This window comes from Ammodytes marinus (assembly GCF_949987685.1).
Source record: "Ammodytes marinus genome assembly, chromosome: 12".
In the NCBI taxonomy this organism is placed as follows: Eukaryota; Metazoa; Chordata; class Actinopteri; order Uranoscopiformes; family Ammodytidae; genus Ammodytes; species Ammodytes marinus.
This window is the reverse complement of record NC_137216.1, coordinates 20,107,064-20,228,020: the sequence shown is the minus strand read 5'-3', so window position 1 is coordinate 20,228,020 and position 120,957 is coordinate 20,107,064. Positions and strand designations below refer to the sequence as shown.

At 41.4% G+C, this 120,957-nt stretch overlaps 9 protein-coding genes and 1 pseudogene across 16 annotated transcripts; 5 read left to right on the top strand and 5 right to left on the bottom strand.

The window, feature by feature from the left end:
• Window positions 1-2,394: 2,394 nt before the first annotated feature.
• Window positions 2,395-6,348, top strand: pdzk1 (PDZ domain containing 1; the record flags this gene model as incomplete). The annotated part of the gene is made up of 7 exons (XM_080038483.1): window positions 2,395-2,601; window positions 2,966-3,179; window positions 3,475-3,807; window positions 4,210-4,406; window positions 4,488-4,715; window positions 5,260-5,572; window positions 6,320-6,348. 7 exons carry the CDS (start codon window positions 2,395-2,397, stop codon window positions 6,346-6,348), a joined length of 1,521 nt encoding a protein of 506 aa, XP_079894609.1.
• A 462-nt stretch (window positions 6,349-6,810) lies between these two features.
• LOC307258908 (Golgi pH regulator) lies at window positions 6,811-12,552 on the bottom strand. The gene is made up of 14 exons (XM_080038586.1): window positions 12,313-12,552; window positions 11,742-11,801; window positions 11,478-11,581; window positions 11,282-11,388; window positions 11,052-11,153; window positions 10,798-10,918; window positions 10,559-10,639; window positions 10,364-10,473; window positions 10,178-10,266; window positions 9,461-9,553; window positions 9,222-9,317; window positions 7,834-7,923; window positions 7,654-7,719; window positions 6,811-7,540 (listed from the first exon to the last, which is right to left on the bottom strand). The coding sequence occupies exons 1-14, from the start codon at window positions 12,352-12,354 to the stop codon at window positions 7,334-7,336; spliced, it is 1,368 nt and encodes a 455-aa protein (XP_079894712.1). The 5' UTR covers window positions 12,355-12,552; the 3' UTR covers window positions 6,811-7,333.
• A 502-nt stretch (window positions 12,553-13,054) lies between these two features.
• LOC307258080 (OX-2 membrane glycoprotein) lies at window positions 13,055-21,690 on the top strand. 2 transcript variants are annotated; one of them, XM_080037484.1, is made up of 7 exons: window positions 13,055-13,229; window positions 13,826-13,898; window positions 13,999-14,319; window positions 15,253-15,582; window positions 18,469-18,753; window positions 19,228-19,329; window positions 19,683-21,690. In XM_080037484.1, the coding sequence occupies exons 2-7, from the start codon at window positions 13,826-13,828 to the stop codon at window positions 19,688-19,690; spliced, it is 1,119 nt and encodes a 372-aa protein (XP_079893610.1). In that variant the 5' UTR covers window positions 13,055-13,229; the 3' UTR covers window positions 19,691-21,690. The 2 variants fall into 2 exon arrangements, with proteins under 2 accessions (XP_079893610.1, XP_079893609.1); XM_080037483.1 differs by having other exon boundaries at window positions 13,823-13,898.
• A 9,622-nt stretch (window positions 21,691-31,312) lies between these two features.
• On the top strand, window positions 31,313-34,671 carry LOC307258561 (uncharacterized protein). 2 transcript variants are annotated; one of them, XM_080038140.1, is made up of 5 exons: window positions 31,313-31,411; window positions 31,956-32,097; window positions 32,769-32,788; window positions 32,881-32,921; window positions 33,235-34,671. In XM_080038140.1, the coding sequence occupies exons 2-5, from the start codon at window positions 32,078-32,080 to the stop codon at window positions 33,436-33,438; spliced, it is 285 nt and encodes a 94-aa protein (XP_079894266.1). In that variant the 5' UTR covers window positions 31,313-31,411; window positions 31,956-32,077; the 3' UTR covers window positions 33,439-34,671. The 2 variants fall into 2 exon arrangements, with proteins under 2 accessions (XP_079894266.1, XP_079894265.1); XM_080038139.1 differs by having other exon boundaries at window positions 32,734-32,788.
• A 1,506-nt stretch (window positions 34,672-36,177) lies between these two features.
• LOC307258928 (cell surface glycoprotein CD200 receptor 1-A) lies at window positions 36,178-39,979 on the bottom strand. The gene is made up of 6 exons (XM_080038612.1): window positions 39,829-39,979; window positions 37,641-37,943; window positions 36,760-37,020; window positions 36,504-36,603; window positions 36,365-36,407; window positions 36,178-36,264 (listed from the first exon to the last, which is right to left on the bottom strand). The coding sequence occupies exons 1-6, from the start codon at window positions 39,902-39,904 to the stop codon at window positions 36,196-36,198; spliced, it is 852 nt and encodes a 283-aa protein (XP_079894738.1). The 5' UTR covers window positions 39,905-39,979; the 3' UTR covers window positions 36,178-36,195.
• Window positions 39,980-44,225: 4,246 nt separating this feature from the next.
• Window positions 44,226-53,405, top strand: cfap91 (cilia and flagella associated protein 91; the record flags this gene model as incomplete). The annotated part of the gene is made up of 15 exons (XM_080038482.1): window positions 44,226-44,359; window positions 44,516-44,596; window positions 44,798-44,854; window positions 44,954-45,129; window positions 45,290-45,467; window positions 46,240-46,397; window positions 46,519-46,695; window positions 46,814-46,947; window positions 47,029-47,142; window positions 47,238-47,309; window positions 47,458-47,604; window positions 47,693-47,914; window positions 52,698-52,846; window positions 52,950-53,041; window positions 53,245-53,405. 15 exons carry the CDS (start codon window positions 44,226-44,228, stop codon window positions 53,403-53,405), a joined length of 2,052 nt encoding a protein of 683 aa, XP_079894608.1.
• Window positions 53,406-61,913: 8,508 nt separating this feature from the next.
• On the top strand, window positions 61,914-72,248 carry nr1i2 (nuclear receptor subfamily 1, group I, member 2). Of its 3 annotated transcripts, none has more exons than XR_013845146.1 (9): window positions 61,914-62,274; window positions 68,342-68,532; window positions 68,812-68,942; window positions 69,252-69,442; window positions 69,518-69,759; window positions 69,864-70,009; window positions 71,004-71,109; window positions 71,282-71,387; window positions 71,474-71,610. XR_013845146.1 is itself a non-coding variant. In XM_080038761.1 (9 exons), the coding sequence occupies exons 2-9, from the start codon at window positions 68,348-68,350 to the stop codon at window positions 71,634-71,636; spliced, it is 1,281 nt and encodes a 426-aa protein (XP_079894887.1). In that variant the 5' UTR covers window positions 61,914-62,274; window positions 68,342-68,347; the 3' UTR covers window positions 71,637-72,248. The 3 variants fall into 3 exon arrangements, 2 of the variants coding, with proteins under 2 accessions (XP_079894887.1, XP_079894888.1); XM_080038761.1 differs by having other exon boundaries at window positions 70,993-71,109; window positions 71,474-72,248; XM_080038762.1 differs by lacking the exon at window positions 71,004-71,109 and having other exon boundaries at window positions 71,474-72,248.
• Window positions 72,249-73,073: 825 nt separating this feature from the next.
• On the bottom strand, window positions 73,074-104,768 carry gsk3ba (glycogen synthase kinase 3 beta-a). Of its 3 annotated transcripts, none has more exons than XM_080037792.1 (11): window positions 103,932-104,768; window positions 93,767-93,960; window positions 87,330-87,413; window positions 80,791-80,901; window positions 79,941-80,071; window positions 79,471-79,577; window positions 79,158-79,255; window positions 78,934-79,041; window positions 77,709-77,895; window positions 77,148-77,246; window positions 73,074-76,143 (listed from the first exon to the last, which is right to left on the bottom strand). In XM_080037792.1, exons 1-11 carry the CDS (start codon window positions 104,017-104,019, stop codon window positions 76,073-76,075), a joined length of 1,278 nt encoding a protein of 425 aa, XP_079893918.1. In that variant the 5' UTR covers window positions 104,020-104,768; the 3' UTR covers window positions 73,074-76,072. The 3 variants fall into 3 exon arrangements, 2 of the variants coding, with proteins under 2 accessions (XP_079893918.1, XP_079893919.1); XM_080037793.1 differs by having other exon boundaries at window positions 78,946-79,041; XR_013845123.1 differs by lacking the exon at window positions 73,074-76,143 and having other exon boundaries at window positions 77,150-77,246; window positions 77,709-77,957; window positions 78,946-79,041.
• Window positions 104,769-105,992: 1,224 nt separating this feature from the next.
• On the bottom strand, window positions 105,993-118,349 carry gpr156 (G protein-coupled receptor 156). The gene is made up of 10 exons (XM_080037592.1): window positions 118,149-118,349; window positions 115,351-115,504; window positions 112,368-112,495; window positions 112,108-112,243; window positions 111,917-112,027; window positions 111,057-111,182; window positions 110,716-110,811; window positions 110,284-110,520; window positions 109,204-109,362; window positions 105,993-108,987 (listed from the first exon to the last, which is right to left on the bottom strand). The coding sequence occupies exons 2-10, from the start codon at window positions 115,465-115,467 to the stop codon at window positions 107,596-107,598; spliced, it is 2,502 nt and encodes an 833-aa protein (XP_079893718.1). The 5' UTR covers window positions 115,468-115,504; window positions 118,149-118,349; the 3' UTR covers window positions 105,993-107,595.
• On the bottom strand, window positions 112,711-114,096 carry LOC307258391 (E3 ubiquitin-protein ligase TRIM38-like; annotated as a pseudogene). The gene is made up of 3 exons: window positions 113,611-114,096; window positions 113,286-113,463; window positions 112,711-113,195 (listed from the first exon to the last, which is right to left on the bottom strand). The product of its transcript is annotated as an E3 ubiquitin-protein ligase TRIM38-like (transcript).
• Window positions 118,350-120,957: the final 2,608 nt, after the last annotated feature.

Sequence of the window (120,957 nt, the reverse complement as noted above, 5' to 3'; positions counted from 1 at the left end):
AAAAAACTAAACTACACCCCGGTAGCTTATCCTGAGCTTCGTGAACCCTTCGGATACTGTTCTCAAATTGGTACTCTCAGTAGAAAGGTTGTTCAGGTTGACTTTTACAGCACTGTAGGCCTATATCATATTGACGTGGAAAACGCAAGGTAAAACTTTAACCTGTGACGTCATCAAGGAGCAAATCATGAACCTGCTTCTTTGAAAGTTAATTAAAAATGTTTTGTTTTAACCATCTAACAACTGAATTCCTAGTATGTGTATTAAGGCTTTCATATTAGCTTGTTTTAAACTGTAATGCTGAAAAATGTGAGTGAGGAGTAAAACCTGGACGCCCACAACTGTGTATCAATGTAAATTTGTGTCTACATGACTTCCCCAGAGGCTCAAAAGCTCCATGTTAGGAGAAACATTTTAATCGCACGACAGAGAAAAAGCATTTTCTATTTTTTTATTGTTTTATGTACAGCATTTGTTGTTGTTTTTAATCACATGTGAATTGATTTCTTTATACCTTTGCTGTGAGGGAGAATGAATATGGATCTATAAGACACTTTATTTGATAATCAGATGAAAGTGTGTAACTATGGAAAAGGGAGGAGCAGTTCAGATGAACCCATGGTCCAAAGGGTGGAAGCTGTTTATCAATATAACAGAACAGGTACACAATAAAGGCTACATACAGAGCTTAAGCTGGTAATGACTGTAGTATTGCTGCAAATACTGTAATGTGCATATAATTGTAGTGATAATAAAATTTAATCATCACCAAATATCATAAACTTAATAAAGGCACGGTTTATTGCAGGGCTAATAAAATAGACTCTAACTATCAGTTAAATATAGGTGTACCTAATTAACAGGTGTAAAAAGATGTGTACTGGTGTCAAAATAAAACATATGCCACCAACTGAAACAATTCTCAAAAAGGTGATGTATTAAATCTTATTTTTAATGTGCCATATTTCGAGTTTAAAAAAGAGTGGTGTCATTGTTTGACTGTTTATAAGTTAAAAGCACATACACCATTACATGTTATCTTATATTATAGGAACACACCAAATTACTGTATATTGTGTTTCTGTATTCTATTAGCGTTGAGTATGAGGAGCCTAAGTAATACTGACAATAGAAGTGGTATCCACACTAATTTTTATTCCACAAATCAAGTCAAATCAGGTTTATAGCGTGACTATAGTGACAATTATGCAAATGACTAATTAGTATGCACCTGAATTATTTCCCTTGCTGTCGTGCAGACTGTCATGTTTGTGATGCAATATTTCTTGACATTGCTGATTTCTCCCTGCGTAATAGGGTACCTTTGACCGACCACCGAACAGTTGACTGCTTCATGGTTCCTCCTTTGCGAGGACAGATTGCACACGGGCCATCACCTCCTGAGACATTCTTGAATCCTGACACGAGACGCTGTTAAATAACTAAGCCTTTGGGCACACCTTTGGCCTGTCAAAGTCCCTTCATAGTCATGGGGAGGAGGCTATGAGGGAGGAGGACAGGTTGAAGATACAATAGATAACAGCCACGCAGTAACAGGTGAGCTCTTCTTTGGGCCAGGACACTGAGCAGAGACGAACTGGTGAGTTGTATTTAAAAACAATCTACTGTATTTGATTTAACATGAGGTTTATGATCACATAGCAGACAGTTACTGAGCATTTCAACTAAAAAACAAATATGCAGTAAGGCCAATTTTATGCTCAAACTATCCAACATAGCGATTCCAAATCGTGTTTTTTTTTTATAATTTTTTTTATTAGGTTATCCTGTGGATTTAAATGATTTGTTGTTATGTCATTGACAACATTTGATGAACATATGTAGTGGAACACTGGAACAGTGTAAGAAGAGGATTACAGTGACACTAGTCAAAGTCCAGACTGTACTTCTAAGGAGAGTCGTCAACACCACAGTCATTTGTGACTGCTATTTACCATTAACTGACACTAGAGTGCTGACATGGAACATTAACTTTTCATCCAAAGCTAAAAGCACTTGCATTGGCTTCTTTAGGACTACGAGGGTTACCTGCTTTTAAATGACTAACTTAAACGTTAGAAGGGTGATATTAGTGACAGAGAAGGGAGACAACATGGGACAGATTTTAAAAGTTAAGAATAAATCCAATAACTGCAGCTTCTCATCTACTTTAAATTTAATAAAGTTTAAAATTAAACTTGGCACTTAACACGTTTCTCTTGCTGTCTTTATTTTATATCATAAAGTGATTTTGGAAAGTGGCCATTTCTATATTTATTTACAATTTATTACAACTATAGAATGCACATTGTGTTCTCTTCAGTACATAATAAGATATAGCTTGTGATATAATTTGTGAATGTGTAATATTAATCCTCATCTCCATGTTAGGACATGGCTGGGTACAAGCCGAGGGTGATTTCTCTTACCAAGAGGCCAGGTCATACTTTTGGCTTCTACTTGAGGGTGGAGCAGGGAGAGGAGGGTCACCTGATCCGCTGCCTGGAAATGGGAGGTCCAGCCGAACTGGCTGGCATGAAGGATGGAGACCGCATCCTGCGGGTCAATGGAACATTTGTTGATGGACTGTCCCATTCAGAGGTAAGTAGGGGGTGGAGTTACTGCAGTACATTATTTAAATCAATATTATTTCCCAGATCTATATGGAGCCCTGGAAATGACTAAATGAAATAAGAGGTTATGCGATAAAAAATAAATTAAATGGAGTGTAAAAGAAGTAAGATGCTTTACATTTGTCCTTGTATTGCCAATAAAATAGTAAAATAGCCAAAGATAATTAAGTTCTTAGTTTACAAAATGAATGTATATTAAAATGCTACTCAACTAAAAGTATAATTTACCATTCTCTAATAACCATTACCGCTTTCAGGCATCAGACTGATGGCATATTGCTGTGACAGGAATCTTTCTTAAACCCTATCTGCTATGCGTTCCCCTGGGACAGGTAGTGGACATGGTGAGAAACACTGGTGCATCCGTCACGTTCCACATCCTTGATGAAGCTTCCTACAAGCAAGCCAAAGCAACGGGAGACAACCTTTCCGGCACTCAGAACACAGCAGTTGCCAATGGTGTGGCCAAACAGGCTCCCAAACCCAAACTCTGCTACGTGGTCAAGTCCAGCTCAGGCTTTGGGTTTTCTCTTCGCTCAGCCAAAGGTGAGCTGAAGAGGCAGTAAAAGTATCTAAATTGATGGACCTATTATAAGTAGTAAACATTTGTAAATTACAGTTCAATCAGAGGATTTGTTATTTGAGTAACGGCTAATTGATCTTGATCTGCTAACCTCAAGAAGAGACCAAAATATGTTACTTTTAGTGGCCTACAAGTAATAGGTAAAGGATGAGTAAATGCTTTATTACAGGTGCCTTATTATAAAAGGGTAGGCCTACTGTTATTCTTATGAACGCATATTTTTGCTGTTCTTCACATCTTCTGTAACGTCTTCTCTAGGAGAGGAGGGTTTGTTCATTACAGATGTGAACCCGGGAGGCGTGGCTGACAGGGCGGGAGTCAAAGCCAAAGACCGTGTGGTAGAGGTCAATGGGGAGAACGTAGAAGACTCTACACACGAGCAAGTCGTGGAAAAAATCAAGCTGACTGGCAACAGCATCATGTTCCTGTTGGTTGAGGAGGAAGCGGACAGTTACTACCAGAACAAGCGTATGAAAATAGCAGCGTGGTTAGCCACAACCAAGTATCTCCCACACAAGCCACGCATTGCCAACATGACCAAAGGATCTGACGGCTATGGCTTCCTGCTCAGAGAAGAACCCAAACAAACAGGCAAGGCCATAATCAATATGCGAATAACTGGTCATTTAAAAAGGTGGAGACAGCGATTCTGGGGCAACACTTGTCAAAGTCACATTTTGTCAAAATCAGGGAATATCTCGTCATGATCCGCTAACTGTCCATTCTTTGTATGGGGGAGGAAATCTACTTTTAATACACAGCCTAGGCTCTGTAAACGGGTATGTAGGCTACACAAAGAATATCCAAACAAAGGAAGCCCACCTTAGCCCACCAACAGGTCCATTTACAGAACCTAGGCTGTGTATTTAGGAGGAGACGTTCACTGATTTTGACATAAAAAGGGATTTAGACAACAAGCATTCTCCAGAATCGCCTTATTCCACCACAGATACAAGGCTGTGTTTTAACAGTGTGCTGATTAACTCCATGCAGGCCACATCATCAAGGACATCGATCCAGGGAGCCCTGCAGAAAGAGCAGGTCTGAAGGAAATGGACAGACTAGTTGCTGTGGACGGCAAGGAGGTGGAGGGCTGCAGCCACGAGCAGGTGGTGGACAAGATCAGGCAGAGTGGCGACAACTGCTGCATCCTAGTGGTAGACAAAGACACGGACCAAATGTTTAAGCAGGTGAGTCAGGGTAACCTCTGTTAAAACCTTTAAATTGACCGCAAACTATCTTTCTGATGTCATTGTTCTGTCCAATCATAGGGCAGAGTGTCTCTTATGCTTTTCTGGGAGGAGAGGCAGGATACCAACTCACCGCCCAGTTACACAGAGGCCATTAATTTACCAGCTCCTGTCCGACCATCCACACCTGTTCCGGAGGAGAGGAGGGAGGAGCTCAAGCCTAAGCTGTGTACGATAGAGAAGACCTCATCCGGCTATGGCTTTCACCTCAACGGCGTTCAGGGTGTGTGTGGACAGTACATCAAGGAGGTAAGGACAACAGGAATAGCCTGTCAATGAATCGGCACTATTTCAAGTCAAAGTGGTTAATACTAGGCATGGGACGCTAACCGTTTTCAAGGTATACGCGATATGAAAAAGTCAAGGTTTCGATACCGCCTTTATCTGTCATACCGTTCTACGGTACTAGAACACACAGGATGTTATCACACAGGTTTATTAATGTTCAGTATGTTCCTGCATCATAACCACTTTCACTAGAAGAGAAATGTGTAGAAAGAGAGCATGTCTCCAGAAACCTTGGTGAGCTGCTCACTTAAAGGACTGCTTTTTAATTCAACGTTGTTTAAGATATTTCAATTATTGTTATCATACAAGTTAAGTAATGTTCAGAATATTCTATATTTTGTTTAGGCAGGGGGGGAAAAAAACATTTTACCCAGAAATTTCAAAATAACACATTTGAGAGCTGTAATCGCAATTCCGTTATACCGTGAAAGCGTGTTATTTTTCATACCGTCAGGATATAATACCGGCCCATGCCTAGTCAAGACGCACTTTTTTTCATTTTCAGGTGGTGAAGGGCGGCGCGGCCGACAGGGCGGGTCTGGAGGATGATGACGTCGTAGTGGAGGTGGATGGAGTGAATGTGGAGAAGAGCGGCCACGAGGAGGTGGTGGCGTTGATCCGCAGCAGTGGCAGCTCTCTGGAGATGCTGGTGGCTAAGAAGAGTGTCTACGAGCGACTCACGGCCGACGGAGTGAGCATCACACGCCTGCTACTCGGGGAAACGTCTTGTGTTCACGTGCACACCGCTGACACTCCAGCAGACACCACTCCAGAGACCCGCCAAGAAGAGGAGAGGCGTGAGGAGGAAGAGGAGAGGCGTGAGGAGGAAGAGGAGAGGCGTGAGGAGGAAGAGGAGAGGCGTGAGGAGGAAGAGGAGAGGCGTGAGGAGAGGCGTGAGGAGGAAGAGGAGAGGCGTGAGGAGGAAGAGGAGAGGCGTGAGGAGAGGCGTGAGGAGGAAGAGGAGAGGCGTGAGGAGGAAGAGGAGAGGCGTGAGGAGGAAGAGGAGAGGCGTGAGGAGAGGCGTGAGGAGGAAGAGGAGAGGCGTGAGGAGGAAGAGGAGAGACGTGAGGAGGAAGCCAGACCTGAAACCCCTACTGAACCAGCAAGAGAGAGGGTGAGTGATGCTTTTTTCTTTTAAATGGTCAAGCTGGGGTTACTTTTTTTCAGTGCGGCAAAAATCCTCCTCAATGAATCCTGATGACTTTGGTGACCCGCCCACTGACCTTTCCTCTAGCGCCACCTCAAGGTTGACATGTGTAGATTTTAAGTGAATTATCATGGCACCTATTGAATGGGTGCCATTCAAATGTCATCCACTATTTATGGCCTTTTCAGGATTTACTGGAACTTTTTTTTTTATTCTATAGCGGAAAATCTGTTAGATAGCGGAAAATCTGTTAAACTACTGACGTTCCCATCAGTTCTGTGAGAGTCCTGTGTCAGGATTTTGCTTTAAATTTTTAATATAAACTACTAAGGGCTAGAATCTCTGCATGTATGCATCATGTCATTTCCGTTTTTTCTGTGTCCAAAATAATTGTTGTTTTGTTTGCCCTCTCTTCTAGACCTCATCTTCATCATCATCTTCCTCTGAAGGAAGTATAGATGTGAGACTCTAAGGAGCCACCAAAAGGACCCATTCAGTGATTTGGCCTTTGTCAATCTATATGTTGATCCATCATTTTTAACAATAATGTCACAGGAGACAAAGAGATGAAAGGGAAAAACAAGAACGAGGACCTGGAAATTCAATGTCAATTTCTCAATTGTATTAGAATAGTTGCATGGATAAAAGGGCTGAGAACAAAACATGTTCCTGAATACTTTCGTCTTTTCACCAAGATAACTACAGCTTTTAGAAGCTAACACTATTAATGAAACCAGTAAATACTCAAGATTTCATGTATTTTCATATCCATGCAAGGACCGCTGCTTTTATTTAATAATGTAATAATTTAAACTTTGTGGTTCTATTTCTGAAACAAAATGAATTTTAAATGAACAACTTCCATGAACACAAATAAATATACACATACTATCTGAATTAAGCCTTCTTTATATGCATTTGTTTATGTTCCCAATTACATGACATAATTTGTTAAAAATGACAGCCGCTTCAGAATGGAGATCACGACATCTTGCTTTTTCCTTCATATAGTCCATTAACACCTCAGGGAGAAGGAAGCAGGGGTGTGCTGTGAACAATACAGCTCCAGTGTGTTCAGACAAAACAAAGTAACGATAATTTTGGCCATTTTTTGCCAAGATTTAAGACCACAAAAAAAAACAAAGGGTTTCGAGTTAGTGGTGAATTTCAATTTCTAAAAGCAATATTTGTTCTGTAAATACTTTGATACAAGAAAGTCCACTTTAGAAGTTGCTTTCTCTTGCCGTCCAAAAATTCTCCATCATTTGCATTCAACAATCAGCCATTCCTGATTCAGGAACAGGCAGTCCAAATAATGATGTGCTATATAAAAAAGAGAACCTGCGTCCTGGATAATTCCTCACTTCTGATTGAAAGTCCGCCCTTAGGGGTCAGGAGGAGACCCATCCAGGTGAGAAGAGAGTTAGGTCAATCAGAGGGTCATGTGTTTCTCTGGCGCCTGCTTGTGAGCCAGATAAAGGAAGAGGATGCTGGAGAGGGCGCTGACCAGGAAGATGACGTCGAACCATCGGTGGTAGAAGTTGAACTGCAGCTCGCCCAGGACCTCTGTCACAATGGAGCGATACTCCAGTGGCATGCTCATGCGCATCAGCAATACAGATGATACAAAATACATGCCCTGAGACACAGAGAGAGAGACAGAGACAGAGAGAGAGAGAGAGAACATTTGGTTGATCTGTTGTTTGTAGTATGCTGTGCGTTATCAGACACACATTAAAAGAACACACTCACCATGATCTGAGCGAGGACAAGCACGATGACATTGGAGGACTTGCTGCTTGAAATAGCATAGAAGAACTGAAAATGAAGGAGCGTTCGAGTATTTGGTTAAACATGTACCATTCATAAAAGAAAAAGCTAAAGACATCTTGTTAACTTATATTTTCCACGTGTATCATGTGATAGTTTTACCTTAGTGAGGGTAATGAGCAAGCCACGAATGGATGTAACGATTATTATTCCCACCAAGATGAAAGAGATGTGTTGGGACCAAAACTTCACCTGAGATCAGGGGGAAAAAGTGAACAAAATAATAGGCAAAGCAAAGGAATTAAATAGAGTAGGGAAATTGGATGACAACTTTCTATCTTCATTCATAATGTTTTAATAGAAATGCCGTGTAGGGCTGTGCGATATGATGTAAACATGCGATAACATGTGGAATATTGGGATGACGAGGTCACATGAGATAATTAAACAAATATTTAAACATACAGTGTTAATGTGTTAAAGTGTTTCTGCTTTAAGTTCACTGCCAACATACTCAGTTAGTAGCCAATGCATATTATAACCCCTAGCGTGCCCCAAGGTGTAACAAGGCAGATGTAAATCCCAGCTGGCTAATATTTAATCCAAGAGCTATATTTTCACATCCATGCACTTTACCACTTCAGCCACATGTGTCTACATGGGGGGCGGCAGTCAAGAGCAGTAGGGCTTCATCTGATTGGCCAAATATATTGACACACAGAGCGTGAATTAATGAATATGTTGTGTGTGTGTGTGTGTGTGTGTGTGTGTGTGTTCGGAGTAAAGAAATGGGCCCCCTGGCCATTAGTGGCCACAAAAGAAAGTTGCTTCAGGTAATGGCTGACTGTGTTCCTGTCTGTGACTGGAACACACACACACACACACACACACACACACACACACACACACACACACACACACACACACACACACCTTCCAGTTTTTTTTGTCTGTGTGTGCAAACACATTTGGCTACAAGCAATAAAACAATTCCCATCGTCCTCATATGACATACTACGACTAGGGGCAACCGTTTTAAACTATATAGGCTTGGGGAAAAAATTCATCAATCTGGATTAGAGTCAGCCCTGCCAAATACTAACAAAAAACACACACAAACAAACACAACCCCATTACGTCAGAGCCTAAGGAAAACAAGTTAAAAGGGTTAATCAATCTTCTATTGGGAAGACTAACTGTTGAAGCGTATACAGTAGCCCCTGTAATAAGGGTTAACACACACACAAAATAACCTATAAAGGTCTCTCGGGGGCACTGGAGGGGTAAAGGTGATATTACATTCCTGCAGGTCTGGTAGGTTTAAACTGTATGGATCAGCATGGAATAAGAGAGAGAGAGAGAGAGAGAGAGAGAGAGAGAGAGAGAGAGAGAGAGAGAGAGAGAGAGAGAGAGAGAGAGAGAGAGAGAGAGAGAGAGAGAGAGAGAGAGAGAGAGAGAGAGAGAGAGAGAGAGAGAGAGAGAGAGGAGAGAGAGAGAGAGAGAGAGAGAGAGAGAGAGAGAGTGAGTGAGTGAGTGAGTGAGTGTCTTACATCAAACTGGATGCCCAACCAGTTCACTGTAATTTCAATACCCCTCGTCACTGGGTCAGTCTTCCCAACTCGGTCAAACACAATGTTTATTGTGGCCTAGGATGGACCGAAGAAAACATGTTATAAAGGAGATCAAAAGCACTGTTAGAACCACATCTTTGTGATTATGTAGGTTGGCCATATTAAGTGGTAAGCAGAAAAAACACTTAGTGCCAGTATACAATTATGAATGTTCTCACCATGAAGATTTTCCAAACACAATAGATGGAAAAGAAGTAGCCGAGGAAGTTGAAGTATTTTCCCTGGAATGTCTTTGAATACTCAATCCGCTCCTAAAGATAAGGAAAGGTGTAGTTAGAGAATGAGCTTATCATAAATAGGTTAAATGGGTTATCAAAATGGGTGGAGTGGGTATAGATATAGATAAATGTGCAATATAATTTAGTGGCATGTGGCAGTGTACTTTGTGAAAACTGTTAATATAATTTACGTGGGTACAAGAGGTGGGTGGTACACCGGTGTCGTCACCATCATTGGTGTCATGTAATGCCACGTAATGGATTTTCCAATACTGTCATGACGTCATATACAATCACAATTTTTGGTTTAATAGTATCTTACTGTTTGGCTGTGAGTCGTAGCAATTCTAAATTGACGCCTGAAGGGATGCTCTTTAAATAAATAAAAATAAATAAAAAAACTCATTGTATACTACCAATTCCCCAATCCTGGATGAGAACCAAACCAGAGCTAAAAGGCCAGTACAACAGCTGAATTTACATTCATAAGGTGTACATAAACAAGATCCCAATGAAACAACATTACTATGGCTTTGTGTGCTATGTGGGTGTCAAAACTCAAGAGTTGGCTAACACCTCGGCCATGCATGCTTTCCTGTAGTTTTGCTTTTGATACACTATGTTTCTCTATTGTTAAATAGAGTGTGCATGTGTTACCTTGGTGGCTTGCAGGTCCACAGTTTCAAGAAAGAGTTGTCGACTCAGCTCCTCTAGAGCATCCACCTCCTGCTGGATCTGAGAAAGGTCTGGAGAGAAGAAGTCAAGGCTACTACTACAAATACTGCAGAAATGTTGTCCAAACTTTTCAGTCTTTTTGCAACAATTGCTAGGTATAAAGGATACTTTCGCTGCCCGGTTGTGGCGAGGTGACACTTTTGATCATGCCCCAGAATCCTGTTGGTTTGTTCTGGTCTTCCCCACGTTGGTACATCTGCCTGCGTGTCATGGCAATTCTACACACAGACAAAACAAAATGTAGGGGCTAAAGAATTAGTCTTATTCATTTTATTTAACAATCACCAAAAAAAATTAACTCACCGTTTCTTCTTGCTGACAATCATGTCCATAGTCTGGAGAAGCCGCCTTTCCAGAGCAAGGATGTCACTGTCTGTTACATTTCTATGAAAACAACAAAGCAGGATGCATCAAAGCAACGGTAGCATGTGTCATGCAAACAGGGATGACAATGTTGGATGTAAAAGCATACTCTGATTAGAAGGCTGCGTGACTGGGCTGCTAAAGGTAATGTCACAGAAACACATTATGGCTGAGTTTACCGGAGGAAATAGGACATGTACGTGTAGGGACAGTTCACCGCACCAAACCCGGACAACAGAGCCATGAGCGTGACTCCAATCACACCAACGCGACTGATAAGCTGCTCAATGGACAGGATGCCTAAACAAAAGGAAACAAGATTGAAAAAAGCAAAGCCATCTTTTCACCGGTCTTTCAACACACTCTCAGATTGTAAGGTAAAAGAGACATCCATGGTAATAGATTGGGCATACCGGTGGCCAGAGACACTCACCATGTTTTGGACTCAGGATGGGGAATGGGTCTCCCAACTTCCAGAAGAAATACATGAAGGTGAACCAAACCATACAAGCGAAAAGAAGCTTCTGTCTCTGCACTACATAGACACAAAGCAAACAGCTCTCTGTGACATAATGTAGGAAATAACCGCTATAAAACAAGCATTATTCATTTGTAGTTAAATAGCATTTCATGTTTAACACTCTGCTAATTGGTTATACTCACAGAGGCGTATGTTACTGACAACAAAGTAACCAATGTAGAAAGGCACCACAAATATTAGAACCAGCAGTATCACATACAGATTCAGCTTCCAGTGGAAATACCTGGAACTGTGGCAAAACATGAGGGTTACATATTTTTATCTGTAATAAGCAGCAATACATCACATGTATATGACACAGACTTGTACTGTACTTACCTACTACTTAAGGCACCCAGAATCTCAAAGATGATGAGCTCAAACATGGTACACGAAAAGGCAAATGTGATAGAGAAAACCACCTGGACAATATACTGTCGCACCTGTCAACAAACAATAAGTCAGAAATGTTAGCACACTGGAGTTATGGATTTAGGCCTACAGCTCTGCTGGAGATACCAATTGATGGAATCATCAATATGCCTGGGGCTGTAAGTCAACACTGTTGTTTTTGTCAATAAATGTGTGTGGATCACACTGTACCTCATAATCTTTAAACAGCTGACGCATGAAGAATAACCAGCCAAAGCCAAAGAACAGCACCTGCGTTGGATTCAATTGGAAAAATCCATGAAAAATCTATCCATCTCCAAACAAGAACACTCTCCCCCTCATAACATGAGAAAGCATTGGCAGCATGTCATGTTACGATAATTATAATCATTGCTCTGAAATTGTTTTTGTTTCTGAATTGCATTACAAAACAAGCAGCGACTTATTCACTGTATGAACAGTTAGTAGGACAATGTTTTCATACTCTAACTTGACTACCTTTTCTGGTGGTTAAGATTGAGTAAGAAAACAATTTGTGAATTTTAGAAAGATGAGGTAAATCAATACATCTTTGTTTCGAGGAACTGAAAGGTAAGTCGCGGTTAAATCCACGTAGACTGATGCTTTAAAATAAACTGTAAAAACTGTTTCAACAGGAAACAGACACTTCCAGACGCACAAGAACTAGATGCTGCCTACCTGGGAAACATTTAATAGATCGTTAGCTTATAAACATGTGTCAGTGTCAGAAACAAATGATTAAATTGTGTCTCCTAGTTACCTGTGAGGTGAACATGATGACGGAGTCCACCAGGAACGACATGACGGTGTCTGTAAAAACTGCCTTCAGCCCGCGAAAAAAATAATAATAACCTGAGCGTTCAGCTGTACATAGGCTAGAGGACAGTTTCAATTCATGCTGATAGGGAAAAAACAACAACCAGGCTTTAAATCTATGTTATGATGCTAATAAGCTCATTTTAGTAGTAATTGTTGTTCAGCTGTCAAGTTACAACGGCAGCCCCTGTGGTCCGTCACCAATATCAGTCCGACTAAAACACTTCCGTTCAAAACTGTGACGTCTCACAATAAAATAACATCTGAAAACTGCACTTGCTTTACATACTTGGTTAAGGCTTTAATCGGTTTACCATTGGACTCTTCCATTTAAATATCTTCTTACCAATAAAGTTGGGGAAGTCTCTTTCAAATAGCCTAGCTAGCAGGCTTTTTATGTAGGCCTAATTGTCCTGAAGCCTATTATTATTATAAAATGTGATATTAAAAATACTTCTCATTAACAACATTTTCTTTCTTGCTATTGCATTCCCCAAATCAACAGAATAGGCCTATTTACTCTACGGAAACGTTTAAATGTGTAGAATCTCCACCTGTCCCACAAAGTAACACACACTAGGTGACACTAGAGAGCGCCGTAAGCCCAAAACTGAGCTGTGGCTTTGCCTGCAATGACAACTCTACCACATCCAGTTCAGTGAAGTTTGTAGCTGCCGCCGGCTGGTGTTCATTGTGCTGCTGGTGCGAGGAATAGAAAACACACTCGGTTGAGTGAAATTCCTCGCTAGTCCCGGAGTGATGTTTCAAGAGACAGCTGGGTCATAACGACGGGCAAGATGTTGCAGACGTAGAATATCTACAAGGCTTTACTTTTTTACCTTTTGCATCGGCACAATAGAGGTGAGTGTCTGAATTGTAATATGTGTATGTGTAGGCCCTATGTATTCTCTGTGGCATATGTTAATGACACAGGGAATATAAATGTGTCTTATCTCATTAGATTAAAAACAGATTTTCTAATTTAATCAATAGTTGTGAAACTTTAACATAAAGTGTATATCTGTGGTGAATAATTGCCTGTAGGCATAATAGGTTTGCCTTTTTTCATAAAGTTATTGATTGCTTACGACTTGAATTTACACTATTCAATTCAGGCTTATCCATGTGTTGGAGAACATCTGTTAAACATTTCTAAGGAGCTCTGACGACGTTGAACTCTGATTACTTTTGAGACGGAGATCTGTCCATCTCGGTACACTGAATATTAATAGGCTACACTTGAGAAAATGCATTCCACTTAATAGTTAAAATGTGTTGGGTAGCATCCCGGGACCACCGCATTTGCATGGCTTTGAAAGTAGAGATAAATGATGTGAGCAAGTCAAAGTTATTTCTGTTGGATCACCAGTTCATAACATAAATCCTATGAGTGTTTGAGTTCAGGTTGGGGGCTAACTGACATCTTGTGAATTATCTCCACATGCGCCACGAAGAAGATGGTGATCCAGGCCTCCTGTAGAGAAGGACTGCAGGTGTGTTTACTCCTACTGATGGTGGGAAGACTTCAGGGTGAGTGTGCCTTGCTATACAGAACAATCTAAAAATCGAGAATATCATGTAACACCAAATTATAATGTGTTTTATGTTTTTTTTGTTACATTATTGGCAGGCAGGGTAACAGCACCACAGCGCCTGGAGGCTCCGGTGGAGAAGCCCTTCACTCTGACTTGCAGTGTTTCGAGGGAGCGGGGTGAGACTCTGATGCAGGTGCGTTGGGTGGATGATCAGAACCAGACCCTGCTGAGCTATACACCGGGGGACAAAGACAGTGTGAGTGGACAGCAGCATGTGGAACTAGCGTCTTCCCCGAAAGACACCTCGGCCATCACCATCCGCAGGGTGGGCTTCCGTGACGAAGGCTGCTACACCTGCATCTTCGACATGCAGCCCACTGGTTCAAAGCAAGGACAGACATGCCTCACTGTGACAGGTGGGTATAAGAAAACATCTGTTGAGATATTAGACATTAAGTTGTTGCCTTAAAGACCTACTTCACCGGTGGGAATATGAAGGTGTATTGAATTCTGAGATCCTATTTAGTATACATGTGCAAACAAAATTGAAATCGGATCATCCTAGCCAGAGAAAAGGCAGAAAGAGTGTTGTATGCTCTCACTGTCTAACCCTACATTTTCCTTATTGTGACATCACAGTAAGGGTTAGGATTAACAGAACAGCTGGGCCAAGGGAAGACTTAGGGAAGACTGAGGGAAGAAAAACCTCATTCATTATATTATAATAGTGATTTTATAATGATAGAACGCAGGTTCCGTATGGGTGAAGTATTCCTTTAACAAAGTGATATTCAAAATGAGTATCAGTAGAATCAGCTTTGGTTCTTGAAACCAAAGTTTAAGAAATCCCAAATATTTTCAACACTGCTGCAAGTAATTACACTTTCAACAATGCCATGTGAATGCAACATAACTGCTTTTGGATGCCTGCCCCTTGTACACGCCCGTTAAAATAAAACAAAACCCCTTCTCCAGTAGACTCCAGGGTCTCCTGTACCCCTCCCTAGGACCTGAACATTAATCAGCTGTGGGGATTTACTGAGAAAATATGTGCATATAGATATTCCAAACAATGTCTAACCTCTGAACAGAAGTTGATGAGCCTACCTACTGAGGCCCAGCCAACGTTAATAAAGGGCTGCAGAGCAGTGGGAGACAGAGGGCTCGTATTTACTAACCAGAAACAGCTGTTGTGGATTCCAGTGACTGGTTTCAGTTTGGGTCCTTCATATTTCTGAATATTAGCGTTGTCCTGTTTTTCACCTTTGGTCACCTTGTTCATTGTCTGCTCTTTTTTCTTTATTCCATCATTCTGTCACTGGATGGCGGGATCTTTCTTCTTCTCCCAGCGCAAGTCACTGCCGTCAGCAACAAGACAGCAGTGAGTGGCAAGAGGGCCTCCCTATCGTGCTCCTACGGTTTGCCTGAAAAGGTGACACAGATCGTATGGAGGTTCACCTCTGCACAGGGAGAATCCACAGAGGTGGCCTCCTTTGCCAAGCGGAGCGACCCCATGATAGAGCCAACGTACGAGGGCAGAGTCTGGCTGAGTGCCTCCCTGTCCGACAGTCAGCTCACCATCCAGCCCGTCAACATCTTGGACGAGGGCTGCTACACCTGCCTGTATATCACACATTCCGAAGGGGAGAAGAGCTCCACGGTTTGCCTCGCCACCTATGGTAACCAGCTTTTTCCCAGCCAGCCTTTATTCATGATTATTTCATATGACGTCTTGTGAAGGCATGGCCCACATAGAAACTGAATTAGCAAGGAAAACCTGAGGTCTATTTATGATTTAGTGCTTCTGATGTCATAAACAATGACATTTCTGTTTAATGGAGCACCATATAGCGCAGGAACAAGGCCATAAGGCCGAATTAAAGGATATGTTTGTAAAATAAATTCCAAAACCTATATCAATTCTCCAGTACCCATTTGTATGCTGAAAGAGTTTGTGGTTGCTGTAATCATTCCCCCTGTTATTACTGGCTGTGTAGTGATCACTGCCTTGTGAAAGTCTAATGTAAGACATTGGGGGCAAAAGTCACAGTCTTCGTTTTATGTGCAAAAAAAACTTTCTTGAAGTAATAGTGTGGCATTCAGCTTTTTTTGCTTCTTACAAGATGGTTTGAGGATACTCATGTCTGTACTGTAGAGGAGTTTTGTGCCAGCAGCTGGTTATCATAGTTTAGCATACAAGCTCAAAATACAGTTTAGGCTGATGGTTCTTCTTTTGTTATTTTTTGAATTATAGTTTGATTGTAAATGTGTACTCCAAATTACACACCCTGTTTCACGGCGATCTGTCAATTGGACATATTTTACTGCAGCCTAAAATGTTGGATCGGCACACTGACCCATCCCTAGAGCCAGGCTGCTAAAATGGCCAACAATCTGACATTCAGTGCAGATTTCATTTATTTGTTGGCAATGCTATTGTTTTTACTTCATAAATCAGTCTGTTCTGCTTTGTTTCCCAATGGTGTCCCCTTTATGTTAACCTCTGTGGCACAATTTGTGTTTTTCTTTATGATGAAAAATAAGCATGATATGCACGGCCTTATTGTGAATGAAAATGTCTTACAGTAGAGGTAGAGAGCAGGAAAAACAGGATTGTGAAGTAAAAATGTAAAATGAGTCAGAGACGTTAGAGCGCAAAGAGACTCAACTTGGACTGTAGTCCTTGAGAAAGGCAGGTACCCCATGGGATTGAGAGCGGAATGTTGATCCTTTCTTCCTGATCGTAGCTGCTGGATGTTTTCATGATACAGCCAGGCTAAGCTGTAGGCTGATTTGTTAACACACACACAAACACGGTATAGTGTGTCCATGTGAAGAATGAACCATTCGAAAAGAATGATGGAGGCAGGGAGTGCGGTCCAGATGCATGACTGTGTCAGTGTTTGCTGCAGACAGTGATTCCCTCTGTGCTTTGTCTCTCACTCTTTTTGCTCATTCGCTTTCCCACTTTTCTCCCGTTCGCTTTCTCTCACAGTTATCTCAACAAACAGACTTGCTTTTGTTTGACATCTAACTTTACAGTGGTAACAAAGCACGATTAGCATTAATGTTTTTATTCCTTCGGTTTATTGCTGCGAACAGCCTGCCACCCCCATCTCACTCTGGATGACATGATGGCTCCTCCTTTACTTCCACTCTCACACACATACTGTCCCCAAACAGTGAGTGTGATTGCACTCGCATGTACACGAGTATCCTGGTTATGTTCAGCTTTTTGGAGTATCGACAAAATCATAACGCACAAATGTACATGATCTCAGAACATGAAAAAAATAATTACAACAGAAGTACTTGATCAACAATTCCTCAAAATGTAAGTCCATTATTTTAGATAGTTGCAAAACAGTCATGATCATGTTGGGCAGTTGCTTGGCCCTATAGTGAAGGAGTACCAAGCAGTATTTTAACATTGTCATTGGCCAAGGTAAAGCTACATTTGTTACAATCGTTATGAAAATGTATTATACAATTGTATCCTTTAAATTGTAGTCCTCTAAAGTAAAATTAAACAAAAATACTTTAATAATGTAATCAATGTTTTGTTTAATTCCTTTGTTTATGTATTTTAATTGCATTAGGTGTATTGGTATTGTATTGTACAGCAAAGCTAGCATTTAGTTGTTTTATGCCTTTACTTGTAAATCTAGTAGCCTGGAAATCCAGACCCACATCTAGAACGATACAGAGCAAATTTAAATTTGCCAGGGCGAGTCTGGATTTCCAGGGTATTATAGTTGGGGCAGAGTATTACAAATGTGGTATGAAGATATGAGAAAGTTATGTAAAAACTGTGGAATAGAGCTCAAATTAGGTATGTGCTGGCTTACAGGGCATCATGGTTTGGTTGCAACAAGAATTTATTCCTATTATGGTTTGACCCACCTTGAAATCTGCCAAAATCCAGACAGAGGTTGGTTGAAATTTACCATGTAGAACTCTCAAAAAATATCTGTGGCTTAGCTTGTTCTTGCCAATAAACATTTTCTCCATTCCAGTGTATCACATTCCTCGCTCAGCCCAGAGAACAGAGAATTGAAAACAGCCAGAGATTTACTTATGGATCTGAAGTGCAGGAATTCACATACCTTAGCTGATCCAAAGGTTTGTCCCAGGTATCATCTTATCAATCTCAGCGGAGATGCTTTGAAGATAAACAAATAGAAACTAAAAAAAATCGGTCCAATTTTTTAATTAAAATAAGACGCTTCTTAAGCAAGCCCTTCAAGCAGTGTATTTAGAACACATCTCTTTCCTGCATTTCAGATGCATAGAAGAAAACAAAGGGTATGCTAGCAACATGCCCATTTACAGAGACTAGGCTGTGTATTAACACCAGATTTTCTTTAGGGGCACACACATGTACAGGTAGTGAATTGTGAGGAGATATTCACTGATTTTGACATAAAGTGATTTTGACAACAAGCATTCTCCAAATTGCTGACTATACCTTTAATGTGAACCTGTCAAATGTGCCATATACTTGTACCTCGATCTGTGTGTTGCTGTGTTGTGAAGCTAGTTCTTTTGTGTTTATTTTCTCCCAGTGCTGCCCAAACCTCAGGTGAGCTACAAGACTACCTCTCCAGGTGTGATCGAAGCCAACTGCACCTCATTGTCGCGGCCCCCGGCAGAGATAGTGTGGAACGCAGAGAGGGATAACCGCACCATGGGCCCCCCAGTGACAACAATGCTCCCACAGGGCGATGGCACCACTCTGGTCATCAGTACACTGACTGTCCGATCAGGGCTGCTGAAAGACGTGTCCGTCAAATGCTTGGTGCACCACAAGGGGCTTGAGTCTGCGATTGCTGTATCCATGAACACCAAAAGTGAGTTGGCGTAAGGGGACCTATACTTCCATAAAATACATCACCTTAAATATTTTAATAGGAATGTTTTTCTTAGCATATTTCAAAAATACATTTTGTCATTGTAGGTGTTGTGATGAAGCATCTACTAGCAATGAAAGATAATCTATATCTAAAAAGGAATAAAAAGTGTGCACATACCAAAGTTTACAGGCGCTGGATCCAAAGACCAACTGTCAAATACACACTGCATACACACACAAATCTAATGATCTCATGTGTGCACAATTATCATGGCTTTAGTTTGCAAAGAACCTCTAGTTGACCTTGGTTTCATGGGTCAGGAGTGCACACATTAGGAGAAATAAGATGGCAACGCCTTAACTTAATCTCAAATCCAATAAGTCATGGTCCATGAAAGCACAGGCCTTATAGGATCACAGGCACTAATAACAACACAGACAGTGTTTTAAAGTCTGTCCTTCTCTCTCCCAGTTGGGACGGCTCTCACCATCCTGATCTCGGTCACAACAGTGGCGGCTCTGTTGGTCATGTCCCTCTGCTTCTGCCTTTGGAAGTGTTTCTTGCGCAAAGAAGGTTAGTTTGTGCCTGTGTGTGTGTGTGTGTGCGCGTGCGTGCGTGATTTTTGTTGCACTTCAGAGTTAAGTTTTCACACTACCGTCATTCTGCTAAAGGTCAATGAAATTGAATTTGTAGTGCTCTTTGCCATATTACGGAGGGTATGATGGGTTTTGGCAAACTGCCCAGGTGTCTACAGAAACAATAATGGGACCTGCACTTGAACTGCACTTTATTTGCGCTTCCAAACAATGTCTTCTGTCTTTGCATGAAGAAAATAATTTCAGAAAACATTGAACTATTTAAAAGAATAAATGGTATTATGCATTGTACCATTTTGTGTCATTACATCTCCTGCTCTTTCCACACAGCGGATTAATCTTTCAGGAGGGTGAAAAAAAAGAAGCAGCGCTTTGTCAGAGCCGAAACCGAAGAATTGTTTCCCTGCATAATCATCATCATTATCGTCATCATCATCTTGGTATAAAGGGAAGACATTCTAGTACTCCTCTATAGGATGTCACATACAATCCTATTCATGAGCACCACCTGTACACCGACATTCATCTCTGCTCTTCTTCTGCTCATACATAATCTCCAGGCTGTCCTCACAAACGGCCACAACGGGCACAGCCAATGAAGAAATGTCGAGTGAATAGTTTTTTTTCCCCCTCTCTGCCTCTGTTATTGATTAAGTCGAAAGTCCCGCATTCCTCAACACACAGCAGAGTCACTGTATGGCAAGTTAAAGTGCAGTGATATTGCTGCTACGGTTAGCATGCTGCCTTTCTTTAAAATGCTTGTTTCTGTTTGTCTCTTTTTTACCTAGCCCATGAACGAGAAGTCTGGTGTTATAATGTTTTTCTTAGTCAACAATATATCCCATGGGAAACACAAACCAACAATGAATTAAAGGTGCTGTGAGCGAAATGGTTCTTTTAGCTAACTTCCTGTCTGTGACTGCAGTTAGCGGTCCCCTCCCTCGTCCCCACGTCACCACATTAATGCACTGTGGTCTTCAAGCAGCGAGTTATCTAGCATCATCTCAGATCCGTAAGTGTGATAAAACATGATAAAAACCATCAAAACAGACATTGGGAAGGATTTTTACCTGCTCTGCCATTGTAGGCGCCTAAACATGCACCCATATGTCGCTCTGCGCGTGCACCAGCACTGAGACGGGTGCCTGTTTGTAGCGTTCTCTCTTCTGATTGGATATCGGTGGGATCCGAGAAAAATTGATTTGCCGATTACACGCAGAGCGGGTGACTGAGAGATCGGAGTTATGAAACGCGCACACTATTGTGATGACTGTATGAATATTGATTTAACACGTATATTAACATAAATATATCGCTCACTTCACCTTTAATTCCACTATCAAGTACTGACTTTTGAAAGATTTAAAACTGAGTTGGTTGTAGAGATAGATTAATATTTGTAGTATTTACATGGGATATTTGGACAATAGGTAAAAATAGAATATTGCGAGACATCCTTTTAATAACACAGCTAATTGGCCCCATGAGCTCACCTTAAAGGTTATATTCTTGTACCTCAGTCGAAGTGACTGTTCTTTTTTAAAAGCTCGGTGGCTTCAGGGATGTTCTCCAGTATGTTTGTGTTTTGAGTGAAGGAGAAAGAGAGAGAGAGAGTGTGTGTATGTGCATATTTGTGAGGGTAAATTCCTCGGTCAGATTGCTTGAATCAATTCCCTGAGGAGGCAACGCTGAAACCTTTTTTGTTGCCCCTGAAAAGAATGTGTGTCTGAGTACATCTTAGTTCGGCGTGTTCACATGTGTAAAGATGTGTGTTGGACTTTGGTGGGATGGCTTTGTGGTTTGGTAGTGGTTAAATTGCCATAATAGCCACTATGCAACTGTGACACTTCAATGCCCATTTTTTGGGGATACACCATGTTGGCATCAGAACAGGCGCGTCTTAAAAATGCAGCATTACGCTGAAATAATCTTCTATATCAAACATATGATTGAAATCTGTTGAACATGCATGTTAATGGTCTTCAAGCTTAGATCGGATCATCACATCCGTGCCCATAAAAAAAAAGTTTAGGCTGCATTCCTCTGTCTGCATACTTTTGTTATATGTATTTAGCACTGGTCATGAGGTTCAGAGCTCACATTAAAATTATTCTGAAAAGTGGTTTTTCGAGCACTTTTTGAAAATATGGAAATGTTGCATACTTTAGTAACTAGCCCTGTACAGAGTGTAGACGCATAAAATAAGAAAATATGGCACCATTCATTACAACCAACTACGTATAGTTGATGTAATAAATGCAACAAACAGAATAATAAAAATATTTTAAATTATATACGTTCCTGAATCTTTATCCATTTAAAATGTTGCCACTTGTCATGCCACTCTTTCAGTTTGTTTCAGATTAGCTTTGTACTACATGAAATGCTTTTCTTTGGTGCCAAACCTGGCCTCCAGATGCTTTTTTTCAGGGGGGGCTTTTTCATTCCAAGCCAGGCAATAAGTAATGGTGAACACTCACACGTTGTGCAGACAGATCCTGCACTACATTTCAATTATTACTACATTGCATATCGTCTGGGAAAACTGACAGTATTTATTAGTTCTGTTACACATATGTTTTTGTACTTAACTTGTTAGCGCTTATACAAACACACACACGCACACAATGATGTTGTGTAAGTGTGTGTTAGTGTGTGTGTGTGTGTGTGTGTGTGTGTGTGTGTGTGTGTGTGTGTGTGTGTGTGTGGGGTATGTGTGTTAAGGATGTGAGGCTAAAATGGGCATAACAATTCACTCAGTTCACTCCCAATATAATTGAGTTGAAAATGAAGAAAAAAAAATCAAATTAATTTAATTTAAAAAAATACTCTTGTATTTATATATATAGTCTTCTGTCATAAATCCACATTGTTCCATAGTGTCTGATAATCTTACATTAATGGAGCCATTTTGGAGTAGAACCACATGTGTGTAGCACTCCTGCTTACTCAGTCAGAAAAATCTTGTTGCAGCACTTTAGACTGAAGCCACACACTCAGGCTCAATCAAATCACACTTGTCTCAAACAGGATGTTCAAAGTGTGTGTGTCTGAATGTGGGTTGTATGTTAAATTCTGCAAAAAGTTTGAAATCTACTTCTCAAAGATGCAAAGGTAAAACCGTTATTGTTCAAATGGAATGTTAAAGCTACCAATTTCAGTTCAGTTCACTTGACTTGGTTATTTCCTATTCCACCCCCACACGCAGTTCAAAAAATAAAATATATGGCTTTCAGATTTTTTTTTATTTGAATAACATGAAAGTCCTCAACATAAATCCTAACTGATCCACTTAATAATCCTCCAGATGTTGGAGCACAATCATTCAGCCCGCCTCTACACCTTGTCAGCTGGTTTGTTAAGCACACAGCCTCTCTGAGTGACCTCAGGCTCCATCTAATCAGGCCTGTCTCAAACTCTGCCTTCACACAAGCCTCCACTCTCCCCTCTAGCGCATGAACTACTATGGGGCTTTGTCCACCAGAGAAAAACACAATTACAGACTGTGTGTGTATATATATATGTGTGTGTGTGTGTGTGTGTGTGTGTGTGTGTGTGTGTGTGTGTGTGTGTGTGTGTGTGTGTGCACGTGCGTGTGAGTGAGAGAGAGACTATAAAAGCAGAACTTTTGTGTGGGCTGTAACTCTACCAGACACTACTGAAATGAAAAATGTCCACACAAGAGACAGAAAATAAGTTCACTGACTCAATTCACATGACAGGACTAGACTACATTTCAATTTCACCTTCCACTCCTGAGCGTGCATTCCAGTGAGAATACTGTAAGATAGAAATGTCAGGTCACATTATTCCTGAGCAGTTCTTGATGTTTTCCACATGCCATTTCTTTGTGTGAAAGGACCTTCTGTGAGCATTTGTAAATGGATTAAAGTGTCAGGATGCACCGTTCACAGAACACTGTGTTCTACTGTACGTACATCATCTAAAGAAAATTGGATTATCAGCATGTTTGTTGATATTACATGCTTTTTGTATTCAGCATGATGAGATGATTTTCCAAATCTTTGTGAAAACAAATTTATATATATATATATATATATATATATATATATATTAGGGCTGTCAAACGATTACAATTTTTAATCAGATTAATCACAGGATTCTGTGGATTAATCACGATTAATTTTACCATTCGAAATATGCCCGAAAAATTTGAATTTTCTCTGTATATTGTTGTATGAACGGAAAGATAAATGACAGAAGGTGGATATGTAAATTTAAAATGAGTATGTTTATTAATTGAAAATCCAAATGATGGTTTTAATACTGAAAATAAATTTAAATCAAACTAAAATATATAGGCCTACCTACCAAACCATAATTCAATTGGTCTGTCTCTTTACTATGGCTGTGTCTTGATTCAGGGGTTGCGGTCTTGGAACCGGCCTCGTAGGCTGCATTTGAAGACCGATTGCGTCATAGCGGCGCGCAAAGGCTGTCCCATTTGCAAGGCTCCTTGCAAGGCTCCTCATATGCGGTCGTGAAATGCAGCCTTCGTTTCACGGTTTTGAAGCAGTTTTGAAGGCTGCATCAGATGTATCCTTCGTGGCCCAACATATCCCAAGATTCATTGCGTTTTTTTCAGAGATTGCATAAAATAAAATAAAAAATAACAAAACAGCAACGTGTTGCTCCATCTTCTTAACTTTTATCTTCCTTTCTTTTTTTCTTGTACTTTTTTTTCTTTTCGTCTGGTAGACAACTTATTTTTCTTTTTTCCTCCGCTGACAGGGCTGTCTCCGTTGGCAGCAATCAGGGTTGCTAGGCAGCACAGGAGCGGCGAGTCGTCACGCAAGGTAACGGCTTGTTACGTAAACCGGAAATGCTCGTAAACGGAGACCTGCGGAGACCGTCTCGTTTAACAAGGCTCGTTGGCCTTAAAACCGGCCTTAAAATCGGCCTTCATAGGCTATAGCCTTCATAGACCGCGAGACTGCGTCCTACCAAGTGCGTGGTCTCTGAATCAAGACACAGCCTATGTCTTTGGGCAAATATAGGATAGGCTATAGAATGCCATTTATTTGGTGAATCTATAGGTTGTGCATTCTTGAATACAACTTGATTACAGTCTGCGGTGTGTTTGTGGGTGCGTGCGTGCGTGCGCGTTTGTACGCGCGACCACGTCCTAGGGGACTGTTCATGTGTGCCAGGAAGCTGACGTTGGCTGTGTCTTGATTCAGGGGTTGCATGGGTATTGCAGCCTACGAAGGCTGCATTTGAAGACCGATTGCGTCATAGCGGCGCGCAAAGGCTGTCCCGTTTGCAAGGCTCCTTGCAAGGCTCCTCATATCATGGACCTAAATGCAGCCTTCATTTCACGGTTTTGAAGGCTGCATCAGATGTATCCTTCGCAGCCCAACATATCCCATGATTCATTGCGTTTTTTTCAGAGATGGCATAAAATAAAATAAAAAATAACAAAACAGCAACGTGTTGCTCCATCTTTTTAACTTTTATCTTCCTTTCTTTTTTTCTTGTACTTTTTTTTCTTTTCGTCTGGTAGGCAACTTCTTTTTCTTTTTTCCTCCATTGACAGGGCTGTCTCCGTTGGCAGCAATCAGGGTTGCTAGGCAGCACAGGAGCGTCGAGTCGTCACGCAAGGTAACGGCTTGTTACGTAAACCGGAAATGCTCGTAAACCGAGACCTGCGGAGACCGTCTCATTTAACAAGGCTCGTTGGCCTTAAAATCGGCCTTCATAGGCTATAGCCTTCATAGACCGCGAGACTGCGTCCTACCAAGGCTGTAACCCCTGAATCAAGACACAGCCGTTATGTTGATGTCTGATCACACACACCTCTGAAAACTGCAGACGTTTGTGTCCTCGCGGTCTCTGAACAGAGCGGACAATGTTTCTCCTCCTGTTGGTCCCGACATCAACCGTCACCCGCGGCAGTTGATTTTATATAGGCTACTATCAATGCCCCCGACACAGACGTGGCCGTTAGCAGTTTAAAACTTTAAAACACAGCACGGGCTAACGTGCTGCTATGTTTGGCTGAGCGCAGCTGCTGATCCTGGGTCAGCCACAACGTTAGAGACTGTACAGAGCCGGTTGGATGTACGGGGCGGATCATTCTGCACATCCGTAAAATGCGTTAAAAAAATTAAAGCCGATTATTCCAGAAATTAATCACCCTGCGTTAACGCGTAAATTTTGACAACCCATAATAGGCTATATCTAGCTGGCCACAACTTACTCACCAAGACCATAACTTGGTCACATGGTAGATAAGGAATTGTAGGGACTGTGACTTAGCACTGCCTTAAATTAAATGTTAAATTGTCTCTCAAATTGTTTGTTCCTCTCCATCCTCTCTTCTCGTTGAGTGTTCATTTCCGTTAACTTTAACCAATGGCCAATCAATATGACTCTTTCTTTATGTCATCATTGTATATAAACCACAAGTGGTTGAGACGCGGATGTCTGTTAACACAAGTCCACCCTCTCTAGTTTCCTGCACATTTAAAAACCACACTGGTAGTTGCTTGATCGGCCACCTTCTGCATTCCTGCTATAAGTAAAAAACACTGAGGTCTACATGCGAGACAGAAAGTCCTCTCTCAATCTCTCAGGTATATTATCTAGAACGTTTGGAGAAGCTGGCCAAACCATTCTTTCTTTTCAACTGAAAGGAATACGATGGACACCACATTTAAAGAACAAATTGTTTCCACATTCGAAAATCGGATACATTTCAAATTTTTCTTCTTTTTTTTCCTCCAACATATTGAAACTTTCCAAACGTACGGTGGCCCTGAGAGCTCACAGCACTGCAACATCAGAAAACACATGCAAGAAGACAAAACAAGCAAATTAAGAAAACATCTTCATCAATTTGACAACACATGCGCAGCATTTAGAAAAACGCTGCAAATAGCCCAAAACACAACGGAAGTAGGCCGAAACACGACGGAAGTGCTTCCTAAGTGTTTCCAGAGGACACTTAAAATTGATGCACACGTCCAGACAGGCTTGTTGTTTATGCAGATTTTGACCATGATTTTGACTCACAGTGCTATTAAGGTTATCTTTCCGTCTACACTAGCCTACGCTGTGTAGCAAATGTTGGCAATCTAAAAGTGTGATTAAAGCCGTTTTACTGGACTGTGGAGGAGACTGTGTGCAGGAAGACTGAGACACCATCTGTCCGAAATGTAAGTAGTCATATTTTTTAAATAATTATGGCCCATTGTTAGTTGAATGTCTGTGATGTCCTTTATCGTATCCCTCTTATAATAACCAAAACTGACTGAAATGAGAGAATGTTGCGGGGTTTACAGCAATTCTTTGACTATCAAAGTTAAACCATCCCAATAAGAGTACAAGTCAAGTAAAGGAAAAACTGTAGGGGGAAAAAAAGCTATGAAAAAAAACTAAAAAGAAAATATAATAAAAAGCAGTTTAGCCTGGAACCAAACTCATGGACACAGAAACAAAGTGAACGGCTGCTTGTTGTCTTGCCAGGTCAATTCAAGGTGAATGTTCTGTGGATCTGCCTTACCACATCCCACCTCCTCCGTTCACTCTTTCTGCAATGTGGTTGCCTGTTCCATGACACCACCACACACTCTAGTACATGTTTTTCCATCCATGGGCGTATCTGCATTTGTCTGTGACAACTGTTCAGGCAACCTTGATGGTAGCATATTCTGTGTTCTCATTTTGTTTAGTCGGGCTATGCTGTTTTCTGGCAGGTAGCCCAGGCTGCTGGTGGTTGATGACTGCATACACTGCGCGGTCTGTCACTTTACTTTGACCTGCTGCGTTTGCCTCAACAGGCAGGTTCCCACTGGTTATCACAGGAGCTTTCGACGTTGGTTTTTCCACAGGACTTGGGGAGTAGATGCCATTCAGAATGGAGAAATTGGCTTGCAGGACATCAGTGGAAGAACCACAGCCCTTAGGGAGGCCAGGTATCATATGAGTGGACACATCCTGAGACCAAAACATGATTAGATATTACACTTCAAATTACAAACATGACATGGGTATCTTATCCCATCTAAGTATCAGCAAGAAAGCAAATGTATTGTATTTACCAAAATATCAAACAACTGATTTAAGTAAGCAGCACTACATCATATTACCTTTCGCTTTGTGAATTTGCAGGGCAGCATTCCTGTGAAAAAGATACAAAACAAAATATCCATTGTCAAGTGGTAAGATCCTGTCATAGTAATTCAGACCGTGGATAAATATAAATGTTCTTACTCGTCCAGCCATAAAGACTCAGCAGGGTTAACATTGTTAACGTGAAGACCAGAAGAAACATGCCAACACAGATTAAGAAGTATGGTACCCAGGATTTATCATCAACACCAACAGGACTTGGTAACTCATCTGAAAAAGAAGAACCAGATCAGCAGTCCTTATCTGTAAAATTAAATGTTTATATACAGTCATATGAAAAAGTTTGGGAACCCCTCTCAGCCGGCATTATAATTGACTCTGCTTTCACAAAAAAAATATAAAGGTGGTATGTCTTTAATTTACCAGGAACAGCTAAGTACTGGGATGTTTTCCAAACAAAGATTTTTTGAAAATCAGTATAAGATCTTAAAAACAAAGATTATTCATTGTCATGGTTTAGGGGAAGGCTACAAGAAGCTTTCCCAAAGGTTTCAATTGTCAATTTCTACTGTAAGGAACGTTGTCAGGGAATGGAAGGACACAGGCACAGTTGCAGTTAAACCCAGGTCTAGCAGACCAAGAAAAGTACAAGAGCGGCATATGCGGCGGATTGTGAGAATGGTTGCACACAACCCAAAGATCACCTCCAAAGACCTGCAAGAACATCTGGCTGCAGATTGTGTATCTGTACATGGTTCTACAATTCAGTGCAATTTGCACCAAAACATCTGTATGGCCGGGTGATGAGAAGGAAGCCCTGTCTGCGCCCACGCCACAGATACATTTGCATGGAGTATGCAAAAGCTCATTTAGACAAGCCAGCTTCATATTGGAAGAAAATGCTTTGGACTGATGAGACAAAAATTAAGTTATTTGGTCTTTATAAAAAGCAGATGTTTTGGTGCTAATTGCGCTGAATTGTAGAACAATGTACAGATACACAATCTGCAGCCAGATGTTCTTGCAGGTCTTTGGAGGTGATCTGTGGGTTGTGTGCAACCATTCTCACAATCCTCCACCTATGCCGCTCCTGTTTTTTTCTTGGTCTGCCATGCCTGGGTTTAACTGCCACTATGCCTGTGTCCTTCCATTTCCTGACAACGTTCCCTACAGTCGAAATTGACAATTGAAACCTTTGGGAAAGCTTCTTGTAGCCTTCCCCTAAACCATGACAATGAACAATCTTTGTTTTTCAGATCTTTTGGGAGCTGTTATGATGATCCCATTCTGTCTCACTTCAGCAGAGAGTCAAAGAGAAGTGCAACTTGCATTTAGGCACCTAAAATACATTTTCTCATGATTAAACAGACATTTCTATGAGGTTCAAGGCTTAACAACATAATCCAACCAACTTTGTGTTTAAGGTCATCTTTTTTACATGCTGTTACAGGCATTAAAATCAACAAAACCACAAGGGTACCCACATTTTTGCACAGCCAGTTTTTCACATTTTATTTTATTTCATACAACCAAATACTGATTTTCAAAAAATCTTTGTTTGGAAAACATCCCAGTACTTAGCTGTTCCTGGTAAATTAAAGACATACCACTTTTATATTTTTTTTGTGAAAGCAGAGTCAATTATAATGCCGGCTGAGAGGGGTTCCCAAACTTTTTCATATGACTGTAATTTAACAAGCAAAGTTTCTCACCTGAATTATTGTCTGTGTTTTCAAAGCCCTGGTGTGACTCTGTAGATTGATATAGGACATACAGAATATAGAATCAACTCTTAAAATGTAGACTTTTTATATAGTATTGATATTTTGGCACTGAGGAAGAAAGAACTGCCTACCTGAAACTGAGATGTTAATGGAGTGACTGATGGGTTCAGGTTTGTACCCATTTAAAAGACACCTGTACAGGCCGTCGTCATGAATGGATATCCTTTTGAAAGTCAAATATGAAACCATTGTATCCTCGGAAGGATTGTCGTCCTGTCTTATTGTTATATTATCTGTATAGTTAATCTGTTCACATATGTCAAGAATTTTGCACCAGGTGACATTTACTGCTTCTCCACAGTGTTTGATACGACAGTGGACTGTCAAAGATTGTTGTGGGGCAGTTTTCCATGTTGTGCCTCTCCGGACCAACACCTCAACTTCACATGGTGGAAGCACATCTAAAAAAAATAAAAAATCATCTTTTTGGGATTTAATACAATATAACAGAAAAATATCTCTTAATACAGTAAATTAAGATAAACACATTTCAAGTGTAAGAGTAAGTGACTCCTTTATTTTTAATTATGATATGACTGATATGACAGGACATAAAAGATCATCTTTGCTTAAATATATATATATAGAAAAAAATATGTATGCAATTTCAACCTGTTTTGACCATTTCCCATCTTATTACAGAGTTAATTGATTAATAGTTACTGTTACTTATAGATGCCATGGTGATTAAATTGAAAAAAAAACTCCCTAACCTCTTGTCATCTACCCCTGTACATACAATATAGGTACCCAATATGTTTTTTTCTTTATACCTCATATACTTAATAATAAATATGTTATTCACTGCCTTTAATGTAAAGCCTTACTATTGTCCCTTGTTCATGCAGTTAATGACTTCAATCTATCTGTCTTAATATCCTATCATGCTCTCTTCAAAGTCCTATCACAAGATAACAGTGTGGAGGCTTACCTTGACCTCTTCCATAGACGCAGACAAATGTAAAACAGCAAAATATCAGCAGATAGGTGTTTGGCGGTCTGTCCATGAGGATAGACATGTTCAGGAGCAGAGATCTCACTGATAATCTTAAACTGTAGTGGCTGCATAGGCTCACTTCACTTGTGACAAAGCGAACCACTTCCTGACCCACCTACACATATACATACATTCAAAGACCATCCTGCACGTGTGTGTGTGTGTGTGTGTGTGTGTGTGTGTGTATGCGTGCGTGCGTGCGTGTGTGTGTGTGTGTGTGTTTGTAGGAAACAACACAGTTCTCAATGTGCACACTTTAGGGTTAGGGTTAGGGTTTCACCAGAAACATTTATTTGCTCAGTTAGATGTAATATAAAAACTGAAACATATAGTTATTAAGGTTATTTAAAGTACATGTTGTGTCAGGGGGACTGGGGATCACCATTGTAATGTGCTCAGATTCGTCTTCTTAACCAACAACTTAACAATGTTGTCCTAAAGTGTCTCAGCAGCACAGCAGGAAGATGTGTAATCCATGGCTTCAATGTCAGACTGAGGCCCTGGGTGTATGTCATTCCTGTTAGAGATTAGAAAATCCATTTGAACTGAAAATGTAAAACCACAATAAACAATCTATACGCAGCTAACATTGGTCAGCAGTGAGCACAGGAGGCTGCCTGTTTCTTCTCACCATCTTCAGGGAACAATGAGATGCTTGCTCGCTTCTTTTATCCAATCTTTTATCGAACTAAAAGTGTGCCGAAGTGAAATCACCTGAATTATCTGTGGATTGCACAAACACTTTTCAATACAGGACTATATAATACACATACATAATCATTATTTGTTGTATTGCGTGTGTGGATGATTGGAGGATGTGGATGGAGTGCATTGTCTTGTGTATTCTCACCAGACATGCTGTGCTTTTAATGAGTGTAAAGTAAAGATGTTTTTTATTTATTGTTTGTTTCAATGTAACCAGTAGATGGTGTAATAGGACACTTTTCCTTATATAGCAGTCTATGGGCATGTTCTTGTTCAGTGGTTTGTGAATCACCCACATTGCTTCAACGGCGCCCTCCAGTGCATAACACAGTAATAATGTCTCCTGCATATGAATACATGGAAAACTAATTTCACTGAATTTTGCATGAGACGATTTACATCAACAAAGGTCTATTTTTACGTTCGATGAATGTGTAGTTTGTGATGTCAACTGGACTTCCCACTAAAGTGGAAAAACAGTGAGCGACTTCCTCATATTACTCATCAAGAAAATTTGCACAATCATGCAAATGAGACAACGCAGCAACAGGAGCAAAAAATAACAGCTAAAGGGGCAGATCTACTTACACGCTAAACAAGGGAACTGGAAACAGCCTGAGATATCACCATGATGAAGGCAAAATAGCCAAAAAACATTTGGCGAATAAAATGTGGTGTTTTACTTTTGATAGACTTGATTTGAGACTAACACTGCAAACAGTTTTTTACTGGAAAAATGTTTTTCTTAAAAAATCGTTGGGGATGATTATTGTTGATTGTATGATTTGGTTGAACTCACTCTTTAATGTATTTGAAGTTTGTGTTTTTGAAATGTTAGAATCTTTCACTGGAAATCAAAATAACACACAAAAAGTCCATTGTATACTCCCTTCTCTCTCTCTCTCTCTCTCTCTCTCTCTCTCTCTCTCTCTCTCTCTCTCTCTCTCTCTCATCTCTCTCTATCTGTCTCTCTTTCTCATCAATCTCTCTCTCTACTGTGGCATGTTTGCACTTCGACCGCAGCAGGGAGATCAGTGACTATCACATGCAGTGACAGACTTAGGGTTGTTCTTAACCAACCAAGCGCTGCTACCTGCCACCTGCTGACAAATACTCTGTGAACAACCAGAGTCCGTAGGCACATCATGGGAAACTGCACTTCACGGTAAGAAATCATCCTTAAATCTACATAGTTGAGGTAAATCTCAAATGCCAAAATGCATTTATTTTTTCAGAATGTGATAATTGCATTCTAAAATTCATCTGAAACTGCTTTGTATACAAGAAACTTGAGTGATGCATTTCAAGAAAATGTGGGCAAGAAAGACCATATAAAAACGTGAAGGCCCTTGTTTAAATGAAACAATATTGCATCTTGGCCCCTTTGCAAGCAGCCTCTCCATTTGCTTCAGCAAGGAAATAGTGGTTACCTGCTAAGAATAGACTTGGTTTCATCCTGTGTCTTATCAAAAATAGGGGAAACAAAATGTATAGCAGCTAAGCAGTGCAACACGTGAGATTTTCACTAAGGGGACAAGAAGACAGTTGGGCAATGACATAGCCCATGTTACTGTAGTTGAAAGAATATTTAAAGTGTTCCCTGTTGCGTTGTACATTGTCATCAGATAAGCTATCGAGGAAACTCTGCTGTAGTGTAAAACTTACACCTCTAAAAAGCTGTTGCAACTTTTATTCCACGGTACAATTAACATTTTCAGTCTCTTCGTGTCCGTCTCACTAATGTACTTTACTGTTCTGTGGGACACTGTTTAATGTTGAGCCAGAGTATTGTGTCCGATAGGTGGTCTCATCATTTCAATGTATTCTATCCATTAGGACAAAGAAGAAAAGGAAAGGTAAAGCTACTTTTATAATTGTATGTATTATATACACCATGTAAAAACTTCATAGCTTTGCTTCATTTAATGTATTTACATTTTCTCTTTAGGTAATCCTGCACTACATGATACAAGCATCAGAGATAACATGGTAGGCCTGCCCACGTCTATTTGTGTTGCATATTCATGGTTATCAATTCCAGCTATTCATAGGACATGAGTATGTTTCTTTGTGTGTGATAGCGGTGCTGCCTCATTAGATTTACATACTGGGTGAACATTTGTTTGAGGCATGGTGTTACTGAAACTGCGGGGCTGTTTTTCTTTTTCTTTTTTTTTTTCAATCTGCAGGAAGTCATAACCACTGACCACATCAGAAAACATGCCGCTTGCAGTAGCACTGTATGAAAAAGGTTTAATGAATTATGTGTAACTTAAATAACCTGTGTATTATCTCATGACAGCCTAACGAGGACGTATTATATGCCTCCATTGACCTCGGCCCTGCCAAAGGATCGAGAAGAACCAGAGCCGCCCCTGATGATGATTGTGACTATGCAACAATTAATGTTCCAGCAGCGCTTCGACCGCCTGAACCTGAGTCTCAGGCATGGTCTCAGGGCTCAGCTAAGGACGAATGTGACGACGATTATGTACTCATGGGGTAAATAGGAACAAGAGGAGGAGCTCATTCAGTCTATTGAAAGCCAAGGGACTATAGTAGATGAAATCACAAACAGGACTTGTCTTATTTTTTTGTAATGGCTTCCAAGAACTTGTTTGACGTTCAAGTTTCCAGTTGAACTGTCAACCGAAGTTTTGATCTTTGATGAAGAAACTCACAAATTGACAAAGCAAAAAACATCAACAGTCAACAGAAGCTGAAGTTGAAAAACTTACACTTACATTTGAACATTTAAGAAAATAAGAAATCAACCTCAGTTGAAGAATCTGTAGTGATTTAGTCTCACATGCCTGGGTTCCATCAGCACATTATCTGGGATCAACAAGTCTGTATGTGGCTGTAATATGTTTGCAGTGTTTCTGAGCATCTTCAAATATGGCAGCACTTCCAAAATGGTAAATTCAGTAACTTCTGACCTTACACCATGACCTGAATTGTATGTGGTTTCTGCATTGGTAAAATCGTTCTGATTGCCTATATTTATGTCAAGTTCAATTGACAATTAATGTTGCATGTATTGTCATTTCCTGTTGATAATAAATGGGGAAGTAGGTTTACATTTGAGTATGTCACCCATACTAACACTGTATATTTAATGGTTAGTATGCTGAATTAGTAGCTTTGTGTTTGGGCTTGAATATTTTTGTCACTTGTGCACTCAAGGGTATATTTGTTTTGAACTTCTTCAGGAGCAGCAACGTCCACAGCACAGTGAACCCAGATCTTACCAACTACTGTTAGGGTTACGTAGACCTGATCAAGTGACAAACTTAAAACTACTATTTGTCAAATTGCATATAACATATGCATTGAACATTTTGTTTTCAGATTAGGTTTTCTCACTGTGTATACTCTCAGCTTTCAGGGGGTGTATGTGTATGTATAGAAGATCAGCTCTGTAACCCTTTGAACAGATAGGGAACACCGAAGAAGCACAATGACTTCGTAGTCATGCTGGCTGATTTGAATACATCTGCTGTTTGATCTTTATCTGTTGCCTGTTTTCATTGAAACAGCCAAAGCTTTGCTCCACCTTTAATCAAAGTGTCAGTTGCCACCACGTAACCCTGCATACCTTCCACACCAAGTCTTTACCAAAAAGCGAAAAATACACATTTGTTTGCACAATAAAGTGGCAAAACTGTGTGTGCAATTTGTGCCAATGCCACCTATCGAATGATAGAAGAATGTTTTTTGTTTGTTTTTTTAAGAATTTTGTCCACAACATGTACATTTATCAGCATTGTGCTCCTGAGGATCACTGCTCACACCTCAAATACTATCAATTAAAAAATATATATTTTCAAGTTCTGTAAATGCAAATGTGTACATTATTATTTATATATTTGACTGGAAGCACATAACATAGTAGTGCAATGTTGAGTTCATTGTGGTTTGAATGATCTTTTTATTTATTTATTAAAGGTTTACAGGGTACCACTTTTCTCCTCTATTCTGTTGTAACCAACATCGTACACCCATTGTGAGGGTATAAGATGAATTATAGTTTCAGCCTGCAATTTAAAAGCAGAATATGAACATAAAAGTATAAGGGGACTGTGAATTTTGTCCCTGAACACTAACATTGGAGGCGCATTTGGACGGCTTTTGTTAATAACCAGTACGAATAGGAGAAATTATTACAGCAAAATAAATAATAAAATAAGTTTAAATGTCCGTGTGGGCACTTTTGTGACAAACTCAAAATAGTGTGAAACCTCACTGTTTTGCAGTTTTTGATTCAAGTCCATATTTTTGCCATTGTTCAGACAGCTCAACATGGACTGATATGATGATCCTGATGATAGACTGTGTTCTGATCTCCACCAATAGATGGCAGAACAGACCTTTCCATTTTCAATTTAATTTCCTTGTGATCACTTTCTTCAGAAATGAAAAGCCACATATCTGTTTGAATGGTCCTGTGATTATAATCATCAAACAAGGGCCCAAATGTCCACAATTGATAAAAAGTAAACCTGATGCTTAGGGTTTTTTTTAAACTGTGGGTTGTGGGTCAGTGTTTGTAACTACTGACACATTAACAGCAATGGAAAATCCTAATTCAATCTATTCTTTTTGAATATATTATTTTGTGTTTTTTTTTTGCAGAGTTAAGCTACAATACGATCATTTTGTTGAGATGACATTTTAATAAACACAGTTACATTATTATACATTAAGACATGACAACAATACCTACACATTACGTGTTTTCTACGTGACACATTTACTGGATCAATTCCAGCAAGAATCGATAAGAAGTTGAGGAAACCTTTATAGTCAACCTATAAATATGTGTAGCAACCATCATCATCAATCATCATTATCAAGTAATTGCAGCTTATGTATTTTTTTGTGACAAAATCATAAGCCTGTTAGTTTGTTAGTATGTTCTGTAGTCTGTGTGCGTTGAAGACAGTACTCTTTCCAATCCAGCGATTTGTGCATTTGTAGTCATTATTAATGTTCTACATGGCACCACACAAGGAGTAGTGGGCTGCATAGGGGAGCCAGTATGTGCCATTGGGTACATCCCCTGTTCCATCAGCAAAATGATACATAGAACGGAATAAAACTGAGAGGCTTCCCTGTCTCATCGGAAGTCTTTCATCTCACTCTCATCTCTTTTTTTTTTACTATTTCTCGGTTTCAAGGCCATCAGTTTTTCACAAGAGGCGGCCATGTGCATTGCTCCCAGTATGTGTCATATACATTCTATGTGAAAAAAAACTGCAGATCAGTTATAGATAGAGTTCACACGTTGAATATAGCTGGCGTAGGGCTCCACTTCCTCCACATCCTCTATCTGACAAGAAACAGACAGGCTGCAATGAAGAAAACTTTACAATGTGCAGCAAAATACACAGAACTATAACCCGCTGACTGAGTGAGTAAAGAATACCTACCGAAGGAGATTTGGATGGCGAGATGACAGACTGCTCGCATCGCCTGGCAGAAAGGTGGATACACAAACCAGCTGTCACTCAACAAAAAAGTCAATTCTAGCCACTGTCATTCATTTTTTATTCAATAGAAAAATCTTACCTCATCATTAGAAGTTTCTTTTTTGCAAAAAATATGCCAAATGCCAAAGACAAAAGAATTACCACAACAGTAGCAATGCACAGAAAAGGAAGATAACCTGCTGTGAGAGAGAATGATAGAGATGTGTTAATAAAACACATTAAATCTGTTTAAAAAGTCAAAATTACCATGCTAATATATAACCCCTGGTAAGCTCTGTGGGGAACACAAAGCTTATATCATTTAATTTGTGCTATCTTCTATTCAAAAGCCTGACCTTTTGGGGATTTTAGAGACACAATCTTTTCCCCTTGCCAATACGGGTGCCTGATAACACAGCTCAGGTTCTGCAGATCCATTCCCTCAGGCAGCTCCAGACGACTCTCTACCGTGACAAGTCCATTTGAGTCAAGTGTTTCCGCAGTGGACACGTTTCCCACGTGACTCCAGCTGATGTTGGCAGCAGGTTTTCCTCTTTCAGCTCTGCAAACTGCCATCTTGTCGTTTTGTTCTAACCACAACAATGTATTCGGAGGAACTGAGTCAGGGAAGAACAAAACAGAAGAAATGAGATTCGACGAATAACCAAAACCGGATCACAGAAGAAAAAAAAAAATGTTTTACACACTCACACCTAGAAGTACCTAAATGTGCAAATAACAAACTTTTAATTTTGTTTTGCCAAGTTTTTTTTATTTTAAAATTCCTCATTTCGGTAACACTTTACAATGAGGGTACATTAATTAACTGTTAACGGTTAACTACTGCTTATTAAGCATTAACTAAATGTTAATGCTCAGTAATTAATGGTTAGTTATACTTGGTTAGACATTGACTATGCTTTGTTAACTAATGCTTATTATGCATTTACTAAGCATGTATACAGGGTTAGTTAATGATGAGTAAATGCTTAGTATGCATTTATTAACAGTTAATTAATGTACCCTTATTGTAAAGTGTTACCCTAATATCTAACATGAACTTGAAATTGTTCTAGATTACAATTATTGACAGTAACGTCCAGGGGCAAACAATTACTATCTGAAGCAAAATATGACACTAGATGTAAGCAGAAAGTGCTATTTTTTTTTGTTAGTATGATTTAGATGATGACATGGTTTTCAAAGTCACTTGTCCTTGTGAGGAGAAAAGTCTTACCTGTTATTGCCACGTTGATCTTATAATCATCGTTTCCTCCCGTGTAAACCAACTCACAATTGTAGACACCCACATCATTATCTGAGATGTTTGGGATGTGCAGGTATGACTGACCGCTGGATGTGTTTCGGAGTGACTTTCCATCATTGCAGGAGTTTCCACTTGTGCCACTGGCAAAGTTCACCTCACAGTATTTGGATTTCAATTCTATTTTCCACAAAACAAAAAGTGTCTCATTCCATGTTTTATCGCTGCATGTCAGGTTAGCCTCACTCCCCAGGTTGAAGGTTAGATTTCTGACAACTGAAAACAATGAAAGAATAGTTGTATTTTTTTGCACTCACACAGTGATGATTTTGCTGATTAAATGGTTAGGGTTTATTCTGTTATTAGTGATCATGTGCATGGCCTAATATACACAAAAAGAACATGCAAAACTAAAAGGAAAGAAAATATTAAATCTGCATGCGGCATGGACAATGAGATAAGATAAGATTAGATGAAATAAAATTAAGTAAATTGAAATAAAATAAAATAAAATAAACTATGAACAGCAAGGAGACAGATATAACTTTAGGTATGAAGCGTTACAGAATAAAATCAAGTTAGAAATGATAAAATAAAATAAATATTATAGTTGCTTATTACCAACAATAAAATATCCCCTTATAGAAAGATGCTGTGTAAGTCTCATGAGGAAATGTTCTTAGCCATTATAGTGGATAAAGAATGTAAAGAAAAAAAAGAATGAATAAAAAGAAGAAAAGTCAGTTACAAACAAACATGTAGTTTAAAGATCTACTGAGAGACAATAGTTTTACATTTTCATATGTTTAAACAAAGTTGTAAAATCATGGACGTACATTTGGTATAGCCTCTTTCATAATTACTTTCCAAATTACTGGTATTGCTGGAGTTGACTGCGGTGCTTTGGGTAATCCCTGAGAGAGCTGGAGGTGAATGTGAGGGGAATGGTTAGTAAAACAGTGACAGTTGGTGATTCATTGTTAAGTGTGTGGTCGGCAGAGGTACAATCATGGTGCTTTGTGTTTTAGTTGTTTTTAGTTTAGTTAGTTAGTTCGGAAGTTAGTTAGTAAATTAAAACTGATCTGACAGGACCAATTTCAGGAGGGCTAAATCACGGACGCATTTGCTAATGTCGAAAATACCAAAGACCAAAAACTGAGGTGCAGTAACAACATTCCTATCCTATTCCTATATCAATTGGAAAAGGCAGGGTTCATTGGCTGACGTAAACTGCTGACTCCTGCTGACTGTTATGGTGGTCTGAAGAATTGTTTACTTCCGACAGGTGTAAAACCCCATACATGTCAAACCACAGATCTCATCTCACAGTTTCTATTCCACCTTTTGACAGACCCCACAGTGGAGAAAAGCTGCATCATAGTGTTACCCTGATCTGAAATCATGATTTCCAGCTCCAACACAAGTGGAAGAGTGAGGCTTTTTGCTCAGTAAAATGTAGGGCAACATTTTCACATATCTGTGATGGTATATTTTTTCCTCCCTTGTTAAAGTCTGCATTACCCCACCTCCACTCATGTTCTTTCCACTGACTGTCTACAACTTGAGTCACACCACAACAACATAACATACTGTAAATCTCAGATCGGCTAAACACTTATATTTACAGTTTACTACTCATCTACATAGTACAGTCATGTCTCAGTTTGCACAGTAATGAACTTCACTACAGTATATGGTTATGGCTGTTTGATATTTGAGTAACATTGACTGTTAACAGCATACTATCTCCTTTCATATTTACAGTAGTATAAAATATCACAAGGACACATTGTGAACAAAATACTGTATGAAATAAATTACTGCTTTATATTGTATTTGTAGTAACTTAAAAATATTGCTCTGTATCCAGCAAGGCAATTATTTATGAGGTAATTATTTTGAAGGACTTGTGCTTAAAAATAATAATAATAATAATAATAATAATAATAATAATAATAATAATAATAATAATAATAATTATTATTATTATAATAATAATAATAATAATAATAATAATAATAATAATAATAATAATAATAATAAATAATAAATAATAAATAATAATAATCTCTCTGTACCTACTTCTTACTGCTTACTTTACCAAGACTTCAAAATATTTGGAACCAAAACCATATGCAAGTAAATGTGTTAATGTTCAAACCTGATGCTCGATCCAGACTCTTTGCTTCCGACAACGAGATGATGATTGCGGCATAAATCCACATCATGTCCCACATCTTGAGTTGTCTTCAAGGTCCTCCGCAACCTAGCCACCACGGCACCTCTCACACTAGTAAGAAAAACCTACAGTCTTTACCTAAATCGTCAGAGCTATCATGTAATTTACTCCAATGTAATAATTTACGCCATTTATATTCAGGCTCAATGAGCTCAGGGTTTGACTGAAGCGGGTTCTTCACCCCATCAAGATAAACTAAAAATATTCCTCCACTCAGCTCATTGTAGAGACACTTAAGACATGTGACAAACAAATCCCTCCCTCCTTCTCTCTGTTGCCTTTCTCCACAGCTTTTTCCATACAACAATCTGCCTCTCTCTCCCACACACAGGATGACAAGAAGCTGCAGTTTCATTTCTTGCAAACCACATGATCATCCTCTTTGAAAGCAGTGTATGAACCATAACCTCCAACATAGACAATGTTATAAAGCGGACACATCACATTCAATGTATGCCTCTGCTTTCATATCGTTCACATACTCCACCGTGGCTTTGAATGATAGCCTTACTCTATATTATTGCCTTGGTATGGGGTAAGAATATGTCAAACTAATGCAGTGTTATACAACAACCCTCACGGGTTTATAAAGTGTGAACAACATCTCTCAAAGTGACACAAGCAGCAGCACAAACTGTATAAACCACTTTCAAGGTTGTTGTACTGAACTAGGTTTTAGGCATATGTCCATGGTTTTAGGTGATAAACTATAGTCACTGGGTGCAATGTTGTTAAAGGTTTCAGAAGAAATATTTCATTCTAAGTGTAGTTTGACAGGAGCAGTTGGTTGTGGTCTCATATCTTCTGGTGGAATAACATCTTGCTGTGTAAGGGTTTACACAATCAGAATTCAAATGCGGTTCTTATGAGGCATAAAAGTGGGGGCGTTATTACTGACTCCATATCTGGTTTGCAGACAAGCTGACATCAATGCATTTTGTAGATGTTGTATGTGATTATGGTCTGCAATCTCAATGCAGAGTTTGTGGTTTATGAGAAGGTGCTGCAATGAGACATACGGACATTAACTGCCCCATATCAGATCTGAGAGTGCAGGTTCACTTATGTGCCTGTGTATGCCACAGAAAAAAACTGTCAAAACGTATTTGAATGTCCTGTTTTTCAAAAATTAATAAGAGGAAGGGGATCAGTTATCTATAATATAACAAGCCTTTTCTCCATTCTTGAGATCAGCTCAGAAAAAGAAGAACAGCCTTACAGCTGACCGTGAGCTGGCACACTTGGCACGGCCCCCCCCCCCCCCACCCCCTCACACACACACACACACACACACACGCACACACACACACACACGCGCGCGCACACACACACACACACACACACACACACACACACACACACACACACACACACACACACACACACACACACACACACACACACACACACACACACACACACAATTGCAAGACCTCAAAAATGTGAAGTAATGTTGCAAAGTTGTTCCTCAAATCCAAAAAAGGGCCAAAAGAAAAAAATAGAAACAAGAAAAGATGAAGTTAGGGACATTTTGGAGGAGAAAAATAACCTCTGTGCCACATGTTGTGCGTAGCCTATTTATGGGTGTGCTGTGTTTCCTCTTGATAACACTGACTTCCTGTTGATGTCAGGATCAACCCATAACCCTCTGGCTGCCTTAAAAATATAGCCTAACCTGAGGGTTAAAGAAAGTGATGTAAGGAGTGAAACCATGTCTTATTATATGTAGTCTATGATAGGATTTTAATTAAGTGACTGCTGAAAATGTGTACAAAATAAATAATGAGAAGATTACAACAATAAATAGGCCTATACAGGCTAGACAGTAGCCTATAGGCTAGGCTATGCTTAGGCTATAGGCCTAGGCTATATTATGTTTATATAGGCTAGCCTATGTGTGCGTGTGTGTAGGCCTATGTGTGTGTGTGTGTGTGTGTGTGTGTTGCAACAACATGTTTGTTGCATGGTCCATTGGTTTTAATCATCCCCCTCTTATTTCTAAGAAATCTTTTTTTTTTCAACGGTCCCGTTGCGACCCAAGGATGCGACCTAGGCATACGATCAATGATTGGATGATTCTTATCGAAGGGATTCTTGGGAGTCGTAGTTTAATATAGGCTACATACATATATTTTTTTGTTATCAAGGAAAGACATATTTTCACATAGAGTCAAACGCAGTTGTCAATCTTCTGAGATCAAAAGCCATTTACCCTGGCAGTCGCCGCCTATTTATGGGGCTAAATGAATAGAGAGGACGCCCGAAATAATCCCTTCCACTCTCAGTCAGTTTACGGTCGCCATGGTTACACATTGTACCACAGAGGTCGTTGCTATCGCTTCCTGCGACGGAAATTCGTAGCAAAAACGGGGTTTTAGCTTACATATATAAAAATGAGTGTATCTGTCACCCGCACAATTCCTAGGAAAACTGATGCAAATAAAGTTGTTAGGCCGCAACGGGCATATGACCACTTGTATGGTAAGTAAAGTTAGAGCTACGCTTGATAACATTTGAATAGCCTACTACTTGCTAGCTCATTTTGGTTGACTTCAACTGAACTATTTGCCACAGATCCAGTTTACACAGTGTCATCGGTGGAAGACCATGCAAGGTCCAACCTCAGAGCATATGCCTCCAGTGACCGTTTGGTATGTATCCATATCTGTCCCACTCATGGACCTATAAAGGTCCCACTATGTTGTGTTGCTACAAAGGCACTTAATTATTCATCCAAAAATAAGGCCTTATTGGTACTAAAATGTCTTATTTGTCAAAAGTCTAAACAATATCGAGACAGATGGAATTAAGATTTTATTAAAAACCTGTACATTTGTATTTCTTAACGTTGAAATTTAAGAACTCAATATAGTGTGTAGTAGTTTAGCCTGCCTATCTATTTTTTCAAAATAATTGACAAATTCCTCTGAAGTTACTGTAATACGGAGGCCAGCATGGTATAACACGACATTTAAGTGACATTTCATGATAAATAAATATGTTTTTATGATTTGGTTTTGTGTATTTTAAAGGCATACTAGGTCATTCTTGAGAATGTGTGTTGACAAATCATTCCACTTTGTCAAAAGCATTAAATATCTCCTCACAATCTGCAACCTGTCTGTACTGTGTGTGCTCTGGAAAATAATGCTGTGCGAATACACAGCCTAGGCTCTGTAAACTGGTATGTAAACAAAGGGAATGTGAACAAAGCCGCCCGGTCCCTTTGTTTACATACCAGTTTTTATTTTTATTTTCGGTGCACACACAATGCATATTGTGAGGAGATATTCACTGATTTTGATTGGCATGTTTAATGACCAAAAGTAAAATAACATAGGCTAGAAAAAAACAAGAAAAAACATTTACTTACTTTTCACTGGACCAAAAGTCATGCAACATTTCCCCTAACCCAAAGTAATAATAATAATAATAATGGATTGGATTTATATAGCGCTTTTAATTCTATGTGACTCAAAGCGCTTACAGGGTTCCAGGTTCCATTCATTCACACACAGTCATACCGGTGGTGGTAAACTACCATAGTAGCCACAGCTGCCCTGGGGCAGACTGACAGAAGCGAGGCTGCCATTCAGCGCCATCGGCCCCTCCGACCACCACCTCAAACATACAGCAGTCATACACATTCACACGAGGCAAGGTGGGTGAAGTGTCTTGCCCAGGGACACAACGACCATGACACAAGTGGCCGGGCTGGGATCGAACCGCCAACCCTAGGATCATTGGCCAACCAGCTTAACCACCTGAGCCACGGTCGCCCCGTGGCTCAGGTAATAAAAAGTAATACATCTCGTTTTTCTCTATTGAATTGGGTTTTAATTTAATTCCCAGTGGCATTAAAAATAACTTGCCTTAATCTATGAGTAAACACTGGTGTTGTCTTCAGTAGTTTAGGGTATAAGGTAAATCCTTCTAAAACTTTACCCTAACTGTGGACTATGCACATTTAAAATTCTTAACAGACATTTGATTTTTGATCCTGTTATTTTGTTGCAATGATACAATTTCCCTTGGGAGATGAATAAAGTATGTATCTATCTCTCTATCTATCCATAACAAATTCCAGAATAGTGTTGAACCAATTTTTTTTAACCAAAATATAAATTAGTTTTCAAAACATTTATTAGATAATAGCACATGTAGTTTTTTTTCTGCTTATTAATGTTTTGCTGTTAAACTAGAAACGGAACTAAACTATGACCCATTGCCTATAGTATGTGAGTTGTAACTGTGAAAATGCACTCGCTGACAGTATTTATCTTTGCCTTTATCAGATGAGAGTGCCTGAGTTTAGGTCCATGTTCAGTAACCTGTACCACTACCCACGGTATACTGTTCACCTGGAGCTTACAGACCCAGTACCCGTCTCTATCGATCGGCGCTGGCGAGGCCACACGGAACAGCGCAAAGACACACTGCAGCAGTTGGCTGGGTAACACAAAACTGACAACATTTAATGAGGAGTGGTAGTTGTTAATTTGTTTTAATTCAAGGTTAACTCTGTTACTCATTATGACTATAATCTGTGTTGCTTGGCATACTGTATATGTCAGTTTGTGACTATGATTCTCCATTCCATCTTTGACAGGGTTATTTCAAATGCTCAGTCATCCCTGAAAGGGGAGGAGTGCCATGTGACCGGAGCTGATCGCTGGAAATACTTTAAACGGTTTGATTAGATAGCCTACACTCTGAATGCTGTGAATGTACTACAATAAATAACATACAAACTTCATTGTGAGATTGTTACTACTGCTTGATACTATGACAGTTTACCAAATACTATGACAGTTTTCCAAAGATACCGACATGCGGCCCCAATTTCTACATCTAATATTGAAATCTGATGTTCAATTTTTGTTCCCTTTAGCCCTCTGATTCCTTTTCTGCATCAGATTCCCCCCGATGTGATTTTTGCTTTACCGCAGTAAGTTCAAGAGGTTCCTTGCGTTTCTGTATTTTCCAGCCTTTTTCTGTTGTCGCTTTTTGCTGGTGGACTGTACATAGTCTCTTTTTGTATCCTCAGAGAAGACTTTGTATCTGCTGTGAACCAAGCCTTTCACCAGCCCACCCACGTCACTGTGGGGGTACAGACAGACTACAGGGAGAGTGAAACACAGACAGACCCGTACAGCCCTCAGTATGTGGTCAAATCAGGAACATCTCCCTATGAGCTCCTGCAACTTGCATCTTTGACTTGGGGTACATGAGCAATCCTCAGATCTTAACCAGTTACTTGTAATATTAATGTATAATAACCTTGTTAATATATCCAGCTTAATCTGTTACTTTGTTGTAATTTCAAAACTAAGCTAAGCTTTGAAAGTTACATTTAACCCTCCCTGATGACGTTTCCCCTCAGGCCGTGGTCTGCCTGCAGGCCTGGCAGAAGTGGAAATGATAGAGCGAGCGCGTGCCAAACGGGCTTGGGAGGCAACGCTTCCTCCATTGGATGACGCCAGTCAGCTGGACAAAAGGAGACGCATGATGGAGGAGATGGAGACCAAAGAGTGGGCGTTCAGAGAAGGAGAAATACAGAAGTGAGTGGTGCTGCACCTCAACTGCTATTATTTAATCATCCTCTCTATTTATGTAAAGACTGCTTTATCAGCTTTAAAGCAGCTGTTATAAGTATTGTTTATATAATAACAATGGATCAAAATGTGTTAATGTGGAAGGGGTCGCTTAATATGAACACACAGAGTATAATCACTCGACTGTAAGTTACCCCTCAGCTTTAAGAAGCTTTTTACCCTCCTTTTACATTCCAGTTTTTGTTCACTCTTACCGCTGTCATCTGCAGTGTTATTCAGTGCAGTCACTGTCAGTGTTGTGGTCATAGCTGGTTTCCGCTGCCCCCAGGTGGACACAATTTGCTATTGGAGGTGCAAAGTGAGTTGGTGCTGTTCTTCCATTGTTGGGGTATGTGATTTCTGATTGGTCAAAATCAACATGAGCGGTACACTTTGACCAAAAAAAAAAAAAAAAAAACGATTCTCTGTTCTTATTGGCTGTTGGGACTGTCCATTCACTTTGGCATTGTTGACGTTGTTGACGTAGAGCGTGTCAGGGAGGGACCATAGGGGAGGGACCAAAGAGAACAAGTGGAGCGGTTGAGGTATTTGGTTTCAAATCTCTATCCCAACTGCTATTTTCTCACCAAATTCTCCACCCCAGCTTTAAGGCATCAAAATATATGCAGTGTATATATATTATTATTTTGGTCAACCTTCCCCTGATGTCTCTGCTATATTTTGCCATGTAAAAACAAGCCCTTCTGCAATGCTGTCTATTTCTTTGTGTGGTGGCCAGGCTGCAAGAGCACCGTCTCACTGTGCTGAAGGACCTCTTGAAGCAGAGAGACAACGCCCAGAGGGAAGTCACTAGCGAGAGACTTCACAAGATATATTCCAATCACGAAAAACACAAGAAAGCCAAACTCAACAAGATTCAAAATGACTACGTCAGGTGTAAGGGAAACCACTGCCCGCTGTTCTAACGCAATATCCAGATAATCAATGTATTATTTAAGGCCTTGTTTGCCTCCTTCTAATACATCTCCTTTTAACTTAATTATGCTTTTGTCTGTAGCGCTGAAGAAACTAGAAGCGAAGAGGAGAAATGTGGAGGGGAAGCTAGAGCGACGTGGCACTGTCAAAGACTACGCAGAATCTCCTACATATTCCCCTCGGAGCCCCAGAGACACGCTAAAGAACGGCAGCACCCGCAACAATGAGTTAAAGAGCCACTACTTAGACACATATGAAGGTCTGATTCTAAATGTTTTTTGACAAATAGAATTTAGCTGATAATGTCTCTCAATGTACCTCAGAGAAACAACTGTATCCCTCTATTGTTTGGGTAACTTTTCAACTCTTTGTCTTAGGTTTGCTAGAGCTAGAGGCTGGACTCTCTCCTTCAGTCCTCAAGCCACAGGTGACGAGACCCAAAGTCAACAGATCAATAAAGGTGTTCAAGCCCCCGGTGAGCAGAGCAGTGGAACTGATGAAGAAATACAAGGTAAAGCTGAACGATATATTATCATAATTTAGCAAATCAGTAAAGTTCTGGACACATGGATGACCAGTTGTGGCTCCATAGGCCCTGAGGGAGGAGGAGATCAAGAAAGCCACAATCCGGAGACTGCGTTTTCTCGCAAAGAACGAAAAGCCTCCTCCTCGTCCTGTCACTCCCAGAGTGGAGGAGCCAACAGAGGTCAGCTGACATCTCGTACTCTTATTGACACTGTCCTTCTTCATCCTGAATATATATATATAGCTGCTGTTTTTGATCAATATGTCCCTCGACAGGGGGATGAGACCACAGAGCTTGCAGTCATCAACTTGCAGAAGCTACTGAGAGGAAGAAGCATTCAGTACGAGGTCTGAACATGCCTACTGGTGTCAGCAGAAATGGTTGCATGTGTTTCAAGTTGAGAGGACATCTCTATTAATTTCTATGTGTGTGTGCATGTGCGCGTGTGTGTGTGTGTGTGTGTGTGTGTGTGTGTGTGCACCTGTTGTTTTACAGATGTTTAAGGGCAAGGAAAACCATCTGGAGCTGATCCAGGAACTGAGGACAGTCCACGCCCTGCAGAGAGAAGAGCAGGAGCTTCAGAAAACTGACAAAGGGCTTGTAATGAGCCTGAAAAAACATAGGGACAAAGATAATGCCAAGGTAGAAACAACACACAGACACGTTCACATGCAAAAAAAATTACAAAAACTCCCAACAATCTCATTACACTTTCTTCTAACCACTCTAGACTTCTCACGAAGAAGCATGTCATGCTAAAGTGGTGGGTGCAGAGCTAGAACACCTGTTCAACACCTTGTCCAAGGAGTTGGTTCACCTTCAGGAGGAGCGCAGGATCCATGCCTTCACACTGCTGGCTGAGAGAGAGCGGCGCCAACGAGAGGCTGAGGAGAGCGGCAGGAGACAGGTGGAGGAGCGCAGACGCAGAGAAGAGGACGAGATCTTCAGACAAGTGCGTACACGTTCAAATTTTAAGCTACGAGAAGGGGTGGTGAAAAAAATCAATTTCTTGTCAAAATCGCAATTCCTATCTCCTGCGATTTTAAGTCGATTCATAATTCGCCAAAATCGATTTAAAAATAGAAAATAAATACATTTAAAAAAAAATATATGGGGAGAACGGGGTAATCTGAGCCACTTTTTACATTTGCTCCCCTCTAAGCGAGCTAAAATAATTTATCACTCAAATTTACACATTTCCCATTAATTCAGGATGTTTCCTAGAAATTGGCATTAGCAGAATTTTTTCAAGACAAAGGGCAGTGAAAATATGATTGTTTTAAAAAAAGTTGTCATGTGGCTCACTTTACCCCAGCTGTGGGGTAAACTGATCCACTTACTTTTTCCACTCTGAAACTACCATAACAACACATATTGTAACAGTAAGAATCCTGAAAGCTAGCCACACATTCCAGAACTAATGTCGGACTAGTAAAAGAATGATGGGGTTTGGTCAATTAAGCAAAGCACATTTTCTAAACACTTGAAAGTAACTCTGAACAAAATCAAATACAACATATTATAATTCAAAAGGTTTTAATAAGATTCAAATGAAAGCTAGAACCAGTTAGATTAGAACACAGTCTGGGGGTCAGAACACAGGACCCTTAGAGCCAGCTAGTGTAAAAAGTGGGGGTCAAAGCATAGGAAAATCAGAACCAGCGAGAACAGCCTGGTACTCAGAACACAGGAGAAGACCCAACTGGATTATAACATCAGCCTGTCATACTCTACAACTAGGCCTACTCTACATTCCACCCCTGAAGGTTACAGGGAAAGATGAGAAGGTGCTCTTTCTGTGTGGTTGCCCCAGGTCGTCTTCCTGGTGTATTTCCTTGGCATGATGGCTTTTCTACAATGTGTATGACATTAAAATTAGGGCTGTCAAACGATTAAAATTTTTAATCAGATTAATCACAGGATTCCGTGGATTAATCACGGGATTCCGTGGATTAATCACGATTAATCACGATTAATTCTACCATTCGAAATAGGCCCAAAAAATTACCATTTTTTCTGTATATTGTTATATGAATTGAAAGATAAAGGACAGAAGGTGAATATATACATTTAAATGTAGTTTTTATTCATTGAAAATCCAAATGATGGTGTAATTACTGCAAATAAATTATAATCAACTAAAACAACCAACTTAAATTTGGCTGTCTCTATTCAGCAAATATAGCATAGGCTATAATGGCATGTATTGAGTGAATCCATGGTTTTGCATTCCTGAATACAACCTGATTGCAGTTTGTTCGTGTGTCTGTGTGTACAAATGGCCCCAAAGTTCATAAGTTAGTGTTTGATATTTTTACAGTGTGTTAAGATGTGTTTTATTCAGTGTGGATAACTGTCAGTTAGCTGCCGTGACGTCAGTCTGTTTAGTAAGTTTCCTTTCTCTTCTCCCTCGGTCGGATGTGTGAGCGTTGCCGCAGTAATCGATCATTCCACATGTGAAACGTGTTTATTTGAGTTTATGGGAATCACCCGTGAGTGAGTAAGTAGCCTACATGCAGTCCCGATCGCTGTTATAAATTAGGCTATAGTTTATGCATGTTATTAAGGGCCACGATTCGCGGGTCGCAACAGCTGTTGTAACGTCTCCTCACGAGCGGAGTTTAAGCCTGTGTTTCTTTTCCTGCGATCTATGCTGCTGTGTCTGTGAAAGAAGGAAAATAAAGAGCGGATAAAACATACTCCTCCTCTCCTAGTCTCATGCTTATAGTCTGACGTGTTTGGCCATAAGTGCTGTTCTGGCCGACACCTCTGAAGTGAAACCTGTGATACAAGCAGATCAGCGCGGTACTGATACATCCACCAGTTTCCTCCGCTACAGTGTGTGTGTGTTTGTGTGTAGCCGACGTTGTTGTCACGTAGGCCTACACACACCTCTGAAAACTGCAGACGTTTGTTTCCTCCCGTGAACGGAGCAGAATGTTTCTCCTGTTGCTTCCGAGAGCAACTGCCAGCCGCGACACAGACGTGGCTGTTAGCAGCAGTTATAGGTCCGTGGTTAGTAGTTTAAAACATAGACTAGCGTGCTGCTATGTTTGGCTGTGCGCAGCTACTGATCCTGGGTCAGCCACAGCGTAAGAGTGACTGTAGTGTAGAGCGGGTGGGATGCACGGGGCGGATCATTCTGCACATGCGTTAAATGCGTTAAAAAAATGAACGCATTAATTCCAGAAATGAATCACCTTGCATTAACGCGTTAATTTTGACAGCCCTAATTAAAATAAAACATATGTCATGTAATATTACATTAAAATATGTTTAAGACTAAACTTAACTTGTGCCTCATGGTGGGGGAAAGTGAGACAGTGGCTCACTTTCCCCCACAGCATTTGGCTCACTTTTCCCCCACAGCATTTGGCTCACTTTCCCCCACCACCACAATTTGAGAAAAAACTACCTCTCTTAGCATTTCAGGCTACTCTTCAGTTATCAGCATCATATGTTGGTAGTTCATCAACACGTATGATAGAAGTTTTTCTACGTGAATACATTTGCTTTGGCACAACAGTTGATTAAGTTGACAGCAAGAACATTTACTTTTACATGCAAAATACCTATTTTGGTGAAAAAAACATGCTTACCACAGCACCATGAGGTCCTCTCTTTCAGGGCCATGGGGAAATGAGAGGGGCTTGAAAACATATATCTCACATGACCACAAATGTTTTCCGTTGCCTAGATACAGGGGGTGGCTCACATTACCCAATGCCTCAGATTCCCCCGTTCTCCCCTACACTGTGTGCAACATTTTTAGGCAAGTTGTATTTTTGAGGATTAATTTTATTATTGAACAACTACAGTGCTCTCGGTCAATCCAAAATGTTAAAGAACCTAAACCTGAATGTTTACGAAAGTAAAAGTGAGGTTTTGTCTTTCTTATGAGAATATATATATGTTTTGCTATTATTAGTCAACTATTAGTATGCAGAATTAAAAATATAAATAAAAAAACTAAATTTTTCCCATCTCACTTGTTTATTTTCATCTGTTAAAGTGAGAATAATAAAACAACTAAAAATGTACAAATACAAATTTCCGACATGTCATTATTTCTCCAACTCAAATATGTACATATATTTTAGGATGTTGTGCATCCCTGGCAATACAAACTTTGGAGCTGGAATAAACTGTTTAAGAAATATAGCTTTCGGAATTTTTTTTGTCTTGTGGCACAACTTGCCCATGGTGTGGTGTAAGTTGTGCCATAAGAGAGAATACCATGGGGTAAATTGTGCCATTGATATATATCTCATAAACTGTAATGCAAGACAAATCCATAAAACAATTACTTATTATTTTTAGGTTTATTTACAGTAAATAAAGTAAATATTTCACAAAGATTTAAGGTCAATTTTCTTAAACAAGGCCTAGCAGATCTAGGTGATTTTGCCTGCAAAGCTCACAATGACAAAGTCACCATTATCATCTTTCTGTCCATCTGAACTCTCATCAGTGGTGTCGTTAAGTGGAATGGAGATGTCAGTCTCTTCTGAGCTACTGTAGACAATCACTTTCTTTTTGGTGACCAGCGTACAGCCATGCCACTGGCACAACTCTCAGAAATGTACTTCGCACTAGTTGCTCCGTGCTTGTGACTGTCACCTGACAAATGTGATTCCCCCTCCATTTCTGCCTTTAAATCAAGGCTCAAAACCCATCTGTACACCCTGTTTTTTCCTCCCCATTAACTATCTTACCTCTGCACTACTATCTTTGTTTATATTTGTGGATGTATGGGCTGTATGTCTTTTATTTTTGTTATTGTTATTTTACCTTCATTGTTTACCTACTTAAACTGTCATAAATGTGCTTTTATAAATACATTTTACTTACATACTTACTTATAACTCACCTAGGCCCTTTGGCACAAATCACCCCAACCCCAGAATTTTGGATAATGGGCATGATGCAGCAGTTTAGGGCTGACATCGTGCTAACTGTATAGACTCAAAGTGTAGCATACTAAAGCACTAAAACATGTGTCAAATGTTTTCAAACTTGTCTATCGGACACAATAATCAAAAAACCTTGATCATGGAAATGTTACTTTGAAAGGCAAAAAACTTTTATTTAGCTTAAATGTGCTTTAATCTTATTCCTTGTGTCTCCCTTCTTAACAGGATGAGTCAAATGGATGGCTCTTCTTAAATATGTGGTCACATTTTCAATTTCTTCCACGGTTTTCTAGAAACAAGGGGTGGCACAACTTCCCCATCGGCACAACTTAGGCGACTCTCCCCTATGTATTTTGCTGCCGCTGGTAATGTTGACTTGCCTTAAAATCACATGCATTGCAAGCTTCACATTAGAGTAAACTAAAATGAAGTTAAATTAGACATGGATTTTAATTTGCTCTCATGCCATAATTTGCCACAACACCTCTTAGCAAACAGTAGACTGGAGTAGATCCTGAAATCCTCCTTTCAACTGAATCCAGAAATCAATTTTGAATCTGGAATCGTTTTGAATTTAAAAATCGATTTTGAATCGAATAGTGACCCCAGGGTTGCGGAATCGATTCACAGCCCAATCTATGAGTGAGCAGAACAGATAGTACAAGAGTAATGTGTGTGTGTGTGTGTGTGTGTTTGTGGTGCACATTTTAATACTTAACGTGTATGTGTGTGTTTGTGTGTGTGTGTGTGTGTGTGTGTGTGTGTGTGTGTGTGTGTGTGTGTGTGTGTGTGTGTGTGTGTGTGTCCGTAATGCTGTCACAGGTGGTGGAGGTACAACAGGAAACAGTGGATTTGTACCTGGAGGACATCATCCTAGAGACCTTGGAGCAGACAGCCGACCAGCAGGCTAGAGAGGAGATCCGCAGGACGGCAAAGGAGGTCAACAACATTGCTTATGCCATGGAGGAAAGGTAACGGATACCTTTCGCATGTCGGGTTATGCTTTGTATTTAGAAATTTTAACCTGAGGATATTCAACAAATTGTTTTTGTGTGTGTGTGTGTGTGTGAGTAGCCGGGATAATCTTCAGTCGGAGGAGATCGTGTCAGAGTTGGTGTACAGTTTCCTTATCCCAGAGGTCGAGAAGATCAGTGTGAGAAAAAGAGGTTTGGGAAATCTTTCCTTGTATTCACACATTATTATCATAGTAGTAGAGCAGGTAGTACGTGTTGTAGCAATTACAGACACACACAAAAAGGCACCAAATGTCTGAATATGTTGTAAACAAACAAAATAAAACAATTGATTGATAAAGGGAAAAAAGACAGAGGCTCATGCTCACTGGTCTAATCTTGTGTTTCTCTCGCAGTGCACCAGAGGCAGCATAGACACATGCAGGCAGCTCGGAGTATCATTCAGGGGGCTGCAGAGGATTCTAGTGCTATGGGCGCCTCACAGCTGACCCGTCCCTCCCAAAGAGCCTCAAACCGAGTCCTCGAGGAAGTGGTCGGCCAAGAAAACTCAAACTAATCGAGTAAAGACAGGACTGAAAATAACAGAAGTGTGCTGAGATGCAGTGTGATGTCTTAATATGTTGACCACTCATTATATTAAAGTGTGAGTTTCAAAAGCATTGTGGGTTCATGGGTTAATTATAGCCTTTTGGTTATAACTACTTACACATTTTATCTGTAATGTACAGTATCATCCCACATTTTCTCACAGGGTTCAAGTCCTGTACAAGCTCAATCTCCATCTGGGGAATCTGGCCGCTACTGAGGCCTGTATGAAGGATTCAGGGGTCTCAATATTAAGGTTACTCATTTTGAGTGTTTTTTATTTTTAAATGTTTATGTTAAACATAGTGTAACAGAAATTCTTTGGGATTCATCTATTATGTAAACAGTTTTATCATGGTGAAAAAATAAGGATTAAAAAAACATATTTTTATATTACATTTTCAAAAAGAGATACTCTGTTCAGGGATGTGTAAACCTATTATTGTTTCATAAGATATGTTAAAATAAAATACAAGCTGTATCCCCCTCCCAAATGAACAGGCCTCCTCCTAAAGGGGCTGGGGGCTGTTCTGATTGGTGACTGTGTAGTGCTACCTGGAGCAGCAAGTCTTCTCCCCAGGGTTTGAAGGCGACTAGGACAGGAACTTCCCCGAGCTCATACAATTCGACTGAATTGAAAAAAACATAGAAAAAAACATGAAATTAAATAAAGTGAAAATAATAATGATAATAATAACACATTTGAATTAAATAAAAGACTTGTCTGCGCTGTCTCTCCTCATCTCCTGCATAACTTAATTGAAGGCTAGATAGAGTCGACTATTTTCTTTACATGTATTTATTTTGTCTCAATTAATATTGTTATTATCATCTTTATTTAAAAACAAAGATGTGCCGTCCGTCTGAAACGTGAACACTTAAATTGTCATGTCCCCCACCTAATAGTCTACTTGCCAAAATGTGAACCCAGACATGTTGAGTACCCCAAAGTTTTATGTTAGAAATGTAAAGTATGGGTCCCCAGTAGGTAGAAACTGCCGGATGCTAAGTTGTATATGTTGGGCAATTAGCGTAGCATAGCATAATTAGCATTAATTAGCATAATTACCTATATGACGATATTTCAGCAACCGCTTGGCCAATTTGGACAATATTCATGTGCTTTTGGGGGTTATTGAGGATGCTGAATCCATTTCTGACATTTCCAAAATAAAAAAATGGCAGTTTAAACTGAAATTGGCCGTATTTCAACTCAAGGGGGGGCGATTTTGAGTACATTTTGTCGTTTTAGAGGACGGTGAATCAATTGGATTGCACAGATAACTTAGGTATTAAACCTATGTATTTTAAATACACTTGGTTATAAATGTAGGATACTTAAAAACAACAAGAAACAATACAGAATATGTACATTTTAATTCACAGGCCATTACCCTCTCATAGAGTATTGGAGGTAACAAAGGCAAGTACAATACCAAATTACAGTTAGTTACTGTTACGGCCGCCTGTTACGGCCGGCCATCCCAGGCTCGTTCAGCCGGCCAGTAACCATTAAAATAACCCAGACAAAAACCATGAATTAAAGTAATAATGTGATTTATTGAAACCAAACTACAACACAACTCAAGCAGGAGGCTGCAAAAGAAAAAGAGGTAAACGGGAGGAAGACCTGGGGCAGCCACAGTTGGACCACAGTATTGCCCAGGCCTTCCTCCAAATAAACTATTCCCCTGCCCTTCTAAAAACTACGAGTAAAGTAAAATAATACCACCTAGCAGCCCCCCATAAGTAAACAAACCATAAACTAAATAAACCACAAGCAGCCGCAGCAGGTCAGCAGCCGACCGTCATCCCGTCAGGCAGAGAGACCCAGCCAGCCGCCCAGGCCACGCATTTAATACTCTGCCGGATTGGGAGCACCTGCCCCCAATCAGGCCCCAGAACACCTGAGAGAGAGAATGAAGGAGGCAAGAGGAGGGAGGAGAAAACAAGGCGGGAGCCGTAACACCGCCCTATGGCGCAAGTTTCACTTCTACTACTCTACATTGTTATACATAGTATCATCATCAACCTCATCCTCATCATCTGCTATGTCTTCATCTTCTCCCCCAGACTCTACATTCTCAACATTTTGCTCTTCTTGCTGTGAGCGTGTGAGGGGGTTACAACATATACTGTTATGGCCTTTGCAGAAGCAGTAGCTGGTACAGGACAGGCCTGCAGCTGCACAGCTGCACTTTGCTGTTGTACATGGCTTTAACCCAGCTTTGCAGCTACAGCTGATAATGTCCAACAAGGCAGGAGGAGCAACAGGGCTTGCATCCAGGACAGGCATGATGACTTCCTCTCCTTCCTTCTCCCCTTCCTTCTTGTCCCATCCAAACTTGGTGATGTCCACAGCTGGTGGATTAGGGCGGTCTGCTGCTTTCCAAATCAGAACCTGTAGATGGGCACGGCGTCCATGGAGATGAGCGTTGCGTTCTGTGGGGGGCAGTGTCTTCAGTGCTGGGGGGTTTTTGTGCTTTTGGTAGATGTCATATCTGGCAATGTTCAGAGATGCCGACTTCCTCTGATTGTACAGAGCCAGGAAGAAACCTCTTACTGCCTCTGTGATCTGCAATTCAGTAGCTCCCTCTTCTCCGATGAAGTGAAGAAGGTCACAAGGTACTACTCTCATGGCCTTGAGTGCGGACACCTTCCCTTTCCCGGCTGGATAGGAAGTGGTATCACACCCGGAGAGAGCGTGCATAGCCAGGATGGAGCGACACTGTTCACCCAGATTCTCTACTGTTGAATTGATGTTAAGAACAGTACCATCCCATCTCTCCATCTGTAGATTACTAGTGATTCCCAGCTTCCAGCACCAATATACCATGAGCACAAACACATCAGTGTCATCGCTGAGAATGTTGATGGTTTTAGCTCCGCGCTTGGCTGCATCCAACATATATGAGATAAGTGAGACGTCAGCCTCATCATGAGTGACAATACTGTCTGCTCTGCTGACCATCTCAATGTGGTCTCCTATGCTATGTGTGCACAGAAGCTCGCCCAGCCTCCGCTTGTTTGTCTTGCTCTTCATCACTTTGTCACGGCTAGGTAAAGGGGTTGTCAGTGAGAGATGGTATTCTGTTGAGCTCTCTCCAGCTCTTCTCTGCCGCTCGTGGTCTTTGGCAGAGACTTGTTCATACCGGTCAAAGATGACAAATGTTTGGGTAACGTAGCGATTAAGCCGGCGCCCCATGCTTATGGCAAGCTCAGCCACTGTGAATGAAGATGGCCACACCACGTGGTAGATGAGCTGCGATGCATCAACAAGTACAACATCTGGTAGGTGTGGATTGGGGACAAGGATTCCAAGACGCTGGACGATCACAGCCTTGTTACCCTTCCTGAGGCATCCATATTCATCGATGATGGATGCAGGGACCGGGCCTAGCTCATACTCAAAGAGGGCAGAGAGCTCCATTCTTCTCTTGCTTCCCACCACCAGCAGCCGAGCAAATAACGCCTCAAGGTCACAGATGACCTTCCCATTGACCTTACATTTTTTTTTTAATTTCATTGTCACCACCCTATTTGTGATGGGAGAGTGAAATCCCCCAGGAAGTGATGAAGAGAACAGTGTGGACATGTCCTGTCCGATCTTTAGTGCATCTTGCACATTCACCTTTCCATCTGCCACCTGGCCATTTATGATGTGGTGGAGGGTATAATTCTCTGTGGTGAGTGGGTTGGAGTTTTCCCATACTACTCTCAGAATTTTTGCCCGGTCCTCTGCATCCAATTCCCGCCGCCCTTTACCCTCTTCTTTGTGTCTGTTGGGCTTTATCACCTTATCCAATGCTTCAACATCGTTGTACATCTCATCCAATGACATGGAGAGATGGGAGCAGATGCCAAAAGATTGGATCCACACGGCAACCTGCTCGGGGTTGGTGGAGATGCCCTTTATGCCTCCTACTCCCTTCCCTTGCTTGATGCATGTCTGCTCTCCAAACATATCTCCACTCACTGCAGCTGCACCATCTGAGTGGCGGCACACATGGTTTCCAGCAAGAAGGTCAACCTTGGCAGTAGCAGGAAGGTGCTGCATGTCTCGCAAATGCCATGTGATCCATCTTGAGTAGTGGTGATGACCGGCGGCAAAGAAATAGGGCAGCATCTCCTTAAGGCAGTGTTGTTGCAGCAGCCAGTCACCCTTTCTTTCTGCTCGCCAGAACTTGTGAGCTATAAGGGTTGGGGTGATGAAGCAATCCACCCATAGTCGGCCTGTTGGGTGCTCTCTCGCTTTCTCCAGGAATGCCATTATCTGCTCATGAGTCTTCTCTCCCTCCTCTAAGAAGTCAAAAAGAAGAGCAGACACAACCATACGGAAGGCTCGCATAGCCTTGGGCCAGGCCTTCCCATTGAAGATGGATGTGAGGCCTCCAAATGACGCACCTACTAGCTCCTCCACACCAGTTGAATTCATCAGTTCTCCGATTGAGCCGATGAATGACATGAGAGTATGCATCATCCCAGGTCTGAGCACCACTGATGACCATCGCTGCGGATCACTCCACTTAATCAGGCAAGCGATCCTGTACAGCTGCATGTCAAATGTTATGTGACTGTGGCTCATGCCAAGCTGCCTGAGTGATGTGTGTAAGTAGGCCATGGTACTAAGCACTGTGTCTGGGTGGGAAGGGGGCGAGTCAAGCAGTGGTCCAAAGACACTTATCGTCTTCAGCTTAAGAGCACTGTCATCACCATTTCGATCTTGTACAACATTGTAGGCAGACCAGTCCAAAGGAAGAGGAGAAGAGTGGAGCTGACAGAGCCAAGCAGTGTCCTTTGTCTGTGCTCTTGAAACACTATGTTTGATGGCATCCTGGATACCATCAGTTATTTGAACTTCTTTCAGAGCTGGTGGAGTCATCTTCTTGGGGCCTGTATAGTGCTCTAGAACAAAATTGCTCTTTTGAGATAGACACAGTTTCCCTGCTTCAAGCTTTGTCAGGCGGGGTAGTTTTAGGGACATTACCCCACCAACAGGACTTGCTTCTCCGGTGAACAGGTTACCTGCTGGATTCTGTACAAACTGAGTGGCCATGGCATGAGTGCTGCGCTGACCATTGGGCGTGAAGACCACAAGATCGAAATTATCACCCCAACTGTGGATAGGGCCAATGCGCCTTTCCAGACCAACTGCTTGCAGGTATTTTTCTGGGTCTTCAGAAGCATATTTGGCAGCAGACTTGCGGAACCGGAGAACTTCATCATAAGTAGCAACAATGCCATACTCATTTAGGTTCTGAACAAGTTCTGAGCTACCGTGCTTATGGTGGAGTTTCACAGCAAGCCCAAGAGTTGTCTGATTCCAGCTGCCATTGATGTGCTGCTGGATGCATTGAGCAAGGGTTAGAGATTGTTTTGTTACTCTTCCTCCCTTGGACACAAGACTGGATACAAGCTTGAGGAGGGTTGGACTTGTGTCTTGAATGACTTTGTCATGTCGGAAGCTGCCAAGATCATATTCTCTGGGCAAGGGAATATTCATTACCTCTGCCCGCACTCTTCTAACAAGCTTGGTGACATCATCATCAGTAGTTCCAGCTTGTTTCACTAGTTTGAGTGACTTACCAATGTACTGTCTGAAGCCAACAATAGTCTGGCACCCTTCAACCCTCAGTACAACTACAGTGTCACCATAATAATCACACAAGTTCAATAGCAGCTGCTTTCTGTTGAGGTTCCCGGAATTAGCTACATATACATTGTGTAACTCTAACACAGTCCAGCTCACTGACTTGTTTGCATTCATGTGTTCAATGACAGCAGCTAAGCAGAGATCAACTGGTTTACAACTAGCACTTGCACTTGAGTCAATAGGCACCTTCCTAAAGTCATTGTAGCACTTGGTGTGATACTGGGCATCAGCTGCGGGCAGGTCCACAACACCATTCACCCGTCGCTGCACTACCCCAGCCCACTCATCCTGCCGCTCATCACATTTTGACAAGATGAAATCTTTAAAGGATGGAAAACCTGGTCTCTCTACAGTCTGGCATTGTTTAACTGGCTTCCAGCGTTCAGGGTGTTTGGGATCTTTAGGTTCACAAATGAGACCACAAAACAGACATTTTTCCATATACTCAAAGGCAGTTACTTGAGAGCGAAATATTCGCTTTCCTTGCTGATTCAGAATTGAGTCTGACTTGCGTTTGTTCACATTTCTAGACGTAGAGGTATATGAGCTATAACATGATTTGTGACATAATACAGAGGCTGACAGAGCACCATGGGTAGCAATTATGTTCGACAAAGTATCATGTATGGCTGTATCTCCAAGCTCTTCGCTCTTTGTATGCAGAACAGCTATGCCTTTGGAACCACACGTTTTGAAGTCACTGTCCTTGCCGTTGCAGGGCGTGAATAGGCATTTATTCCGTGACATGCCAACCTGAAATTAAAATGCATGATCAAAACTTTGACTTTTAATATATCTAGATTCAAATTGTGTCTAAGTTAGTTGATGATGAATCTAGGTAACTTACTGTGCAGCTGCAGCAATCATCAGTCATATGTTGAATATGGATGTATCTACCTGATCATGCACACCTATAATTTAGATAAAATGGTAAAATAGATAAACATTTATGAAATCAGACTGGGTTCAACCAACAACATTTCCCTCCATATACACTGTATAAATGCATACAAATTATATAGGCTATATACAGTATATATATATTTATTTGTGTATATTTATATATACTTACTTACTTTATACTCATCAATGAATCCCTATCAATCATCACTTATGACCACCTAGTGTGGTGTGTTTATCTATCTTATTTTTGTAGCCTATTTACCTTTTTGTTTTGGTGTGGGCTGGACTTTGTTGGGGGCGGAGCAGATGCTGCTCTCTTTCTCTCTCTCTCTCTCTCTCTCTCTCTCTCTCTCTCTTTCTCTCTCTGTCTCTCTCTCTCTCTTTCTCTCTCTGGTGGAGCTGCTTTAGTGGCTTGCTGGTTAGCTAGTAAATCCTTTGTCAGTTGTTTCTGTAACCTGATTATAAGTTCAAAGTTATAATTTATTCCTCAAACTAGGCCTACATTAACATGGCTAGCTAGCTCGCGAGCTAACTCGCTAGCTAACGAGCTAACTAGCTAGCTAGCTAGCTAACTATGTATCAGGAAAATAAACACTAGGTTTTCCTATAAGACATTAGCAATAAGATGATTGTGATAGTACACTTAACAGTATGCTATGATAAAAATGCCTGTTATTGTAGAGAGAGAGATATATAACTTACAGATAAGCCTACATGAACAGTCCAACATCATATCAAGGTATCCATTAGCAAGCAGAATAACTGTTAAACATTCTAAATGATAAGGTAGGTTTTTGGTAGTTATGGTAACATTAACTGGTGATGGAATTACTCTGGATTAAGTGTGTAATTTGATTTTACTCAAAAGAAATCCTACCATGATATGGTAGCCTAGTTTTGAAGTAGGCCTAGGCTATTATATGGGAGTATAGGCCTATAGAGATATTATGAAATGTTTTAATTAAAAAACGCACTAGCTATACACACTGTAATTGTGTTTGTCTGCTTGTATTTGATCAACTTACTTGCTTTGAGACGATAATCCATATAAAGAGATGCCTTTTGTCAGTCTTTCAATCCGGCCATTATTCCGACCGCAGCAGTTACCACAGGCAATGATACAGGTCAAATAGACAATGTTGCACAGCAAAAAGTAAACAAAAAAAAGAACAGAACTGTACTTTTCTGAAGAAATATTACATATATACACTCACACAAATGTCATTACATGGAGCCCTTAATTCTGAAATGCAGGATCAGTGTATTATACATATAAAAAACCTCAAAATCGACTTTAAATTCATCAAAATCGCCCCCCCTTGAGTTGAAATACGGCCAATTTCAGTTTAAACTGCCATTTTTTTATTTTGGAAATGTCAGAAATGGATTCAGCATCCTCAATAACCCCCAAAAGCACATGAATATTGTCCAAATTGGCCAAGCGGTTGCTGAAATATCGTCATATAGGTAATTATGCTAATTAATGCTAATTATGCTATGCTACGCAAATTGCCCAACATATACAACTTAGCATCCGGCAGTTTCTACCTACTGGGGACCCATACTTTACATTTCTAACATAAAACTTTGGGGTACTCAACATGTCTGGGTTCACAATGGGGCCCTATGGGCTGGCAAGTAGACTATAATGTCATGTCTTTCACCTGTCATGTCCTGTATTGCATCACGTAAATAAATACAAAAATGTTTAAAAAATATATGTTAAACCCATAGATTGTATTATAAAAGAGTTTGATATTAATTTCCCCTTCCTTTTCGACCACTCCAAGCAGCGTAAACACATGAATAGATGCGCAAAGGAATCCAGACGGGGGTTGGGTTTACCGGGTTTTTGGTGAACGACAGTTCTCTTGACTCAACAAAAGCCTTCCTGTCGGCTGTCGCATACATCGGGACACGGATAAATAACCAGGAAACTATTCAAGGCATCACGGGACATCATTTCGTCATCCGTCATTAATCAATAGAATACACAAAATGCATAATAGACTACTTTAAAACATGTTATGTGGAAAGTTGAGGGGGGGACGCGGTGCGCCATGGGCGGGCATTGTGCCCTATTGCCTGGCCCGCAGACAGACTTGTAGCAATGACTCCGGTATCAAACGTCAAGCAGCGCGGCCAACAGGAAGAGATAATGCGATAGTCGTTCTTCTTACCTGTTGAGCGTTGTGTGTCTGAAACCCACCTGGATTAACCGCTACGAGGGAAAACCTTGTGGACCCATACAGCTGTTCGGACAACTGGAATTCTCAAAAAATCAGTGAGTTGAATGATATTGATCACCGTTGATTAAAACTCGGCCACGAGCCAAATGTAGTGTCAGATTACTTTTAAGGTTAACAGAGTATCATAATGTGTTTTTAATTTATTTAAAAATGTCTCTCCAAGTTATCGCAGGATGACGTTAAAGGTGCGTTGCCAAAACTTACATCGGATTTACCAGCTGCTACATTGTTTGTGAAAATAATGGGTTACCCATAGTTGTGCACTGCTTAAAGACACACAACACACCACAGTGGATAAACGCCTACTGTAGGTCTACACAAGCAAATACATAGGCTAAAGACTGGTTTCAAAATGTCAAAGTGGGTTATTTATTATATGAATTAAATATTTTTTTTCTAATCATTCAGGTCTGACTAAGTTCACTTGAGTTTAATAACCTTTTGTTGGCTTGACTATTACACAATGACATAATTGTTCTAAACGATTAATCAAAACCGGAAGGCCTATTTGTTTAATTTCCCCTTGATGAGTTGTTGGATAAAAGCTTTTAAGTTAAAATGACAACAGGGTAACAGCATCAGGGCAACTTTATAATTATGTGGTAGCCTACTAGAAGTAATCAGAGTCGTGCTGAGTCTTGTAGGAAGCTGCGCATTCTACTGACTGAACTGCAGCGCTGCAATTTCAGAGCCCTTGGTGCTACATGATATTCTTTGAGTTTTAAGTGGTTCCCCACAATACAGTAGGCCTAATAGATTAAAATGACCACACAATAGAATAAAGGGATTCCGGTACAAACTTGCTGTCTTATCCCTTTATTTGAAGGCATACTGTAAGTATCAAAGCACATGAAGTTGGACCTTCAGTAAATTAGTTGTAGTGTTGTAGCCCAATAGTAGCCTACAGGCATTTTGTGAGAAAATAGGGGTGGACCTTTAAAAAATTGCAACAGAAACCATTCCAACTGTTTTTGACTCATGAATATAAATAACATAGGCTACTAAAAGTCTTAAGGAATCCATGTGGTGGAAAGTAATTTTTTAATGGTTTTCTTAACCATATTTTCGGTTTCCCAAAGTAGGCTACTGATTTATGGTAGTGGAGATACGTGCCAAATTGTTAACCTTTTCAGAAAAGCATGAAACTTGGTACACTCTACAGTTTGGGGCCCTGAGCAGTTTCAGATATTTAGCCATTGCAAAATGTAATCATGGTTGCCGTGGCGACCATTTTACTTTCCGCCATAGCCTAATTAAGCATTTTTCCTCATAACTCCTGAACCAAACATATTAACACATAACTAGTGATGTCTACCCCTATGTTTTCATGGTCAGGGATTACAATGATACCACATACATATTTGGGCCTATGTTGCATAAACATTGTGTAGCATTTTATGAGTTTTAATTCTGTTCTCTAACAAAGACATAGGCAAGGCAAGGCAAGTTTATTTATATAGCACAATTCAGACACAAGGCCACTCAACGTGCTTTACAGGGGCAAGATTAGAATTCATAAAACATATTATAAAACATTTAAAAGCGAATAAAAGAAGCAAATAAAATAAAAATTGCAGGTTAAAATGGAAACAAAAAAGTCTTCAGAGTCGATTTAAAAGAACTGAGAGTTGCAGTAGACCTCAAGTTCTCTGGGAGTTTGTTCCAGATTTTTGGTGCATAATAACTAAAAGCTGCTTCTCCTTGTTTAGTCCTAACTCTAGGGACTGTAAGTAGACCTGTCCCAGACGACCTAAGGGCTATAAATAGGCTTAAATGTTTGTAAAATAGCCTATTATAACAATATAAGAAAGCACAAATATTTGTGAATGCTTAACTGGCACGAATTGAACTGATGAACATACATTTTAAAGTGAAAATATTTTGGTGCACAGACGTAGCCTACTGCTAATTCAAAGTGCAGCCAGAGCAGTACTAATGCAATGTGAAAGGGGTACATCAATGCATACCATGAGTATGCATTACCCTCTGACCCCCTCTGGGTTGTGGTAACTTGAGAGGGGAGATGAGAAAAGACCAATTTCAATGTAGCCTTGTGTAATTGACTAATAAAAAAAACTCAACTTAGTATTCAGATCGACTTTTACGTTTATTTAATAGCTGTATAAAGCCTTGGAGCAAGTTTTCTCAAACATAGTGTGGTTTTCCTCATCGTCTTCCTCATCATTATCTCCAACCTGAGATGGTTTTGCACCCCCAGATCCTTTGCAGGTACCACATGCAACAGAGCACTCAATGCCATGCTTCTTGCATGTGCACTTTCAGTTGATACAGTCCGTCTTGCATGTGCACCAGAGACCCATAAGAGTATCTGTGGTAAGGCAGTTTTGATATGAACAAGCACCCCACTGTCACTCTTACAATCCCCATTCGTGAGGCGGCATGGTACGTCTGACAGTTCCTTTTCTGTTGGTGACCACTGAGTATGTTGATGAACTCTGCTTTATTTAGTTTGAAAGGAACTTGTATTTCTTCAAGGCAACCAGCATGTTCTCACCTATGACGACGGCTGCTTTGGTCCTCCCACCTGCTCACCTACACTGTCTTTGGTCGATCTGCCCTGTTGAACATGAAAACTTCCTCTCCATACTTCCTTTTGACATATTCGCTGTACAGTTTACTAATGTCTTCGTATGTATATCCACGTGTCTGATCGATGGGCTGAACAAGTTCCACCATCCAGCACATACTAAATATGACCTGTCCCTTCAGGAAGGTCAGGTGTGTGGAACGTCAAAATGGCCTCTGTTAATACTGGCTTCTGTGGCTGTCGAAGCAGTAAGAAGGTCTCAAACAGAGCTGGAGGAGGACTGCACAGCTCATACTTAACATGGATCCCAGTTCTTGTGAACTTTTTGCAGCAATTATGTGTCGCTTGAAAAGTAGGTGAGGATCCACCTGCAGTGCTTCACAATCGATCTTCACTGAGGATCTTTGTACTGATGGTGATCACCTGACCCCTCTTCTTGAATGTGTTCTCAGCATTAGTTTGTCCATCCGTGCTAACCAAAATGTTGTTTCCAATGGCCTTTGACCTAGCAACATTTGAGGATAGGTGCGAGACACTGCACAAGCTTGGATCCAAGCAGTAATTGTCTCTTTCTAAGATTTCTTTCAATTAGATTTGCAGAGACAGAGTAGAAATGGGGCAAAGAGGGGAATTACATGCAGAGAACTGAACCAGGCCGTATTCGAACCTGGGTCCTCTGTGGGGCATGGGCCTCTAGGGGGACACTCTAACCACTGTGCCACAAGCGCCCCCTGTGTAATTGTGTCTTTCTTGGAGATTGTTCACAACTGTGTGCGTTGTTAACTTCAGCACAAGCTGGCATGGAGTGAAGCCATGTCAGATGTTGCAGCTATGTCATCCCTTGCAATCTTGTGAGGCCACCAATGGTTCATACTGTCATTAGAACCTGCTCAAGATCCATAGACGATCACTCCATCTGACCACATGGAATCCCTCTACAAATCTCTGGTTCAAATCTGGATGTTCCAAATGGACCTTGCACATCCACTGCACATACTGTAGATGTGGGCTGATTGTGTGTAGAGATTATGCCCTGATACTGCCATGAAAGGAAGCATTTCTGATATTGTTCCATAGTGAAGTTCCCAAATCCCAGTACGTTCAGCTCTCAGAAACTTGCAAAATATGTCTACCAATGGATTAGAGCACCTATTATACTACTTTTCTGGTCTTAATTTCTTGTTTTACACTGCTATAGAGCAACCTGACACGAATCACATCACAAAAAACTATGTAGATTTTTGGGAAGCTCTTTCTCTTATTTTGGCGATCCAGCACGTCCTGTCAACACTTGAGTGTGTGTGCTTCGGCCATCTCCGCTCCCTCCGCCTGTGCTTCGGCCATCTCCGCTCCCCTCCCCCCTCCTGCAAACCCCACTCCGTTGTGATTGGTTACCTTTCTTCCGGAACACTTTCAGTGGCGGGAAGCGCGAGCATGGACCTATAAGGGCGCGAGGCAGACGCGAACAGGGAAGTGACAGCATTACCATACATGGAAACATCCGCGTGGTGACTTCACGAAGTTACATGCGACGTCACAAAGTTACAAAGCGTCAAGCCGCTTTGAACACGTGACTTCTCGACTGGCTAGAATAGTGTCTAGTGCTCTGCACAGACACCCCAGACGGTCAGCAGGGAATACGTCGAAATGCATGTAAGTCATTATTTGATAATTTAGTATGGTTAAGCATGACTATAAATCATCATAACAACGTTTATAGGTCATAAAAGTCAAAAAGCATCATAGGTCCTCTTTAAGGATTCAGTTTTGCATTTGAGAAGTCATCTTATTCTGAGAATCACATCAGAATGGCACGCCTTCTCTACAGACATCGCTCTATCAGCTTTGCATAGATTGACACCAGAGTTTTTTAATCGATCTCCAGCAGGTATCATCCGCTGATGACTTCTCTGCATCACAATATGTTGTATGCAGCTGAAGGGGAGTCACAACAAGTGCATCACACAGATTCAGGCCATTGAGGACACCATCAATACAAAGTCAATCTTGTCCTCTTCCCTGTCATAATGTGCACAACGGCATTGGCTGCATAGAAAGTCTCCATCACTTCCTATTCCCAGCACCAGCCATAACATGCACAATGGACCCCTAAAAACTAATATCAGTCTAGAAGCCCCAAAGTCACTAACCTCTGGCTCAGCTTCTTTCATAAGAAAGGCCTTCCACCAGTGGTTGATTAAATGTGATGATTGGGGTGGAATTGTGGCAGTGGGCATGTTCACATAGGCACTTACATGTGGAGTAGATGCACTTGGTGTCACTACGTCTCATATCGACCAATGGGGTAAACACAAAGGATGTTTTCCCCGAGTGATTGCCATGATGTGCATCATACTAGACCATGCTGGCCTTTGTGAGACAAACAGGATGGCTGTTTTCCATATGAGTTCCAGGTCTGCTGTCGGGTCATGTGGTTCTGATCTCTCTCTCTAACCAATAAAGGCAAAAATTACCAAAAAAACAACTTGAGATTGTTGTTTAGGATCTGGAAAACTTTTCATAAAGTGATGGCAAGAAAATTAAATCAAATGATGACCTAATAGTTAATAATTTATTTGCATATGCACTGCATCCAACACCATATCTCTTGTTAAACAAAGTTGTCAGTTGATTTGGACAGTACTGAACTATTTGTGTGGATATCAGAAAGGAATGTACATATAAATAAATAAAAATAACGGGCCACAATTGGAAATTGTGGGTTTTTTGTAGTTTTTTACAAACATTTAAGCCTATGTCTTTGTTAGAGAACAAAATTAAAACTCATAAAATGCTACACAATGTTTATGCAACATAGGCCCAAATTATAAAGTCACAGCGATGTTTTCGGATATTGGGCTTTCATTTTCGGAAACAAACTGGATTCACCCTTAACTACTGACCTTCACTGTTTCTGATGTTGTATGTGGTATCATAGTAATCCCTGACCATGAAAACATAGGGTTAGACATCACTAGTTATGTGTTATTATGTTTTGGTTCAGGAGTTATGATGACAAATACATAATTAGGCTATGGCGGAAAGTAAAATGGTCGCCACGGCAACCATGATTACATTTTGCAATGGCTAAATATCTGAAAATGTTCAGGGCCCTAAACTGTATAAGTGTACCAAGTTTCAAGCTTTTCTGAAAAGGTTAACAATTTGGCACATATCCCCTCTACCATAAAACAGTACTTTGGGAAGCCGACATAAAGGTATGGTTAAGAAAACCCTTAGAAAATAACTTTCCACCACTTGGATTCCTTAAGACTTTTAGTATGTTATTCATTACATATTCATGAGTCAAAAACAGTTGGAATGGTTTCTGTTGCAATTTTTTTAAGGTCAGGTCATATAATGCCTGGACTATAAGGGGACTGAGACAAAACATTCAACATTCTACAGCTTGATCTCACCTGGCAGCCTACAAGCAACAATGAGGTCAAGCTGGATTTTTTTTTTATTGTCAACACTAAAACCTCACTTCCCAGTGCAGTTAATATTTACCAATATGTTGTTAGTAATGCAAGTATAATCACATCAACTTTAAGGGGAGAATGAGTCAGAAGCCAGCCGGAGTGCAGAGCTTCCGAGAAGTGCTCACAAGGCAGTATGAAGAGACTGAGGATGAGGAGGAGACAGAAGATGATGAGGAGCCCAGAGCCTGTGCTGTGTGTGGAGACCTGGCTAATGGTTACCACTTCAATGCCCTGACGTGTGAAGGCTGCAAGGGCTTCTTCAGGTGAGCTTGTTTCACTAACCCTCCTGTTACTTGGCTTAACCAGTGACTTTGTGGGCCTCAATATAAAAAAATTATGGGCTGAAATAGGCTTAAAATCGTTTCTACAAACAGCCCCTTTCATATTGATGTATTACAATACGTCAGCATCAGTGTTATATAGTCACACACATGGCACACAGTAATACTATAAGGTAATGTTTGTTTTCATGCATGGGGATTTCTGACTTCACATTGAGGTTTGTAAATTGTTACTAAGTGGATTTTTTAAAATAAATTCAGACGTGCCATAAAGAGGTCAACGCAGCTCCGCTGTCCGTTCCAGAATAAATGCAGCATAACCAAAAACAACCGGCGGTCGTGTCAAGCCTGCCGCTTCCGTAAATGCCAAGCCATAGGCATGCGCAAAGAAAGTAAGTATCATCCAGACACAACCAACGATCCCTCGTTATTTTAAGGGATTTTATGCTGTATGTTTTTACCTTATAGTGATATGCGGAGCTCATTATTCAATACCTGGAGAGAGCTGATATCTAATTAAAATTCATGTTATATCTATATTGGCTTAGAGATTATTCTGTTTCACACAATCCAGCATTAGAAGTTAATCTAAACAGCACTACAAAAGTTAAAACTCATTGTTTTTAAGCTGTCAGTGGGTTTTAAACCCGTATTTCCATAGTAACACACAGTAAATGCAGCTATTTCTTGTGTCCTTGTAGTGGTCATGTCTGAGAAGGAGGTATTGGACAGAAGGATCCGAATCAAGAAGAAGAAGAAGAAGAAGATTTGTGGTGGTGGAGCAACAACAACAACACAGCTTTCATCTCAACAAGAAGAAAGCATCCAGGAGCTGCTCTGTGGCCACCGCAGCACATTTGACTCAGCGTTTTACCGCTTCAGTGGCTTTAGGGTGTGTGAACGACTGCAAGCATGTTTGAGGTGTTGTATTTGAACACTCTCTGATTGACGTTTTTTCTATTTTCAGCCTATGGACAGAAGCATCCTTTCTGTGAGTGAGTACAACAAGTCTGCAAGCGACCCCTCATTAACCTGCTCCCTCTCTCCCTCCTCCTCTTCTGCTCTCTGTTCTTCCTTTGAAAAACAAGAGAACCCAGAGGGGGAAGAGGTCAGAAAAGATGTTTTCTCTGCTATGCCGCACATGAATGACCTCACAACGTACATGATCCAGGACATTATTAGTTTCTCCAAAAGTCTTCGGGACTTCCGGTAAATGTCTGCCTCACTGCATATACATATGTGTCTGAGTCGGAGGGTCTTATTTCTGTTTCGAAGAACTTATCCACAATTTAGTATCACACCATTTCTTACAGGTCTCTAACCATTGAGGACCAAATTGCTCTGTTAAAGGGGGCCACATTTGAAGTCATGCAGATCCGCTTCAACATGGTGTTCAACGCAAAAACAAGCAGTTGGGAATGCGGCCACATTACATACTGCATCGATGATGGTGTCCGAGGTGAGATGACTTGTGTTTATGTGAATGACTGTCATACCTGCATTAATGAATGTTTTGGTCAAACAATGATAATAATAAACAAGTTAAAGTAGTATAAATAATGTAGTTACAATAAAACAACAAGCTAGAATGTCACCTCACCATTTTGAGAAGGGACTTATAAGAGTACAGCTGCGGGCAATACAACCATCTTTAAACACAGAATACATTTTTTATTTGAATGAATTAATTGTATTTATTTTTGGGATAAAATATGTAACATGCCTCTGTTTAAGATGCAGTGCATTAAAACAAAAAAAAACACTTGCAAGCTGACATTTCAGTTCATGCACTATCTTTGACCTGATGAAGTCAGCATAGAGGTGTTTGACATTCAGTTACTCATCTCACTCGAATTCCATTGTCCTTGCATCTTTAAGTTATGCATGAAGTTGCAGAGCACTACAAGAATGCAAATAGCATGCTCTGGACATATGTATAGATGTTGTATGGTTTATTTGTGAGCAGTAAGACAAAATTAAAAATTAAATAAAAATGTGTCTTATCTCGTTCTCTCAGAGGTATGTGACCCCTGGGGGAACGCTCAGCAGAATGTTGTTAAACTGGTATTGTCGGTTGGTTTTGAACACTGCAGGTTTGAAAATAAAAAAAACATGTCAAGGTTCAGAGGGTTCAGAGTCAGAAAGAAGTGAGCTCACCAGACGAGTTGTAGCCTGCTTGAGACTAGCATAACCCACCTGAATCATCGACAGAACCCTTGGTCATATAAAGAAAGACAAAACCAACTGTATGTGTCTTTGGAGTTGCATTGTAGGTAATTTAGGCACCAGGTTTTAAAGAGGAAGAAGTGGAATGAAATTTAAAACATATCTTTTAGTTTATTATGTTATATTAGGTAACAGAAGAAATTAATAATTGTTTTAAACTTTCCCTCCTCCTCTCACCATCTCTGTCATTGACCTCTATTCACCTGTGTTTGGTAGCGGGTTTCCAGCCTCTTCTGCTGGACCCTCTGCTCAGACTTCACCACACACTGCGCAGACTGGGCCTGCAAGAGGAAGAGTATGTTCTAATGCAAGCCATGTCCCTGTTCTCTCCAGGTAGCCTAGCATTGGGCTTTCATCTTTTTATTCCAGTCCTTGCTAATCAATCATTTATGAACCCTTGTGAACATTTGAACCCAATCAGACATAGTTCAGTGTTATGTTATTTTCCGACGTTCTCTTCGATTTTGGATTATTCGAGATTTTCTTTTGTTAATGTTTTGACCAGATCGCCCAGGTGTGCAGCAACGCGGCGTGATTGACGAGTTTCATGAGATCTTGGCGCTGACACTAAAAATGTGGATCGACTGCAAGAGAACGGGACCAGAAAAGCAGTGAGTGGAAAAACATTAAGCACCATTCTCCTTGCCCCGGTCGGGCTGAAGGCCTTTTTAATGCTTTGTCTCGTCTGTGCCTGCAGCTTGCTGTACCCCAAAGTGATAGCCTGTCTCACAGAGATGAGAACAATGAACGAGGAGTACAGCAAACAGGTCCTGCAGATCCAGGACATCCAACCTGATGTTATCTCTCCTCTCATAATGGAGGTGGTCAGTAAAAACCATTCTAATGACTTCTCACACTGACATCTACTGTACACAGACCACCTCTGTTTTTTCCTAATGGTGACCTCAAAATTAAAAACCAGCTCATTGATTTAAAGAAAAGTATTCTGTTTTTGTTGTTGTTGTACAAATGTGTCAAACACTAACATTTAGCATTACTGTCATGTAACAGTCTTAAGCACAAAATGATGAACAGGTGAAGATGATTGTGAACCGCACAGACAGAGTTCGTCAAGTCCTGCTGAAAAATAAACTTATTTGTTCTCTGCACACTAAATACAAGTCAAGGAAACCAAGAATAGGGCAGTTTTAAGTTTCATAAAGTTTGTTTAACTGATCAGTTACAGTACATACATTATGGTGGATTTGTCGTTTCTGTATTATTCGTTTGGCCAACATTCAGTGTATGATTGTGTCAAAGAATACATTTTTTTTTAAAGTTAAGACATTTAATTTTCATGTCTCACAGAATCATGTGTTTCCCCAGATAATGGAGAGAGCTGTATTTAGACCATCTTTGCTCTGTATATTTCTTACCTCAGGTTGTGTAAAGTGTTGTGTTTTGATGCCGTCAAGTACAAAAGAAAAAATAAATGCTCTACACTTATTGTAAATACAACTGATTAAAGGTGCTCCTCGGATTGAATTGTGTGATGATTCCTATTGTATAAGTATTCAATTTAACAGTATAATAAAACAAACACTGCCCCACTGTGGTTATACTGTATTAAGACAAAGGGTTACACCATAAATAAGAGACTGAGCCACTGGGTTCGAAAATAATTCTGGGCTTGTATTTATAAAACCTTTAAGGCCAACATTGACCTTCAGTCAGAAAAGTAGGACATGGACGCTTTGTGCTGAGCTTTGCTGGCTCAGTTAGTTTAGACTACAAAGTGTTAAATGTCAAGTACTGACTACAACAATGGCTGTGTCCATTTACCATAACTTACTGATTCTAAGCTGGTTTCTATTATTCAGTGTTTTGACATCTGATTGTATAATTTCCTGTCACTATAAAATGATCAAATATGTTGATAATATGGTTTACAAAATGCTACAACAGTACACTATAGTGATAGTGATTAGTTTTGAGTGCATACTGTATAGAATTAATATATTTTAAAGCCATCACTGAATGAGCACATAGCGGTCCTAGGGACATCTATAATTAATTATCCAACATTATATTAGTTTCAATATATTGAGATAAGCAAAAGGAAGCTTTATATAAGATATAGGAGATATTTCCCCTGCAACTTCACTTGTAGCCTACAAGTGAAACTGTCCATATCAACATTTACTAAATGCCATACTGCTAACAGAAAACACAGAGGACAACCTATTAAGATTTCTGTTAGGCTACATTTTTTAAATTCCAAAAGTAAACATGTCGGGCAAAGTGAAGAGACAACAGCACACTCACTAAAATAAGTAGAGCAGACAAAAAGCTTGATCATTTCCAGGCTATCCTACTCTTTATTTAATGCAAATTACAGTACCAGGGAACTATTCCTCAGAGCACGCAGAGGGAATATTTACAGAGGTGCACATTTAGCATACCTTCACAGAACAAAAGAGAAACAAACAAAAAAAACTAAAAGAAATAAACATTTCAGTCACAAACAGAGGCATTCAAGTAGTAGTACTGTTATACAGGTTGTTTTTGTAGCATTTTCTATGAGTTTTCTTTTCTTTAACCCCAGTTAGCGCATTAAGCTAGTGCATATGCTAGTGTACGCTATTATACTAGCATATATACTTGCTTGTCTTCTTTTTTGGTAACCTTTCATTGAACTGGAGCTGAGGGGGGGGGGGGGTGAGGTGGTTGAACCGTCTCGGTGGTAGCAACACGTTCATGAATGCAAAATTACAGAGCAAGCAGGAGGCAGGAGAAAAGGCTACATGACTCGATCCCCTTGGGTGCTACTGAACTCTCACCGGATACGCAGACAGGGAGGAGAACAAGCAAAGAGGACAAAGAAACAACAACATATCCAGAGAGAGAGATAGAGAGACAGGGCTGCCTCTGAGGATGGCTCATCACAACTACGTCTTAAGTTTGGCTTTGGTAACAGAACCAACACCGAGTTATACATAAACTGTACTGTATTGTATTGTATACAGTATGTGAGGCTTTTTTACCCCCATGTTGCCATCCATCCATCCATCCACCCCCCCCCCCCCCCCCCCCTCCTAACTTCATGTCCCCCGGAGTCTGTGCCATGACTGTGGTATACATGTTTGTGCGTGCATGTGTCCAAGATAAACATTGAAAAAAATAAACACTTGTCTACTGTATCTTCAGTTAAGGAAAGTATCCTTAAAATTAATAATGTCTGTATATTACATTAAGTGTGCAATGAAGGGGGGAAAGTGAGTGCGAGTGGAAAGAATGTGGGTGCATGTTTGAGTTTGTTGAAGGATAGCAGGACATTCAACAGCACCGAAGGGAGAGTCACAATATCAAGGAGGAGGGTGTGGGGGTGATGGCGGGGGCTGGGTGAGTGTGTGGGGGGGAGGGGGTGGATGGGGAACAAGGCGAAGGTGTATGAAAGCAAAGGCACTCCAAACTATAGTTACACTATACATGACTAGTTCTTGTTACAATAATACAGCTGTCATCTACTGTACTGTACAGGTAAGATTGAACATATGGCTGGATAAAGCTGATCATCATCATCATTATCATCTTCGCATACAATATCCATAAACATCAGTTTTATCCTGATTGTTTTTTTTTAACTTTTTCGTTTTTTCCCAACTTTTTAGTTTTTTCCCCTACCCTTTGCCATCTTTGTTTTTGCTCATAAACAGTACATGGGTCTGCATATATACATACCTTGAACACAACATGAAAAAGAGAAAAGAAAAATCAACATAACATAAAAAAAACAACATACAAGGCAGAATTTTGGTGAGGAGCATTTATACTGTATATACAAATTCAGATTTTTTCTTTTACTCTCTTCTCTTCTCTTCTTTTTTTTTTTTTTTTTTTTAAATGTAGTGAGTATTTCTCTGTAAATAAGATGCTTGGACAGACTGTACCGAGTGGCTCTATGTGCGGCGGGTGGAGGAGAGAGAGATCGCTAGGCTAACACTTCAGTCAGTGGTCATGACACGTGGCGCGGAGAACCGCAGCAGAGAATTCTCTAGGAGTCGAGGAAAGAAAAAAACATTGTCAAGAAAAACATCTCGAGTTCTTTACAGAGACGGAGAGAAAGCGGAAGAGGTTTTTGTCTTGACACTGCACTGTCACAGAAACACTGTTACAGACAGAGTCGGGACAGAGACACAAGGGAATAGAGCAATGCCCTAAATCCACCTACAGCCTTAATACAAACAACACATGAGAGCAGGGAAGTGAATGCTGGAATCTTACAACACTCCAGCAAAAGAAACAAAACACCACCTTATCTAGATCTATTGTCTTTAGGCAGCGGCAAATATTGCCACTGCTCTGCCAGATATGAGCTCACCATAAATGATTTCTGAACCATTGTAGTTAATATACATATATCTATATATACTTTTTATACATAAGGAAAAGTAATATATAAACTGTATGTATGCGTGTTTGTTTTGTATTGTATGTATATATTATACAAGCACACAGGACCAGATACATGTCACATCCATCGCACATGGCAATCCAAAACACATCTGCCCAGGAGTACAAAACAAAACTTAAAAACAAGGTTGAGTAAAACAGCTTGCTAACCATTAAAAAAAAAAAAAAAAAACCCCAGGCAAAGAAATAAAGAAAAAAAAAATCCAAACGTTAACCCCCCTCGCAATTGGACTGCTTCTTTCCACATACATCAGGATCATCATGCATCCGTGTGTGAGGATGTGTGCGTGTGTGTTTGTGTATGCGTTTATGAGTGTGTATGTGTGTGTACCCGTGCGTGAGCCTCATGCCTTGTCTGTGGAAGTGGAGGTGGGAGGGTTAGGGGACCCCCGGGTGATCCTAACCATACTCAGGCCATGCACTACAGGAGGAACCAAAGGGGGGGAGGGGGTAGGGGTCGGCCAGGGGTTGAAGGGAAGGCCAGATATAGGGAGAGGGCCAAGGGGAACAGCTTAGGACTTTTCCAACAGATTGTCCTCTTACAAACATTAACAGGCTAGCATTATGTATAAGTGTACAGTGTACTTCTATCATCGGTACAGTCGACAACACCTCTGGCCCTGCAATTTACTTCCCGTTGAAAGGGTCGCATAGAGATGTCTTGATGAGTTCAAACAGCTGGATGAAGAGGGCCAGTCAGAAGAGAGGCAGACTTGGGGGGATGATTGGTTTGTGGTGGAGGCATGGGGGCTGTTGGTTAGCTGTTGAACCCGGCCTGCGTCAGCCTGGCTCCGCTGCTGTCAGGGAGGAGAGCAGGGGCAGAGCAGAGCAGAGGGAGAGGCCTGTGGGGCTGAGAGCAGGGCGGGCGGCTGGGTCCTGGGGCTCAGGAGGTGGAGTTGGAGGCCGAGGCAGAGGCGATGGTGGTGCTGGGACCTCGCTCTGTGCTGCTGCCATCTATGGATTGGAAGAGCAGAGGATTCATTTACAGGCAATTACACAAAAACGAGTGATGAGTAAAAGGCATGTGCTCTTCAGTAAACTCCCTCAACAGCATGCTCAAAGACCGGGAATATACAGGTGCATCAAAAAGATCTTTTTTTTCCCCATAATTTCCTTCAAAAAGTGAAACTTTCATATATTCTAGATTCATTAAACATGAAGTGAAATGAATCTAGAATAAACCTACTTTTCAGAAGGTCAACATTTCTGTATTATAAATCAGTTTTTTTTAGAGATTATTTTTGGGCATTTTCAATGCTTTGTTTATAGTGCAGAAAGACAGAGATGAAATGGGGCGAATGACATGCAGAGAACTGACCACGAGTCGGATTTGAACCAGAGTCTTCTGCATGTACTGAGCCAAATGGGGGACGCTCTAACCACTACACTACACCATGCGCACCCCACATACATCTTTTTTTGATTGGTTTGATGTAATATTCATATATTTTGAGATAGTGGATTTTTCATTCCATGAGCTGTAAGCCATAATCGTCAAAATGAAAAACATATGAAAATTGCACTTATGAACTTTTCCATGATATTCTATTTTTTTTAAATGCACATGTATAGACAGAGAAAGTGAAAAATGAATGTCTATCATTTACTGCTATGAGTCCAAGTTAATGAGCTATAGCCCTTACATCCTGCTGCTCAGTGACCGGCTACAGGTTTACTGCACAGCTCACAGGTGTAAATGTGAAAAGGGTAAGCAGTAAACTCTCTCTCATCAAAGCAGTAACTTAAATGTGTGTGCTCCGAATAGTTGGCTTGCACCCTGCATGGTAGCTGCTCCTATCGGTGTATGAATGTGTGTGTGAATGGGTAAATGAACAACGTAAAGCCTGTGAAAACCCAGGGGAAAGCACTATATAAGCTTTACTATGCATTTCAAATGAGCAGCGTCCCAACACAGCGGTTCTAACTTGGGGGCCATGTGAGTAGTGTGTGGCTCTGACCTGTGGTGGCAGAGGCGTTGGTTGGGGTAGAGGCAGTGGCCTGGTTGCGAGCGTGGGCAGGGATGAGTATGGAGGCCAAAGAGGGATTACTGGATAACTCTGAAAGAAGAAGAAAAAAAAAAAGATAGATGACGCATGAGATCATTTTCAGTCAATTTTAAACACATAGGGTATTAGGTACAAAGTGTATGGAATCACTCTTTTTAGAAAAAGGCCATTAGTCCATTAAACGGCGAGTCAAAGAAAAGAAAATGTATATTTTGTATAAATCAAATAATTTTTGTGTTTTGGACTGTGACTACAGCCAGGGTTTTGGTTTCAGATAGTTGAATCATTTGCATGTCAATATAAAAAACAAAAAAACGTTTTCTGCAAGAATTTTTCATGACATTTTAAATTCTTCAAATCCTTATGGGAACAGTTTCTGATTTGAGTTACATATGTCTGTGTGTGTGTGTGTGTGTGTCTTGTGTGTGTGTGTGTGTGTGTGTGTGCGCGCGGGCGTCTGTGTGCGTGTGCGTGTGCGTGTGTGTGTGTGTGTGTGTGTGTGTGTGTGCATACCCTGGGTGGTGAAATTGAAGAGGGAGGGCTTCTCCCTGCCGTTGGGCAGTTTGACGTTGGGGTCGCGCAGCTCGTCAAAGAAGGAGTGTGCGCAGGCCTCTAGCGGGGTGAGGCGGGCCGTGGGCGTGTACTCCAGCAGACGGGAGCACAGGGCAATGGCCTCCGGAGGGGTACGCGGCCGGAACACCTGAACATCAACCAGACACACAGACAGACGTCAACAGTGGTGAAGTCTATTCTCCAGTGCTGCTGTCAAACAAAAGAAGATCATTTCAAAGTTGTTTACACAAACACACACACATAAAATGAACGTGTGTCCTCCAAACTATCTTCAGTGTGCTTCATGAAACCGACTGGACTCATTCAAATGTGATAGTTTGTATGTATGCGTGGTACGAATCAATGAATGGATGGCTGTGATTGCTGCAACGGTGAAAAGTGGTATTGACTGAAAGCAGTTGCAGAGAGCGACCACAAGAGGGCGCCTTAGAGGCCAACAGGAGGACCTGCCCGCTGCCTGCTGATTGGATGACTCTGTTATCCAATGCAAGAGCTGTGGGTGGAGCTGCAGGAAGAGAGAATGTCCCTTGACTGTTTCCCATCTGTTTAATTTCCCTGCGACTTTAAACATGTACAGAAAGGTGACTGTTAGTTAAAAGCATGTTGACCTGTCAGAGTAAGGGCCGAATGAGCATGGTGGACTCTTTAAAACATTTTAAACAGTTAGTCAGAGACATGTTTAACAGCCAGTCAAAAGCATTTGCCAAATAAATACAGTATATAGTAATTTCTTTACCCCTAGCTGTGTTGAACTCACTCTAAAATGTATAAACAAAGAGATAATAATATAGCATGCTGCTGTTGACGGGTAGCTTGATAGATATTTTCAGTTTAATCAACTGGATTTGAAAATATTTTATAGATATTTGTGACAAACAGCTGAAAATTCTTCAGCTAATATCAACTCTGTAAATATGACCGTAGCTACCTTTTCATTCTCAAATCGTTTGGAGGAAAACCATGTATGTATGTATGCCAGCTATCTGACGACTTGGAAATTGCATTTTCTTTTCTTCGTAATATCATGCCGCTCGGTCGGGTGGGTGTGATGAGGAAGGATGGGTGGCAAATGGAGGGCATGCAGGTTTGGGGATTGGGATGGCATGAGCATGAAGACAATGAATGCCGTTGTGGTGGATTTAGAGAAGTAAAAGGGCTGTTGTACCTGTTGACTCACCTTAGTCCAAGGATGTGCCTTGATCTGGGGAAATTTGAACTCGGTGTAGTTTGGGTTCATCTCGCGGATCTGCTCTCGGGTTGGGGTGCCGAGAACCTGGACAGAACAGGACACATGGAACCCTATGTTATGCCTCTAACTTCAATAAAAAGTACTTAGTATCGTATATGAAGACTTCTATACCATGTGGAGCAGTCCCAGTCCGTCATTACCTTAATAATTTCGACCAATTGATCCACTCCGCTGTCACCGGGGAAGATTGGTTGTCCTAGCAACAGCTCTGCCAGCACGCAGCCAGCTGACCACACATCTAAAAAGGGAAAAGGAAGGTCACCAAGAGGAAACAAGTCAGACACAAGCAGGGCAGAGATGAACATAGTCAACTGCACTGTCGGGATGAGCTGCAAATAACACAGAACTGTCACAGATCTGACAATATTCTATTTGTCCGCATACTAAATAAATGTTAAGCTCATCAGGTGGCTTAAGGGCAAATGTTGACGGTGATAGCTAGAGTCAGCCTACCTATGCTGGAGGTGTAGTCAGTGGCACCAAAGATGAGCTCGGGGGCTCGATAGTAACGAGAGCAGATGTAGGACACATTGGGCTCTCCGCGGACCAGCTGCTTAGCACTGCACACACAATCAGAGCACATAACCATCACCATCGCTGTACCCGGCTGGTATTTTAGTCCAAAAGGGGGAACATGTCAAGCTGAAGAAAATCAATTAGCATGATATTTAGTTTGTCTTAAATCCCTTAAAAAAAAAGAGTAAAAACATGTATCGGTGTTACTGGGGAAAATGTATAACGTTCTGGAGGCTCTAGATGCTTAGAAAAGCTAAGCTAAGCCTAGCTGTTGCTTCACAGTCTCTGACAGAAATCGAAAACTCATATTTCACTACAAAATGTCAAACTATATCTTTAAATGCCAATTTAAAAAAAAAATAGTCACCGCTGTCAGCACTTGATAAAACACTGTTACTGTTTCTCACCTGCCGAAGTCGCAGAGCTTGAGGACGGCAGTCTCGGGATCCAGCAGCAGATTCTGGGGCTTGATGTCCCGATGACAGATCCCAAACGAATGGATATAGGCCAGGCTCCTGAACAGCTGGTACATGTACAACTAACACAGACACAGACACACACACACACACACACACACACACACACACACACACACACACACACACACACACACACACACACACACACACACACACACACACACACACACACACACACACACACACACACACACACACACACACACACACACACACACACACACACACACACACACACACACACGGGTTACAGAGAGCTCAGTTGTTTATTGCAAGGTCTAAGTATGGATACAAACACTCAAGACTCGGTATCAGCCCGGGCCAGAACAAAACATTTGATCATTTACACGATAACGTCTCAAGTTGCCTCCTCAAACTCCTGAACCTTGCTAACAAGGCCTTATAGAGATCAACTATATATAAAAATTATTTGCTACTGCAAGGCCTGTTTATTTCCTCAGAGTTGATCATAAACTTGGTGAATTTAGCCATTTAACTCTTTTAAACTAGCACATATTTATAGACAAAAACAGGCAACATATTTTGATATTTCCTTAATATTCTTAATATTACTTAATTTTCCTTTACTTCCTTAATATATAAATTTAATATTTACATAATTATTTCCTTTTTTAAGTCTGAATAAATCATTAGAAAAATATCATGGCAGCATACTGAGATAGTGCTGGTGCTAATTGTAGTCTTGTTGACAAAGTGGAGCACATCACTTCCTGCCATGATGGTTGCATGCACAAAACACGCACAGGCACTTATTTACCTTGACATAGACCATGGGCAGAGTCTGCTTGGCTCTGCTGTAGTGTCTGGCCACTCTGTAGACAGTCTCAGGAACGTAATCCAGAACCAAATTCAGATACACTTCATCTTTCTGTTGGAGATAAGCAAAGAAAAAGACAATATGTCAAACATCACACACACACACACACACACACACACACACACACACACCCCATTGGAGTATACCCCCAAATCCTTGCAATTCCCAACATTGCAAGCATCCATGCACCTGCCAGCTGCCCAATATGTCCTCTTTCTTGTCCCTCTTTGGGTCTTTATCCGTAACTGTGATTCATCTTTCCCTAATGAAAGAAGATGTTTGTGAGCTGATGTAACTGATGTGTTTTTGGCAGTCTAACTGGGGATTCTTTGTATCCAACTTTTCCCCCGAGGGCAGGAAGAAGCACACATCATGACGGCATGAACTCCTAACAGTGGCCGAAGACCATGACATAATTTCCTCATATGATGATTGGACGAGGCCCGTGATGGAGGGGCGGGCCTAAGCACGTTCTACTCTGGTGCATGCCGACACTGGAAAAGATGCTTTATCTGAGGCAACTCCGTTCAAAATTATTCTAGCACTTCCCCTTTCCTTTGATTCTGACTAAGTATGCCTGCACCGGGTCATCTGCAGTGTTTCTTGTAAATCCATCAGGCATTGTGTGCTACAAGTTGAGACTTATATATGCTTATTGATAGTACTAAAAACAAAACGGTATGTAAATGTGTTTGGATACAAAAGCAGGAACTCGCTCACATATCCATCCATCCATGCATTCACAGCTCGACTGTCTCTCCCTGATGGTTTAGTTAGGCGGAACAGCTGAGTCTTCATGCCACACAGGAGCAAAACTTGGTTTGGAGTCAAACTGGCACATGAAAATAACTTAATTGGTCACTTAATTGTTTGATGAGAGGACAGTACTGAAGAGCTTGACATCACCAGTGGGGAAGTGAACATCTAGTGCCTCATCTAATTAATAGTGTCACTGACTGGTGTCCAACAATTCGACACACACCTGGCTGTGAGACATACTGCCTTGGGGTAATGTGACACGGTTCCTAGCTCACATGAATTCAATGATTCTCTCCCTTCTGACTGAGTGTCCATCCTCCTTTGCCTCCTCTCTTCAACCTGTTATTGGTGGAAAGCACTGGCTGCCTGCAGGTCTGTGAAGCACAACCAGAGAGCTCAGCCCACAAAGAGCTCCCAGACAGACAGACTGTGTGTGGTACAATTTTGTCAGCTCCATTGCTGGCTTTGCACTGATATTGAAATATAATTGTCTTCCGCTCACACTCAGACGATTAGAGACATATACAGTGAAATAAAGGGAAACAGTGCGCGCATGGACACAGATACCACACATGATGAGCAGCATTTCCCAAACAGCTCTCAGACAAGAGTAGCTTGGTTTACTCACTCTTCCAATCACTGGCATTACCACCAACACACTCCCTCTCTGTGCCTCTCTTCTGTAGCCGTGTGTGTGTGTGTCTATCATTTCTCCACAAGCAAAAACTCCCATTGATAAGGTTTGTGACGACTAGATGGCCCCGCTCCGCCTCCTGCTAGCGCCACCGAAGCTATATTTAGCCTAGCAACAGCAATGACTCACTTCCTGCCTCGCTACAAAGCCACTTCCTTGGCTTGTTCCCAGATGGTTGGCCAAGCGGGGGATCTGATTGGCTCCCTGCTACACTCCCGGCTTAATAATTCAGGTTCTAATTTGTTGAGCTTGCACCTGAACGACTGGCTCAGCTATCAATCACTGTGCTACTTTGACAATGAGATAGGTGATTGACTTAATCAGCGTGTATTATACAGTTCGCATGTCAGTTTCCACAAGTGTAGCTTATATATGAGCATGTGGGTTTGTGCTTCCTAGTCATATATGCTACCTTGTATAGCATGTAAGTAAGTAGTGGTGTACATAAATTACACCACAGTCGGTGTTGATGAATCGGTGAAATCCAGGCACAGGGTCACAGAAAGAGGTAGATTGACTTACAGTGAGGGAATTATCTATCTTTGGCACAAACTAGTGAAGTCAGTTGCAACTTGGCACTAGCGATCTAAGAGTATGTCGAAAAGAATGTGCAGGGGCCGCATCCAGATATGAGTCAGGCACCGGTGTGGCTATAAACTAGCACGTGTGTCTCACTGTTTCATGGAGAATCCTGGAGCTCTACCGCACGCCAGACCGCCCTCGTAACCTAGAAGCAACACAGTCTTCTCATTATTGGCATGTGTGTGTGTGTGTGTGTGTGTGTGTGTGTGTGTGTGGTGTGTGTGTGCGTGCGTGCGTGTATCATACAGGCCACTAGAGAGCTTCATATGGATGGTGAGGGACAGACTAAACTACTAGGCCTTGGGACAAAAATAAGCTGTAAGCCCACACAGCAACTTTTGCCCCTTCTCTCTGAACACTGCATATGTGCACATGTAAAGTGCAACATGCAGACTATCCTGGAAATGCTACTCTGCCCCAGACAGTTACTTTGAGCAAATATTGTTCTTCCCAGTGTCAAAATCTACTCTCGATAGTTTTTCATAGTGTTTTTATATTGTTGCATCATCCTTAATAAAAACGTATATGCATTCAAACAACTCCAGTCATGAACAGTCACTGACAGAAAAGCTGAGGTCAGGCAATATACACGTCCAGCAGAGGAGAAATGGTTGGTTTCTGGGTCGTGGGAAAATAATTTAGCTGTTTAGCTCTGAATTGTGTTATTAATCCATATAATTTATGTCAATGTTATACATGTGACAAAAGTTGAGAATAAAATACATTTTGAACAAAATATCGCCCACCAGCACAATACTGGTATCTAATACTCGTTAGATACTGGGTCATCTGTGGGTGTGCTTATTACAGTTGGACGTAGTCCTAGGTTAGGTTGGTAATGGGGGAGGGGCGTGGCTTCTAGTGTTATAACATCAGTGGAGAGAAATCTGACTGGGTTTTTAAACACAGGTTTTCAGGAAATTGGAGGAGGATAAAAAGTGAGAGGGTTGTTTTTTCTCATACTATGGGAGTCTCTAGACCCACATAACATTGAACAACCATGCAAAGTGCATTTTGCATAATAGGTGACCTTTAAGTGAAGTTATTAACAGCAAATGTGTGATTGTGTGCACTTGAACTGAAGTGAGTCTGAGCAGCAATCTTTGTCAGCTAAACCTTTTACACTCCCTTTATTTGGGAGTACACAGTTTGAAGAGGTAAAAGTCAAAGCGCTATTTGCCTGCCTGCCTACGCATCGTGGACCAGTGGCCTTCTGTTTGAACAGCATTATACAAGCGGTTAAAGGGTAAAAGCAAAAGCACACTGTGTGTGTCAAGCACGCCACATGCCAGCAGTCAGCAGTTACATAAGGCTACCTTTGCACATGCTGACAGCTTCCCTAGCGGTAGCCCGAACCCTCACAAAGCTGCACACAGCGTGTACCCTCCCATTAGGACACCGACAGCACCTACACACAGTCACACACCTGACCTCTTCTCATCCTCAGCTTTTTTACACATCTGTCATCCATCCATCGGACCCATCCGCCAACCTTTCCTTTTCGGTCACCTTTTGCCCACTTCCCTAGCCCTCTCCGCTCACCCTGGGCCCTGTGGGTGGTACCAACAACACGGTGCCAGTCTCCATAATAAGCCTGGAGTGACACGCTTAGAGGCTCAGAGGAACACAGGGTGGGAAAGGGATTTAAAAGGTGTAAAAAAAGAAAAATAAGGTATTTATATATACAGTCATATGAAAAAGTTTGGGAACCCCTCTCAGCCGGCATTATAATTGACTCTGCTTTCACACAAAAAAAGATAAAAGTGGTATGTCTTTAATTTACCAGGAACAGCTAAGTACTGGGATGTTTTCCAAACAAAGATTTTTTGAAAAGCAGTATTTGGTTGTATAAAATAAAATAAAATGTGAAAAACTGGCTGTGCAAAAATATAGGAACCCTTGTGGTTTTGTTGATTTTAATGCATGTAACAGCATGTAAAACTGATGACTTTAAAATACAAAGTTGGTTGGATTATGTTGTTAAGCCTTGAACCTCATAGAAATGACAAAGATTGTTCATTGTCATGGTTTAGGGGAAGGCTACAAGAAGCTTTCCCAAAGGTTTCAATTGTCAATTTCGACTGTAGGGAACGTTGTCAGGAAATGGAAGGACACAGGCACAGTGGTAGTTAAACCCAGGCATGGCAGACCAAGAAAAAAAAACAGGTGGAGGATTGTGAGAATGGTTGCACACAACCCACAGATCACCTCCAAAGACTTGCAAGAACATCTGGCTGCAGATTGTGTATCTGTACATCGTTCAACAATTCAGCGCAATTTGCACCAAAACATCTGTATGGCCGGGTGATGAGGAGGAAGCCCTTTCTGCGTCCACGCCACAGTTGCATGGAGTATGCAAAAGCTCATTTAGACAAGCCAGATTCATATTGGAAGAAAATGCTTTGGACTGATGAGACAAAAATTAAGTTATTTGGTCTTTATAAAAAGCGCTTTGCATGGCGAAAGAAGAAAACTGCATTCCAAGAAAAACCCCTGCTACCTACTGTTAAATTTGGTCATGCTGTGGCCACTTCAGGGACTGGGGCCCTGGTTAAAGTTGATAGTTGGATGATTTCAACCCAGTTTCAACAGATTATTCAGGATAATGTTCAAGCATCAGTAACAGTGTTGAAGTTGCGCCGGGGTTGGATATTCCAACAAGACAATGACCCTTAACACAGTTCAAATTCCTGCAGAGGGAAAAGTATAATGTTCTAATATGGCCGTTGCAGTCCAATGACTTGAATATATCATCGAAAATCTATAGGATGATTTGAATCGGGCTTTCCATGCTCGGCAGCCATCACATTTAACTGAACTGGATCGCTTTAGTATGTAAGAATGTTCAAAATACCTACATCCAGGATCCATTCAGGACACTCATCACAGGCTACCGAAGGCATCTAGAGGCTGTTATTTTTTGCAAAAGGAGGCTCAACTAAGTATTGATGTCATTTTTCTTTTGGGGTGCCCAAATGTATGCACCAGTCAAATTTTGTTATGATGCCTATTGCATATTTTCTATTATTCCAATAAACAAAATGACACCGCTGAATTGCTTCTGTTTCCCTAAGGTATGTCATATATCAAAAGGAATTTGCTTCTTTGAAATCCCAGCTAATGATGAACAAAAATCCCCAAAATTAGAAGGGAGTCCCAAACTTTTTCATATGACTGTATATATATATTTTTTAAAGTCTGAATGGAAAAGTTAAGTTGGGAAGGTGTAGGGTGACATCTGTGACAAGTCAGTGTGTCAGTATACCAAGTATTAGCTGCGATTCCCAGAGAATAGAGATGGGTGGGAAATGGGAGGAGCTTATAGCAGGTCTATAATTAACCGACACCCTCTAGTCTGGCAAATAGAACCCCCCCTCCTCCCCTCACACCATCGCTCAGAAGTCTCACCTCCCACTCCACCATCTCAATCAGCGCTCTCCTATAATCCCCCCACAGCCCTCATTGGCCTCGTTAGGTGTGCAACATGGAAGCATTCCTAACTGCCGAGTCATGGGTATAGTCCCCACGCAGCATGTGTGTGCCAGGTTCATGTGCGTCTATATTTGACACATGGAGCTCTGCCCGTTTGTCTCCGTGGGCCATTAGAGGTCCCTTGGAGACTACCAGACTGGGCTATAAGCCACATTCAGACAGAGGGACTTCCCTGTCACAATGTGGAGGGGACATATATGATGAGAGATGGTGCAGCTGAAGGCAGGTCAAAAGGCAATGAAGGGAATATAAAAAGAGGCATCAAGGTACAAGGAAAGACAGACTGGCACAATGCTTAAGTACAAACACATACACATGTAACATATTGTGTTTGCTGTTAGTCATTATGCTACGTCTTGAAAATGTAAGAAAGCTTAATTATTGTACTCAATAATTCAATAAAAACTCAATACGCAGTAAGCCCCAGGAAAACTCAAGGTGCTGCAGAAGATGAAGAAGCGAGGACTAAAGATAAATAAAAAGGGCACTTAGGCAGAGCAAGGAGCGAAATAACTTTTCAGCCTCTCTTCCGGAAATGGAGAGGAGTACATTTAAACTGTAATATCCCAAATAATGGATTCATTGTTTAGATTTGACAATATAGACGAAAGGAGGACAATGACATTAACAGACTAAAGACTTAATACGCAGCACTCCTACGTTGGCCCATTATATAAACAGAAAAAGGGTTTCTCGTTTCATCTGAATGATCGACATGCAGTGATATCCTTTCAGATGGTGGTGAAGAAAAGACATTTGATAGTAGACTTTAATAAAAACGTTTAATATACCCTGATCTCTGTTCTGCGTTAAGAGTGCCTGAAGAATGGTTCATTTTGGTGCAGTCGAAATTCCGCAAAAGGAAAATGCCTAAACTCTACACACCTACTCAACAGTTAATTATGCAGACCGAACAAGAACAAGAAGAACAACGGCACTTAGGCCAACTGACCTTATCTCCACTGGAGTAGAAGAAGTAGCGCAGGCGGACTATGTTGCAGTGGTCCAACTTCCTCATGATCTGCAGCTCGCGGTTCTGAACACACACAAAAGAAAACAATGGATGACACGTTAGATTTAAAGTTTCTTGCTCATGTCTGTGGACCTCCTGGAGACCTTGAAAAGCCTTCCACTGGATCCACCACGGCACACTCAGGGACAGTTCACTCTAAATGTGGATTGTGTTTACATGTCACTACTAGCATGGTTCAACAGTACTGGCTGCATCATGGCAATACAGAATAGTGCTTCAAAAGAAACGCGATATCCCAGTGTCTTATGTCAGAAAAACACACACACATGCCACTGATCATCTAGTGACACAATCATCTTGTTGTCAGACACGTCACGGCCATACACTTGATGTTGCTGGTTTGTCCGGAATCCAGTTTTTTGGAGAAATTTTGATGCGGTTACAGCGAAAGAATGCAAATAAATTGTTAAATACATTGGATGACATTCGCTCCTTTGAGGAATGATCATTTCTGTTCCCATCAAAGACATTTGTGAGAGAGTAAAATTGTGGAAATAACCGTTTGAAGTAAATATTTACTTGGGAGGCCTATAACGTGATGAGCTATGAGCTCTCAAAGGGCCACTGGAAGAAAATGTTAGCATTGAGCCCTGGTCGAGCACTCTGGTAAACTCATATACAGTGTGTCCATGCAGAACAATTGTTGTGAATATGGACTGCAACATTCTCAGGGTTGGGAAAGAATTCCTGCATTATATAAAGGTTAAACAGCTCCATTATAGCTTAGACCCCCCCCCCCCTCCTCCTCCTTTTAAACACAGAGTTTTGCGTCGAATTGATCTGAAGTGCTGGAGTAACATTTTGAGAGTGCGGAATGCGCTGTAGAGACTGAATGTAGAACAATTCAGAGAAAAATAAATAAAAAATAAAGCTCTAGCTCCAGCCCTTAATTCTTGTGGATTTGCCGTTTCAGTATGAGCTGGTACTTTATAGACACAAAAATGAAAGTGACAAAATAACGGGCAGATTCACAGGTAACAAAATTAATGGTTAGTCGCAGGCCTCAAACAATCAAATGTCATAAGAGTGAGAAGAGTTCCTAGTTTATCATAGAAGATTAGGAAAACTACGAAAAATTCACATCTGAGAAGATGGAACCAGTAATTCCACTCAAAAAAATGTATGGATTATGATTAAATCATACTATAATCAATGAATTTGAAATATGTTTAGCTAGCTCTATAGCTATGAGATTGATTGACAACTGTCTGTTGAGGTGGCTAGGTGACTGTCTAAACATGGCTGACAAAATAGTAAAAATAGGCACTGGTTGACTGACTGGGTGACTAATGAGTTCCCTCTATGTTGGTCAGGAAGGGAGATACAATGCTGTCCAGTTCCTCCACACTTTTCTGCCACTTTATGGAGGATTTAATCCCCTATGATTCATTTTAAGCCGCCTGCCCATTTAACAAAACCTCATCATCTTAGCAGCAGCATCTTGTAGCTCAATAGCCTGGTAGAGACCATCCCCACAGCCTAATTCACTTACGGGCAATTGCAAATGGTTCCCACAGTCCTTCTGCTGCTTTTTTCACCCTAAACACAACCACACACTGACAAACACACACACAACCACACACTGACACACACACACACACACACACTCACTGAAGTGACATCACAGCGTGTTGTGCACTGCACGGAACGCCCTGGTCCTCTTGCAGTGGCTTAGTGGGGGTGTTAGAGGATGTGCCTGTGTTTCTCTGTGTTGTTATGAGTGAGAAAAGATGGTAGCATATGGAGGAGGAGCAGACAGGCTGTTCAGTAATGCCCTGCCCCGGCTCCTGTTATACTGCAGTCATTCCTGCTGACTTGTCATCCTCCAGGGTGTCAGCAGCAGCACAGCCAGCAGAGACAGACATAGCGAGAGGATAGCTCAACTGCAGGCTGCAAGAAGTGTATACTGCCGATAATACTGTCTGACAAAACCACATCCAGTTTCCAAAAAAAAAAAAAATTGACTACACCTACACAAAGACACACTCACACACAACGGTTTTACAGAGCTGCTTGTGGATGAGATTGAACACTGGCATGCTAGTCAATGAGTCAACGCGCCGAGAGGTTTAGCTAGCATGTTACTTAAAGGCCTACTTCACCGGTGGGAATATGAAGGTGTATTGAATTCTGAGATCCTATGTAGTATAAATGTGCAAAAAAAATTGAAATTGGTTCATCCTAGCCTGAGAAAAGGCAGATAGAGTGTTTTATGGTCTATAGGATCTCAGAATTCAATACACCTTCATATTCCCACCGGTGAAGTAGGCCTTTAAGTGAATCGCTGACAGGTCAACAAGTCTTTACATATTTGTACACTAAACTCCTGTCTAGTCAGAGCTGCAAATTATCTGACACCCTTTCAATATCTAATAGATAATGTATCATTTGTATTGTGATCACTCATTTATAATAAAGTTTTACTGTTAAAAAATGTATTGTGTTGCTAACTGTCACTGTTTGCTTCGTGGAGTAAAGGATTACTTTAAACTCACATTTTCATAGTCAGGATGTTGGACTAGTTTTCTGACTGATCTACATGCATTGACTTATACGTTTTTTAATTCAACCCTTTATCTCTCTGAAGATTTCTTATAAAACAGTATCATTACATTTTAAAAAGACCAAAACCATACTTAAAAATAAAGCAGTTTATTCATAGCCAGTGAAATGGAAATATAAAGTGTACATATCAAACAGAAGCAAAGCCATAACTTGTATGTAACTGTCCAGTTGTTGCTGGTGGGCCCTGAACAAGACCACCTGTCCCACCCAGTGAACAGTCTCCTCTGATGGAACTGATAGTGTGGTCCGTCAGGTCACTCATATCTGTAAAACATGACACATTCAATGTTATATCATGTAGCCTAACTGAAATATACATCATACATCTGTAGTTATGGCAAAGCTACAAACTAATGAAACTATATTTTTTCTTCGATTATTAAATAAGATGGGCTACTAATAAGTTCAGTATAGCCCCTGCTCAAGGAGCAACGAGTTCTGAGAGATACTGTGTGCTTTTTGAAATATAATGGACAGGAAACAAACAGCAGCAGAGGCAACTTACAGTAGGCTATTCCTGTCTATTATAGTGTACATAAACACTGGCGATGTAATAGGCCTACTGCTGCATGTACCACGACTGCTTGCATAACTACACACTGTCAACAACAAACAAATACTCTTCAGTTTCCAACACACCGTACAGTTTCCCCGTCTGTTTTTCACACAGGGGCTGTCATGGACAGACTCACAGATCTAAACGTAGCATAAAGCTAACGGTTAAGCTAGCGGAAGCTGACGCTAACTACTTAATCCAGCTGCATTATCTCGTTTCAGTCGGCGTTGGTTATTATAGGAGGGATAAATCAAAGCACATTACACACATTGAACTCATAAACGGACAGATTTTTTTATTTTTATTTTTTTTTTTAAATAGGACTACTTACATTTCCAGAGGAGAGATGGTGTCTCTCAGTCTTCCAGGCACAATCTCCTCCACACTCCAGTATAACGGCAGATCACACTAGATTGCCAACCTTTGCTGGGCATAGCCTAACACAAAATGAAGTAAATCCATTCAGCCCCGGTCTGCTTCGAGGCTGGGGTGTGATGGTAGCTTGAGGATGAGCCAACACTGCAGCTTGCTTCTACTCTGTTGTTGCATTAGCAGGTGCAGTTCCAGGTGTGTGTGGTTACCAACGGGGCAGGGTTCGACATAACGTATAGCCCGATGGCCCGGGGCCAGTAAAATCATATGCAGGGCAAGTTGATTGGCCAGTCACTGTCCCGCCCGGGCCAGTGACTGGCCAATCACAGTTCAGTATCTTTTTGTAGACTACATCATGGTTCATTGAAATGCGCGTTGAGAGTCGGAATGAAAGCAGTGTTTATTTAAGACTCAATATAATAAACCTAATATAAAATATATTTTTTAATGAAAGGCCAGTGGACAACCGATGCGTGGGCGTTTTGACAGGCGGAGCAACAAGCGGGTGCACTCTCGGGTGCAACCCTACCGTCCGCCTGCGAGTCGACAAATTAATCGACTTGCTTTGCCCCCTTTCTTTCTTCCCACAGCAGAGGTTGAGGTGCAGAAAATGATAACTGCGCTTTTCCTTTATCTGCCGCCGTAAAGTTACAGTATTTGCATCCAAGCCCCAATGGTAATACAAATGAGAGGCGTTATTTAAACGCTGTGAATGCGTCTCCGGTGATTGTGTCGGTTGTAGACAGAAACGAACGGAGGGACTCTGCTCACTGTACAGTTCCTATAGTCGCGCAGTTTGGCACTGTGTTTTCAGGCTCGAGACATTCAATCAGATCGCGGAAGTCTTTCCCATTGAAATCGCTAACGGGGAGAATATCCCCGGTTATTATTTTAGCCACAAACCACAGTTCATCTGCGCGGCGGCTCACACGCTGGCGAGATCACACGGTGAAACGCTGCTGTGATCGGACGAAGGCATTGTGTGTTTCTAAGGTGATTTAACGTCATAGTCTTAGATGAGCGTTTAACTTATGCTGCATATTTTGCACTGCATTGTTTTTTATCAATAGTTTGAAAAAATGGTCCCACACCGGACTCTTATGTGAAGCTGACACTTCATGGAGAAGTGACACTCCTGCAGCGCGATCACGACCAGACGTGAACTCACATACACGGTGAAATCTCCCATTAAAAAAACGGCATAACCCACTGATTTTCGGATTTCTATTCTATTTTTAAAGTCAACTTGAGCGCAAGTGGAAAACCGGTCACTCGGTCGACACATTCACATCCCTAATGCATATAGAGAAAGTAATAAAAACAGCCTACCACACCACAAAGAATGATCAGACCTTCATCTCTTATTTTTTTTTTATGTTTGAACATGACTTCTGCAGGTGAACTATTCATTAAACTGCCCAAATTCAAGAATAAAAACAACCATCAAACTAGCCTACTGGACTTTAAAATACTGGCCGACTCTTTCAACATACTTTCAGTTGTAGGCTTCTAATTCAATATGTTTGCCTGGTTTTATATTATGTGTATGAGCAATATCAACATTTCATATAATTAACTAAAAGAAAAATAACCAAATCTAAAGGGAATATCTATACTGTTACAGTATAGATATTCCCTTTAGATCTGGTTATCTTTCTTTATTTTTCTAATACAGGTATTATAATTATTGACACTAAATTATGAAGAAAAAAAAAGTGTGTGCAGGGCCAGTGAAAATATACAAGGGGCCAGTAAAACTCGGATCCACTGGCCCGGCGGGCCAGTAGGAAAAAAAAGTTATGTTGAACCCTGCGGGGGCGTCTTGATTTGCCAATCAACTGCCGAGTTTCTGGCGAGCTTTCCCGTGGGAGTATTTATGTTAATGAAAACCGACCAATTTCGTCATCAGTCGGTGTTTTTTGGAACAGACCTTCAAATCCCCCTTTTTCGAAATAAGCATCCCAGAAGAAACTGACATATTTGTTTTTTTGAAGCTTGTGTGTGCTGGTAGGGACCCCAATAACCTAAAAAGTGTGCCCAAACACCGGCAATGTTTGGTTTTACATAATATGGTATATATAAAAATACCAGGCATCATTTTGGTCCCAATTTGTTCATAACATGTTGTTCACTTGACGAATTACCCAAGACCAATGATAAGGCAGTTACACTGTGCACCGAACCTATAACCCTTTACCCTGAAAACCGTAAACTTAATGAGAGTCTGAGCAGCTGTCCTGCAGGCTTGGCAGTCAGAGCTCTTTCATGTGAACTGGCAGCAGGAACACACTGTGCCCCCCCACCCCCCTGAACCAGGCGAGAGTGCAGCAAAAAGGGGGACGGGGACATACAATGTCGTCGCACCAGCCAAGGAACAACAAGCCATCAGTCAAATCTATTCAAAGCACCGGAGGAGCTTTTCCAGCAGAGCTTTGCTTGGAAGGAAATATGACGTCTTTGTGGTGGCGCTGGCAACTGATCTAAACTTATTTTTTTTCACGTATTAAATGGGTTCATCTTCGTCAAAGGGAGAACAGATCTTTCGAAAAACAAAAACACACATCTGCTGCAAGAAAATACACACATAGAAGCAAGGTTTGGTCAATAGCAAATACTTTTTCTCTCGTGATTTCACCGATCTCACTGTTCTTGTCAAAGATCACTCCGTTCGTGTCCCTTTCACAGTTTCTCAGTCACATCCAATCATTCAACAAATCTGTGCTTTGTCTCTTTGTTAAGAACAAATCAGAATGAATACACTGAAAATATTGTATGAGAGCCTGTTGTGTTTTTTTACATTGACATACAGTGACACGGTCGAGCAAGTTGTGTTTGTGTGCATTGACTGAGCACTCATGTTTACCTTAAACCTCTTGTCTTGCAGGACCTTCTTGATGGCCACCATCTCTCCTGAGTCACAGAGTTTGGCCTGGTAGACCACGCCGAACGAGCCGTTGCCGATGACCTTAGTGTCCGTGTAGCTCACCTCCTGTGGCCGGTCGGGGCCTTGGCCGGGAGTGGCCACAACTGTTGTTACCTTGCTCCCATCTTTATCCCCTTTAAAAGAAAAGAGAGAGATAAGATTGTTGCATACACTCAAAACAAAAGAAGTGATGTGCAGATATTCAGCACTTTACTGTAAATCAAGGAATAGTATAGTACAGGTATGGGAGGAAGAGGCTGACATTAGAGAAGGTGATCTGAACATATTACAAATGTCAGGGGGCGCCTTTAGCTCAGTTGGTAAGGCGTCCCCCTCCCGGGCTGGGCCCAGCAGCAGACCCGGGTTCGATTCCCACCTGTGGTCGGACCAGGGCTCCAGACTAACTTTTTTCATTGGGTGCACCGGTGCGCCTAACTTTTTCATCTAGGTGCACCAGCATATATTTTGGGTGCACCAAATTAGTGCTGCATGAATTGGAGAAATGCGATTATAGTGGCCAATATTGCGATTTGCGACGCAATATAATAAATGGTAGGCTATTATGATTCTACTTTCTTGGTTTTCAAGGAAGATTTGAGAATATTGACAGCTTCGATACCTGATCTCAATTTAAAACAAGCACATATTAAGAATCAGTGAAAATATAAAAAATAAAGCTTCTACTAGGCCTATACTGTTTTCAAAATAATAAAAATTATAGTTAAAAAATGTAATAAAAAAAAATAATACTTCCCCATTAAAATAAATGCATTCCTCCAAAGACAATAGTCTCTATAAGCATTATCGAGTCTCCTTATCGATCCGGGTCTTTATCGATACCACTATCCATACTTTTCTATTATTTTGTTGAAAGATAACTGATATTATTGCTTTAATTGATCAGAGTTCAAGATAGGATGTTAAACAGGTCATAATTCCATAGTTAGGCTACTATCTATTTTATATTGCTGAAAAAACAAGTTTTTCACCAAAACTGTATTATTAAAATTTCTCTCCAAAAACCAAACATTTTTTTTTTGTTACATTTGAACACACCATGATGACCTTTTATTTACCTTTGCCTAAAATTTATATTACCGAGGTGACCTGAACACAACACATTTGACACCGTTAGCAACTTTTTTTTAAGCTAACTAGCTCTATATCACATGCTATATCCTGCTGATTTTAACATGGATTTGAAAACTGGATAACTATTTTTAACTGACAGGACTTTCTACACCGTCCGGTTGTATGATAACTACCGCTGCTTTGAATGACTGTTGATGCGCACGGTGCCAACTCTCCGAGCCCGTCTGCAGCAGCAGCTGTGCGCATTTTTTTTATTTTTTTGGACTACAGGTAGACGGATACTGAGTTGAAGGAGTTTTTTTTCAACCCAAAGACAGTTCATGGTAGGCAACTCTTTTATATGCCTTTGTTTTCCGTCACAGTTCAGCGTGGATGCTGCTGCGCGTCGGCGTCCATGTTTGTTTGTTTACTCTGCTGTCGACTCCAAGAGTACCTATTTGGAGACGCATGGAGAAAACGGACCTCCACTACACCGGAAGCAAGATGGGGCCACGCCCCAAACTAATTCCATTGGTCAGAATTGTACGCCCCAAACTCAGTTCATTCGTTCATTGGTCAAAAGCGTTGTCCCTCCCCGAACCATGAACTCTCGATTTCATTGGTTTAGAAGACGATTTCAAAATTTGACAGCTATAAGTGCAGGTACGTTTGACAGCTTCATTCAATGATTGACAGCTATAAATGACATATCAGAATGGCTGGAAAAGACAAGCAGCTTTTGGAAGTCAGGATAATTATATATTTGTTACACAGATATGCCTAATTGTCAACTGTTAAAATAAAAGTATTGAGAATGGCTAGAAATACTAGAAATAGGCCTAATTGTTTGTTAGACAGATAGGACTGTAATAGAAATAGGCCTAATTGTTTGTTAGACAGATAGGACTGTAATAGAAATAGGCCTAATTGTTTGTTAGACAGATAGGCAGTACTATGGTCACAAGCAACCTTAACATTAGTTACACAAACGTTAGCCTAATGTTTGAGCTATTGTTTCAGATAAAATAACTATGTATAGCATTAATGCAGCATTCACGAAAATGCTACTTTCTTTTTCAGAAACTATTTCTTCCACGCTTCAAAGGTATGTTTGCAGCCTAAAGTTTTTCCCTGAAATGAACTCTGATGAACTCATTTATAAGAGTTGATATTTGTATGTGATTGACCTACTCGTGATGATTGTGAATTAAACAGACGGATTTCAGAAGATGTACACAAAGCTTCGTTGCTTCATTCATCTTCTACCTCAACATGTACTTTTTACCACCGTCCTGGCCACTTGGGACCCTTAACAAACTGACGTATTTTACTGTGTACTAGCATCATAACCGGTGGAAACCGTGTATTATTATTCACCGCTAGGTGAACTCCGGCAGTAAAACAAAAAGAAGAAAACAAATAGGTTACAATTCTGACCAATGAAATCCACTTCCGGTGGAGTTCCACTTTCCCCATGCGTCTCCAAATAGGTGCCTCTCGTCGACTCGGCAACCGTCTTGCACGCCGTGTAGGTGCGCGCGCAGATACACACACACACCGACACACACACACACACACACACACACGCACGCACGCACGCACACGCACACGCACACACACACACACACACACACACACACACACACACACACACACACACACACACACACACACACTGTCAGAGGGGCGCTACCAAAAAGACGAGAGCAGCAGTTGGAACGTATAGACACGCGGGCACATTTATCCTACATTGAATCGCAATCGCAGCAGCCAATTTTGCGGTTATGTAATTGCACTAGCTGCTCACATCGCAATTAGATGAATCGTGCAGCACAACACCCAATATTACATTTAATATGAAGTGATCAATTTCAGGTGCACTGGTGCGACCAGTGGAAATATCTGGTCGCACTCCACAGATTTTTGGGCGCATGTGCGCCCAAATTAGGCGCACTCTGGAGCCCTGGGTCGTTCTCTGCATGTCACTCCCCTCTCTGCCCCATTTCACCTCTGTCTCTCTGCACTAACAATAAAGCATAAAAATGCCCAAAAAATATCTTTAAAAAAAATTAAAAAAATTCAATGTACAAATGACTGGTCAGAAAAACATAGCCACATTCTGTAAGCTACGGCCAGTTTCTCCTCCATTTGTTCCAGCAGGACTTCCCAGTGTTCAACAGCTGTGGCCGTACTGATCTGGCTGACTGAGTAAGGAATCGTGGCCTGAGCATCCAAGCTCAAAATGTTGTCCCAACAAACAACATTATAGGTCTACTTTGAGCATTTAACAAAGCTTAAAAATGTAGAGGAAACAATCACACTAACTGTGATCTTAACAGTTTACAGACAGAAACTCAGTTGAATCCTGCATACAAAATCATTGTTTTTATTATCAGGAAGCGTAGGTGCTTTTATTCAACTCAAATAGGAATTTGGCATACGGGGCCCGGGCCTAGCTTTCTGACTATATCCCGCTAGATTACTTATTACCTTGGACATACTCAACATCCAGGTCGTGCGGACAGACAGACCCACGCAATACACAGGATTATCATCGGTGAAAAACCATAAGCCAGCACGGTTCTGTGTCTGATGCTAATGAGCACTAAAGATCAGAATCTGCTTCCACCACGTGCGCCTCCTCCCATTCCTCTGTAGTCAGTCAGGAGCTGGCTCTGCTCCCATGAGATCACCACATGATGGAGGCCTTTTTCCTGTTTAAGTGGCTGCCTCCCTCCTCTCCCTCCCCCGTTCCCACAGAAGTGTCAAGGGGCAAAAATTCACATTAGCTCGCTGTTAAAGGACAACCAGGCAAGAGTGTGTGTCGCGTGCCGCAAATGTCTACCGCCCGCTCCTCTCTCTCCCAAACTAGGGTACGCGACTCAAACCTTCCACAATCTACTCTCTCCCTTCTAAATCCACCCATGTCATGTGTCTCATTAGCAATGCATATTCTTCTTTTTTTTTTACATAACGGAGCAGACAAGGGTTGTATGCAAACCAAAAGACCCACGCACATAATCATTAAAAGAATGTTTGTCAAGTTTGGCAGATTTGAAGTGTGTTACTGCGACAGCCACTGAGTCGCAATTTCACAAACACATTTGTCAACAGCTCTCTCTCTCATGGGTACAAAATCATGATGGTGGTGGGTGGATTAGTGCTGCTTAATAACCGTGACTGTTCCAGATTATGGTGTTATTTAATAGAAACTTCATGTGGCATGCTGTGGTGGCCACAGCATCCCATCCAAATGAGCAGGAAGTGACCATCTAATGCAGCCTTCTGGCAACTACCAGCATGTGACTATTCTGTGTGTGTGAGTTATCAATGGAAAGAGTTGACCTTGCTGCATGTCTTAAATTATTTCAACACCAATGGGGGTGAGGTGTTCTGAGAAAAAAAAAAGCAGTCTCCTTCACTTTCCAAGACCGAGTCTAGAAAGAGAAACTGAAGACGGACTCTGTGACGACAGAAATAGACTTTCCAAGAGAGAGAGCGAGTCAGGGAGGGAGAAATGCAATAGGAATAGGACTCTGCCTACATATTCCAGCAGGGCCACTTGTGTGACGCCTCTGCACTTCCTCAAACCGTGAGAAAAGTCTGCGCATTGTCCCAAACATACGAGACACAGTGAGATCTCACATCGGTGCAACTCAGGAATGACCCAGCAATACTGATTGCAACTAAAACGGCATTTATTTGCAATTTTTAGTTACTGGTTGGATGGCTGTTTCAAGTGTGACCTTTCACACACTAAAACACACAAACATTTTTCTGCTTCTAGTGTTAATCTTCACACAGATTTCATTCCACTTTATTCTGATAAATATCGGCAGTAACAAGTGAGTGATTATTTTCTCAATCACGTGTGAAATGAAATTCCACGCAACTTCAAGCTAGAGCCAATTTACCATTACAAATAAATGCGAACCATAAGAAGATGAGGTGACAATTTGTCCCGGGCCCCTTGCTAAAAATATTATAGAGGAAACAACACCTTGCAACATTGCCATAGTGACTCTGTGAATCTGCCTGCCACAGGAATATCATTAGTGTGACAAATCACAGAGCATGATTTCACATACATGTGTTGCGTCACTCGCCTACAAGTGACACAGGAGAGACAGCTGCTGCAATATTCAGCCAGAAGAGTCGATAGTCAATTTAGGTCACCAGAGTAGTTCAGGACACAACTGAATATGGATAACACTGGGGCCAAATAGGTTGAGCAGCTACAGGTCACGTGTGGGTTCAGGGTACATTTTTTATTTCCACAAAAGCTGTTACAGAACAAAATGAGCAAAATGCATCAAATTCTCCTGTACCCAAAATAAAAATCACAAAATGCTGCATAAGAAAGCAGGTGACCCAAGTATACAGTAAGTAAAGAAGACCAAAGTTCATTCAATGCAATATCCTCAGCACAATTATTGGTAGACACAATGTCTGCACATATCTAACATGGGAGCACTTTCCTGACTCTTGTCCAATGCACTGATGATGGTGCTGTGTTAACGAGGAGCACACATCCCCTGGTTGACACAGCACAAGTAACAGGTGTTGTTCTTTTTATGAAGAGTGTTATTGGCAAACGTGTAGGAAAAATAAAATGATTTTTCAGTGTTGAATATGAATGGGCTCAGATGATCAAAAAATTATATATTTTTCTGAGGTTGTTGTCGCTAGATGATATCTTTTTTTAAAGCAAATTTCTTTTAACACATTTACAAACTTGAGTTTCATGTGCAACATTGTTCAACATGTTCACAAGTGTGATAAACAATCGAGGGGTTTTGGACTAACTACTAAACACATAATTTCACAAGCCCAACAGTTTTATTAAGGCATAATTAAGCCCATACATGTCTTGTTACTAATATTAGACATAGTAGACTGAAAGTAACGCATACAGTATAACCAATTTTCAAGATGTATGCGGACTACAAGATTATTGGAATGTTTGATTATGTGTTGAAGCAAACTGAAGTAAATTAAAAACCTGCAGCCCTAAATCAGAAACTCTGTTGCCGTAGAATAAGAAGAATCTGGGAAAGGCAACATTATATATAGTATTAGCCCAATTTTTCCCTTTGGAGCTTATGTGTTCTTCTGTCTGGAGCAGGAGTCCAAAATAATAACGATTATTGAAAAAAATGTAATCCCCCTCCGACATGAGCCACCCACTTTGACTCGTTATAGGTGTATGAAAACATTTAGATGCTAGTGGTTTGAGTTGGTAACCTACATAGAAGGCAAGATGAGGCATAATGTTTCACAGACACCATTTATGTTCAAATTACTACGAGTGAACACCGACCTGTCTATGTGTTCATTTTACAGCCAAATATACAATATGTGTTAACTGTTCGGGCTATCACAGTGAAATGAGAATAGCACACACTGATTACTATGATATCACTTTCAATCATTTCAAACTGTCAAACGCACTTACTTACTAGGCTCAAGTCAATGTCAGTATGCTGGACATTTATAGCTCTGGAAAATGCTACATGTAATGAAAGTTCCTCAGCCTGTGGCAGCTGTGGACTGCAGGGCAAAGTGACATTTGTGAGGAATGTGTGAAGAGATTCCTGGAGAACTAAACCCACTGATAAATAATTGACATTACTAGAACCTCTAGTCACAGGAATGTCCCCACTGACAGAGTCAAAGGGCTGCATAGATCCAGACCTCAAGGTATCCGGGAGATACAATGGGGTTGCATAGATTTTTAGATATTGGAGGGGTTTTCCGCTCCCCCGTCCTTCCCTTCATACCTCCTACACAGACAACACCCAGATAATGAAGGTCTGCTCACGCCTCTTTACCTCAAAACTCTGCTGTGGGTCAAATCCTGCCCGCCATTCTGACGGCTCTCATCTTGCCTGCGAGTCCTTTAAGTGCCTTTTCCATTTCATTTGGAATCAAAGGGTAAAATGTGTTCATTTTGTTCCCATCATCACTTGCAAAAATGTGTGAGAGGGGACATAAAGGAAAGGCGAGAATAGAGGGAGAGAGCACAGCAGCTTTGAAATGCTAAACAGGCCGCTCGTTGTTCTTGGCCAGCTGCCTCACCCCCAAAAAAACACAACCAAAGAGTGACCATGTTGGTGTGTAAATGTTCGCGCGCACGTGTGTGTGTGTAGGAGGGACAAGTTCATTCTCTGCAGGATCATACAAACTGGCTACAGCTGCTTCAGATAATCCGCCAAGTTATTCAAGTGTGTGTGTGTGTGTGTGTGTGTGCAATTGAAGACGACATGCTGGTGAAAAATATTTTTAAAAGAAAAAAGGTACAATCATGACACAGCTGATACTGTAAATTGAGTAGCTCCAAGTGACTTTAAGAGTCTGTTTCCTTCCTCACTTGATAGGAAAAGCGTAATATCGCATTAAACACACATATTTAAATAATCGTTTTTTTAAAGATTTTTTTCATGCAGAATGCCAAAAAATGTGATGTTGATCATTTCAAATCATGGGCTTTATAGTACAATTACTGATCTAATCGATTAAAATAAATCTGTAGGTTAACTGATGAATTAAAATTGTATTTGCATGGCTACATTTGAACATGACAACAACTGTGAGACAATATCAGGTGTCACAATATTTTGAAAGAAGCAATTGAACAGCGATTACAACAAGGCTGTATCTATGGGAGTAGGACTACTATCAGTACCCAGTTCCACATATGCAAATTCAGTTAAGGTCAGCGAGTTTAGCTTATATTGTGTACATCAATCTAGCGAAGCACAAAAGACAGTTATTGCAACACTCTTATTTTCTTGGGTTTAACCAACTTCTTTCCCTAGACTCCATCAACCCCTATACAGTTGGAGACATCATTGCAGAAAGCTTTCATGTATTGACTTGATTATCACAGGGGGAAATCTGTGCAAGCAATTACGTGTTGTGTACAGTCTTTAGGGCTGTACACCACCTGCTATTAGAAAATCAAATCATTCAAAAAGCACAATTAATTGGGCGACTCCCGCTTCAGCCTTTAATGACTGATAATGATGTTTTGATTTTCCAGAAGAGCCCCATGGAGAGAATACAATATATATTTTCAGGTTGAGAAAGCCCAGCGAGATACTGGCGTAAAAAGTCTTGTAATGTTAAAGGCCTACTTCACCGGTTTGAATATGAAGGTGTATTGAATTCTGAGATCCTATGTAGTATAAATGTGCGAAAAAAATTGAAATCGGTTCATCCTAGCCTGAGAAAAGGCAGAAAGAGTGTTTTTTTTAACCCTATATTTCTCCTTCTCGTGACATCACAGAAAGAGAAATATAGGGTTAAAAAAAAACTTACTTTGTAAATATTATTGTGATGTCTTTTACTGTGACATCACAGTAATATTTACAAAAGTACGTTTTTTTTTAACCCTATATTTCTCTTTCTGTGATGTCACGAGAAAGAGAAATATAGGGTTAAAAAAAACACTCTTTCTGCCTTTTCTCAGGCTAGGATGAACCGATTTTAATTTTGTTTGCACATTTATACTACATAGGATCTCAGAATTCAATACACCTTCATATTCAAACCGGTGAAGTAGGCCTTTAAGTCCACACAGTCAGCCTCGCATTTGGTGCTTTCCCAGTGGCTTATTGTCTGAACAACAATTAGGCCAAAGCCTTAAGAGTCCTCAAGTTCTTACATTTTTAGCCGACTTATTGACTAGCACAAGCTCTCTTAAAACTTCATGGCATTTGTCCCCTTTCAACAGCGAACAAGACCACACACATTACACACTGACAGGAACACGCCAATACTTCAACATCCATATCTGGGACAAGACAAAAGTATTAGAATCGGGATGGGAGTGCAGTGCATATTCCTGTGCGTGTGTGTGTGTGTGTGTGTGTGTGTGTGTGTGTGTGTGTGTGTGTGTCCTAGTCCGCTGAGTGGTTTTCCAGTGCCAAGGCCCAGAGGAAAGCAGAAGCCTCAGGCCTCACCCCACTAACACACAACATGATCACATCACAGAAAAGGCCAGCAACATTCCATAGCAGCTAAGCAGACTAATTTTTCTTCCCCATCACACACACCAAAATGTGAGAGCATGAGCACAAAGATAAGAACGGGGTGTTGCAATTACCGGTATATGTACAGTAGATGTATCCAACAAGGGCAGCCATTAGTCATTCATAATGTGGATATTATCAGCACTAACACTTTGAACTGCTAGCATCTGTAATCTGTGACACATTGATAACATTCTTTGAGATGTCAAGTTTGCCAGGAAATTCGAAATATTAGCAGAGATCATAAGGCAGAAATGCTATTAGACATATGTGTACTGTGGACCATCATTGGAAGGCTGTTCTTGTTCGGCAGGTTAACTATAGGCCTAGTCAGTCGCATGGCTTCATCTCTGCAGCAGCCAGTCTATAACCAGCCCCCGGGCACCGTGTCACTGTGGTTTCAAGAACAGGATACTCTGTGTCACACTCCCGCCCACCGTCCGTTCGTCGCGACGTGGGGACACGGCTGACAGACTACGGTGAACCAGCCCTCACCGGGATAACGTCAGTTTCGCCCGAGTCAACTATGGGCACACCTTCCGCTTTGACAGTTGCGTAATAGACCGGCCCTATCGCTTTAACTGGGTTACGCACACGCTCGGCTCTACAGCAATTCCGCTATAAATGCTAGACTAACTTCAAATCAAATGGACGATAATCGGTGCAATAATCTGCAGGCTTGATTTTTGACCTGGTTCGATGCCAACACTAGCCTACCTTCCCCTGGCCTGGCCTGGCCCGGCCCGGCCCGGCGCGGCCTACTAATCGTGGTCAGGCTGACCGGTCGGCCCACACAGAGGCGAGCAGTGTGTGTGCTGTGCATGCTATGCTCCACTCATCAGCAGCCAATCTCAGTCAGTGTGTGACACAGATATATGACAGACAGGGCTAAGCTATCAGCCCTGAGCTAACGTCATGCTCGCTTGACACATTTTTTCAGGCTGGTGCATGCAGAAGAGGTATAGGCTAGTCTTGTGCCTGTAGGGGTGTAGGCTACTTACTGCTGACTTTCATGCTGCCGAAAGCCGAGGGCTGCGGCACTGGTTTGCAGCTCTCCGCGAAGGATGTGGTCCTGGGCCGACCCGACATGATTCAATCCCTTTGATTCTCTCTCGACTCGGGACACTGACTTGCTACTCGGCAGGGCTGATCGATCCGCCAAACCTTCTCATCCAAAAAAGGATGACAGCAAATTGAGTAACAGTATTATTCACACACAGCGAAGAAACGACCCCCTTTATCCCACGATGCCTCACTCTAGCTCGTGTCACCTAATAAACTGCCCTTTCTGTCCCAACCGACAGCTAAATCAGAGCATCATTTCTTCTGTAGCCAGGGGTTTCTTTCAGCGGGCCTTAGAAGACACGTCTCCGACTAAAATAGTCATGAATCTGGCCTCTCCCTGTGGCTCCCCGATTAAAACGAACAGCGATGTCTTTCTGGGTGTGGGGAATCAGTTTCACAAAGATGAAGAAGATGGGTGGTATCAGATGTTAAAGAGTGCTGATCCGGCGCAGATCAAAGGTGAATGCGGCGTTTTTTTCTTGACGGTTCGGGACACATGCAGATCCTCTTCATATCCCGATGTGGAGGCTCAATGATCCGACTGCCATGGCGGCTCCCTCGCTATACCCTAGCCAACGGAAAATCTGCCAGTTGCCACAGTCTTCTTCAACGAATTCAACGGCTCCGCGCTGACTCGGTAAACCACCCTCGCCGCTGTTAGATTTTGGTGTCTTTACCGAGGCCACGGGGGCAGCGACCTCTTCAGAAAATGATGTTCTTTGACTACAGCGTACGACGGTGCTGAATTTCTTTTTTTATTCTTTCCCCATAGGTTTCGGGCTCGCTGTCTTTGTCACTACGCACGTTAGCTACGATACTTGCGTAAAGGGTTAAAGGGAATGCTCCGCCACCGTCGGCTGAGGTTCACGCTACTGACGTAGTCCGCGATCCAGAATAGGAAAACTGTGAACGCGCACACGGCGAATCTGGGGTGGCGGATTTAGCCAATCAGATAAGGTATCCTTGGGAAATGGGCGTTAACCATATTTAGGTGGTCCAACGAGAACACCCCTCTTGAGCACCACATGGCACAATTTACTTGGCACCGCCCTCGCGACTTCAAAGGCTTTTCCCCATGCCGCGGCGGGGACAATGGGCGGGTCTGCTCCCGGGATTGATGACGTTTTCGGCCAATAGGAGCCCCAAAACCAACCTGTCAGTTCCAATGGACACAGCTGTCACAGAGCACCGGTGGTCATGCAGCACTGTTGCTATGTTAGATACTTAAGCCCTTTCTCTATCTCTCCCTCTCACTCTTTCTTTAAACACGCATCCCTCTGGCACATCCATTTAATTAGTGTCATAATGCCCAGTTACTGGGATAGTGTGTGTGTGTGTGTGTGTGTGTGTGTGTGTGTGTGTGTGTGTGTGTGTGTGTGTGTGTGTGTGTGTGTGTGTGTGTGTGCGTGTGTGTGCGTGTGCGTGCGTGCGCATATGTGCATGGCTGCCTTGTCACTACAACTTTTCATTCAGGTTAATTTAATCTCCTCATCTTTGTCGATATGTAACCTATTATTCTCTTGTAAGGTATACCTATAGGCTACATATAATTGGCCTATGCATAAAGCATATTTACGTTGTAAATTATTGCTTTGTTAAGGGGATTTTAATCATGACTATGATTTGATTTTTTCTTCCTAGTCTTTTGCACATCACCATATCACTCCCTATGCACATTCACATTAACCTAATGTGTTGCACTCCTGTAGCCTACAGTGATACCATACGATCCAATAAGTCAAATAGATTTATCTTGATCGAGCAACCTATATTTTTAATTCAATTTGAAAATAAAACCATTAGAAAAGTATTTATTAGCCATTAATAAAGCTACCATAAAAAGAGACTTGTGTTAACCTTTATGTTTCTTTAGTGACCTTAAACCACTTGAGTTTACATCTATCAGAATTTATCACACCATTATGCATTTATTAACAATTGAATTACCAAGATATTTCGAAAAAGTAATTTTTATTTTGGTATTCCTCGACATGTCATCATTCCTCATTTTAGCTTGGCAGGAAAGTCTCTTTTTCCTCCTGCACAGTGATGCTGACACTCTGTCTTTTGTGTCTATATTTATACTCTGTTGTGCTCTATATGAAAGGGAATTTCTCTCAGGCTGCCCTTCAATGGTCCATATGCAGAACAGAGAGCAAGTGGCGTCTCAAAAACAGGCAGCAGAGCAGAAGAAATGCGAGACACTGTTTTCACTTCGTATAGCAACACCTCCCCGGGCAAACACACATTTTCCCATTAGTGGAAGTAAAAAAAATACACAGGGAGACACAGAGGAGATAGTGGGAGAGAGTGAGCCAAGAGAAAGGCCATATCAGGAAAGAGAAATATATATAAAAAAAAGAGGGGGAGGGCCTTATGCTTAGTTTTTGTTTGTGTCTATAACCAACTATCTCTGCTATTTTGGTCTTGATTAAAGTCACATGACATGGAGGCTGGCAAATATGGGAAAGAAGACTGGGAAGATGTTAGCGTAGAAAAGCAAGTGAAGGTCAGGTTCAGTACTTTCAAAGTCAGAGTCTACTGATATTATTTCAACTATTATAATACTTACATTAATAAAATAAGTGTGAGTGTGGAGGCATAATAGGGCCACATTGGTTTTCCTTGTGGGCCCTATAGTAGGTTAATACGGGCCTACATCAAGCCAGGGGCTCATACACTTTATGTCCGGCTGTTTGTATATTGACAGTGATAGGCGATTTGAAAGGTAAAGAAAAACTCAAACAACAACAAATACAACAGGCAGCCCATTCAATAAAATTCAAATAAATATTTGAAGGAATGTGTTTGACCATGTAATACATAACAAAAGAGAAAGGCAGTATTTCTATACATCAAAACATCTACTAATAAATATCAAAATAAATACAGCATTTGCACATCAGCTTTATAGTGCACATTTGAACTGCTTTCTGGAGTTACTCTATGTTTGAAATTATGTTTCTTTGACAGAAATATAACAATAATGCCACAAGTCATATAAAAAAAATACATCATTGTGTTGTTTTTTCGGGCAACACAAGTTATCTCAAGTCTTTATCTCATATGTTAAAGAACCACTCGGTCCAACGGTGCCATTTTCCTACAGAGTGCAACAGATTGCACAGTATAGCTTTATGCACAATGGACTTGATCGCATGCTTCATACAAAGCAAACTTTATACATTAACATATAGGGACGTGAGTTCAAGTGGTTTTGAAATGGGCGAACGTGTAAAGTGCGTTAAAGGAGAAGTAAGTGATATTTTTGTTTGTTAATATATGTGTTAAATCACTATATTTCCATACAGCAATCACTTAAACAATATGCTCAGTTCATAACACAGGTCTCCCAGTGATTCAGCTTTGCAGTAATTAGCAGATAACACTTCTAGTATTCTGCTCATTTTTATCCAATCAGGAGACAGAGAACGACGACTCGTAGCTCTCCATCGCGGCCCTATCTGACGAAGACGGCTGCGCGTTAATATGGTGGTGACGTATAGGCATGAGGAATGGGACTGCTAACTGCAGTCACTGACAGGCAGTAAGCTGAAAGGACCATATCACATACTGTACTTCTCCTCTGAAAACCTGTGCTTATACAAAGGTGGGTTGGAGGTCTTCTTTAAACACCACGGGGTGCGTGGAGCGGTACAGGCTGGTGTAGCCTTCGTACTCGCCGTCGGAGGAGTCGGAGGAGCTGTCCGAGCAGAGCAGAGAGCCTCGCTGCCGGCAGGAGTCACAGTACGGACGGTGGTAGTAACAGTAGTCTGTTGAGCTGCTGGAGTCAGAGTCCCAGTAGCCGCAGGAGTCTCTCATGTGCCTGTGGTGCTGCCCTTTATCAGCGCACACTTCCACATCGGCCCGAGCTGCTGCCTGATTGTGCTCCGCGCAAGGCAAGACTGAACACCTGGGGGACCTTGAAACACCCCTCCGCCGTTTTCTTATCGCCCCATTCCCTTCTGCATTGCCCTCCTCATCCTCCTCCTCCTCCTCTTCCTCGTATAGCTCACGGTCAGTGTTGTGAACCTGGATACCCCCCGCCGCAATGACCCCATCAGGGTGCTGCTGCTTGCCTGGGATTCGGCGTCCACAGTTGTCCCTCCTTGTCCTCCCGCCACATCCGTCCGCTACTTCCGAGCCCGTGTAGAAGCAAGGAGGGGTCAGACCTCTCCTGGAAGGGGAGTGGAAGGGCGGCCGGCGTTTCCTCATGGCGTAAGGGGAGATGCTGGGGTAGCGGAAGAAAACAGGGGGGTGAGGGGAGCGCGGTGTCCGCAGGGAGAGAGGAGAAAGGGCGGAAGAGGCTTCGGCGAATTTGAGCTGAGAAGGCGTCCTTGACCGGGAGGCCTGAGTAGGGGATCGGAGAGCGCTTTCCAGCACCGCGTCCACACTCAGCTCCTGAAGGATCTCCTTCAGTTGTTCACTGCTAACGAAGCCGCTAGGCCTCGTTTTGGGTCCCGGCGGCTGGCCACTGGGATTGTTGGAAGATTGAACCTGAGAGGGGTTTTGGCCTCTGCAGAGTTGTAAGGAAGTGACAAAGCGAACCGTCTCTTCTGCTGTCCTGAGTGAGCCGCCAGGGGACAGGAGGGACTCCCCTGGCCTGGACTCAACAGTGTCTCTTTCTATTGGGCCAGAAGTAGAGACGACTATCTGGTTCTCACGAATACCATCAGGACGAGCAGAGGAAGCAGCAATGGAGGCTGAGGAGTTTGGAGCAGTGGATGGTGTAACAGCAGCAGTGAGGTGACGGGAGAGATGAGGCGGTGAGAGTGGGGATTGAGCGTCTCTCTGAGGTAGAGAAGAAGAAGAAGAAGAAGAGGAAGAAGTGGAGGGCCCGTCAGACTGGACCTCAGTGGTCTGAGTGGAGCAGGAGTTGAGGTTGGTGTTGGAGGAGTCCATGTCGTGGGGCTGGCTGGCCGACATGAGTCGCAGCAGTTTGTCCTTGGCGTTGTTCACCTGCTCCTGGAGACTGTCAATAACAGCGTTCTTCTGGAAATCGGAGCAAAAGACACAAGCTTACACACACACACATAGAGAAAAAAGTTCTCAAGCTCAATTTTACTCAGGTAGAAGTGCCACCTACTGTATATCTGTGAAAACAAATATCTGTACTTTCCCATCATGAAAGAGGCTTGAATAAATTCTATAGTATGTTGTAGCCGATTTTCTTATTGAATTATCGATTTTATAAAAATAGTAAAATACCTCATTCAGGACTTTTTTCATGGAGTTGTTCTCCCCCAGCAGGTAGTAGATCTCATCCTGGCTGTACACCGAGGGCTGGCTCTTACTGGGGCTGCTGAAATACTTGGCCATCTGACTTGGGTTGTTCTGATCCTCTTCAAACCGCCGCCACTGAGTCAGCTGCATGACAGTATTTAGAGGGAGTTCAAAAAAAATGAATACCTTATGCTAACTTCCAACTTTCAGATACATTACTCTGTAGTAAATGTTACCTGGACCTTTTGAGCAGGTGTGTTTGAGCGTATTGCTCATTGTTCAAATATTTCCTTCCTCTCCGCTGCACATGCATTCCTTTATCGCAACATAAACCCACTGCCAGACACTGAGAGACTCATAAACCACCTTGAAACATCTCACGTAGTTTTGACTCACAAACACCTTCCTTGTGAGTCACGCTCTGCTGATAGAAAGGGCTAAATGACACACATTATGGAAAAACATGGGTTGGGCACCACAATCACTCATCGAATTTACTAGTTTTGTCCAAACATAAAGAGAAAGTCATACAAGCATCTGTCATTCACGTGTCTATCCGTCATATGTCTGTCTGTATATATGCAGTTTCTGCCTGTCTCACTGACTGTCTGTTTCAAATGCCGGCTTCCAGACGTAGTATCCTATGATTAGATGACAGCTCTGCCTTGTGGTGTCTGCTTTAGAGATATTGAGAAAACGCATTGCCATCACCAGAAACAATAAAATGCCAAAGGTATTTTTTCAAATATACAGAGGAAATCCTTCACTTTCTCCAAAGACAGCAACTAGCTTTTTTCTTTATGTGCGGAGCCTCGGAGTGGCTATTGCAAGAAACAAAAAACTGTATTGAGGCCATACCATATAGGGCAGACGAGAGACATCTTGTTCCCTTGTTTGATTAATTCCATGCCTACGTTTGAATTCATTTGTACGCACGTTTTAATTAAAACATGGGAATGAGATGTACAGTATCTTTTGTGCTCGATATTGCAAAAAATGTCCTATGGCCACTCCAAAGCTCCGTATGTGTATCTTTCTTTCTTTCATATTTTTTTCTTCTTTTACCTGAGGCACAAACAGCATGCAGTTGGTTGCCAGTGTGCAAATGAAAATGGCTCCAGCCACAGTGCTGTAGACCAGGTTGGGCCAACCCTGCAGGAAGATGTACACAGGAACGGCCACGGCAGAGGAGACGGTGACCAGAGTGACGGCTGTAATGATGGTGGGAGACTGGTTGACGGGAGGGTGGCTGACAGTGCTCGTCAGGCCGGCTAGATAGGTCCCGTAGAGAAGAAGACTACCCTATAGGGAGATATCCAGGGACAATGTCACGACGCAGTCAAAGATTCATGATGCCAACCCACTCTTTAAAGTCCAATCCAATAGAATAGATTGATCAACTGTGTCAAGTCCTGAGTTGACATTGAGAAGAATTTAAATCAGCATTAACTGGTTCGATGCTATAAAGTGAAATGTGATTGGACAGAGAGGACTCACTTTCTGAACAGCAATGATGATGACCCACAGATCAGAGTATACAGATGAACAGGTGTCAAACTGAGACAAAGAGTAGGATACATCTATCTCCACCACCTACAGTATGTCAGGAAAAAACCTTGTCAGTGAGGGCTTGTCGGAATTAATGAAATTACGCAAGTGATTTTGCACTTTCACAATTAAATTCCATAAATTGTCATTTGACAGCAATAAAATGCACTTATTTCTACATGATGTTCTAAATGTCAAAATCCATACTCTCGTGTGCTCAAACAACACAAAATATTAACTTGCTCTAAACTGATTTTCGGCCCCACACAATCATAGAATCACATTTTTACCTTGACAACAGCACCAACAGAACGTGAACACCTGATAGGGTCTGCAAGGTTCCAGGCAGTGAGAACCAGCATGTCCACCAGGAGCAGCAAAGCCACCAAGCCCATCAGCTGGATGTCTCGGATGATCTGAGACAGAAAGCAGAAAGTCACCAAACACTTCAATGTCATACAGTTACAAAACCAATTGTAGTCATACATACAGCATTTTCTACTACTCTGGACGACTCTGTGTTACACCAGCAATATACATGCAAGTTAGAGCCTACTGTAGGTCTATTTTGGGATGTGAAACACAAAATAAAGTTTAGGAAAGAAAAAAAAACAGCTCACAGAGAATACTGTATTTATCAATGTTTAACTATCCTCAATATTTGTAGGTCTTCAAAAGTAAAAACTTTCTGCACAGTGTGTGGATCTAACTTTGCGTCCAAATACAGCCATAGTTAGTGACGATATGAATAGAAATGGTCAAAAATGTTAGGAAATGTTACACTGGTAGGTTATATTTAGCAAAATGTCCCAAATTAATATCAAAATACTTTGTGCATAGTCTGCACTTCTACTAAAATCTCCGACCAATATTTGTTGATAACCTGCCAACTATTAAGAAAAAGAAACACAGACATGCAAGGCAAAAATATGATGTCCATGGTGGATGTAATACATCGAACATAAGATCATTTAATTAAAGAACTATATATTACATGTTTACTGTGGAAGCTCTGAAAATCAGCAAACGTAAAACAAGTCTCTAACAACAATTCAGAATGTAATAAAAGCATCATGGAGCGACTGGATAAAACTAATGAAACATAAATTGGTTGACAATACTGGAAACAGAAATTACACTGCATGCTTACCACTCTCTTGTCAGGCACTCGCTGAGTAAACACTCTGTACAGTCTCCATGTCTTCCCCAGAATTGGGCCAAACACCAGGGTGCTGCCGATACAAAGAGTCCACATACGAGCCTGTAGGAGAGGGCACAGCGTTATCATCCACCAATGATTTAGTCAAGCAACAACATAGTGGAACATTGAGGGGGGCTTACTTGTAGCACAGCTGTAGATGCTCCGCCATGTGAGTGTGTTCGTTGATCGAAGGCAAACAGGAAACCGCTTATGTAGGTGAGGACGCTTCCAAAGAGAGTCAGGATGTTCAGGTTTGGACTGGACATCTTCACTATCCTGATAACACAACACATGCAAACATACACGCACAAAAAAAGGATTTCAGTTTTCAATTACACATTTTTGTATCAAAATCTCTCAAGTGTTTACACATGTGTTTCACTAAGTAATGTGTATGTACCGGTTGTTTTTGAAGCGCATGGTGAAGAGGAGGAAGCAGAAAGCCAGCAGGATTCCACTGGAGAGCAGCGTCCACACCAAAGCGCTTAACACTGGGGACACGGACCGCCTCGGGAGCTCCACTGCCATCTGCACACAAACACGCACATGCACAGGCCCCTTAAAGTCAAGCCTTAAATAGTGCACACTTAGCTATAGTTGTGCATTATTCAATCATTGTTTTCGTGTGTCCTTACTCCTTAGCTATGTAAATGATGTAAGATGTAAAAAGCGGGGGGGGGAGGGGGGAAACAGAATTTGAGACAAGTAAATTCACTTTATTCGGGAAAACGAGCCAACAAACATCACACCAGATCATTGATAACTTTCATCTGAAAATGAACAAAATCTATTAAAAAAAAGCTGACAGGCGAGATGATCAGTGGAGCAGAGCTGACCCTGCCATGATAACGCCGGGGGTTAAAGTAGAGGAAAAAGTCTCTTGTTGAATGAGTATCCAGTGAATGAGGACATATGAGAGGCAGCGTCAACGTTGTTAAAAGACTCCTGCCCCCAATACAGATCAAATGTACACCCCTGACTCTCTGTGGATTCTCCACCAGCGGCAAAACGGCTAGGAGTGCTGCTGAGGGCCAAGTAGCTCTTTCTCATCCCCAGGGTCCAGTAGTTTTTTTTCAGGGTTTAGTAAATGTCCTTCCTTATTTGTTGTTTTGTCCATTCAAGCCCTGCTCCGATATCCCACTCCGTCTTCCTTTCCACCTGGACTATAAAGTAGAACCTGCCAGAGAAGAATCCCTCCTTCCCCAAAACGCTGACACTGGGGTAAAATCTTTACCGTCTTTACCAGCTGACATGCCACTCTCTGGATAGCTCTCCTCGCCGTGCCTATACATAAACATCTCTCTTGAAGCAGACATACGACCCCGCTTTGGAGGCCGCAGGTGTGGTGGAGAGCTCTGGAAAGTTCTGGATTAAGCAGGGGTTGTCTTCTGTGTGCAAGAGCAGCTCCGACTCAGCGTTTCTCCTCCGTAGCTCATCGATCTCCCGCTCCAGTTCTGCGATGAATCGGCCCGGCCCTGCTTTCAAACTTGCCTCTGCTTAGCACAAATCTTTGCAGTCAGTCATGAATCATTTCTTCAACTTCTGTATTTATCTTTCCGACTTGAGCGTTACTGTATCTGCCCTGAACCTCTAAAGGTAAGGTGTGAAGGGCCTTGCGGTCTTTAGTAATGCAGATCTGGCACAGGCTAACGTCTGGTCCAGGTCCAGGAGTTTCTTGTGCTTCTCCCACACTCTGTCTCGCATGCTCATCACAGGCTTGATCAGGCGGTGCTTCTTGAAGGTTCCTAGAACTTGATCGGGTACTAGATGAGTCTCACAGAAGGAGGGCAAACAGTAATCCAAGCAGGATTTAAGAGCCTTGACTCTTTATCCAATACAAGCATCACACAAAACTTCCCCTTTATCGCCCACAGTACAGGCTTCATTTTAGTTTTTCTTTACCAATGACCTCTTGAACTGAGAAGCCAACTCATTTATGAAAGTGTTAACCTTGAGCTCAGGCCTCCTACATAACTCTTTCTTGCACATGGGGCACTTTGACGGAATAGCGCTTTGCCAGTATCCTCGTTTGCAGTCTCCGCAGAAGTTGTGGCCGGTTGGTTGAACGAATCCAGACAGATGGGGCAAAGACTTTGATCTTGAGACAGCACACTGCCAGTGGAAGCCATATCTAGGAACACATCCAGAAAGAAAAGCAGGTGGAATTTTACAAAATCAGTTGGCTATGGTCCATGGATTCTTTTTCCTGCTTTTTTATAAGGTTTAGAAACAGTTGTGTCTGTTGTGCTGTCTACTTCTACATAGTAACAGAAGCATGGTGCTACATTTTGTCAAAGTTTTTATTTTATTTTAGTTGAACAGTGTTTAATGTCCAGTAAGTTCAACAGACAATAATGAAAATGTTATGACAATAAAATAAAACAGTACATTATAATACACTCTCGTCACAAACCATTACATTAAAATAGGTAAACACAGCCCCACTAATGGTTTCCTTCCCCCGTGGGAGAAGATGATATCTGCAGGTTAAAAACCGATGCCTGGATAAATAAACATGACAGTACATGAGAGAAATCAAAGACATAACTCACCTCGCTTCTGTGTACTGCAGCATGGAGACGATCAGAGTCTGGAGGACAGTGATTGTGTTCCCTCAAACAGTGTCTCTACTACTTTAGTTTCTATTTGGACAGTCACATTAGACTTTCTTGTGCCCGCCTCATGTTGCTGTCTCCTCTCGCTCTTCTCTTAAAGGCAACAGCCACTTAGACAATATAAACGCAGCTTGAGTAGTTCAACTTGCGGCAGTCGTTACTCCTTTTCCAAATATCTACTATCCGACTTCAATGAATAACATATTTCTCAGTTTGTATTCATTTGACGTTAGTCAGAAGTTCCCCCACATTTTAAAGCAAAGGCTGACAGCAGTAGGATGGGTTTACAAAAGCTGTAACCTGCTTATATTAGTCTACATTTAAAATGTATGTACTGTAAGTTATTAGATCTTGTGTTAGAAATTAATGTGATTGGTTACAAGCGCTGTCAAACCAATAGATTGCTTGTTGTCTTGAAGTATCCACATGTAAGACTGCATTGGATATACATATGTTCAGCATTTAACCTTTAGGCGGGCCAAAAATATCCTGCTGGCCTGCCATAAGCTATGTATACCAACACATGCCAACATGTGTGTGTGTGTGTGTGTGTGTGTGTGTGTGTGTGTGTGTGTGTGTGTGTGTGTGTGTGTGTGTGTGTGTGTGTGTGTGCGCGTTTACAGTATATATTGGTTTACAAATGCACAAGTGTGTGCTTGTATGTCTTCATTGCATTCCAATACTTAAGATATGTGCACTATCTGTAGCGGCTATTGTTGGATTTGCATCATTTTGAATGTATGTGCGCATGTGTTTGTGTGTGTTTACCCTGCTGAGGCCGCATAGTCTCTGCAGAATGTCGATGCCCTCCTGCTTGTTGACTCCTGATGGGATGAAGCAGTGTGGGGAATCACACTGGGAGCTGCAGTTCAGCTCAGGCTCCATAACTGACCCCAAGTCTGTTCACTCTCACACACACATCCTGAGGAACAAACAGACCGATAGGAAAAAGTAGGTAAATTCTTTGTCCAAAAGTTTGATCATGCCATTATCCCTGCACCTTTTTTTTTAAAGATATTTTTTGGGCATTTTTATGCTTTATTGATAGTGCAGAGAGACAGAGGTGAAATGGGGCAGAGAGGGGAGTGACATGCAGAGATGGACCGTGGGCGGGAATTGAACCCGGGTCTGCTGCTGGGGGGGACGCCCTACCAAGTGAGCTAAGGGCGCTCCTCCCTGCACCTTTAAACGTCTAACATGAGAGCACCCACCCACCGAGCTCCACAACAGGGGAACACATTTTGTGTAAGGACCTGCTTTTATTTCCAGGTCTCTAATTCACTCAACAATTGTAAAACCTGTGGCAACCACAGTGTGGTGCTCTGACAGAAACTTCTGAAAGGAGGTGTGTTAGGAGCTAAAAAGTGATTATGCACTACATTAGTATTACACAGAGGTAAATCCTTCAGATTAGTATAAGCACCAATAAACCTAACAGACACTAAAGTTATGTTGAATTCAAGGTAGGATTTAAAAAAATACCTAAATAAAAGGTCAATTATTTACCAACACGGAAAAACCTGAGAAGTCAGGACTCTGCCTTTGTGATAGGAAGCCTGTGTGTATCTGCTTATCCACAATTTCCAGTAGCACTATGTCATCACTGAGGAAAACCAGCCAACACAGGATCACACTCTGCTATGACACATCTTTGCACATGGCAAAAGACAGATCCTAACAAATAAAAAAAGATGTAACGGTTGCAATAAACTAAAGCTATTATTTGCAGTTTCACTGAAGGCCACGTATTCATCAATCTGGTGTTTCAGGGCATTTGAGGCTGAAGACATAACCCTTTGGAGAGTATCACAAAACAACTGTTTGTCACTCTTGCCACAAGCATTTTTATGAGGCTTCCCCGTGCTGCACGGACACGTTGCAGATTTAATTATGAAGCACGGTATCACCTGATACTGTGAGCTGAATCTAGTAAAGTCTGGGAGTCTGTTCACTGAGAAACGCTGCAGTGACTCAGCCCCATGTTGCTGGGACCACTCGTATCCATACAAACAGACAAGTGTGAGTTTACAGGAGTAGGATGTTAGTTGGCCACACATGTCTCATCATTATCTGTAGAATGTTTACGATACACAAAGAGCTTTGGAAAGTTGGATCATGGGATTCACTCAAAACTTAAAGTGAAAAAACAACTAATTTATTTAGATTATTGGAAGGAAACTAATCCACTTGAAATGGAGATTGGGCGGTTTTATTTGAGCAATGGAAAGGTGTCAATCTTTATGTGTGGCCCACAATGACCCTTTCCAGAAATGAATGATGTCAGCAGAACAATGAAGCCCTCTGGGCAGCATATCTGGGAAGTGTCTGGAGTTCCTGTTCATGTCCTCTCGTCACTTTCCAAGTTTAGACCACAGTTCTGCTGCTTCCCGCAGGAAACGCCGGCAGAGAGAGGCATTTCCTCCATTTAAAAAAAAAATCCAGCCTCCATAGGTTTCAGGTTTGGGAGAGAAACCCGCCACCCTGCAGAGGTCAACAAAGGTTGGCCAACATCTATCCATGGGGGTCAGTGTGTGAGCAGTGAGAACAGGGCTCTTCCTCAGGCTGAGTTAGGTTTTGCGGACATGTTTTGACAGTTCAGGAGAGTCATGATGAGGAGTGTCTTTTGAAGGCTAAACCGCAAGTAATACCTGAGCTACCGCGGATGTCTTGCTTAGATGTTGGATGGGCCTAACCTGTGTGCAGTTTAGTTCCTTGGGTCCCTCCTAAAATCATTTAATGTATTTTATTAATCAAACCATCTGGAATATTTCCACCGTTTTTTACTCTTGGAGTGATGAACTTCAGACTGCAGACTTTTAAATGGCAATTTACAATAACACTTTTAATAAAAAAAGGAGTAAAGCTCAGTCTATTGTACTGTCAATCTTTCTCTTTTAAGATTATAACCACGGGCACTTAATGCCAGGGTTCAGGGGGCAATATTGAAACATTCCTTGCACGGTCAATAATCCGTTTATAAGTTTATTCTTTAAGCTGAGTTAGAATGCAATTACTGGCAATGAAATCCTGCCTCAGACCCGGCGTGCGTCCGTTTCTAGGCACATGGTGAATTGTACACCCTGGTGCTTCAGCTTAATTGTCACCCCAATTTGTCAATGTATGTGACCATTTCAGGCGAAACCTGGGGAGATGCGCAAAGGGTACTTTATGGCTGCTGTACCTTAAATATTGGATAGTTATCAATGAGAAAATACAGGTTATAGGGAATACAGCCAGGAATAATACAGCATTAGGCTACTACAAAGGAGGTTAAGATGATATATTGCATATTTCGGCCTATTCATTTTACCACGGAAAAAAATTGCGCGTCATATGATTCCTAGCCTACAAATGTGTAAGCTCTATCTGTAGCTTTATGTTAATGTGAGCGATCCAGGTGCCAGAGATGCGTAAAAACTTGCTCACGCGCGTCTCCATCAGTGCAGCTGCAGGGTGAAATCGCAAACTTTACAATCAAACTGCTTCAGAGGTAATGAAGACCAGTAGACCGGTAAAGGAAAGAAAACAAAGCGAACCACAAAAAGAAAAGTCTAAAAGAGTCAAACCTCGCTCTCCAACGCGGATGGATGATCCCATCAGCTCGCGCCGCTCCAGGCTCCATCGACTCAGAAACGTTTGGGGGAAAATCGAAAATAAGTGACTGGATAATATGTTAGCTAACATAGCTACAGAGGTCCCATAGCTGCAGACTTGTAAATTAATAAAACGACTTAATCTGTTCCCTCAAACTGTGTGTCCTCAGCCCCGAAAAGTCACTCAGGAAGCCCTCACCACACTGGCGGAATTTTCATTTCAGCACTGAGGGAGAAAGGGAGGTGTGTGTGTGTGTGTGTGTGCGTGTGTGTGTGCGTGTGTGTGTGTGTGTGTGTGTGTGTGTCAAGAATAGGTGTGTCTATGTGCGCTCTCTCTCTCTCTCTCTCTCTCTCTCTCTCTCTCTCTCTCTTTTGAAGGCTTTCCAGGTCCAACTGCCCACCAAATGGGTTTCAGAGTGTGATGTGACCCATGATGTGACAGTGTGGGTGCAACATGTTGCAGGAGCCCCGAGGGACTGGGTGGCATATTGGACAGGGCGGCACACTCTGTCCCCACAGATAAATAAATACACGGAATAACAGCACTTGCTTTAATGGAAAGATAAACACACATCATCTCTATTTATTTTTTTCTCTCTCTTTTTTCTCTCAAAAGCAGGCCTATACTAGCAAGAGAGATTGGCTGCTAACCTGACAAAGACAACTACAACATGAGCTTCTGTCTGAGTGCAGTGAGCCAGCAAAAGTATTTCTGCATTTGTTCCGCCAGCCATAGAAGGCATAAAGGTGTTATTAAGGTGTCACAGAGATTTATAGTGTGAGCCTATACACACACGTCATTCCATGTGAGGGAGTGTCACTCCATTGACAGCTGTACAGGTGGGGAACAGAGACACAAAGACAGTTTATAAAAGAATAAGGAGAATATGCCGATACTGACATCCAGTCATAAATCCTAAATCACTCACACACGTGCACTAAGTGTGTTTCTTCTCTTCTGAATGTTAGGGTTTGAGAAGATTGAATTCTGGAGCTTTTCAATGGACCTAAACCCAAAATACTTCAAGCTTTAATAAATAGTATTTTCAAAAACTGGTGGCTTACTTGACTATCAACCATCAGTCTAATTTAGTCACCCATCATGAGTTTTTATACAAATGCTCCTTTTTTGGGAGGCAAAAAAAGACCGTATGGTGATTACGCTTTTCACCGCTGGGGGGAAAAAAACATTCAAAACTATAATCCCATTAAATTGTGTTTAATTTCACTGGAAAGGTCCAGCAGACAAAAAGAAAAAGCTGCTTTGTGCAGGATTTTACTTCATCAAAACAAGAAAAGACCTGAAATATTAAAGCATAAGGCAGACCATGCCAACAGGTATTAGCATCCTGACCAATCACATGTACCCTCATTTATTCAAGGTTAGTCAAAGTAAAGAGCTATTGATACACCATATGGACAGTTTTGCATGTTGGCAGGTCAGGCCCTATTCTGCTGTTGTAGCCGAAGTCAACCGGTGGCACTGTTAAACAACTTCAACTCCAGAGACAATGACTCATACTGTAGGGATCCTCTACTGATTTCTACAGACATGTAATGAGTTCAGAAACCCGTGTCAAAAATATAGATATACAGAAATGGTGAACTCTAGAAGAAAATTGGACAATCAACAGGTTGCATTGTGCATTTGGATCAAATGACACCGTGTTAGCACCCCCACGGTCACTCAAGAACTGAAAGACTGTTGCCAGCTCTGTTACACCCAAAGCGTGGCAATCACTCTCAGGTTTCCCCCAAGATCAGGTTCAAGACAGACTGCACCAGGCTGGCAGGTGGACAGCGCTAATGCTCAGATTACTCAGAGCTTGAATATTTCATCTGTGGACACAAGACAGCAGGAGTCAAGAGGAGAAGACGGCAGGGAGGGTCACATGCATGACAAAAGGACACGTGTTGTTCTATCGGGCTCACCAGGGATCAATTCTGACATTAAAATGTTGGAGTGACCACAGGTGTCAACAAGAGTCGCCATCTGTTTCTGGACTACCATACTGTGCACAATCAGCTGGAAGTCCACCAACCAAAATAAACAACAAGCCGAAAAGCATTTAAGCCACTGACACACATCATTTCCTGTTAGACCACTCCTGGCAAGCTGCACCACCGCTTTTTTATGAAATGGAAGCATCTGCAGCTGTGATTCAACACCTGACCACAGGGCCAGGGAGTCCCACAGTTGTGCAGTGTTTAAGACACTGTGTGTGGGTGGGAAAAAGCATTGCTCTCTGCTTCTGAAGCATCACCCACCAGCCCCTTGCTGTCCTTGCCAGAGGTTGAATGCTCTCTCTGCGACATGCCCAGGTTTGCCCACAAACTAACCCACACAGACAGACACAACCCTCTCTGGAACGCTGCCGTTTTCCCAGCAGTGTGTTGCTATGGACCTGGATTAGCAGCGCTGGATCAAAGATACCCAGCAGGCTCCAGTCATGCAGCTTTTCTACTGAAGGCAGCGATTATGGTAAATAAAACGGGGTAAAGAAACAGTTTGTTCTACTTTATCCCTGTAGTTTAAGTGTTGCAAAAGCAGCATAACAACTGGTGATGCAATAAATGTTCCAATAATCTGATAGCTGATCCTGTGAATAAGTCAAGACTCATGGTTTATATGCAGCCAGTAAAGAGTATCAAACTAGAACTAATAAAATCAAATTTACCTTAAATGCAATAAGTTGATTATTTGGGCACTTGGAAGCGAGGTAACAAGCAGTAGACACAACACTGACATTATGTACATATGGAAAACTTGTGAGCAATTTTT

Coding starts and splice junctions, on each gene's coding strand:
- LOC307258908 (XM_080038586.1), bottom strand. CDS start 12,354: ATGTCGTTCCTGGTGGACTCCGTCATCATGTTCACCTCACAG. Junction 11,582..11,741: donor AGCTGTTTAAAGATTATGAG/GTACAGTGTGAT, acceptor GTTTGTTGACAG/GTGCGACAGTATATTGTCCA. Junction 11,389..11,477: donor CTGGGTGCCTTAAGTAGTAG/GTAAGTACAGTA, acceptor GTTTTGCCACAG/TTCCAGGTATTTCCACTGGA.
- LOC307258080 (XM_080037484.1), top strand. CDS start 13,826: ATGGTGATCCAGGCCTCCTGTAGAGAAGGACTGCAGGTGTGTTTACTC. Junction 14,320..15,252: donor GACATGCCTCACTGTGACAG/GTGGGTATAAGA, acceptor TTCTTCTCCCAG/CGCAAGTCACTGCCGTCAGC. Junction 15,583..18,468: donor GGTTTGCCTCGCCACCTATG/GTAACCAGCTTT, acceptor ATTTTCTCCCAG/TGCTGCCCAAACCTCAGGTG.
- LOC307258561 (XM_080038139.1), top strand. CDS start 32,078: ATGGGAAACTGCACTTCACG. Junction 32,098..32,733: donor ATGGGAAACTGCACTTCACG/GTAAGAAATCAT, acceptor TGTGTCCGATAG/GTGGTCTCATCATTTCAATG. Junction 32,789..32,880: donor GACAAAGAAGAAAAGGAAAG/GTAAAGCTACTT, acceptor TTTTCTCTTTAG/GTAATCCTGCACTACATGAT.
- LOC307258928 (XM_080038612.1), bottom strand. CDS start 39,904: ATGTGGGACATGATGTGGATTTATGCCGCAATCATCATCTCGTTGTCG. Junction 36,408..36,503: donor AAGAAACTTCTAATGATGAG/GTAAGATTTTTC, acceptor CCTTTCTGCCAG/GCGATGCGAGCAGTCTGTCA. Junction 36,265..36,364: donor CGCCATCCAAATCTCCTTCG/GTAGGTATTCTT, acceptor GTTTCTTGTCAG/ATAGAGGATGTGGAGGAAGT.
- nr1i2 (XM_080038761.1), top strand. CDS start 68,348: ATGAGTCAGAAGCCAGCCGGAGTGCAGAGCTTCCGAGAAGTGCTCACA. Junction 70,010..70,992: donor CATCGATGATGGTGTCCGAG/GTGAGATGACTT, acceptor TGTGTTTGGTAG/CGGGTTTCCAGCCTCTTCTG. Junction 71,110..71,281: donor CATGTCCCTGTTCTCTCCAG/GTAGCCTAGCAT, acceptor TGTTTTGACCAG/ATCGCCCAGGTGTGCAGCAA.
- gsk3ba (XM_080037792.1), bottom strand. CDS start 104,019: ATGTCGGGTCGGCCCAGGACCACATCCTTCGCGGAGAGCTGCAAACCA. Junction 93,961..103,931: donor CGGCAGCATGAAAGTCAGCA/GTAAGTAGCCTA, acceptor TTTCTTTTAAAG/GGGATAAAGATGGGAGCAAG. Junction 79,042..79,157: donor AATTGGTCGAAATTATTAAG/GTAATGACGGAC, acceptor TGTTCTGTCCAG/GTTCTCGGCACCCCAACCCG.
- gpr156 (XM_080037592.1), bottom strand. CDS start 115,467: ATGGAGCCTGAGCTGAACTGCAGCTCCCAGTGTGATTCCCCACACTGC. Junction 112,244..112,367: donor ATGCGCTTCAAAAACAACCG/GTACATACACAT, acceptor TTGTGTTATCAG/GATAGTGAAGATGTCCAGTC. Junction 111,183..111,916: donor GAGTGCCTGACAAGAGAGTG/GTAAGCATGCAG, acceptor TTTCTGTCTCAG/ATCATCCGAGACATCCAGCT.